General features: G+C 36.4%; 6 protein-coding genes across 15 annotated transcripts; 2 read left to right on the top strand and 4 right to left on the bottom strand.

The window, feature by feature from the left end:
* Positions 1 to 15,255: 15,255 nt before the first annotated feature.
* Positions 15,256 to 27,276, bottom strand: UVH1 (Restriction endonuclease, type II-like superfamily protein). Of its 4 annotated transcripts, none has more exons than XR_016051504.1 (8): positions 26,006 to 27,276; positions 25,589 to 25,668; positions 21,650 to 21,799; positions 19,907 to 20,683; positions 17,833 to 17,940; positions 17,311 to 17,571; positions 16,529 to 16,874; positions 15,256 to 15,716 (listed from the first exon to the last, which is right to left on the bottom strand). XR_016051504.1 is itself a non-coding variant. In XM_088861150.1 (8 exons), the coding sequence occupies exons 1-8, from the start codon at positions 27,072 to 27,074 to the stop codon at positions 15,509 to 15,511; spliced, it is 2,877 nt and encodes a 958-aa protein (XP_088717276.1). In that variant the 5' UTR covers positions 27,075 to 27,276; the 3' UTR covers positions 15,256 to 15,508. The 4 variants fall into 4 exon arrangements, 3 of the variants coding, with proteins under 3 accessions (XP_088717276.1, XP_088717278.1, XP_088717277.1); XM_088861150.1 differs by having other exon boundaries at positions 16,529 to 16,752; XM_088861152.1 differs by having other exon boundaries at positions 16,529 to 16,752; positions 21,661 to 21,799.
* Positions 27,277 to 33,752: 6,476 nt separating this feature from the next.
* On the bottom strand, positions 33,753 to 43,022 carry LOC18429151 (peptidyl-prolyl cis-trans isomerase). Of its 3 annotated transcripts, XR_016051503.1 has the most exons (6): positions 41,954 to 43,022; positions 40,848 to 40,952; positions 40,552 to 40,596; positions 38,542 to 38,680; positions 38,069 to 38,206; positions 33,753 to 34,262 (listed from the first exon to the last, which is right to left on the bottom strand). XR_016051503.1 is itself a non-coding variant. In XM_088861149.1 (5 exons), the coding sequence occupies exons 1-5, from the start codon at positions 42,323 to 42,325 to the stop codon at positions 34,313 to 34,315; spliced, it is 699 nt and encodes a 232-aa protein (XP_088717275.1). In that variant the 5' UTR covers positions 42,326 to 43,022; the 3' UTR covers positions 33,753 to 34,312. The 3 variants fall into 3 exon arrangements, 2 of the variants coding, with proteins under 2 accessions (XP_088717275.1, XP_088717274.1); XM_088861149.1 differs by lacking the exon at positions 38,542 to 38,680 and having other exon boundaries at positions 33,753 to 34,351; XM_088861148.1 differs by lacking the exon at positions 38,542 to 38,680.
* A 5,358-nt stretch (positions 43,023 to 48,380) lies between these two features.
* On the bottom strand, positions 48,381 to 58,355 carry LOC18429150 (serine/threonine-protein kinase SRK2A). 2 transcript variants are annotated; one of them, XM_006838442.4, is made up of 10 exons: positions 57,754 to 58,355; positions 57,294 to 57,368; positions 51,309 to 51,410; positions 51,016 to 51,069; positions 50,787 to 50,879; positions 50,023 to 50,115; positions 49,593 to 49,697; positions 49,343 to 49,441; positions 48,707 to 49,026; positions 48,381 to 48,623 (listed from the first exon to the last, which is right to left on the bottom strand). In XM_006838442.4, exons 1-9 carry the CDS (start codon positions 57,871 to 57,873, stop codon positions 48,751 to 48,753), a joined length of 1,017 nt encoding a protein of 338 aa, XP_006838505.1. In that variant the 5' UTR covers positions 57,874 to 58,355; the 3' UTR covers positions 48,381 to 48,623; positions 48,707 to 48,750. The 2 variants fall into 2 exon arrangements, with proteins under 2 accessions (XP_006838505.1, XP_088717273.1); XM_088861147.1 differs by lacking the exon at positions 50,023 to 50,115.
* A 22,382-nt stretch (positions 58,356 to 80,737) lies between these two features.
* Positions 80,738 to 88,530, top strand: LOC18429148 (RNA-binding (RRM/RBD/RNP motifs) family protein). Its single transcript, XM_006838440.4, has 12 exons — positions 80,738 to 81,281; positions 83,882 to 84,426; positions 84,533 to 84,622; positions 84,743 to 84,982; positions 85,276 to 85,497; positions 85,617 to 85,938; positions 86,124 to 86,437; positions 86,540 to 86,658; positions 87,303 to 87,409; positions 87,522 to 87,598; positions 87,708 to 87,798; positions 87,987 to 88,530. Exons 1-11 carry the CDS (start codon positions 80,990 to 80,992, stop codon positions 87,795 to 87,797), a joined length of 2,418 nt encoding a protein of 805 aa, XP_006838503.1. The 5' UTR covers positions 80,738 to 80,989; the 3' UTR covers position 87,798; positions 87,987 to 88,530.
* An 8,049-nt stretch (positions 88,531 to 96,579) lies between these two features.
* Positions 96,580 to 112,584, bottom strand: CBL1 (calcineurin B-like protein 1). 4 transcript variants are annotated; one of them, XR_016051501.1, is made up of 10 exons: positions 111,478 to 112,517; positions 110,681 to 110,856; positions 106,890 to 106,972; positions 105,187 to 105,237; positions 99,198 to 99,257; positions 98,372 to 98,480; positions 97,916 to 97,968; positions 97,465 to 97,594; positions 97,224 to 97,336; positions 96,580 to 96,949 (listed from the first exon to the last, which is right to left on the bottom strand). XR_016051501.1 is itself a non-coding variant. In XM_088861145.1 (10 exons), exons 2-10 carry the CDS (start codon positions 110,757 to 110,759, stop codon positions 96,886 to 96,888), a joined length of 693 nt encoding a protein of 230 aa, XP_088717271.1. In that variant the 5' UTR covers positions 110,760 to 110,856; positions 111,478 to 112,517; the 3' UTR covers positions 96,580 to 96,885. The 4 variants fall into 4 exon arrangements, 2 of the variants coding, with proteins under 2 accessions (XP_088717271.1, XP_088717272.1); XM_088861145.1 differs by having other exon boundaries at positions 97,465 to 97,545; XR_016051502.1 differs by lacking the exon at positions 105,187 to 105,237.
* A 9,993-nt stretch (positions 112,585 to 122,577) lies between these two features.
* LOC18429146 (trans-ocimene synthase, chloroplastic) lies at positions 122,578 to 124,539 on the top strand. The gene is given in 5 exon segments (XM_088860415.1): positions 122,578 to 122,683; positions 123,022 to 123,391; positions 123,529 to 123,747; positions 124,439 to 124,484; positions 124,486 to 124,539. Coding segments are annotated over 5 exon segments (759 nt in total). The 5' UTR covers positions 122,578 to 122,613.
* The last annotated feature ends 10,845 nt before the right edge of the window (positions 124,540 to 135,384 follow it).

Raw genomic sequence — 135,384 nt, 5'->3', positions numbered from 1 at the left:
ACAAAAAAAAAACAAACATTTCGATCATGTATTACAAAACATTCGATCATGGATTACAAAAAATTCTATCATGGGTTACAAAAAACAAAAAAAAAAACAAAAAAAGCGATCATGGATTACAAGAAAAGAAAACAAACATTTCGATCATGGATTACAAAAAATTCTATTATGGGTTACAAAAAACCAAAAAATTCAATCATGGATTACAAAAAAACAAAAACAATTCGATCATGGATTACAAAAAAATTGATCAAGTATTACAAAAAAATCTATCATGGATTACAAAAAAAAAAAAAAAAAAAAAAAAAAAAAAAAAAAAAAAAAAAAAAAAAAAAAAAAACCGTACGGACTCGCCGATTCACTGTTCGCACTCGCCGATTCCGTATAGTGAATCGGCGAGTCACTGTGCGGAATCGTCCGGTTCTCTCTAGAACCGGACGATTTCCGATTTTTCAACCGATCCGGTCCCTTTTTGCGAATTCCGAGTCGAACCGAGCGAGTCCGGTTCGACTCGGCATTTTTTAAAACGCTAGATGAGGGTAAGCGAAATCAATGTTCATTTTAGCTTATAAGCGTTTTGTAGTATCTTCTTCTATATATATATATATATATATAATATAACATTATATTATATATATACTATTTATATTATATAATATTGTATTCGTAAATACATATTATCTATAATATATAATTTAATATAAAATATTTATATAATATTTATTAATGTTATATATTACATATAATCTATGATCAATATATTATATATATAAATTACATTAATGAAATAAATATAAATATATAATATTATGTTATAGTAATATTATATTATATTGTATTAATAGTACTAATATTATGTATTTATATTATGCATAGTGAATAGTAGCCAACAAAAACTTCATGAAAGATTAAGTTCCTACTTCCGTCGAAACTTAATCTTCATGTTTTAACAAATAAATGAGAACTTTGTTGAAAGATTACTTTCTGAACTTTTAAATGGAAATTGTGCGACAAACATACGGAACTTTTGGAAAACCTAAGAGATTTCTTTCTTTAAAAAAACCAAACGCCCTTAGGGAGATTTCCAATTCACCGGTATGCTATAACAGGATATGCATTATCTTTTATAATTATTTATAGAAACTTTCAATAAGAGAGATTGTATTTATCTTGAGAGAGAAAGTATAAGTTATATTCTATAATTTATGTGAGAGATTAATAAATGGGGAGAAAGAGAAAAAAAAAGAAAAGAAAATAAATGATATGCCTTATGTTTTATAATTAATACCATACTTTAACATTTGACGGAGAGAAAGAAGAGAGAAGGGTAGAGCAGAGTTACATGAATGGGAGAGATAGAGAGAGATTACGGCTGAAAATTTGAAATTTAGATCTGGATCCAAAATCTAGATGAAAATAGTAACTAGATCGGATTTAGGTATAGGTGGATCGGATCCGGATCCAACCTGATTTTTTAAAATTATATATGTGTGTGGGGTTTCTATAAGGCTGCGACCTTAAACATCCAATTAAGGCGCAACTCCAAATTTTATCATAACATGTAATTTTGGTAAAAAAATTCTTAGGATCATCTCAAAATCTATTTTCATATCTACTTATAAAATTTTCAACTCCAAAAATGATTAAAATCAAGTAGATCTATAAACATATGAAAATCTTGAAAATGGATGACCTAAATAATATATTGCAAGATGCACTATTTTGGAGACTCAAATTTATTTTATTTTTTTTCATTTTCATACATCTCTATGTCGAGATGATCAATTAGAGAATTTTTCAACATTAAAACAACTTTTTCCGATGGATTTTTTAGGTGCATATGTAATTCTATGTATTAAGGTTGTAGCTTTATATAAACTTTCCTATATATATATATATATATATATATATATATATAAGCAATGATCCAATGCAACGGTTGTATTATAGAATAATACAATAACGCTTCTAGAAAACCGTGTTTGTGGTATTTGTATGACCCCAAATTTTGTAGACACACTCTCTTCATCTCAATAATCAATCTCCCCCAAAAAAAAAAGTTCCCTATATATGGTCAAAACGAGTCCCCTCCAAAAACAAATCTAGACTATTCATTTTGTGAATTCCAAGATATTAGCTTTTATAAACTCAAAATCATCTTTTTATTTTTTAAATTTGTTCATCTAATGATAATAAAGCCATCCAAAAAATTAGAAATGAAAAAATCCTTCTAAAGCCTAGATCTAAGCATCTCACCAAATGAACGACCTATGTTAATTGGGCTAAAAAAATATTTTCTAGGTTGTGTTTTCAAATTTTTCTTTTCTTTGTGATTGTTCATTAGAATGAAAAGAGTGTATATTTCAAATTTTGGATCAAACAAATGACCATAAGATGGTTTTTTAAGGTTATTGCATCATATTACTATACAATGGATGCACGAAATCATTGCCTTATATATATATATAAGCACCACACAATGCCTATAGGCAAAAATGAATAGTATTTTTGCCTATGGGCTCAGCGCCGTCCAATTAAATCAGATGCGGGGATAAAACGACCACACCAGCTCTACTATGTATGTTGTGATGCAATACCGCAACACAATTGCATAAATGTTTGATATCACGGATTTAATAATGTAAAAAGGGTATTATTTTTATATACTATTTTATAAATTGCATAAATATTCAATATCATGAATTCAATAATGTAAAAAGGGAATTATTTTAACTATAGCTAATTCAATTATGATTATATTTAATACGAGAAAGATAAATAAATGAATAATACACAATTAAAATTGTTACTATAATTATCTATATAAAATAAGTAATATTATTACTAATAAGTATTCTATTATAAAATTGTGATGATAATTTTATTACTATAATAATATAGAGCAATAATCCAATGCAACAGTTGTATCATAGTATAATGCAACGACAATTCTAGAAAACCATGTTTGTGGTATTTGTATGACCCCAAATTTTGCATACACACTTTCTTCATCTCAATAATCAATCCTCCAAAAAAAAAAGTTTAATTTGAACCCTAGATATGGTCAAAATGAGTCATCTCCAATAAATCTAGACCATTCATCTTGTCAATTTCGAGATCTTAGCCTTTATAAACTCAAAATCATTTTTTTATTTTTTAATATTATTCATCTAATGATAATAAAGCCATCCAAAAAAATTGAAAATGAAAAAAATCCTTCTAAGGTCTAGATCTAACCATCTCACCAAAATGAATGGCCTATGTTAAGTGGGCTAAAAAAATACTTTTTAGGTTGTGTTTTCAATTTTTTCTTCTTTTGTGATTGTTCACTGGAATTAAAAGAGTGTATATGTCAAAATTTGAATCAAACAAATAGGCATAAGATGGTTTTTTAAGGTTGTTGCATCATATTACATACAACGGTTGCATGAAATCATTGCCCTAATAGATAACCACTTAATTACTTATTTGAGTTTAGCACATCCAAAATATTTAATTATGATTTTAATTATTTTGGTGAGATGCTTAGATCTAGGCCTTAGAAGGATTTTTTTATTTCTATTTTTTTTGGATTGCTTTATTATCACCAGATGAACAATATTAAAAAAGAAAAAAATGATTTTGAGTTTATAAAGGTTAAGATCTTGAAATTCACAAAATGAATGGTCTAAATTCGTTTTTTAAAGGGACTCATTTTGACCATATCTAGGGTTCAAATTGAACTTTTTCATTCTTGGGGATTGATTATTGAGATAAAGAGAGTGTGTGTGCAAAATTTGGGGCTATATAAATACCATAAACATAGTTTTCTAGAGGTGTCGTTGCATTACGCTATGATACAACCGTTGCATTAGATCATTGCTCTCACAACTACTAATTGAAATTATATTAATGACATTGTATAAGCTTGAATAAAATTGGTGCAAATCAAGCCGATTTATAAACGCATGAAAATCGCGAAAATGAACGGTCAAGATATAGTATTCTTTAGACTTGAATTTTTTATTTTTTTTATATCCATACATCTCGATGTTGAGATTATCAATTATGTAGTTTTTCAATATCAAACTAGCCTCTTTTTTTATGGATTTTTTATATGCACCTTAATTCTATAATTTAAAACATCAACTTTATATAATCCTTTTTTTATTAAAAACCTCAACCTTCTTTCTTCTATTTTTTTTTGGGCTAATTTAGTGGCTTTTCCATTTTTTTTTCAAATAGATTAGGGACAGCTTGTTTTTTTTAAAGTGCCAGTGGCGGTGTCAACAGGATTAGAAAGTGGTGAATAGGTACCGCCATGACCCAACCCTTTTTTAACTTTCTCTCTTCTATTTACTACATATATATGGATTTTGGTTAATTATTTTTCTATTTGAAATTATTTTAGAAAATAATTGAAATTATTTCCATTATATTAGTACATATATTATTTAATTACAAGTAAAATTATCCCAAGATATTAAAGAAATAAAATATACAAATATTACACATGATACATATAACAAATAACCCGTAATAATTAAATATATATTGCACCGAAAAAATAGAAATCATAAATGAATAAAGAAAATGGAGAAGTTTTCTTTTCCTTTTTGAGGTAATTATTTTTTAGAAATAACTATTTGAGGTAACTTATATTTTTTGCAATTTTTAATGCTTCTTGAACATGCCTGAATGGACCAAAATATTAGATATAAACATTAATGGGACCTAATGTTTTAAATTAATATATTAGATATTAGCATTAGTAAGCCCGATATAAATTTTTCTATTAGTTTTATTCATATAATTTAAATTATTTATTTAAATCATCTTTATTGTTTTAATTGTATGTCAAATAGATACGTGTTAATTAATAATTTATTAAAAATAATATTTACTATCACATTTATTATTTTATTTATTTCATTGTGAAGATAAATACATTAATTTCTCTCTCTCTCTAAGTCCTTGTTTTATTGAAATTTTTTTACAAACAAATATATTCCAATGATTAATATTAAATATATGCAATGCACATGCCTATTACTAATAATTGATAATATAATAGATAGATATTGAGATTGAACTATGACCGTTCAATTTTTGGATAGTTAAGTCCAAGTATTACAAATTTAAAACCCAAATTATTTTAAAAAATTATATAATAAGACTATTTATCTTTGGTACAAGATGGTTACAAATAATCTAACCATTAGACGTGAAATTGGATGGTTGTATTATTTATTGACAAAAACTCTAAGTACAAAAAATTTTTTTTTCAAACTTTGTAACACACTCATGCTATCAGGTTTCACATCGGATGACTATAGGTAATTTTAACGTTATTAAATGGTTTTATTATATACCCTCCCTTTATTTGTCAAAAAAAAAATATACCCTCCCTTTTATATTTATGAAAGTGCTCTGGTTATGTAAAGTGAATTCCATAACTTTTTATTACTTGTATTTTTTTTACTCAAAAAAAAAGAATTCCACAATTTCATATTAAAAAAATCCTCCCAAGTGAAAATACCCAAGGGATTAGATGGACCGTTGAGATGAATCGTTCCATCTGTAAGGCAGACATTGACAAAAATTCAGGCCGTACGCCCTCTCGAAAATCACCTCGGAGATCGATTTTGGATCCAAAGGTCTAAACCACCATCATCACGAATTAAAAAAATTAAAGGCCTAAATTATGATTTTTTTTTTTAACATGGCTATAATCTATTTTGTATTTTTTAAACCATTTAATTTTAGAAAAATTTCCTTATGAGATCCTCCCACACCCATACATGTAAGAGATTTTAAAAGATCACCATTAAATTTGACACAGATCTCTAAAAAAGTTATCACATCGGTGTGGGACTTGACTTTTTTTTAGATATGTACGAAACTTAATGGTAAACTTTTGGAATCCTACACACATGGGTGTAGGAGGGTCTCGTAGGATCATTACTCTTAATTTTATTCTTCAAAGATCATCATATTCGCATATAGAGCTTCATATTCATATATAATTAAATATAAGACAAAAAATGGATTTACAATGATTTGAAATGTGTTTTGGGACTTAAATTGCTAAAAAATCAAAGCACATGTACAATTACAAGAGTTGACACGAGTACCGGCTAGGTTGGACAGCCTCAGCCCGAGGGCCGGCTTAGGCAACATTTGCGCCACGCAATGTTGTCTAATTCTCCTCGCTTTGGGTGAAGAGGGCGAAGTCATTGGAGTTTTGGCCTCGATCGAAGTGAGCGAAGCTCCGGTGCATCAACTTCGGGCTGCGTCAGTCCACTTCGACCTATGCTTCGGCCTAAGCACACAATTGCCTTTCTTTTTTTATTGTCATTTTTTTGAATTTTTTATTTTTTTTTATAAATTGACCGAAGCACCGAATTGTTTCTTTTTTCCTGCCAAACCAAAAAAACTCTGAAGTGAATCTATCACTAGTGCCAAGGCCATAACTAGCCTGACAAGGCTAGAACAAAGTCAAAGCTAGGCCATACGGCCTTTCGGTGACGGCCACCCTAAGAGCCCTACGGCCCTATTCTCCAAAAAAAAAAAAAAAAATTGTTTCATTTGATAGGGAAGTAAAAGATCATTGTCCCCCAACTTCCTTGCCAAATGAAACAAAATAAAACTTGGGCGGTGTGGTCAAGGGCACACTAATGTACGAAGGCATTATCCCCCCCACAAAGCTCCCTAAACGTGGAACGTCATATTTTTGGCCTTTTGTGCCCCAACTCCATTTAAGGTTTCTTATGGGATTTTCAACCCTATGATTCTTTTCGGGGAATTTCAATCATTAGTTTCCTTGTGAGGAAATTCGTTCATGCGGGCTCGACCGCATTCCTACATATGCGGTCCAAAAGGTTTAAAGCATCCATCTTAAAAATGGAAGCAAGTAGGCGTTTTATCTAAAAACAATAGAACTAACAGTTTGAATGTTTTTTTATTAGAATTATTATTTCTAGTTTTTAAATTTTTTTTTTTTTTTTATATTTGTGATCTCTATATTAGAGATTACACATCCTTAAAAACTAAGTTAAAAAATCCATCACAAAAATAGATTTATTAATAAGCCCGCATTTCTACATATGCAGGTTTGGCCGTATAGAAACCGGATCCAAATGTTAAATATTTAGATTTTGGTGCTCCAAATTGATGTACCCTATTTAAGTACGGTCTCCTTCCAAAATTATTTAGGAATGGTTTTTGGATCTAAAATTTAACATATCGATAACTTCGATCACCATGATCATGAATTTGAAAAAATAACAAATTTCAAATCTTAAAATAAATGATTTTAGACTTTGTTTTTTGATTATTTGTAACCATAATCTATTTTAATATTTTAATTTTTAAATTCTCTTATCTCTTCCGGCTCATGATTCTGGTGATCATGAATGTGAAGTTTTAGACCAAAACTCCATTTCCAAGATAGATTTTTGGAAGTGGCCATGGATGCACCAAGACCTCTCCAAAATGTTTAGGAATTTCCACCCCTTGGACTCTCTATTTAAGGATTTAAGCAAATAATTGAGATTTAGGATTCCTGAAAAGTTTTGACAAAGTTTTACATTGGAAAAGATTTAGATTTAGAATTTCGAGCCCTTGAACCGTCTCTTTAAGTGACCATTCATAATTCTTAATAAAAATAGATAAAGGAACCAAAATTTCCTAATTAATTAAGATTTACTTTATGGATCATATAGCATAGAAACATTCATCTTTGTTACAAGGAGGTTACAATCTTCTTAAGCCATCTTATATCAAATCCTATAACTTGGGATGCTTCACACAAAGATCAAGGAGCTTTCTTTTGAACTTTGAGCTCAGGCACATGCCTTGCCGTAGGATTGTAAATCTAATAGCCAGTGATAACTATGACCTCTTTGTGCCAAAAATAAAATGTCTTATGCGATATCTTTACTTATTTTCCTTGACAAACATGTATACTATGCTTCTTCGAGAATATAGTTTACTTATATTCCTGCAGTTAGAGGACCCACTTGGGAGGATTTTATTCAATCTGAAAGTTTGGGAACCATCTAAGAATTCTTAGATGATTATTCTAAAAAAAATGGAATTTGAGTGTTTTAACTCTTAAATCTCTCATCATCTAAAAATTAGATGCTTTGTATTCAATATCGAGACATTGTTCTTTTCAAGTCATTAGAATGTACAATTAGGGAAAACATTTTATTGAGGTTAATCAATGGTTTACATGCTCAAAATTTGAGGTTTTAAAATTAATTTTAGGTGGGATTTTATTTGAGGGAGTAATAGGCATTCTACCCCGCTATAGTAGAATATCTTTTGGCAAATCTTAAAACAAATTGAAAGAAAATATATTCGTTTATTACCTCTGGTGCAACAAGTGATGTACATATGTGAGAATTACACATTTATAAAATGAACCCGACCCGATAGTGTTATCATTTAAATAAGGGTGCAGCTTATATAGAGTTGAGGTTCTAAACAATCAAATTAGAGCCCACCTCAAAAATTTCACTAGAAGTGGTTGTTTTGATGCCCAAATATCCTCAAATTGATCATCTCGATTTCAAGATGCATGGACATGAGAAAAAAAAATAGATTTCAAGTTTTGGAAATAATGCATCTTGTAACGTATTTTTGGATCGTCAATTTTCAATATTTTCAAGTTTTCATAGATCAGCTCGATCTACACTATTTTTTAAGCTTTAACTTTATAATTAAAGATAAAAATGTATTTTAAGGCTATCACAAAGATTTCTAGTATTGAAACATTTCTCGACACTATTTGAAGGTGCGCTTTACTTTGATTGTTTAGAGCCTCGGCTCTATACAAATCGCACCCTTAATTAAAACACAATTCAAATTAAATTATGAACTAAACTAAGCACACACTTATTTTGATTTACATTTTAGTTAATTTGTGCTCTAAAATACCGTCTTAAATAAGTTTATAAATACCGATTTAGTAACTAATACAATTTTGTATTAACTATATAAGGAAATGCGCTTAAAATCAAATATGAGTTCTACGATAATTAACTAGTAGCTACATATGAAAGTTCAAAAAAGTAATTGGTGAGTACGCTGACCCAACTATTGATGTGCATCTCCTTTTAAAATCCAAAACATTAGGGTTTGCGGATCAATACGATGATCATGATCATGAATCTTGAATTTTTTTTAAAAAAAATAAATATTTTTTTTATAATTTTATTTGTCTACCATCTTTTTAGCTTTTAGTGAAGAGTTACTAGGTCCAAATAAATGGTTGATTAAAATTGAGGCATATACAAACTCAAGCGAAAACTGAGCACAATAAAAGAATTGTAAATGTGTTTCACCGGTTATATTAAATTAAAGTAGGCAGTTACATGTAATACAAAGAACTCATCTCATGGTTGCTTGGAAGTGGCATTCGCCGAATCGGATTATGAATCAAATATTTTTTATATAGATTTAGTATATATAAAATGAGGTTTTGGGATATGTTGCAGTTTGGTTGGGCGAAATGGGGGCAGAAATGGTACGATTTGTAAAAATGATTAGTCCAATTCTTCTTGTTTTCGAGTACACAGAAACGCTATCTCAATACGTTATTTGCCCCCTTTCGATATAGTATTTGATGTGCATAAAAAGAATAATTCATTAACGGGATATAGGAAAACATAGATGTTTTTTACAATATTCCTAAGCACTATGCACCCAAGCTTGGAACCCACACATGAGACACTAGTGCCTTGTTGTATTAGAGAGAGAAAAAGAGAAAATCGACTAGAGAGAGAGAGAGAGAAAGTTAGTCCACTGGTTTATGTTCTCCCTAGAATTGCAGAGAATGGTATGATGTTGAGAGGCTCAAAAGTTGTTCTAAGTATCCATCTCATACAGGATAGAGGCCAAAGCTCTATGCACCCAAGCTTAGATAGAGGCCAAAGCTCTATGCACCCAAGCTTAGAACCCACAAAGCTCTATGCACCCAAGCTTAGAACCCACACGTGAGATACCAGTGTCTTGTTGCATTAGATAGAGAAAGAGAGAAAATCGAGTACAGAGAGAGAGTTATGGTTTTTTTCTTTGTTCTAAATATCATCTCGGGATAGAAGCCCCATTATATGTAACCACCACCAACAGCTACAAGTTACATATAGCCCCTTAACTCACTCGTAGTGATGGTTACATACACCATCAACGGCTACAAGTTACATGCACGTTAACTCTCGTGATGGCTGTTGTTACAAATCTCCTTTCGGAAGTGCGCCCTTGCTCTCGTGATGGTTCGGAAGTACAAAGTGGCCCTTGCGCCTACGCACCCACGCATGCTCTATACATGCACATTGTCTCTCTTTTGTACTTGAAGTAAATTGCACGGGAATACATACTCTTAAATATAGCTCAATAAACTCTCTCCTCTTCAATGTGGGACTCAAACTCATATCTTTTTCGTAATTTAAGAAAGAACAATAAAACCAAAGTTGTTGTTTTGAAATACACTTAGGTATTTTTCAAACAAAAAATACTAACACGGACAATTTCATTTGAGTAGCTTCTAACTGAATCAGGTATATAAAAAATCATATGTTTTGCTCATCTAAATGTAAAATCATGTTTGCCATTTTGTTGTTAAACCAGTTTCAGCTCATTTCAAAATTTGTTGATTATATATGGGTAGCTCTACAATTAAATTATTTTCTTGAAAATATGCTATATATAATATGAAAAACAAATTAGATGATTTAGATCTTATTTCATAGATATATTGAAATTTTACATTACTCCGTTCTCTCTCTCTTGTTGTCATATCTATCAAATTCATTGGCACAAGTCATAAGCTCTGTCTATTCTAATAAAATTGTTGGGGCATACCTTTTTTTTTTGGTGAGATTGTATACAATGAGATCATTTATCTTTTATATAAGGAAGTCACAATTACTTACAACTATCTAATTTGAAATCTGATTGTTTGGGTGTGTCACAAAGTTCGAAAAAAATTCTTTTTAAGTTTGAACTTAGTCGATGGAATAAATGCAGCTATCTAATTTCACATCCAATGGTCAAGATTAATTGTGACTACCTTGTACTAAAGATAAATAGTCTTATTGTATACTTTTCTTTTCTTTTTTTGGGGGAGGTTGAGGCCCTAAACAATCAAAATAAGGCGTACATCTAAATGGTATCCAAAGGTGATTTTCAATAGCAAAAATCTTTGCGATGGCAAGAAAATTTATTTTAATATCTAATTATAAAATTTAAATATTCAAAAATAGCATAGATCTAGTAAATTTAAAAAACATTTAAAAATATTGAAAATTGTTCGCCTAGATAATGCATTACAAAATGCACTATTGAAATCTTTTTTTTTCACATCCATACATCTCAAGATTGAGATGATCGATTTGAGGGTTTTTCAACGTCAAAACATCTCTTCTAGTGAATTTTTTAAGTGCACTTTAATTTAAATTTTTAGGGCTTCAACCTTATATAAACTTTTTCCTCTTTTTTTTCTTAGGAAAAAAATGTTTGATAACCTGATATTAATGTGTTTAGTATAAATCTCTTCACAGTCCTTTTTTCTTCTATCCAAAAAAAGTGATGCCCTCACACAAATGGTTCCCTTAATTACATTAAAATTAACAAACTAAACTATGACTTTCTAAAACCAGTCCTTGTCAATTTTCATTGTGTCCTTTTCATGTTCAAGTCAGATACAAGTAGCACAAAACTCCTTCCCAGTAGCCAAAAAATTGAACCAAATTGAATCATTCTTTTCCAAAGATACTCAAATCTAATTTTGGTAAGTTCTGTTTACATTCAACTCTTTCAAAGTTCTGTTTACATTCAACTCTTTCAGCTACATAAATAATCTTGCTGAGTGACAAGAATCAACCAAATTAATCAAATTTCAACAAAAACATCTCCATGCAAAATCCACAATAACAATTTGAAAATTACACCAACCTTCTTCATTGATAATCAGAGCTACTTTGAATGCATTTTCTTTATGAAATCAAATTAGCAAAAATTTGATCACAAATTTCTTTCCATTTCAGTGAATTCTATCAACTTTAAGCAAAAAATGAATCAATATCTCATTCGGTTCTCTCCTAATTATTATTAGAACAAGTCATCAACAGAAGGTGGGTTATTCCAAAAAAGAGAACCATAAATTTAATAAAGAATTGGAGCACAATATTACTAGGAAAATTTAATTTTTTTTAAAAAATGAAAATTTATCACTATCAAATTACCTAATAAAAAGCATAGTTCATAATAGTTGGGCATTTTATGGACGCCGTCTTTATACAATAGTGTTCGCAAACTCGGCCAAAACTTGGCCGGTTTTGGTGGTCCGGCCAAGTGTTTTGAAAAAAAAATATCCCAAAAAAATATGAGATTTTTTTTATCATTTTAGCAGAGATTGGAAAGTGTTTTGGCCATGAATACTATTTTTACATTTTTCTTCCATTTTAAAAAAAAAAATTCAAAAATACCCGTGACCACAAATTAATTTTTTAAAATCCATTATTTTTCCCTACGTTACAACTTCATTTGGATGTGCTTTGTTTAATCATGCTCTAAATATGTTTTTCATATTTTTTTTAGATTTTATTTTTTATTTTTTATTTTTTAATACTTTTAGATGGACCTGCCCGGTTAGGCCGATTGAAAGGTCAACTAGTTACTCAAATCTGGCCCTTGGCCGGTTTTTAAGGCCGGTTCGATTTTTCGAACACTGATATACAATTACCGATAAATTCAGAAAAAGTATACAATATTCATTAAATTCGGCTATATGTAACCTAATCTTTTACGAAACTAGGAAATTAAGCCAAATTTTCGACTTCTCTGTCTTTCTACAACTGCTGAGATTAGGAAGAGTAAGGTGAAGGCCATCTATAGTGGAGAACATAGAAGAGACATTTGTTTTGAACTGTCTAAAGGAAATTAATGGTGTACAAGAACGTAGTAAGAGAAAATGGGGGTCTTTAGGTTAGGCAGCAGCTAGAGATGGATATTTTAGAGAAAAGATCTCCTTTCTGTTGCAGAGAAATGAAGAGATTAGGGTTTTCAATTTTCTTCGTGCTCGTCCTAATTCTCCATGCCTTACTGTGACTTTCAAGACCCTATATTTCTCAACCCATGGCATAGAAAAGGAGAGAGAAAATTAATAGGTAAAGATTACTGTGACTTTCAAGACCCTATATTTCTAAACCCATGGCATAGAAAAGGAGAGAGAAGATTAAAAGGTAAAGATTACTGTGACTTTCAAGACCCTATATTTCTCAACCCATGGCATAGAAAAGGAGAGAGAAGATTAAAAGGTAAAGATTACTGTGACTTTCAAGACCCTATATTTCTCAACCCATGGCATAGAAAAGGAGAGAGAAGATTAAAAGGTAAAGATAGGGTAAGCACACAGTATGTGCAAATGACAGAGAAGGGGGTGGAAGATGGCCTTCTCTAAAAAAGAAAAATGGCAGAAAATGTAGTCCAAAATAGAGACAAAAACATTGTGGTTATGGTAGGAAATGAGATCTAAAGAAAGAACTGAAATGCCCTAATTTTAGAAAGGAAAAGGGATCATTTAGGTGGGTTTTCTGTTTAGTAAAGGCAGATGTCGGCCTCAATCCACTGCATTTTAGAAAGATAGAAGATTATTGGGAGTTGGAAAACAAGAGAAAAACCGAGACATGATTTACACAGAATCCATTTAGAAATGAGTCACCTCTTAAAAATCTGTCTGAAATGGATTTTTGGACCTAAGTTTTAGTGACATGTAATTTTTAAAATGGAGATCATGAATATGAAAAAATAAATAAATTTTAAAAATTAAAAATAATAATTATATTAAAAAACATTTGGACCATTAATTCTATTTATTTTTAGATGAACAGCCTATTTGTACCCATCTTTAAATTGGATGTTTTATACCTCAAGGATCGCAAATGTAGATATGCGATCCCCACCACATGAAACAATTTTCCTCTTCTTTTTTGTATTGCTCATGGTAAGAGATTTGACCAGGTTTCTATCATGGGGTGGAGCTCAAAACTCCTAGATTTTCTAAAGGGAAAGGATCTACTATTTACGAGAGCCAATATCATAAAGAAAAAGGGAAAGGATCTAATATTTACGAGAGCCAATATCATAAAGAAAGATTTATGACAAATAAGCCTTTTTTCAAAGGGTACGATTTCTATAAGGTTGCAACCTTAAACAATCTAATTAATGTGCACCTCCAACTTTATCATAGCATGTATTTTTTTGTGTTAAAAATTCGTAAGATTGTCTAAAACTCTATTTTCATATCTAATTATAAAATTTTAAACTTTAAAAATGGTTAAAATCATATAGATCTATAAACATATGAAAATCTTGAAAATAGACTCTCTAGATAATGTATGGCAAAATGCACCATTTCTGTGACTCAAAATCCTTTCTTTCTTTTTTTCATATTCATACATCTCGATGTCGAGATGATCAATTAGAGGGTTTCTCAATATTAAAACAACATTTTCCGATAGATTTTTTTAAGTGCATCTGTAGTTCTACATTTTAAGGTTGCAACCTAATATAAACTTTTCCCTTTTTCAAAAACCCCTTTTTTTTTTAAGGCCATTTCAAACCATGGCAACAAGATATATATCAGCAGACCCTAAATTGTTGGAAAAATGCTGTGATGAAGATGATGAGCGATAGGAAATATATGTACCGAGTTCTCCATTCATGCTTTAATAGTCAATGTTGGGTGCATTATTAGAAAATGTGTATAATTAGAAACAGTGATACCTGGCCCTTCTCCAAAGTTGAAAAAACAGAAGAACCCAATCATGTTCAAGGTTAGAATCGAAGGGCTGCACTACAAAGTCAAAGGCTCAGATGGCAACTTGCATCAACACCCCAAAATTAGTGTTGTTGCACATCACTCGTACCAATCAATAATGGGCATTTTTCGGTAAACAGCCAATGAATCATGAGTTGATATTTGGACAAAGTGTATTATGTCCATATTTATGAGTAATTAAACTGAAATAATTGAACAAAATGTAGTTAGTTCAAGTGAAAAGCTAAAAAAAGAACAATAAATAGACTCAAAAGAATATGGTTGAAAGTAATAAAAAAATATATGGAGACCTATAACCTTACTGAGAGTGTGACCCTTAATAGAGCAGCATAACAGACTAAGATATGATGATGAAATTGAAATACAAGATGCCTTAGAGAAACCCATATGATATCAAGCAAACCATGGCAATCAAATGTAACACTCGGTAGCATCAAGTCCCCTCCAATAATAGAAGTTGCATTTCGCCAGTTAATAAACAAGGGCCAAAAAGGTCCTTATGTTTCTCAGAATAACATCACAAATACATGAAATAAATGATCATATCTTCTGCAAATACACCTACTACCTTTGGATCAAGTTGATCCACAAATTGAATAAAAATGAAAATATTACCTTGCTTTTGATAGTTGGAGACAATTGAAAAAGAAAATATTCAACAAATGCCGTAGATTACAATTTTTAGAAGTTCGGGCACTTGGCATCGAGAAAATCCCTAAGCATCCGAGCTGCCCTTTGTCCTCCCATGAGTTCAGCTAGCTTTTCTAGGGGGAGCACAGCCAACTCAGCTAAGCTGTTGCAGCCATCCATGATGGATCTATAGTTAGAATCCGTAACACCAGGTAGACGCCTTAGAAACTCCACAGCTGATGTGTTGTAATTCTCAGCTCTATCACACAAAGATCCACTTAGTGTTATTTTAATCAAGGAAAAAGCTGAATGCAATGGAGTATGTAAAAGTACTCCCAAGGGGCATTCACCACAAAAACAGAAGGGAGAGATCAAATGTAACCAAGTGTATCTCCCCTAACTGTAATCAGGAATGGATGATGGATGCATCTTTAGAGTACTTTATACCATATTCTATAGGATTATGGTATAAATTCTCTTTAGTGAATCAATCAATGCACACAGGAAGAGAAACAAAACCATACTGAGAAATCTTGGTATTAGGAATTTTGGGGTGAGATAGATTCTTCCGGACCGAACATAATTTTCTTGAGATATTTCCAAGTAAAAATTTGTACAACCATACTGAGAAATCTTGGTATTAGGAATTTTAGAATGAGATAGATTCTTCTGGACTGAACGTAATTTTCTTGAGATATTTCCGAGTGAAAATTTGTTAAAAAGTAATATTCTGCACACATTTTCTAAGTTAAATTCATAGGTATTTTATAACGGAAAATGTAGGGACGAACTATAAAAGGGAAGAAATTGTGATATTAATGAAAAATCATTTCTTTTTTGCACTTCTTACAATAAAAAGCAAAAAGTGTGACTAATCACCACATGTATAATCGGATGACCCTTTCAAAAGTCAACCTTTTCCATCTCACATGTGAACACCATTAGGGGAATAACCAGTACAAGTTAACTCTACCAAAAACTAAAAAGTTAGATGATTGTTTCCCAGAAGGATCATACACCATACAAAGGCTGTGTATGGTACAGTAACCCTTCAACAATCCTCTTTCTTACCTTACGTCATTTTCCACAATGCCCTCCTCGGAGGGGACACCAACCCTCATAGCTGTACTCTCATCAGGTTCATCTTGATTAGCCTTGAGGGATGCAAATATCTCAGCAGTTGCATGTAAGCTTCGGGACCAGACAAGGCGAAGGCGAGGAAAATGTAGAACAAGCAGACATAGCTTTGATATTATGCTATTTGGGGAGACATCATCACCAATCTCACTTGCAGACTGCAACAATCAAGAGTAAGGGCAGAGTAACAAAGCTGCCTATTCAAAATTCTTGCCAGTAACCAGCAATCTTAATGATATAAGAATAGTTCCGTGGTGATCAACAGCAAATGTACTGGTACCTACAGGTTCTCACAGTTATAATGATCTATTATAAGAATATCTCATATGATAGGATTATGACATATTAGTTTCACAGAAATTCCAAATGAGAGAGAGAGAGAGACGTACGACCCAAGAAGTGCAATTAGAAATAAATAAAATCACTACCACATGTTGCACCAGATTATTCCACAAAAACATACAAAGAAATAACCAAATTAAAAGTAACCATTAATGGAGAGATATTGCTACCACATATTGCAGATATATTGTAACTAGCTCCCAACAGAAACGTCAATGAAAAAAGTTGAACTATAAAAGTAATGTCCCACATTCGAAATCATCCAACAGAGATTATTATAGCAAAAGGACCTAACTAGAGCAGCTCATGAGCATATATTTGCATGCAATTAGCAAGTTACATCAAAAGTTGACATGCAACAAATCCAAAAGTACCTGGAAAGAGAAGCTCTTGTCCTGTGAAAACTCAATGAGCACGACAGGTATTCTGTAATAACGAACCATGGTTTCGACTTGATTGTAGAGGCGACCAGATGCAAAGCTGGAATAGAGATCTGCAATGCTCTTTCTCTCAACGCAGATGAGTGGTGAAAGAATGTAATCTCCAACCTCAAGAGTGACAGGAATAATTTTCATTCCTTTCTGGTGGAGAACATTGGGAAGGCTGCTCATAAATTCTCTCACGTCCACTATGACCTGTGAGATTGGTGCAAGGAGGATAGAAAAGAACAGAAAAGTATACTACAATCCAAGGACTGGAGAAATCAAAATAATGGATGGCGGTGGAAAGAGTTGGACCATGATGGGTCCCTCCCTCTCAATCACCATCCATTTGACAGACAGTGATAACAAAAAGGAATATAGAATACGCCTAAAATTCTTCCATGGAATTACAATATTCTTTGTGAAAAGAACATCTTCTATGGGAGAACTCATGAAATTTCTAACAGCTGTTACCTGCGTTTCTTTCTCAATTGCCTTCCTACCACCAGCCTTCCTGGTCAATGCATTCTGAGATATCAAACTTTGCGGCTCACCAGGAGTGTTTGGTACAACCCTTCCATCCTGATGAGAGTCATAAATATTGTACGAAAAGAAACAAAAGAGAATGAGGGCAGTTATTTTCAAAAAAGAAAATAATATGACCAATTAATCATGAAAAATATAGCAGCATTCAGCAGATAAAGTATGAACAAAGCCTAAAAAATGAAACTATTCAGCATAAAACCCAGTATCATTTCATTCACCAGTAGAAAAGAATACAATCCTTGATGCGCAGAACAGAACCAAGAGATTGATTGATATGCCTATCCAGTAATGCCCTAAGGATTGTCCGAGGGAAATAACACCAGGTTTAATAAGCTACCATTGATCAGCTGCTTGGAGTTATCAGTTTTATTAGTTCAGCACGTTGTTAATCCGCGATCTCCAGGATTATTATTCATTTCAACTAGCTGAACCATTTTGACATTTGCCTTAATTAGTCTGCACAGCTCAGAAGTCTTCTTAACCTTTCTTCTTCTTTTTTAATTTCATTAATGCACAGTGCCTGGTCTAGATGGGCTATTTCATAAGAAGCCCATCTAGACCTCATGAAGTCTTTGGTGATTCTTTGGGCCCAAAATCATCATCAAGATTGCTCGCTACTCTTTGAACCCCGGACATCGATCAAATCAAGCTCAAGTTGATGGTTGCTCCCTTGGCAACCCAGGTCCAGCAGGTTACAGCTGCCTCTTGAGAGACCACAATCACAACACCCCACTTTCTTATTCTTGCTACATCGGCTTGCCAGACTACACCATGGCCAAAGTTGTGTCATCTTAGAGGGGTCAAGGGATTCAATCAAGCTTTCGGGAACTCCCTGGCCATCGAAGGGGACTCCAAAAATGTCATAGTATGGGCCATGGGTGCTTCCAGCAGCCCACGATGATTGGTGGACATTTTTTTAGCATTTTTTCTCTCTTTGCAGGCATATTCACATCTTCGTTCGACATACGAGGTGTAAAGCCAACTCTACTGCTGACACCTCGCGAAGGAAGGCACTACCTTATGAAATACCACCAGTGCAACCACCCCAGCGGTTCTTTCAGTTAGGTACCAACATATTTTTGGTCTTTGTTTGTCTGGTTTTGGCACAGCGTGCTGTCCTAGGCACCATTTTTTGTAGGGGGTGCTGTTCTATGCACCAAATTTTTGTATGAGGGGTCTAAGGACCCAACATGGAGAACTGTAATTATCTTCTATATAGTAGTAGAAATATAAAGTCAGCTTCTCCGAAAAAAATCATAAAGCCAATAAATACATATGACAGTTTCATTCTTTTAAAAGTGATAAACATGAACAAGCCTGTTATATGTGAGAACTAATAATAGAGGGCGTACGTATGTGTGTGTCCTTCAAGGAAATTATTCAGTTAAACATGAAGATAGGACTAGCTGTACCAGCCACAGTCAAGGAGGGATAAATAAAAAGAAACCCACAAAGAGCAATAAAGAAATTCCCAGCAGCAAATAGATATAGCAAAAAACAACAGAGAACTCCAATACTAGATACAAATTCAAAAGTTATACAGTACATCTGCAACCAAATAAAACCTCTAAGAAGCAAACTTTTCATTTCATGTCTCAAAGCCAGTGCCAACGAACATCAGCAACAAGGCAGAAAAGTTTATGAATGCCAAGAAAAGAGCAAGATAGACAAGTTAACAGTGATCTTTATAAGTACAACGACTTTGATATCTTAAGGTGTATAGCATACTGCCACGGAAGCAAACTGTATGCTTACTCCCTTGGGTTAAAAAACAACATAGAAGGATTTTTTTTACCCAAAATTTTGGATACACCTTAGAATCACCAGATGAGCATTAGATTTTGAGTTCCTAAAGACGGTCCAAATTCAATCTTAGGAGGTTATTTTTTTCATTTTCGGGCACTAAAAGCATGCATATAAAAATTCCTCTTTTTGAGGTTGGTTGCTAGGTTGAGGAGGTAACATCCCAAAATATTGACACGAAACGAGCATAGGAATAAACCTGGTCAACGGGTATCATCATCAAGGATTTCTGCCTGATAAGAGATTCAAATGCTCCATTTTCTCTTCGTATACTTGCCTCAAACTTCTGCACTTCAGTAGACTCTTCGTAAAATAAAAAATACACTTTCAAGTTTCTAGTGGGATTCTCTGCTTTATAAACTTCTATCTCTCTGACAAATGTCATATCTGGGTGGTAAACAATAATTACTGATGGCTTGAATACATCAAGTATTTTCTGGTCACTGTCCATCGCAAAAAATTGTACCACCGGAAGTGGTTTAGTACCAATATTTCCATTTTCCACGGATGCACCCCCTCCCATCTTTGTGAAAGAACTAGCCATCGCCACTGGTCCCTCACCTGCCGCACGATCCTCATTGCCTGATTCACTCATTAAAGTGCTATTTCCTTTTTCTTGTTTTCCTTTATCTTTACTTTTAGGAAGTCGAGCTTTTGAACCAGAGGTTTTTCCACCACTTCCTCTTCCTCTTCCTCTTCCTCTTCCACGATTTCCTCTCCCTCCATGCAATTGAGGCTCCCTCGTTACAGCTTCCTCCTCACCCACGTTTTTAACTTCAGCTGCTGCCGCTAAAAGAGCAGATTGCTCAAGATTGCTTATGCTGCTAGCTTCTGCATTCTCTCCAGGCCTAGCTGGGATAACCCCATTCAATACACCAAAACCTTTAGGTTCTTGGGATTTCTTTTTGTTCCGTGTCTTTAGCCCATGCAAATCTGCCTTGCCCAATAAGTATCTTTCCCACTCTTCACGCATAACCTGAAGTCCAAAAAACAGACAAAAAAGATTTGCTTTCACGTTAACAAGCAATAACATAATAACTTGCAGAAACTAGCTTAAACATGAAGGCATGGTTAGAACCGCTTGATGTTAATATTAGAAAGATAGAAAAGCATAAAGCACCTATATAATTATACATACCAAGCTTACCAATATCAATATGATCATATGAAGTACTACTGATTTTGGCACCAAATACTATACAATAGATACCAAGTATGCCTAAAATATAAAAGAGAAAGTATTGAACTTACTCCGACGGGCAATTGCGTTAGGAGATTTTTTCGATCTAAAATTATGGCATCCACTTCAGAATCAGCAGAAGAGTATTTTGAAAATAAAGGGATATTGAATTTCTAAAATCATGATATGTATAGAAAAATATGTATTGAGAAAAATCTAAAATACAGTATAACATAAAGATAAACACTATAACGAAGTACTTGCCACTTATCCCCCTCTCTTCCCCCAAAATCATTATAAAGAATGGCTGGTCTTACAGCCATCCTATAGAACATTCCCCAAAATAATAATAAAAAATAAATAAAAAATTTATCATAGAATCTAAGTTAAAGCCAGCTTAAATAATCAAATGAACCCCAAAGGCCAAAATATTAATTCTACCACCATTTTCACTAAAATAAAGACACGAGACCAAACAAGAAAACCTAGGCTGCATTACAGGACCAAATTCAAATTAGACCACTAGTTCAAGAAGAAACTACTGCAAAATCTAGATAAACATGCATTATCCCAAAATATGATGCATACAAAAAAAAAGGGAAAAAAAAAAAACTCTGATGCTTGCAGTAAAATAATAATCCTAAATGAGCAGCCAAAATAGACTTTTGACTGGCAGTAAGCTGGAAAAATGACATTGTCAATTAGCTCCATTTGCAAATGATTGTCACATCATATAAATTAAAGCAATCTCTAGAACAACACCTGTTGAGGACCTTTAGAGATGCAATCCTGAAGCTGCATGCAGGAGAGTTCATCTTTGCAAGCAACTAAAACTGTATTACTCTCATCATCCCAAGTATCTTCATTCAGAACTTGCTTTTGCCTTTCTTCCTCAACTTCTTCCAACACCTCCTGCCACAAAACTCCACCAAAGGTCACTTCAGTAAAAGGGCAACTGATATTACATTTCAAGAGGCATGCAACCCAAATAGGGCAAAACTAAGAATAAATAATGGAGAGAGAAATTAACGAAGACTTTTTTGCAAGTCATAAACCCTGTTAAAAACCCAAGGCGAAACAAAAATAGACATCAATGTCATCCAACAGAGGCACTTATATGAACACAAACTGACTAAAGCACACAAGAAAGCTACAAGTTTCATTCAATATTCCATTTTGGTAAGCTCAAATCAAATTTCAGCGACTGTCATTTAAACAAAAACTAATGAATGCATGAAGCTAAATCATATAAAAAATCAATATTTGAGAGCAATATGTCAATACCAATGATACAAAAAATTATGCCATCATCATTATCATCCAAGCCTTTTCCCAACTTTTTAGGATCTGCTACACCAATCTTGTTCCACCATTATGCTCTACCAAGACGCATACCCTTACTCAAATTATAAGTCACCATATATCTTCTCACTACTTCCTTCCATATCCTGTTGGGCATTCCTCTTTCTCTTTTAAAGACTGCCACTTGAACTAAATTGTCCCTCCTAATCAGTATTGTATTATGTCTACATAACACATGGCCCAACCACCTAAGTCCACTTTTTTTTTTAGGAATAACCACCTAAATCCACTTTCCCTCATCTCATCGCCTATTGGAGCCACCATTAATTTCCCTCATATATATTCATTCTGAATTCTATCATTTCTTATCTTGCCACTCATCAATCTCAATATCCTCATTTCATTTACACTCATCCGAGGGATATGTTGTTTCTTGACCGCCCAACATTCCTTCCCATAAAGTATAGCTTGCATTACAATTGCCCTATAAAAATTCCCCTTTAGTTTCATTGGTATGTGGAGATCACATGAAACTCTGGATGCACATCTCCATTTCTCCCATTTAGCTCTAATTCTATGCTCAACATCTTCCTCAATCTCTTCATTCTCCTAGACTATCGACCTAGGTATTGAAAATAATATCTTTTAAGTATTTCTTGGCCATCAATCTTAACTACTTCCTCGTTTCTACTCCTACTATTACTAAATTTGCATTTCATATATTATGTCTTAATCCAACTAATTTTAAAACTTTTAGATTCTAGGGAATCCCTCCAAAGTTCTAACTTTGCATTGACATCATCTCCAGTCTCATCAATCAAAACTATGTTATCCGCGAACAACATGCACCACAATACCTCATCCTGTAGAGGGCTCGTTAACTCGTCTATAACCAAAACAAAGAGATGTGGGCTCCATGCTGACCCCTGATGTAGGCCTACTCCCACTGAAAACTCATTTGTCTCTCTACTAGGCCTGCTCCCACTGAAAACTATGTTAGCATTCCCTTGTATATATCTCTAACCACGTCAATATATCCTCTAGAGACTCATTTCTTTTCCAGAACTAACAAAATTAACTCTCTAGATACCTTATCATATACTTTTTCCAAATCAATAAAGACCATATGGAGGTCCCTTCCCTTCTCCCTAAACTTCCTAATAGTTGCCTAAGTAGGTAAATAACCTAATTTTTTACCTCCCTGGCATAAAGCTAACTGACTTTCTGATACACTCATTTCACGTCCTAGTCGTTGCTCAATCACTCTATCCCACAACTTCATGGCTTGTAATTTTAATCCTTCAATATTTCATATTGTTCTATATATCCCATATGTTCTAGTAAATAGGTACCACAATATTTTTTATCCATTCATTTAGCATATTATTTGTTCTCAAAATCTTGTGGAACAGTTTGGTCAGTAAGAACATGCTAAACTCTCCCCTATCGCAACCCCCTACTTTCCCTCTCAATCCTACATTCATTCTTTCTCGGGTTTGGCATTCTTTAGCCCACCCCCGAAGGTGCAAACTTTTAATTGGTTAGCTGCTTCTCATAAGGCACTTACTATTGATCGCCTACAAAGAAAAGGGATCCCCATTCCAAACAGGTGTAGTGTGTGCTTAAGCGAGGAGTCCAATTTTCAACTTTTCCTCCTTTGTAAGGTAGCACATGACCTTTGGGGCTGTGTGTTACAACTTGTTGGGGTAGACTGGGTGATTCCACAATCGATCAAGGACCTAATTGCCCTGAACACCTACTCGCACTGGCCGAAAGCAGGAAAAATTCTATGGAAAGCTTCCATGGCAGCAACTATCTAGACCTTATGGAACGCAAGGAATGCCAGACTTTTTAGGGGACAAGTAACTCTGGTTCCATCGCATTTTCAAAAAGTTACATCCTCAGTAACTTTTTGGGTGACAAACAATGATCATTTTAATGGAATACCAGCACACTCCATCCTACCTCAAGGGAGGAACATCCTACTTCACAGGCCCAATAAGAACAAGAAAATCGTGGCCACTTGGAAACCACCCCCCCAAGCAGTCAAACTTAATTTTGATGGCTGCTCCTTAGGTAATCCAGGACACGGCAGGATAGGAGGTGTATTTCGCGACCACCAACACAGTGTCCTCTTCACTTACTCAGAGTACATTGAGGTGCAAGATTCACAACATGCTGAATCTTTTGCGCTACTCAAAGGGCTGCAAAGTTTCGAAAGCTCTTGGGGACAGCATCTTATTGTGGAGGGTGACACCCAAAATATTATCACTTGGGCCACCAGGGAAGTGTCGCCCCCCTGGTACCTCTTGCCTAGTTTTGACGAAATTCAACATATTTGCAGGGGTATGCACGTCTCATGGAAGCATACACCGTGGATGTCAAACGCCTTCACGGACCTTTTGGCGAAGGACGGAACTAAAGCCCACGAGAACGATTAGATCTGGCCAGCTACACTTTTTTGTGCAGCATCTTTTTGTTTCTTTTTGTTAGTAAAATGTCTATGGACAATATAGGGGGACTATTATAACCCCATTTTCAAGTACTTTGTATATGATTATCCTTACCTCTTTTTGTAACTGGCAAGGCGGCAATCTGTGTAGCACATTTTGTATAGGGCCAGTGGGCCTATTCTTTTTTGTCGAGAGTCTCGCCCACCAGGGGACTCTCATTAACTATATTATTAATAAAATTTCTATTAACATTCAAAAAAAAAAAAAATTTGCTAAACTCTCCCATGCACTTCCAAACCTCTATAGGGGTATCATCGGATCCTAAAGCCTTTCCTATCTCCATCCTTCTCAAAGCTTCTTTCACTTCAAAAAATCCTAATCATGCGAATATATCTATGACCTCCAACCTCATTTTAGTCAAAGGTTTCTCCTAACGCTTTGCTCCCAAGATATTCGGAATTTAACAATTTTTTAAAATAAATTCGCCACCTTTCACTGACCTCATTATCCTTCACCAATATCCTATGATCCTCACTCTAATTGCATTTAATATGATCTAGATCCTTACACTTATTCTCTCTCATTTTTGCTAGTTTGAAGACATTTTTGTCACCTTCTCTCTAGTTTATTGTATAGATCAGTATATGCCTTAAGTTTAGTCTTTTCATAAACCCTAAACCTATGCTATATAAAAACTATCTAATTACGAAATAAAAATAATTAACTAGAATCATAAACATGAGCAACCTAGAAAAGACATTACGTGAATAAAGACCCAAGAGTGTAAAACCATGACCCCCTTTTGAATATCCTAGACAATTGTAAGCTTCCTAATAATATAATTGAAACCACTGATTGATCATAGAGCAACACAGCCAATAAAATTGACCATATGCGGAGAAATAGAGCAAGAAACGACTCAGAGCAAAGAGACTCACTCACTCACTCGCAACACCTTCCATTTGGGTGGCTCTTCCAATACAACTTCCAACACCATACTTGAATGAGAGTCCTTGGCCTCATTTGCTGCCAAACCAAAAAAAGTTCTCAAAAAACACACAAACATCTCAGCAAAACAAGTGCCCACCCAAAAACTTAAGAGGGAGAGAGAGGGAGGGAGAGAGAGAGAGAGAGAGAGAGAGAGAGAGAGAGAGAGAAAGCAATGACTCAATTCAACAGAAGAGAAAAAGGCAGTATAACCAATTGAGAGAGTGAGGCAGAGGGATGACATGAAAGGGTAGAGAGAGAGAGAGAGAGAGAGAGAGGGACATATGAAAGAAGTAATGACTAGAGAGAGAGTGGGGATGATATGAAAGAATTAATGACGAGAGAGAGAGAGAGAGAGAGAGAGATATCATATTACCATCATTAGACTCCCCTTCCTTTGCCTTCCTCTTCTTACCGGCACTCCCTGCTGATACCCCAGTATCTCCACCTGCCGGTAAAACTCTATAAACCCTTCTCTTTGCAAGCTCAAATATCTTATGAGCAGGCTTTGCAAAAATCCATACTGATCTCACCCCTTCGGAAACCCTAAGTGTATTCAAATACTTCAAAAAACTGACTGAATCATACCTAACCAAATAATCAGCCAATTTTCTCACTGTTTTCAGGTCTGAGACCAATTGCCTGGTCTTCCTCCCCACCATATGCCAAATTGGGTCAAGTTGTCTCCTGACTATCTCATCAAAAGATTTGAATAAGCCACTCTCCACAGTTAAATCCTCCACATCGACTTTGTTGGTCTTTCTGAGCTCCTGTAAACAAGCCTCCATAACCTCGAGCACAGCATCCTGTATACCTTTCATAGCTTTCGAGAGAGGGGTTCTGATATCAATTACAGGAAATGGGTTCGAGCCCTCAAGATCCTGAGAGACCAGGACATGGAATCGAGGCCATATATGAAGCTTTCGAACAAAGAGGCATGATTTCATGATACGTTCGGCCTTTGAAAACCCAGAGACCATGGCTTGGGGTCGATCAGTTAGGGCTCGAACAAAGCCCTTAGGATTTGCAGTTCGAAAAAGGCGGATTATGAAGGCCTCGGTGCAAGTTTCGGACAGAGAGTGGACGTTCAAGAGGATGATTCCAGAGATAGAAGACATCGAGATATTCGAGTTCAATATGTCAACTATGAGGATTCGAGGTGTTATGAAGAATGAACCTCCATGAGAATAGATGTTTTTCCGATCTAGGGCTAAGAATTGAGTAGAGGATATGAGGAGAGGGGAAGGGGGAGGAAGTTGCAGAGAAATGGCAGCGCGTTGAGAATCTGAAGCAGAGAGGATGAAGAGACAGCCACTGGAACTGGAGTGGAGGGTGATTAGGGCAGCTGCTAACTTGTGGAGAGAGAGGCCAGAGCCCAAAACAACCAGACCGCCATTGTCGTCCTCGAGGAGGTCTGAGATGACTTGTTCATGAAAAGCGAGCATTTTTAGGGTTAGGGTTATGTCGCAGACAACTTGCAAATGGATGACAATTAGGGTTGGGCTTAGGATTCTCGCTGCGTTTCAAAGAAAAGGTGAAATGCGGTGGACTTAGGGTTAGGGTTTAGGTTAGGAATGTAACAGAAGTCGCATTTCTCGCGCGGTAGATCAGGTGAAGAAGGCGTGTGTGTTCGAATGTGTACCGCGCGCGTATGCTTAGAACACACACATGCACAAAATAACAAAAGTGAAAGTATAGATTGAGATAAGCGGATGTGAGATTGGATGGCTCCATTTATTTTATTACCAAATTTAAATTTCAAAATAATTTTTTTTGAATATTGTGACATACCTAAGCCATAATATTTTACATTTAATGATTATAAGTAAGAGCAATGATCCAATGCAACGGTTACATTATAGTATAATATAACGAGACTTTTAAAAAACCATGTTTGTGTTATCTGTATGACCCCAAATTTTGCACACACACTCCTTTCATCTTAATAATCAATCCAAAAAAAAAAAAATCACTTTGAACCCTAGATATGGTCAAAATGAGTCCCCACCAAAAATAAATCTAGAGTATTCATTTTGTGAATTTCAATATCTTAGCCTTTATAAACTCAAAATCATGTTTTTCTTTTTTAACATTGTTCATCTAATGATAATAAAGTCAACCAAAAAAATTGAAAATTAAAGAATCCTTCTAAGACCTAGATCTAATCATCTCACAAAAATGGACAGCCTATGTTAATTGGGCTAAAAAAATACTTTCTAGATTGTGTTTTCAATTTTTTCTTTTTTGTGATTGTTCATTAGAATGAAATGAGTGTATATTTCAAAATTTGAATCAAACAAATAGCCATAAGATGGTTTTTTAAAGTTGTTGCATTATATTACTATACAACGGTTGTATGAAATTGTTTTATAGGTAATTATGACCACCTTGTATCAAACATAAATGGTTTTATTGTAAACAATCACATAACAAAACAATATAGGTATCAATTGTATAAGGTGCCCTCCTTCCATTGTATGAGGAAGGCACACCTTTAAATTTTGTCTATAGATGTAGTTCTGGAGGCTAATTTTTTTATATGGTAGCTTTAGAGTCGGGAACCTTACGATAACTTGAAATTTTATTTTTTTTTTAATTATAAAATTTTACATTTTAAAAAAAATTATAATGATCAAGCATATTTATAAACATTTGATCTTTAAAATAAAAGTCCAGATATGTTTGTTACAAGATGTACTATTTCAAGACAACTTTTTTTCATATTTACACATCTTGAGGTCGAGATGATTAAATTGGAGAGTTTTCAATATCGGAACACTCTTTTCTAGAAGAGTTTCAAACCACACTTTATTTTAATAGTATAAGATTGATTTACCCCTTATATAAACTTATTAGAAGTATAAATCCATCATCATCATCAGATCATTTTCCCAATTATATGGGGTCAGCTACACAAATCCTAATCGGTTAATCTGTTATATCAAGTGTCATACATTCAATGAGGTTATAGGTCCCCATATCTTCTATCACTACTTCCAAACATGTTGTTTTGGACCTACCATTTGTTCCTTTTTAGCCTTCCACTTAAAATAACTCTCACCTCTTAATAAGTGTTGTATTGTGTCTGCATTGAACATGGCTACCTATCTAAGCTCACTTTCTCTCATCTTATCGCCTATTGAAGCCATACCTACGTTTTTTCATAATGTATTCATTTTGAACTTTATCTCATATTGTCTTACCACTTATCCATCTCAACATCCCCATCTTAGCTATATTTATCATATGGATATGTTTGTTTCTTGACTGCTTAACATTTTGCCTCATAAAGTAAAGTTGGTCTCACAATTATCATATAAAACTTACCCTTTAGCTTCATTGTTATGCAGTGATCACATAAAACTCTTATCGCACATCTCCACTTTGCCCACCTAGTTCTAATTCTATGTGTAACATCTTTCTCAATTTCTCTATTTTTCTAAATTATCAACCCAAGATATCAAATGTGCGTTCTTTTTTGTATTTATTGGCCGTCAATCTTAACTACTTCCTCATCTCTACTCCTATTATTTCTAAACTTACATTCCATATACTATGTTTTAGTCTGGTTAATTTTAAAACCTTCAAATTCAAGAGCATCCCTCCAAAGTTCTAACTTTGTGTTGACACCACTTTGGGTTTCATCGATCAAAACTATATCATCCGTGAATAATATACATCACAATATCTCATATTGTAAGTACCCAGTTAAGTCGCCCACAACCAAAACAAACAAGTATGAGCTCGATTAAAAGTGTATGCACCGAGTTGCAAGGTGATAGTTAGAAATAACATTTAGATGTTCTAAATGTCTATTTTCATTAAAGTAGTATTAAATCTATATCATCCAAATAAAATAAACGGAATGGATTATTGGAACTTTATTTCTCCAAATAAAGTTGCTTAAGGTTGTTGACTTTAGACTTTTTCCTATAAATATAGAATTTATATAATAAGGTAAACGGTCATTGTTTTACAAAGTTCATAGCTGTTCTTGAGGAGTTTATCTTTTAATTAGAAAAATAAGAGCGCTGATTATGGTTCATGGCACACCATCGAGACATGGTATTTCCAATCTCATTAACCAATTCTATGGAGACAATGCACCGTGACGCATGCTGCCGTTATAGCACAACCGCTATTCCCCATGTTAAATACGAGTAGTTATTTGAACAAGATCATCATCGTCAAAGCGTTTTTTTAATTAACTGGAATTTTCAAGCTAACTACTGCTTTGACGCTGCATACTTGAAGTTATGACCCTATTCGATAGAGTTTAAGGGTGCCTCTACCAAATATAATAGAAAAGAAATGTCATTAAAATGGTACAACAAAAGGACGGGGTTTCTATAAATTAGCGGAGTCATACATAAACTAAACCAAGGTGATTATGAATATGAAGAAAAAAAAAAAAACCTCAAAATACATTTTGGTGGGGAGAGGGGGGGGGGGGGGGGATTTTTTGTATTGTCCATACATTATTTTGATTTGATGCACCTTACATAATATCCAGATTGAAGATAGACACTTGCGAGTCAACATCCTCTTGGATATGCTGATCCATATAAAACTCTTCCAAAACTAAATCAAGAAAATGCAAGTCAACAGGCTCTTGGACACCCTGACCCATATAAAACTCTTTCAAAAGTAAATCAAAAAAATCATTGAAATGGTCAAATTACGTACTCATCAATAATGTTTTCATTTTAAACATATCACTTCACTTGAATGCGTCCTCCATGAGTTTGTAGAAAGGAAAAAGATTATATAAGGTGCCAACTTTATACTAAAGAAGTAAGGTGCACCTCAAAACCTATCAAAAAAGGTTGTTTCATCACTAGAAATTCTCTAATTGATCATCGCGATTCGATATATATGGATATGAAAAAAGAAAAGAAAAATTAAAGTCTTAAGAATAATATATCTTATAACGCATTATCTAGACCGTTCATTTTCAATATTATCGAGTGCTCATAAATCTGTTAGATTTGCACTATTTTTTTAGCTTTCAATTTCATTATAGGGGTAAAAAATAGACTTTTAGGTTATGATAAAAGTTTTGACATTGAAAATACATCTTTTAATGAGATTTTGAGGTACACCTAATCGTAAGTGTTCAAAGTTGACCCCTGTACAAACCTCACCTCGCACATAAAGAAAAAAAATACTAGAAATGCCTTTTCTCTTCCTATGAATATTTGAACAAATGGGGGTGTTCCGCTAGATTTGCACTATTTTTTCAGCTTTCAATTTCATTATAGGGGTAAAAAATAGACTCTCAGGTTATAATAAAAGTTTTGACACTGAAAATACATCTTTTAATGAGATTTTGAGGTGCACCTTATTGTGATTGTTCAAAGTTTCGGTATTTGCATAACTCGGGCCTCTTAAGTGGGCCAAGATTAATAAAGAAAGATCTTTCCATCACTAGAAAATTCTCTAATTGATCATCGCGATTCGATATATATGGATATGAAAAAAGAAAAGAAAAATTCGAGTCTTAAGAATAATATATCTTATAACGCATTATCTAGACCGTTCATTTTCAATATTCTCGAGTGCTCATAAATCTGTTAGATTTGCACTATTTTTTTAGCTTTCAATTTCATTATAGGGGTAAAAAATAGACTTTTAGGTCATGATAAAAGTTTTGACACTGAAAATACATCCTTTAATGAGATTTTGAGGTGTACCTTATCGTGATTGTTCAAAGTTAACACCCTGTACAAACCTTACCTCGCACATACAGGAAACAAATACTAGAAATGTCTTTTCTCTTCCTATGAATATTTGAACAAATGGGGGTGTTTCGCTAGATTTGCACTATTTTTTCAGCTTTCAATTTCATTATAGGGGTAAAAAATAGACTCTCAGGTTATAATAAAAGTTTTGACACTGAAAATACATCTTTTAATGAGATTTTGAGGTGCACCTTATTGTGATTGTTCAAAGTTTCGGTATTTGCATAACTCGGGCCTCTTAAGTGGGCCAAGATTAATAAAGGAAGATCTTTCCATGTGACCCACCCACACATATAGTATATGTGACCCGTGATCTCGGACGAGATCGGAGTGAATGGCTGAGATGGCTTGAGCCGCAATGTCACAAGCTAGCTCTCGAACATGATCTTGAATCAACAGTTCAAAGCGTTTTATTTTTAATATTTTTTTAAAAAATTATTTTGCAGCCAAAATTGCATACATATGATAGGTACGCACATTATACAAATTATAAAAATATTTTATATGGGGAAAAATTGGCATAATAGTATTGAAACTTTTAGAGGCATTTTGGCCATTTATTTTCATGAGAAATATATTTATTTTCTTTTGTTAGGTGCGCCCCATGATGGAGATAGGAGGCCCCAAATTTCAGCCAAAAAGGTCTTGTAGAAAAACTAAAATAAAACAGTGTTTTGGGCCATTTGGCATGACATTGTAACATGAGTAATCTAAACCGTTGATTCAGATCGAACAACTAAAAAGTGGGGTCCCATATAATTTATATGTGGTTGGGGTCATGCAAAAAACTTTCCCAAAACCACACCCTTATTAAATTATCCTCACAGATTTTGGATACCAAACCCATAACAGAGGCATGGTGGGTAATATCTTAAAGTGACCACTTTATTGTTGAAATGGTTGATTTGAAAATACGGAGATTTTTTGAGATGATTTGACCATTTTTATAATATTTTCCGAATTTAAAGAGAGGAATTTATATAATGAATAATGAAATGTTAGCAACGTTTTAAACATTTTCTCAGATTCTCACATACATCAGATATCCACAATTCTCCCATCCGCCATATGTCCACAAGTGATGGTTGGGGTGTGCCTTCACCCAACAAATTACTGAACACTGTGTAGCCCAAACTGTGCTTTGTTGACATACACCTGTAAGCGCCTACGAAAAATGCAAAAATCGACATCAAACTATTTTGAAGCCCAACTGTTTGAAGTTTGAAACATGACCAGATTGAGGAAAGTGAGTGTTTTTACAACATCAAATGGACTGCATGTTGATAAAATGATTCATGGTATTGACCATTAATCTCACTCTTATCATGATGGAATAAAAATAAAAATAAAAAAGTTCATTTATCTTCCTTTATTCAACAAATCAAAAGAGTTCATGTTCTATGTCATGACTGCATATGGTGCCTGTCGCATTAGATGAGCCCCAAAAAGCAAGAAGAATAAACCATAGGAATGTGAAAATAGAAAATGATGAAACGAAATGACAAGGGATCAATTTTGTATTGGATTCAAAATAAATTATGCGATTCGGATCTCAGTGAACCAAGTTAAAACTCCAAAGATTAGAACTCTATAAATAGAGGTAGAATCTTTTCTTGATGCATCAAAAATATGTAAATGTATGCAGTTGAGAACTCTTATCCCCTTTTTGTGTTCCATGGAGTTATTTGCCCAAGCTCCATCATAGTTTTACTGATTTTGATATCTCGTTAGTAATTGTTCATTAGAACATCTAGTTTCATTTCTTTAAAATATTATCCATTGTAAGAAATGTGTTCTCTAAGTTCATTTATGGTTTGGTAATTCATAATTTTGGATATAGATAAACACTCGGTGATCTCTCCTTTGTCCTTGTTCAAGGGATTGGACACATACTGACACATGCAACACACATTTTATGTTGCAGGTGAGATGAACCATTCTCCTCAGGTCAAGCCAACATTGCCATCCGCATCTCAAGAATGTTCCATCTCAACCGTCTGTGGTTGACAACAAAAGGTTGATATTACATGCAGTAGTATTTGTACACCACATGCACAGCCGTGTGCTTTTCCATTTTTCAATTAGTATGATTAGTTGGTTTAGCACATGATCGCTCATTTTCAATTCCTACGGCCATCGTTTTCTTTTTGAGCCAAAAGTCAGAAACAGCCACAGATTCAAATTTTTGTGTTCCAGAAAAAATACAATTTCTAAAATAGGAGAAAATTTTCATACATAGGTGAAACCCACCCAACCCGCACACACAAAAGGAGATCAAATAAAGATTCAGTGACAATAGTGAGTGAATTCGCTAGAGCTTGTAAAAGTCGGGCTCCCCTGAGTTTGGAACTTCAAATTTCCCAAGCCCCCAAGTCAAGGATGGAGTTTCAATTCACGGATTCAAAATAACTCCTTACCAAGTTACATCATCGAGGCCACTAGAAAAGCATTTGCAGACAGCATATGAGTCACATGGTTCAATACAGCGGTATGAAAAGGGATAACCCGTACATCAAAACGTGACTCAGTGGGAAGCTAAGAACCCTTAGCACGGATATCAAGACTCATAACCTCATATTTTTTAAGTTTCAAGCTAATGGGGTTCTCCAAAACAGATACTTGTATATTCTTCCATACATCAGAAGTAGTGGGGAGTTGAGCAATTTTCTCTGCAATCTCCATGTCTTCAGGTAGAACAGAACCAAAAACAGTGTACACACTGCCCCATTCTTCATGATTTGCAAGGCTTATAAAGAAATCGGGCCCTGATCCAATCCAAGCAACTGAGCCTCTTCTGATGGAGGGGCAAGCCTCTGCTGGAATTCCTTTAAATGTTACACCTTGGGCTTCTAGAGTTCCTTGAATCAGTGCAAATGGGGGCCCTAAAGGACTCTGCAAATTCCGTATGGAAAACTCTTTAGACAAATTAAGTGTCACCATTTTTATACCATAAACCAAGTCACACCATTGATCACCAAGACCTGTAAGCATAGGTTTACACGAGGCAAGACTCAAGTAGCTATTAACAGAACCTGAATGAAATCCAACATACTGCAGCAACAGAAAATGAACTTGGTGGAAAGGGAAAGTTGAGAAAATGCTCTTTTAAGAAATATATTTTGTGGAGCTTCTTATTTCTTACTTGTAACTTGGATATAAGTTGATGCAAAAAGGCCCTTTCATGAAACTAATCTCTAATAATATTGCTTTTTCTATTTTTTTTGAACAAGAATATTCTTTATTGTTATTATGTAGCTCTTATTCCGTGTTCAAATTGCAAACAGGGGGAAGAGTAGTCTTTTGAGCAGGAAGGAAATTCATATAGAGGGTCGCTTGAGTAAATTAGGCAGCTATGTTTCTGTGTATATTAGTGTATATGTAGCTACGATAAGGTTAGTGAAAAGAATAGTCTTTCTTTCAGCAGTGAGAGGAAAATACTCTCTCACTGCCCTTGATGCACAATCTTTGATCTGGTACAAAGGCCACATAAAAAAACTAGACGCCATAATAGAGGCCAATAGCTCGCAGAACAATGTTTTAAATACTCCAAGTAGACCCATTCCATAACAGTTTCAGCATACACAGTTGATTTGGTAGAAAATTCAAATTATGGCGTAAGAAAATTTAAGAAACATAACCAGATCACATGACTACATTTTGAATTTATATACTTAATCATTAATTATCTATGAATTTCCTAATTTCTTCCCAGCTAGGGAGGAGATTATAATTTGCATTCTTTATTTGGATACCTAGGCCACAGCTTGTGCTGCAAATGTACCGGTTTTTCTTTTGAATGCACATGGAGGTCAAGCATTCCCAGTCACTACCCAAAGAAAAGGTCAAATTTGGATCATTCAACATACAACAGTGGAGACAGCCATTTAGATAAGAACTAGATGGAATCCAAGCTAAGTTAGCCAAAATCTTATACATGGAAACTTGGATATTAATCCCTCCATCTTTTAATGGTGAAGGCATTCTATAATCCAATGGTCTATTGTAAATCATAGGCCATTGCAGTCATCGCTGTCCAAATAAATGAAATTAATGGTGATGACCCCAATGGCTAATGATTTTGGAAACTTGGATATTAATCCCTCCATCTTTTAATGGTTAAGGCATTCTATAATCCAATGGCCTATTGTAAACCATAGGCCATAGCAGTCATCGCTGTCCACATAAATAAAATTGATGGTGATGACCCCAATGGCTAATGATTTTCCATAGTCCATTTGATTATAGAATACAAAGAATTTGGCTTTGATGATTGCAACACCATTTCCCAAGTTCAAATCCTACACTGACCTGCCCAGAAAAAAAGGGATTGTAGTATACATCCCAAATATAAAATCATCCAGGAATCATGCACACGTGTACATATAAGAAAAAGAAAGAGAAGATACAATCAATTCCTATAATAAATCAATAAAGAAGACAATTATTCATATTTCAAATGCAAACAATGTTACCTGGACACTTCATATATCTCATTGTGTCGTGTGTCGACATGTGCAACACAACATTGATATGTGTGGACTACGTGCCTGATGATTTTTTTACCCATGTAGTATGTCTCGCCAGTCCTAATAAGAGTGTCAACAGACACGGCGCACACATTTTATAGGTCCAACATACACTTTTTCATAGGTTAAGAAAGCCGTCTGCCACATTGTCTGCTCAGGCCATTGAGTTACCAGGGATTACTGGATTGGGATCATGTCCCATCAACTACATGGGCGGCCTTGTCACTATATATATGTTTTTCCTCTTTTTATGAAGTATGATAGTTTTGGAGTCAGGTGTTTGTGTGTGTGTGTATATATATATATATATATATATATGAAAAAAGCTGGGATTAGCCCACTAGCTTATATGAACATATAAGCCCAACGGCCCAGATTGAATTTAGGTCGATCTGACGATCACGGAAGTCCGGTAGTGTTTGAATTTTATTTATTTTTCTACAAATCCAAATCACTTGAAATTTTAGGTGCGTGTTCTTCTCATCAAGGCGCACCTAATAAAAATATAAAAAAATTTATTCACGAAAAAATGACCAAAATACCCCCCAAAACTTTTCGTGAGTATTTTGGCCAATTTATTTCATGTAAAATATTTTTTTGATACTTTTTTAAGATTCACCTATTTTTGATAAATACATGCCTAAAATTTCAAGTAATTTGGATTTGTAGAAAAAAAAAATTCAAACACTACCGAACATCCGTGATCGTCAGATCTGCCCAGATTCAATCTGGGCCGTTGGGCTCATATGTTCATATGAGCTAGTGGGCTAATCCCAGCTTTTTCCACATGTAAAGTGATGAGATTAGCCCACAAGCTCATATAAACAAATGAGTCTAACGGCCCAGATTGAATCTGGGTCGATCTGACAGTCACGATCTTATTTTGTGTTTCAAATTTAATTTTTTTTTCTACAAATCCAAATAACTTGAAATTTTAGGCATCCATTCTTCTCATCAAGGAGCACCTAATAAAACTATTTTAAAAATAATTCCCAAAAAATAAATAGACCAAAATAGCCCCGAAACGTTTCAGGGGTATTTTGGTCAATTTATTTCTTGCAAATTATTTTTTTGTTATTTTTATTAAATTCTTCTATTTTTTAATAATACATGCCTAAAATTTCAAATTATTTGGATTCATAGAAAAAAAATTAAAATTAAAATACGAAATGAAGTCGTGACCGTCAAATCGGGCTGTTGGGCTCATATGAACACATATGTTCATATGAGCTAATGGGCTAATCTCAGCATTGTCCTATATATATATGTGTGTGTGTGTCCGTGTTCGTTTCTTATAAAGTATGATAGTTCTGTAGTCCAATTTTACATGTTCAAAAAATTTGCATGCTTTTGTTTTAGAAAATCAAGCTTGGGACGAGCTCACATGAGATCAACCGATCTACCACACTTGTCCATGCCATTGATGTAAAATACGTGATTAATTTTTTCAATAAAGAATAAAGTAGATAAAACAAATAATGGACAATAAAACATTGCACTTGATAGAACAGTAGAACCCATCAACCTCTTGTCCTCTCCATGGTTGGAGAGGTTCGACTGCCTAGACCACACAACGGGTACAGCTGAAAGTCCGAACAAAATTAAAGCAGTAAACAATGTGAAACAAATATTATAAACTATATTATTATTTACCGTGTTATACTTTCACTCAACATTATCTCACATCCTTAAAATATTTCGAGGTTGAGAGCACAAATATCATAAAGTATATTATTACTTACCGCTTTATACTTTCACTCAACATTATCTCACATCCCTAAAAAATTTCAAGGTTGTGTGCCCTCAACATCTTAGTAGGGCAATTTCATTGCTTCTATCAAATTCTATCTTCTTTAATTTATTTCTTGTTTTATTATTAGTAATGTCATATTGTTCTTCTTTTTTTCTTTTTTTTATGATCATTCTATGCTAGCCATGAAATTTCTTAACATTCCTTATTTTGGGGTATTTGTAATTTTTCTGTTTTTTCCTAATATTTACATATTTTATAAAAAATAAATAATTTATATTTATAAGTTGTACGGACAGGTCAGGGAAGTACTGGTTTGCCCCGTGTACTAGATACCCTGAAACGTACTGGACACTGGGTTGGTGTCCACGCAGCACTGAACCCAAATTGACGGCAACAAAGGAAGAATATTAGCTGATTACCTCCATAATGTGGTTCCCTTCTGAGTCCCAGGAGTTTCCCCTGCCTTCTGCACGATATATATGGCAGCCCGCACAATGATGCAATTTTAATAGCTCAATGATGTAGGCAACAGAGTGAGGAGCACAGTCTGGAAGAAGCTGTAATAAAACTAAAATTATTTGATAGGAATACATGGGACAAAGTACTGAGTGATAGGAAATGAGGAATTAGATGTTGAATAGCATGATAAATGGAAATAAATCATGTCATGAAATTGATGTTAAAAGATTTGCTACATTGACCCCTTACATCACCGAGCTTATGTCACAAAGAAGCAGTATACTAACAGTGCTTTACATATAATCACCGAAGGTGGCATATAGTTACAAAGAAGTAGCATACACTCGGAAAAAGCATGAGCATAAAAAAAAAGGAAATAAAAAATAAAAACGATAATGTAGATATCAATCAATAAGGAATTGAGGCAAAGTACCTAAGAAGAGCTTCAATGCCCACAGAAACTACAATGTGCCACCATACTATGGCAAATGGATACCTAGGACTTAAGGGCCTCGAACAAACTATACCGCATCTATGACACAATGATTCAAAATCATTTCCGGTCTTAACACCTGAGTCATATAACAGGCAAAAACATGTTGTTAACCAGGACACAAGCTACATCAGAAATCAGGTCAAACAAATTAATACCTGTAACTTGGGTAAATTTACAATGCATTAGTTCAAACAGAAAAGACGTGTGCACAGCTCATAGATTCAACAGCTCATAGACTTCAGACCACACAATAAAAGCCTCCCTGCATTCTTTTCTTTTTCCTTTTTGATAGGTAAAAGTCTCAGCTAGATAGGAGTGCCTTACTCAAAACTAGTATTCAATATAGTAATCCACCCGACCTGCCTAAACGTTGTACATATTTAACATTGAAGGTCCTTCCACAGTTCTCTGCAATAGCCAATCTGTCCTTTATTATAAAAAATACAAAAGTATCCAACCCATGATACTATATGAGCTTTATCGAGGCCAATTCCCAATTGGATTTACAAAAGAAGCATTTAATCACTTTCAGCTTTTTAAAATATTTCTAAATCTGATGAGATGAGATATGATCAGGAAACAAACGGCACCGGCTCTGATACAATGGATAGTACATGCCCGATCAGTTTCAAATTTTATATATGAGAATGGCATTGTTAAGCAATTATCCCACCTTCAAGTTTCACATCAAAAATGGGTAATCATGCACCATAATCTGATATCCTTTCCTAGCATCTAAAGTTTGCTATTCCTTGCAGTCATTGGGTCGGTATTTTATTTGTTCCACGGTTTATACGCTACTTTTTCAACAAGATATTTATTGTGGCATGCATTTAAATTTAACTTCAAATTTGGGATTGCTTTTTGCTGGACATTGAGGAGAATTTCTCTGTCATTTGATGCCACCACTTGAAGAGATGGGAAGTGTGTGCGGACAAGCCAATATTATCTATACAATGCTTGCGAGAACCAAATGTGGCTAAAGAGGGTTGGTAACTGCTGTAATTTCGTCTTGCTTTTCTCCTTGTACTTCAAAATGACCTCTTATCGTCTATGTTGTCTCCCAAATACGTACTTCAATAAAATTGTTGTCATTATTGAGAAGAAAAAAGAAATTTCATTGAGGTTTATACTACTTGGATTATAAAATTGTCGTCATTATCGAGAAGAAAAAATAAATTTCATTGAGGTTTATACTACTCGGATTTGATGAATAAAGAAACTAGATCAAGCCCCCAAAAAGTGCAGATCCATTAGCTAAATAGGAAATCAATCATAAGTGTTCCCAGTAGCCATATTTATACATGGCTGTCTTGAAAGCTAAGAACAGTTTGAACCATAATGCCCTGGTCCAAAGTACAAAGCAAAAGAGAAATACTTGATCAAAAGGACACAAAACCTAAAATCAGATAAAGAGCTACTGAAGGATAATTTATGCTGTGAAATGCCCATTCAATAAACAAACCCAGAGATCTGTGCGCAAAAATATTTTGATATGCGTAAGCATAGTAGTCTGACTGATAAATAGTACATACAATGCCAAATATCTCAAAATATAACTGGAGGAAGTGGAGAAAACTCTACACGTGGGTGCATGCTATCAACACACTCTCTAAGAAGACGTGCTCCTAGAAACGGAACAAGATTAATGGGTACACATTTACATTGCAGGATCTTAAAATTACAGATATAACGTGCTTGGGAATGATTTAAGGCATACAATCCTCCAGCTCATTCATTTCATGCAAAAATAAAATGGAGAATGCCAAATAAAATGTATTTTGAAGATTCAAAGTCATGTAAACTCATAACATATCAAAATTTGGGGGAACAAAAAAAGACCAAGCATTGATAAAGACTTCAAAATGACCACCATATTTTGTGAGGCAGCAAATATATATATGTATAACAACTGGTGCGTCAAGGTATCATAAAACCAACACTTACTTTGAGATGAATCGTCCCATGCTGTGTCTCCAGACCAATTATTCCCTTTAAATATAACCGGAAAAAAAAAAAAAAAAAGTCAAGGGAATGCCATCAAGGAAAATTTGCATTCATAAGAAATATGAAATAAAACATGGGTGTGGGAGTGGTGAATAATGTAAATAAAGAGCTAAAGTAGCTATTCATCATAGCAGAAGCCCAGTGCATCATCACACATGGGTCAACAACAGATAATCCTGAGGCGAGTCCAGAACAATAACAATATTAGATGTGCTGAAAAGTAATAGATGTCAGACCTCTCCTTTCCCATAAACAAGTCCAGAAGTCCAAATAACTTTTTCTTTGTCTTCCAACGCTTGAACATCAGGACTTAAGGGGTCCTTCTGTTTTTTCAACCAGCACTATAGGCAGAAAACCGAATATAACAAATCAGTAAGTACACAAGATTATTGCCACTTTCAGGAAATGTTAAAAATCAAATCATGCTTTAAGAGTGGCAAAATGTTTAAATGTACATTCACATCAAGCGATGTGATTGGAATAATGGTAGGCTATGCAGAAATGTCACTAGAATTACCAGGAAAGAACCTAAATATATCAAAAAAGTGAATAAGCACATCCACATGTATACCAGCTCACAAAGGTGATGGGGCTTCATGAACAAAACAATGGCTATACTTGGTCATAGCTCATTTCACTAAATTAACTTGCACTGAAGCTTTGGGCTTTTACAGAACTCTGATTTATCAGCATGTTGTGACTTGAGAACTTCCCAATATGTTTAGATTTTTATATTTTGCCCGTATTTCCACATCTCATTATCATTCTGCTTCTTTTGCATTTCCCCATTTCCTAGTTTTTGTTAAGTCATAAAGCATTTGACTGTGGAATCATCATAGATAGATGACTACATGAATGAGACACTCTGGCATGGATCACAAAATTATGTCGTAAAAGCTTCTAGGTCTCACTAGATTTAATGGCAAGTTGTTCTTAGGAAGCTCTCAGAACCAGCCTTTAAGCCGGTGCCTGTAACCTCAAATAAAAAAACCGAGTAAGATTTTCCAATTTTCCCAAAGTTTTAAACGTTTTGATCATGTCTCCCTATTTGCACAAACTTCAATGCTTCCATAAATCATCTGCCATTGCCAAGTAAACCAAGTATGACAGTCCAATAGGACTCACTAAAAGAAAAGCAGCAGCTTCACGTACAGTGAATAAACGAAACAAACCTATGCTTGATGTTGGATTTTGTAACTACTGAAAAAAAAATAAAGATGTTGGATTTTGTGGCTGTTCTATAAAAGTATAAAATGGTGACATGAGATTAGCAGTAGAAACATTGAGAGAGAGAGAGAGAGAGAGAGAGAAGCAACTTTGAGGAGCAAAAGATTATACCCACCTCCCCAAATTTGTTTTCACATCGATCCTTGTCCCCACAAAAGACCCAAGAATTGCAGAGACAGGGGCCATCTCCAGAGCACATAGACTTGCAGGCTTCACAACACTTGTCTGATGAATTGAACTTGAAATCGGATCCCCATTTCACTGCAGGTCCCCACAATTCCAAATGTTCGATCCCTCTGCAACAATCACCAACCCCAATTCCTCCTTCAACAGAACCAAATTGAGAAAAGGACATAATGGATGGAGATCGAGGTTGAAAGGCCACTGAAAGAGCGATATAAACCAGAGTAGAAGAAAGAAGAGTGATCCCAAGAAGGACCAAGCATGGCCAGCGGTTCCCTTCGGATTCAGACTGTTTCCTACCCATCCCTATATATATCTCTCTGTAAAACTTAGCTCCTCTGTATCAAAATCCAATCTTTTTCTTCTAAACCCAATTCTTCTCTCTCATTTCCTCAAAATACAATCTTTTGACCAAAACAAATCCCGGTTCGTTTTCTGCCCAACTTCAATCTCTCTCTCTCTCTCTCTCTCTCTCTCTCTCTCTCTCTCTCTCTCTCTCAAATTCAATTTCTCTCTCTCTCTCTCTAAAAGTTGAATCCTTTTACTACAAAACCCAACCTCTCTCTCTAAACGCAGTGTCTTTTCTACCCACCCCAATTCTCTCTCTCACCACCGAATTCCACTTGCTTCTTCCTCTTCTTTCCTCTTTAATGGAGGAAGTGATCAGATACCTGTGATCCGTTGACTCTCCTACCATACAAGAGAGAGAGAAAGCTTAATGAAACTCAAGAGGTATTATTAATGAGGAATAATTAATAATGCAGCAGTAGCTATACGCAGGCAATAGTAGGTCAGGGCTGCTTCCTCTTTATACCCCACTAATTTCTACTCATTAATTTTCTGCAAACTTTCATTGGATTTCAGACAAGCCTTGATCATGGCTTATCAACCTCTCTCTCTCTATCTCTTTCTCTGTCTACAAGGAATGAAACGTGAAGAATATGCAGGCGGACCAACGATCCCAGCCGCCTATGTCTAGCTGTATTTTGTTTTTCTTATTTATCTGCTTCAGAGAGATAAAAGTGTCTTATTCCTTTGCTTTAGAGAGAGAAAGTGTGACCCTGCGTTAGAGAGAGGTTTTACGATGCTTTGCCTTGTCTTCACATGGTGAGCAATTGTCCTTCCTACGCACAAGTCACTGTCTTTCCAGTGCATTCGAATTTCAAAATGACCGGTTTTGAGAGAGCCATTAAATGGACGCACAGTTTTTTAAAAAAAATCGAATTCTTTTATTTATTCCAAGCTATCCAATTTCGCTCGCATTTAATGGATGAGAATAATTATAACCTCAATATTCAATAGATAAAAAGGTTGCGGTTTGTAACAATCAAATTCGAACCTACCTTTAAATAGTGTTTAGAAATGTTGTTTTAATGTTGAAAATATTTGTCGTAACCTTAAAAGATGTTTTCATCTTTATTTATGAAGTTTAAAGCTTAAAAAATAGTGTAGATTGATAAATCTATGAAAACTTGTAAACTTGAAAATTGACGGTCCAAAAATACATTACAAAATACATTATTTCTAAAACTTGAAATCTATTTTTTCTCATGTCCATGCATCTTGATGTCGAGATGATCAATTTAAAGATATTTGGACATCAAAACAACCACTTCTAGTGAAACTTTTTAGGTAGGCTCAAATTTGATTGTTTAGAGCCTCGGCTCTATATAAGTATATCCCAAAGACAGAAGGTTTTTTTTATAATAAGTTGCAACTTTAAACAATCCAATTAAAGTGCTCACTCAAATATTATCATAACATATAATTTTGATGTAAAATATTCTTAGGATTATCTTAAAATCTATTTTCATATATAATTATAAAATTTTAAATTTTAAAAATGATCAAAATCAAATAGATCTATAAATATGTAAAAATCTTGCAAATAGATGGTCTAGATAATGTGTTGTAAGATGCATTATTTTTAAGATTCAAAATACTTTTGTTTTTCATAATCATACATCTCTATGTCGAGATGATCAATTAGAGGATTTTTCAACATTAAAATAACCTTTTATGATGGATTTTTAAGGTGCATATGTGGTTCTATATTTTAATGTTGCAACCTTATATAAACATTTCCTTTTATAAATAATCCCTTACCACAAATATTTATCCTCTTAATGGAAAAAAATTTATAGAAGGTTGACACTCAATAGTATAGAATTAAGGTGCACCTCAAAAATATATGAGAAAATGGTGTTTTGATATTGGAAGATCATCTGATTGATCATCTTGACATCGGGATGTACGGATATAGACAAAATGATTTAAAGTCTCAAAATGGTACATCTTGTAATATACGGTGTTTTGATGTTAGAAAATTATCTAATTGATCATCTCGACGTCGAGATGTATGGATATTATCGTAACGAGCAGATAAGATAGATTCATGATTCATGAACACACACACACATATATATATATATATATATATATATATATATATATATATATATATATATATATATATATATATATATATGTTTTAAGTTTTAAAAATAATATATCTTGTAATACATTACCTGGACCGTCCACTCTCATTATTTTTATATGTTTTTGCTTGATTTAAAACATTTTAGAGTTTGAATTTTATAATTAAAATTTTAAATATATCCTCAAACCATCATAATAATCTTTGACGCCAAAATAATTTACATGTTATGCAAAGTTAATTGATGGGTAGCTAAAGCCTAAAGAGAGGGAGGGGTTTTAACCATGTATGCAGTAGTATTTGCCGCAATTTTGTAGGAGAAGTGCACATATGTGCACGTGTCTTTCTATTCGCCTTAGATGGATTTTCTATCTAAATCTTCGAGGGAATCTAAGTCTTCCATCTCAAAACCAACTGGTGTCAACGGGCTAGTGTGAGACGTCCGGCTAATGCTAATAGGGTCGAAGGCGTCGGCTCTAGCCATAATGATATCCAAAAATCAAATATTAGAATAAAATAAAATTCAAAAGTGTGTGTTTTTATTTTATTTTTTGTTATTTTGTTTATTTTATTTTTATTTATTTTTTATTTTTTTTGGAGACTATTAATGTGCTCTTTCCTTAAACGTCTAACTTAAAGATAAATATTTAATGATGACGTCATGTGACTCAAAAATTTTATTTTATTTGGAAAAAATCTATATAAGGTTGATATCATAAACAATCAAATTAAAGTGCATTTCAAAAATTCACAAAAAAAAAGTTGTTTTCCGAAAAACCCCTAAATCGATCGGCTCTCGACCTCGACATATATAGACATAAAAAATATCAAGTTTGAAAAATAATGCATTTTGGATTGCATTATCTGGGTTATCAATTTTCAATATTTTAAGTGTTTATAAACATGCTAGATCTATTTTAAAAACTTTAAATTTTATAAATAGAGATCAAAATAAAATTTCAAACTATTACAAAGATTTTTACTACTGAAAAATCATCTTTCGACACTATTGAAAAAGCCACTTTGATTGTTTAAGGCATTAGCCTTATACAAATCACACCCTCATCTAATTATAGCCAAATAAAAGAGATTCCTGATTCACTTCATGGTGTATCTTTACTTTCCCTACCGTTTGAATTCTAGAGAGAAAAGGAGTTTTCAATTCATGTCTGTTTCATGGGCAAATTGGTGTTTGTCTTGTGGGGGAAGTGGTGATTATTGTAATAACTAAGAGGCTTGGCATGGTTCGGGCGGGCTTGCCCTGGTGGAAAAAGAAAAAGCAAAAGGCAAAAGGCAATGACTAGGCTCGCCATGGCTCCCACCCCATGCCTAGCTCCTCCCCAAATTTGGCGCACAACCCCAAGTTTTTTAGGGCTAGTGCCTTAAAACTCGGGATCGAGTCGTAGATTGGCTCTTTGGTAAACCAATGTAGATTAGCCGAATAGAGGGGCATGATAAGCTAAATTGAAAATAGCAATAGCGACAAGTAAAAAAAACTAAGAATCAGGTGATTCCATATGTCAAAAAAAAACTAAGAATCAGGTGATTCCATATGTCATAGACTTGGATTGCCTAGCTACCTATCCTGACCCAGATCAAATGATTCGGATCTAGATTATTGTTTTTTTAAGACCTTGGCTTTTTTTTTGAGAAAAATTATATCCTCCGTCCGAATTATGAGCCAAAGTATATCTATTAGCATTTCAAAGTTACAAATTGTCAGTCTAGATAATATGTTACAAGATGCACTATTTTTTAGATTTAAAATATATTTTTTTCTTTCGTATTCGTACAATCAAAATGAGGATTTTCTAATGTCGAGACGACTTTTTCCAATGGGTTTAAAAGTTAGTACTTTATTTCTACAGTAAAAAGTTGAAACCTTATATAAATTTTTTCCATTAATTTAACTAAAAATCACTCCTCTACCCGGCCTCACTCTTCCTATATCATGTTGAGTTTGGCCGAAGGGTAACCATTTTTCTTTCTTCCTAGCACCTGTGCTTCGTCTCTGTAAGACCTTTCTATGCATCTATTATCATCTCTCTCTACCTTGTTGGGTGTATCTACAAGTTTTAACTTTGGAAGTCCCTTTCAAGCTTCTGAAATATGGGTGAGGTTTATACACAATCAAAGTTAAGTGTCTTCAAATGGTATTGAAAGATATATAAAATTTAAAGCTTAAAAAAAGTATAGATCAGTTATTTAAAAATTGGTGACTTGATCTGGAATCAGACGATCCGAATCAAAAATCACCATGACCGTTTTGGATCCGGTAAAAAACCGGGATTCGATTGATTCAAAATAGTAGACTTGCCGATTTTTCGTGAAACCACCGATTCCAACGATTCTTCATCAATTCCAACCGATTCCGACTGATTCTTCAACGAGTCAAACAAAAAAAAAGTCAAACCATTATTTTTTGAATTATTTTTAAATATGTTTTAGGACAAAATTATCAATTCCGCTGATTCTTCCAATCCAGTCCACTCATTCCCTCGATCCGACACATGCATAGGTGTAACCGATTCAAGTCACCAATCCATTTTTTTAAACCGGTATAGATCAAACATATATATGAACAGCATCCTTGAAAATAGATGATCTCCATAATGCATTACAAGATGCACTATTTTCAATATTTTAAATTCATTTTTTTTTTCTTTTTTTTTACGTCCACGTATCTCAGGTCAAGATGATCGGATTTGAGAGTTTTTTGGCATCAAAATAACTTTTTCTAATGAAATTTTTAGGTGCGCCTTAGTCTATTGTTTAGGGCCCCAACCTTGTATAATTTTTTTCCCTGAAATATAGTATATCTTATTATGGGTTTCCCCTTGTTGGCACGTGGTTTTAGAGGAGAAACATATCAAAGCTTGTCCATTTTATTAAAGCAAGTTTAGAGCTCAAAAGTTCAGACCCAATCGCTTGATCGAGTTTGTAGGGTTTCTGAATCCATTTGTCTTCTGGTTAGTGTTTCTTTAGAACCAACTCTAGTTCTACCAGCCCAAACCAATATTGGCATCCCATTATAGTTTATTGGGAAAATTACAAATAAACCCCTAGACTAACCAAGTTACCCCAAAAAAACTTTTTTTCACAATCATAGACTTTCTTAACAAATACCCCCAACTCAAAAAAAAAAAAATCTAAACTACCCCCCTTACTTTTACCCATGCCTCTCTCTCCTCTTTCCCACGAAAAGACGGTCCGGCGTAATCTTAAAGCGATCCGACAGTGTAATGTCGGTCCAGTAAATAACAGTGACAATCCGACAATACAAGTGACGGTCCAATATTGACAAAAAATGATCTGGTAATCGGCTCACATAGTTCGGCACTGTCAAAGAGCGGTCCGACAATGGGCCCATACGGTCCGACAACAGCCCAAAGTGCACTTCGACATTTTTTTTAGTTTTATAGGGTGTCAAAGAGCAATTCGGCAGCCCATGTAGGCCCTGGTAAATGTCCAACCAAAATTAACTTTTGTACCAAAAAAAAGGTATTTTTTTCAAAAAAAAAAATGTACCCTTTTTTTACTTGGGGGTATTTACTAGACAAGTGTATTTTGGTAAAAAAAATTGAGAAAAAAAATTTGGTAGGGGTAACTTGCATGGAAAGCCTAGTCTTGGGTTATTTGTAATTTTCCCTAGATAATTTTCAAACCTAATCATCCCTAATTTGGAGCTCCAAACTCTAAGACGGTACCAAGGCTGTAGAAACATATTCGTATCAACTCTCTCTCTCAATTAAAAGGAAATTCCCTCTTTCCCTCTTAATTTAATGCACATGCCGTCTTAAGCTTGCTTGTGCCAAATCAAGGGATCAAGCTTTGAAGTTTGTTCGAATCAAAAAGGCCCTTTAGTTTTAATGGATCACATCAAAAAGGCCCTTAGGTTTTCATCGATCACAGGGTACAGATAAAAATTTAACACACACGAGACATTTTATATGCTCTCAAACGCTGCAGATATTATAGCTTTACAATTAAGTGCTTGCACTCATTCACAAGAAATTTGAAAGAGAGAGAGAGAGTCATTTCATAATATACCTCACATACATGATATGCATGTATAGACACCATCCACCATTATAATCAAGGAAGTGGAGATAAACCATCATACGGCGTAGAAGATAATGCACATCATGTTTTGATAAGGAGGCAGCTGTAATCGAGAAAACCCAAATTTAGGAGCTGAATTTCACATTGGTTTCTCACTCTGAAATCAATCAAATGATACATAAATACCTGAGATCAGAGCCCCTTTCTCTCTCTTGAATTCCATGCCTTATTCACACAGGACACACGTAGTCCCCACTACTGTCAACCTCAGCATCCGGGTCCGTTTCATCAGAGTCCACATCGCCAACACCTGATTGGGACCCATCAGCCTCGGACCCCTCCGCTAGGGTTCTAGCCTCTTGTATAATTTTCATGATATCTTCTATGCTTTGAGGAGGGTTCTCTCTATCTTCCTTCTCATAGTTTGTTTGTTCCCCCTCTATTAACTCCGTAGGTAGCTTCTTCAAGAACCAAGGGTGGTTCTTAATCTCTGGTATTGTAATCCTCTACAAATTCCATGCAAATGTAATAAGAAATTATATTCTAAATGTAACTTGTGCATGGCAACTTTTAGAAGATCACATGAATAGAACAGATGAACTGTTGATAACACTTTTCACCAGGAATGGCTTCAATGCAGGAGTCATGTGACCAAAACAAAAAAATTGATTCATGTATGCATGTCAACATAAACGTCTATGCATATGGATATGCTTGTGTAATGTAAATACGTATCTTCATGGATGTGACCATGCATACATGAGTTTAAGGATGACATATTTGGATAGATAGGAAATTTATGCTGAGAAATGTAATACGCACCTTTGTTGGGTTTGCCACAAAAATGCGAGAAAGGAGGTGTTTGCTTTCTGCAGACACACGGACATAATCTGGAATTGTATATTGCACACTTAATATGCGCTGCAGAGCATGCAGAGTGTCCATTAGTTGGTTCCAGGAAGAAACAAGGCTGTCCGGAACCAGAAAATTCATGATTTTAAGAGATCTACATGCCCCCCCTCCCCGTCTCTCTCTCCCTCACACACACAGATTATGAGTTGACCATACTCACCCCAATTGTCTTACGAAAATTCCGAGGATCTTCAGGATCCTCAAATGGATATGCCCCAACAAGCATCACATAAAGCGTCACCCCACAAGACCACACATCTGCAATCTGAGTAATTAAGAAGCTACATGTAAGATACCACGGTAGAAACATCTGCCTAAATTAAATTATAGAAAAGAAAACATCATCCAATATTAAAGCAGTCTCAAGCAATCAAATAACTCTCAAAAGATCTCAGGAGCAGATTTTCATTTCTTACATTGAAATGTTCTTTACAAAATATATAAGACATGATAAATGTAATTTATATAGTTACAGGATCAAACCCCAATTCAGATTATTGGCCATCTTTAAACCATTAGTGCTCATTAGCAAACTCAAATAACACATCCAATCCATCCTAAAACCAAACACTAAGAAGAAGATATCCAACCTTGCCATCATACTCTTTTCGAGATAAGACCTCTGGGGCAATGTATGCTGGTGTCCCGACGGTGGATTTTGGTTGCGAATGCAACACAGAGGACTGCCAGACAAATTGAAGCTCAAAACGCAAATAAACTCCTCCAAACTTGTATTAACCATAGCGATAAATCAATAATTTCTCTGAATCTATGCTCTTTTGTACAATTCTAAACAGTTTTGGTTTCTCTCAGGAGAATCTTAGGATTCTTTTAAATAAAAGGAAACTACAAGAAAACGAGATCCTTAAAATTAAAAAAAATTGAAATAGAATAAATGTTTAACCTTTTTATTTAAGTTTTAAATTAGCATATGCATCTTTTTGTCATATACACTAATGACTGAAATATTTATGTTTGTAAATCAATATTTATCACATAAACTTTCATTTATTTCCAAGCAATTTTTTTTTAAAATTTTTTTTTTTAGAAAAAAGTAGAAAACCAAGGGTGAAATCTCATTTTAGTTAGACATGTATAATAAATTACCGAAAAAAAGTAGAAAACCAAGGGTGAAATCTCGTTTTAGTTGGATATATATAATAAATTAACAAAAACAAATCAATGATCAATGAGAGGTTTGTTTCAAACCAATAAAAGGAATTTTTCCTGTGCGATTAACCTTGACAAGATCTCTCGTCTTTGTTACCCATAAATTATCACAATACTCCTATGAAATTCTAAGAATGAAGAATAGTTGTTCAATGGGACTATAAGCCAGCTAACAAAGGAACACCTTTGAATATCCAAAATCACAAATTTTAAGCCGTGGGGTGGGACTTCCATCCAAAAGCGTGTTCTCCAACTTAAGATCCCTGTGACAAATTTGCTGCAATGATGAACCGAAAACAGAAAAGGAACGTTATTAGTATATGCTTCTATTATATGTTTGTGCATTTATATGTTACCACCGGAAAAAAATAAACCGATACTAAACTATCCGCATAAATGATTTTGACCGATACCATGGAATGGCAGTAGCTAACTCCAGATATCAATTGCTGAAAAAAGAATCTTGCCTGTCAAGAAAGATATAGTCAAAAACAGAAAAAAGGGTGTAAAAACATAAGTTCAAACACAAATGTATTGCCAAAAGGAAATTGTACACAAGTTGAAAAATTAGGTGTTGAGCTTGGGTTTGATTGGTTAAGGTGGTGCCCATTACAAGTTTGCAACACCAATCCCAATTTCAAATCCTACTCCTGAACACCCAAAAAAAGCAAAAAGAGATAAATCAAAAGTTGAATATTGAAACAACCTCATCCTCACTAAATCGCCCAGCACTGCATATCTTCTCAAAGAGCTCACCCCCAGCAGCATATTCCATTACAATCGCAAGATGAGTTGGTGTCAAGCAGACCTGCAAAAAATTCATAAATTCCATTCCATTAGATCAAGTATAAATACACATAGTGGTCCTTACGAATCTTTCCACTTGGTATCCCACATTAGTTCATTAAGAATTGAGTCAATTAACAACCGCTGCGACTCAACACACTGATAAACTGTAACCCATCAAGAACATTATCAGGTCCTTTTTTTCTGTTTCTTATATTGTGTTTGTCTGTGTGTGTTTTGTAATAGAACATTCATTGTAAAATCATGAGCAAAGACAAGGGGAATGCCATGGAGAAAATTTGATCGCTAGTATTGTTACACAGGTATGATCGTATGAACATTGATGTTGGATATTGTAGGTGGAAAAAACGAGAAGGCATTAGCCAAAAACCAAACTGCTAAAAAAATCCAGAGAAACAAAACAACATTTAAAGTACAACCATTTCAGATATTCCATCAGTCTACTTTCTCTCATGAGTGTTGCATAAAGCAATTCCAGTAAAACAAAGAACTGTCCTTGTTCTTCACTGCATATCATGCCATGCAAGGACAATTGCGTGATATTCCATTCCTTTATTCCTCATATAGCTTGCTAATAACTTAAAAAACAAACACAAATTCATTTTTGGCTAAGCTAGATGAGTGGTGTGGTCTTTTGAACAATGTAGGCATGTTTCTTTCATAAGGTCTAGTAAAAGCATTCTTTAGTTATTCCCACCACCTGCAGTTTATTTTTCATTGTACCATAGCCAAATAGTAAGACTGGAAGCTTTTCATTAAACATTGATGCCCCAAACCATGCATGTTCTTCATTCATTGATCAACAATCAATTTTTGTTTGCTTAAGCACAAGGCTTTCCCTAATAATAATGCCCATTCATACAAAGTTTGGGTAACATGACATTGAGAATGAGTAAAATGCATAAGACACATAGGTCCTCCCAAACCATTTTTTTGGGGTGAATAGGTCCTCCCAAGCCTGAAATTTGCAGATTAAAATTCCCTAATTTTCAACCTTGAGGAGCCCATCCTAGAATTCTTTGTTTAAATTTCTGTTATTTTTTTTTATTGGGTAAATCCCATATTAAATATTATGGATCCCCTTTATTCTTGAATCTATCGTTCATATACACGAAAATTTTGAACTACCAGAAAAAAGACATGTATGACATGTTCAAGCTTCACACTAGATTAATGTTCTCTCTCTTGGACTTCATATTATGCTTCAGTTGAAATACTTTCCCACTATTTTAAATTTTGAGTTTCCAAACTCTTATATTAATCTGGACTTGAGGAACTGACAACGGTTTTGATTGTATTCATTTGAACTAAGTTTTTGATCCACTTCAACATTCAGTTTATAGTCTCTTAACTATCTTCTCTGTCAAGCAAATCACACCAAAGTTCGATAAACAGATAAATTCTCCTGCATGGTGGTTTATATTGGAATAGAACTTTCAAACTTCAGCCATGTGGATTGAAATTCCAATTAATATAGCAACTCTTCGATGTTCCATAACAACCAAAGTACAGAATTACCTTTAAGGGCTTTAGCACTAAAAATAAATAGTTCCATACTAAGGAAGGCCAGCAGCCATTAACAGCACCGTTCATTCTTCCACATTTTTATGGGTCAATTATTAAGTAATCCATAGGAAGCTAAAACGTTATGTTAGTGGTCGACATGAGTTGGACCCAATATTCTCAAGTCTTTCCTCAATTGCTACAGCCGACACCATAAATATGCAACATTCGTCCCTTCGACAGGGAATGGCTTAGACATATGTGACATAATGTTAGATTGACACAAGCACCTCCAAAGTAATGTTGAGGCTGCTTCAAGATCGAATTGATCCCTCCATCTCCAATGTAGTTGGCAATGTTGCTAGGAAACAGTATGAGTTGGTTCTCCAACTTTCATAAAGACCAAGTGTAACGTTATCATGTAAAGCAGCTGACAACTCTTCAACCTTTTCAACTTCATTCCACCCCATAAGTCCCATTGCTGTTCTACGCTGCTCATTGAGATATGTTATTTGTGCGATACGAAAGAAAGAACAAAGATTGCTTACCAGACCGTGTCTTTCAACCAAATCTTATTTTACTAGATATGAGAGAACGAGGCTTTCTAAATATCATGCTTGGCACATTTTCAATTGAAAATTTCTGTGTCCAAGCTATCCACATAGTTCGTGACCTTACAAATCCAGGTTATTAAGAACATTCTTATAGAAAACAAATTCAGAGAGCCCGTGGGATGGATTCTAATACATCTAGATCATTGTACAGCCTCTCCATATGTAGTGTAGGTCAAACACTTAATTTGTCAAGCAAAGGAATTGTGGATAGTTGTCGTACTCTCAGATAGATTCAAACAATAAGAATTTTAGTAACAAGTATTGGACCAATTTTAATGTCACGCATAATTCTACAATAAACAGTGGTGAGTTCTACACACTAGCCAAGTGAGCTGGCCATCCAATTTCTTTCAATAGATTTAAGCATCATTTGATCATGTGCATTCGAGATGTGGAACTCTTCTAATCTTTGTATCATTGCAAAGGATTTGTCTTTGAAAACTATGTCACTTCTGTCAACTAGTTTCACTTCATATTTAAACCTCTCCAAGTTTGTTTCCGTCTATTACACACCACGAGTCAGATAGCCATCACAATTCAAAATCCTCAGCTACAAGAATCAGTCATGAACAATAAAATCCCTTGGCCAAGTAAATCATTTAAGATGGGATCTTATGATTTCTTGACCATTTATCATGTGCATGTCATGTCTAGACCTGCAACATGGCTTCATAACTCATGTTTTCATTAATCACTAACATGAGACATCCATGAATTGTATATATAAATCATTCTAAATGATCAGCACAAGATATTTTACCCATTTCACAACTAGCATGTCGAAAAGGTATTGGGAGCTAGACACCTGACCGGTGATCAGAAGTCTTGCATCAATGTGTAAAATATGCGCAGGTCTCAAGCCTCCCACATGTAAACTTAGCTCACCTACCCCACCATCCTCCCACAAACAGATACACCCCAAAAAAAAAACTTATGGCAACATGACATGGATAACCAAACTTTTTTTTTGAGTGGAAGGAGTTGTGACAGAAGAAGAAAGAAGCATCGGGTTGCATCTAGGAATCCCAGAAGATGTGACTTTGAAAAACAAAAATCGTGTTGGGGATAGCAGGATCCCTCCCTAATCCTACCCGTTAGATAGAGAAAAGTAAGCAACTTGGATAGAGTCATTTTATGATTCACATTCCAATATTTATATTTGAGAATGAAATTGATAAAACTAAGATCGCCCCCTAAGACTTATCATTATCAAGCACAAGTTGCGATGTGGTGCCCATGGAACCATTCAAGTGTTGGTATTCTAGTAGTTACCTACAAACATTCTTGTGCCGTTGTACCGGTCCCAATGACTATCCATATTGGCAAATTTGTCTGAAATGTCTTGAGAAGATCTCCAAAATGTATTTCTAGTCCATAGAAACTCATCTCCAGGTAGACCACTAGAAGTGAGTTCCTATGATATAGGAATTCATTTTTCAACCGACATATATAATTCATAACCCAATCCACCCCCTCCACACCCCCTTCTTTTGTTTGAAATAACTGTTCATTTCCTAATGCTTCACAATAATTATGTACACGAAGTACCAATTTCATACAATAGTCTCTCGTACCTATATTGTATCCATATACCCATATCATTATCCTAACCCATGTACCAATGTCAGCCAAATGTACCAACTCAAACATGCTTGATACCTCCTTTAAATTTTGCCTTAACATACCAATATCAATACCCCATACCAACACCTAGATATTGTGTTGTACATAATAAACTTGTATAATTGTATTCCTAAAAAGTTATAATGATGGCCAAGAAGTACCAAAAGAGACTATTTTCGATATCTTGGGTCCCAAGATACTCCGTGAGAAAGTAGATATTGAGGAAGACGTTTCTTATAGAATTAGAGCTGGATAGAGGAAATGAAGATGTGCTTCTGGAGTCTTATGTGATCATTGCATACCAATGAAACTGAAGAGGAAGTTCTATAGGACGGCTGCCAAACCAACCATGCTTTAAGGGACGAAATGTTAGGCGGTCAAGAAACACATATCCATCAAATGAGTCTAGTTGATATGAGAATGTTGAGATGGACGAGTGGCAAGACAAGAAAGGATAGAATTCGGCATGAATACATTTGAGGGAACTTAGAGGTAGCTCCAATCGGTGACAAAATAGAGAAAGTAAACTCAGGTGGTCAAGTCATGTGCAGCCTAGACCTAGAACAACACCGGTTAAGAGAGGTGATTTAGTTCAAGTAGAAGACTCTAAAAAGGCAAGGGAAATTCCCTAAAGGATGTGGACGGAATTAGTGCTAAAAGATAAAGTGACTTATGATCTGACTGAGGGTATGACTCTTGGCAGAGCAAAATGGCAGAACAAGATTCGTGTAGCCGACAACAAATTGTTGGAATAAAGCTCGAATGATCATTATGTGGCCACCAAGAATCTGGAATTGAAAAAATGAGGTACCAATATTTAAAAACCCAAACACACTCCAGGAACCTGTTAGGGTCTAGAGCAAGTTGACTCGCCGATACAAAGTCAACTTGCCAAGACTCACATGTTTTAAAAAATACTCATTAGCTTTACAAGATATGAAAAACTCAAACCAAGTCAATCAGATTTAGTCAAAAACAGATCTTACTCAGAAAGTCTTCAAAAAACTTAGCGAGTTTGGGCCTTTATTTTCAGTGGACAGAGAAGGGCCTCATCTAGAACATGCAAAGTGCCGGGTTCTGAGTTATTTTTAAACACTGATAGAGTCTTTGAAAGAAAACTGTTTTGAGATCCAATATGACCAGGTTCTGAGTTCAAAATCACGTTACAAGGCATCTGTAAGATAGAAAAGGTCATTTCTACATAAGCCAAAAATCCTCACTGGTTTCTTAAGTTTTTGGAGTGGTGGGTAGGACATGCACATATGAACCTATATATGTGACACGTTGATTCAGAACTTGTCTACTTATCCTCATTCTCCATTAAACAAGGGGGTAAAAGCATAAGCAGGAAAACTAAAGTGTATCTCATAAACGACAAATAAAATACAATTACATTGAGGGGAAGTTCAAAGCTTTGCTCAATACATCCTTCAGTTGACCTAGGGACCAAATGAGCATGCCCTTGAATTAATTCCTATGAACAAAAAACTGACTAAAAACACACTCTAATACCTCCAACCACACAAACCCCACATCTTCACAAGGAATGCACTCGTTCATCAATGAGCATCTCTTTCACATTGGACTATAGTACTCAAAACAACCAATAACTGTTGATCCTAATAACTTAAAATAGTCATCCAGAGACCTCAAACTTTGATGCTGCACCAAGGAAGGCCTCTTATTGCATTATTTTTCATATATGATTAAAGCTGTTATCGGGGTTAAAGAAGCCTTGTTTGCAGGTGCCTTTATGATGAAGCAATTATCCAAAACGCATCTGCCTACCTATGTTTTACAACTGGAACAAAAAGCCTCATGAGGTCTTTTTGTTCTTATTGTACTTTTTTGCAAAGACTTGCTCAGCCTATAGCCTTTAAGTGATTGACGAGGAATCTTGCAACACAAAGCCCAAACGATCTCCCTCATCCATTAAAATAAGCAAATTGGATGAATCAACGCATATTTGGTCCTTCATTCTTGTTCCTTTTATAGAATAAATATCAAGGAATCAATATTTAGCTGTGCCAATTAATATTTCTAATGCTAAGCACAAATTCCAGTTCCAACCAGTTCCTCCAAAACACAATCTGTAATTATCAACCATTCATAATCAAACTAAAATAGTAGTGAAAAGCCCGTACCTCTTTGAAGCGAACAATATTTGGATGCCTCAGAGACCTATGGTTGATGATCTCCCTCTGTACGTTCTCATCGATCTGAACGAGAAAACCGATATAAGACCCAATAACCACTTTCCAAACAAAAATATTGCACTGAAATTCAATCCAAAACCAACCAAAAAAACCTCAAATTGAAACCCAAATCCCACATATATAAAATTTGCAAAGGAAACCCATATATCAGAGAACCAAAAATAACTAAAATCGATATGACCCTTAGCCCAACAACCCAACCACCATTAAACCAATATCCAAATCCAATTCAAACCCAAAAATCCATCCACAAAACCACATAATAAATTCAACCCAAAACCAAAGCTCTTTGCATTAGAAGTATTGAAACAAAAGCATCTGCACAGCAAGAGAAAAGCATTCACATGAAACCTTGGCACAGGAAATCATCAAAAAGAGTAAATCTTACCTTCTTCCCTCTCTCAATGTATTTAACAGCAACAAGTTCTTTGGTTTTCTTATCTCTCACAAGCCTGGCAACCCCAAAATTCCCCGATCCAATATCCTTAAGAGGATCGTACCGGTCCATCAAACACCACAATCCAGAGAGAGAAGAGAGAGAAAGAGATGAAAAATAAGAGTATCGAGTACACGCACAAAAAAATCCTTCAAACAATGAAGATAAACAGGGGATTCAGAGGTGGGGTAAAAGGAAAGAAAAAGAGCTGGAGTCGCCTTGCCCCCGAAGAGTGACAAAGCTCGAGAGACTGAGAGAAAGGGATCGATGGTAATGGAACGTGGATTTTAGAGAGAGAAAGCTCAAATCAAAGATATGGATATAGGGGATTGAATTGTCGTTTAACGGGTTGATGGGCACGTTAGAGGCAAGTGTCCCCCATGTAGCACAGGTGACAAACAGAAGGACAGGTATTCCACAGGCATTAACTGCTAAGAAAAGGCTCTGAAAAACATTAAAGGCAAAGGAACAAGGGAAAATTGTCACGCTTCGTGCACAGATCAAATACGTGGTGCTTGGTCGCCATCGGACTCCGTACAAACGAGGAAATGGTAAAGGGAAGTTTGGGGGGCAGATTCATTTAATGGGATCGAATGTTCGTTAAGGGGTTTCTGTCCTCTCTCTCTCTCTCTCTCTCTCTCTAACTCTCATTCAAGGGGTTTCTATCTCTAAACAAGGGCCTTCTCTCGCCAACATACCAATTTGGACAAAATTTTAATCACATGGTTACGAGTGTGCTTAAAAAACCTCTAAGCCCAACAAATTTTTTTTTTTAAACACCTCCAAGCCATCCGATCAGACATCCAATGGATGGGATCAGTTGTGACCTCTTTTTATTAAAAATAAATAAATAAAATTTATATAAAATTACAACTTTAAATTGAGAGAAAATTACATACATATCCGTTATACTTTGCGTCATTACGGATGTACTACATGTATGTCTGTTGTTTACTTTTTTATAACGTATTTTTTAAAAAAAAATGATGTACCTTTTTTCGGATGTTGAACAACAGAATTGAAGGGTTTCGTAAATGTTCAACATCCGAAAATAGGCCGAAAGTTTAACGTTTGCATTCCCATTTTCGGGTGTTGAACATCCGAATTTAATGACTTTTCGAAAGTTCAACATCCGAAAATAGCCCAAAAGTTAAATGCTTATATTCGCATTTTCGGTCGTTGAATAGTCACATTTTACAGTCACATTTTCGGATGTTGAACATTCGAAAATGCCATATTTTAGAATTTTCATCATCTAAAAATGTGATATTTTCGGATGTCCAACAATTGAAACCATTTTCGGATATTCAACACTTGAAAATGGTAATGTGAACGTTAAACTTTCGGCCTATTTTCGAATGTTCAACATCCGAAAAATGGTAAAGTCGTCTTTTTAAAAAAAATATGTTAGAAAAGGTGAAAAACGGACATACATGTAATAACAGAAACTATTTGGTACATCTGTAATAATGTAAAGTATAACGGATATGTATGTAATTTCTCTTAAATTAAATATGTACCTAAAAAAACAATAAAGGTAGTTTTAATGTTGAAAAACTCTCTAAATAAATTTTTGAACCCCAAAAATAATGCATGTTGTAACACTATCTATATCGTTCATTTTCAAGATTTTCATATATTTGTAGATCTACTTGATTTTTGCCATTTTTAGAGTATGAAATTTTATAACCAGAAATGAAAATAGATTTTGAGATAATCCTAATAATTTTTACACTAAAATTACATATTACATTAAAATTTGCAGGTGTGCTTTGATTGGATTGTTTAAGGTTGCAATCTTATAAAACACCCAAAATATATAATATATATACATATAATTAAAATTTATAAAAATATTTTTTTAAAAAAAAATATCACCTTAGCCATTAAGTTTAACTTCTCTATCTCTTTTTACCCGAGGATGAAAAATATTACTTGGAAGCAAAGAACCTCCGGTCTTCCCTAAATCCCTTTTGAGATGAATTTTTTACCCCAATAAAAATTAAAATGGCACCATCACTACCCACCTTCTCTACCGTCTGCGATGATGTTGGTAACCTCACTCAGCCACACCATGACCCTGCAACCACTTCCCCTTCCCCTTCCCTCCTATGTCCTCATCTTCTCCACCTGCAACTAGCCACCACCTTAATTCCCCCTTTCTCCTCCATGCAACCAGTAAGCCACCATTTCTACCTCCTCTCTCCACCCTACTCTCCCATATCACCTCGCCACCCTCTCTCTCTCTAGAAAACACCCAACATAGTCACCCCGACATCCTCTATATCTCTCTCGTTCTCTTTCTCACCACGCCTGCCCAATAGCAGATCTCTCGCTCTCATCGTGCTTGCTAAATGGTTGATTTCCTCTTGTAAAATAAGCGGCTCCTCTCTCTTCCACTCCCATCCATCCCTCTTACGCCCCTATCTCTTTGCTACAACCCTTTCTCTCTCTTTGTTGCCACCCTCTTTCCCTGCTGCAATCTCCCCATCTCGCCCCCACTGTGTTCCCCCTATCTCCTTCTTACCTGCAACCTGAGGCCACCGCTCGTCCCACTCCCCCTCTTCTTTTGTCTGTGCCCAAAACAGACGGCAACCTAAGGCTGCCACCCCTTTTCTCCCTTGCTCCATCTTTTCTCTCCCTCTCCTATGCCCACACAGCAGCTACCTACCATGCCTTCTCCCTCTCTCGGCCTTCCCACCACCCACAAACAGGCGGCAACCTGAGACCACCGCCACCATCTCATACCACCTTTCCTCCTCTTTCCCTTACCCTCTTCTGATGCCCCGACCTTCTCAAGCCACCTCCCTATACTTCTCCGCCCCACCTTGCTGCTCTCTCTCTCTAGAATCCCAATAGCAATCCCTCCCTCTCTATTTTAATTTGTCTCATATTGTCGCCTTTCCCTTCTTTTCTCAATCTCTCATGCTCTCCAACACATTTATAAGCACCCCTTTGCAACCTCCCTCTCTTGCTCTAAAAAAAAAAAACCCACAATCGAAGCATTTGCAAGATAGAATGTCATTTTAATTTTTATTGGGGTAAAAAATTCATCCCAAAAATGATTCAGGGGATTACAAGATAGAAAAAATGGAGGTCATTTGCTTCCAAGAAATATTTTTCATCTTTTGGTCCAAAGAGATAGAGAGGTTAAAATTAGGGGGTAAGGAGATATTTTCCGTTTTTAAAATCCCAATAAGACTATTTACTTTGAATGCATATATTATGCTCCCTTTGGAGCATAGTTTATTCGTACTCGCTCAATCAGATAACCTACTCGGGAGGATTTTTTCAATATGAATTTTGGTAGCCTCCTTAGAATCACGAGATGATTATTCTCAAAAAAACAAATTAAAGTTTGAGTTTTCTAACACGTAGATCTAATACTTTGATAGTTTTTATTCAATCTTGAGACTTTGTTTTTTTTTTTTAAGTGCTTGGAGGGTGTAGTTACTTTTTTTTTTACCGAGGTTAATCTATGTGTTAAAGAGGTTATATCCCCAAAATTTAGGGTCTTAAAACTAATAAATAGACAATATACTCTTAATGATGAAGTAGAATATCTTTTTGCGTTTACTTTTAGATTTAAATCTTGTCTTAATTTTACAAATTGAAATAAAGATAATATTTTTATGAGTAAATATGGGCACACATTAACATACCATTAAAAAAATATTAGTAAATTAATAACACATCATCATCATTTAAGCCTTATCCCAACTATTTGGGGTCCACTACACTATTCATGTTCCGTCATTCCGCTCTATATTGTGACTCTGCCATCCACAATACCCATAGTCTAATCGTAAGTCACAATAACTGTCCTCATTACTTTCATTTATGTCATTTGAGATCTTCCCCTTATCTTTTTAGAGCCTTTCTAGAGCCTTTCACTTTAACCAAATCATCCTTCCCGACCCTCATTTTCTCTCCAAATGGAGCTATACCCCCTAAGCTTTCTTGAATGTATTCATTATGAATTCTATCATTCCTTGTCTTGTCACTCATCCATCCCAACATCATCATCTGGACTACACTCATTCTATGGATATATTATTTCGTGACCACTCAATATTGCGTTAACTTTCCTATAGAATTTTTTTTTTAGTTTCATTAGTATGCGACGATCACATAAGACTCCTGAAGTACATCTTCACAAAGTATACCCAACTCTAATTCTATAAGCAACACCTTCTTTAATCTCTCATTTCTCATGGATTATCGATCCAACATATAAAAAAATGATATCTTTTAGATACTTATTGGCCCTCGATATTAACTAATTCCTTATTTCTACTCTTATTATTATTAAATCTATATTTCACATATTATGTCTTAGTCCTACTAATTTTCAAACCTTTAGATTCTAAAGCAGCCCTTTAAATTTATAACTTTGCATTTACATCCTCTCTAATCTCTTCAATTTGAACTATGCCATCCGCAAACAACATATACCATAAGACCTCATCATATAAATACCTAGTTAACTCGTTCATAACCAAAGCAGATAGATATGAGCCTGTTTACACTGACCCCTATAAATGCCAACTAACTTATCTTGCAGATGCTTAGTTAGTGTTGATCCCTGATGTAGACTTACTATTACTGAAAACTCACTTATTTCTCTCCTATTTGTCCTCACATTAGTGAGTACTCTCTTGTTTGTATCCTTTACCATATCTATAGTAAGTTATAATATATTAAAAGGAGAGTTTTCCTGCACTTGTAACTACTGCAATATTAATCAAGGGAAAGCTTTCCCTACCGCATAGAAGTTCTATCCTTCCCCTTATCTAACCGTCTATTCTGAATGGAAGGCTAATATTTCCCCAATCACAATGTCATGTCTCTACACTATTTTATTTTTAATTCTTTTTTATAATCTATTTTGACACCAAATTTTGGACGTCTATTCCTCTATTAAATTCACACTAGCGAGAAATATAAAAAGAAAAATATTTTCAATAAAATAAAATGACTAAAATATCCCTAAAAGCTTAAAGGGGTATTTTGGTTATTATATTTTATCGAAATTTTATTTTTAATATTTTTATAGGTGCGCCCCAATGAGAAGATGGCACGTACTAAATTTCATATTCATACAATTTGTATAAAAAATAAAATACTTTGAGACGTCGGATGTAAGATCAAACGGTGAATGACTATCTTGATCAAAATTGGACTGCTGGATGGTAGGGGGAGGATATAACTTCTATACTGTAGGGGAAGCTTAGAAACTTTTCCCATTAATCAAATCGATGGAAAGATTAGTTATTGGATATGCCTCCATCGAACTTACTACTTGGTTCTAGGGGTGTTCAACGGGGGCTTTCTATTTTGAGGATATGGGCATTTTTGCTTAAAAAAAAAAATGATTGTAAGACTTACGTTGTTATTGAGCTGGAAGTCTATGAAACATGTGTGAAATGTTGGGACTGAGAGCATACTCTTATTGGTTATTTGGGGAGACTGCCTCATTAGAATTACACAAAGAGCATGCTTATGAAAATGTGGATGATCAATTCAGATATAGAAAATTTTCTCTCTAAATGATGGTTCTTACTTTGTTATTTTGCTTCCGACGACGAGATGATTGTGGTCATGATTGGTGGCCCTTGTTTTGTCAATAAGAAGTGCTTGGTATTATAAATATGAGATTATAATACTCAACCTTCAAAACAGTCCATGCAGTCCTTCCCGTTTGGGTGAAGTTGCCAACCTGCCAACTATTTTTTAGGAATCTGAGATCCTTTAGAGGCCGTTTGGGTACCTATAACTATATTGTCTATGAAATATATTACTGATGTAATACATTAATAACGTAATACATTTTTTGAAAATGAATTGTTGTTGTCTGGGTAGTATCTGAGTACAACTTGGGAAATATATTGTTACTGTTTGGCTACATCAAAAAGAAATATGAAAAATGCATTGCCGTCATTTTGGCTTGAAAATATTGCATAAATTTGACTTGTAGTAATGTGTTTTTTTGTACAGTTTTAATATTTTCCTTTTTTAAGATAAAATATCAATTGAAATTAAAACTACTGAACACATCCTCAATTTATATCATGATATCAATAGTTACCTTAAAAAAAAATCTACCAAGACCGAGACATTTATTCATGTTCTATTGAAAAACTAATCAACACAAATTTGATGTGGATATGACCTGAACTTTGTGAATGGAATAAATGAACGCCAACACCATCTTCCCAATCTCATGCCAAGGCCCGTTAAGCACAAACACTAGATCATTCAAATCAAATAGATGCACTTGCCTATAAATGATCACTACATAGGGCATAACTAGAATATCAACCTCAACCATAATAAGTGAATAAGTATTGAGCAATAGAGAGAAGAGGGAGGTATATTAATAATATTTTTATAAATTGTATTGAATTCTAATTATAAAAACAAAGCTAAAAATTAATATTAATATTATTTTAAAATAAAAATATTGTTCAATTGTGAAATGCTATTTTATTATATGATTTTAAGAAATTTATCATAATACACATTATTTTTTTAACTACTTAATATTTCTCCCTTTTTCTAATATTTAAGCTCAAAATTATATATTTCACGAGCATATTTTTATAGTAAATTAAAGCACATAAGTTAAAGTATTGGCTTCATTTTGTGACACATGTATGGGGTTTTGATTACAAGTGAAGAGGAGACTAAAAAGTGATAAATATATATCATATGTAGGGTGCAGTTAGCAAACGGATGCATCTGTAGTTGTAGAGATAAGATGCACCTTCAAATTTTATCATGGTGTGTAATTTTGATCTAATTTTTTTTTAGGATTATCTCAAAATCTTGTTTACGATGAAAATCAGATAGATCTTATAGTGAAGATCTCTCAAATTTTAACACCTTAAACTAATAAAATTAATGTAAAAAAAGTGATAGAAAAAGTGGGATAGATCGAATTCAGATCTAAGGCCAGATTTGTCAGGAAAGGAACATATCTACTCTCAAATCTGTTGGCAGATCCAGCATGATCCAGAGCATTAAAATACAATTTTTAAGACAAGTGAACATATCAACATAAATAAACCAGTAAAAGAAGGAGAAAGAGAGACGAAGAAACAATGCCAAATCGGGCCGGATGGCCCGGGACTCCCGAGCCTTTGAGGGCTCACCCGTATCAGAACCAGTCATCTTTGCCTCTCTGATTCGAATGTTGACCAGCAGATCTCTGGTGTAAAATGGTTAGATCTAGGGTTGTTGTTCCCTAAGTCTAATTTTGATCTAGGGTTATTGTGCCCTAGGTCTAGAATTTCGCAAGCTTGGGGGTTAGGGTCTCAGGAGGCTAGGGTTTTTATCTTCTATAGGGTTTTCAATCTAGAGATTTTTCTAAAGCTGTCGGTCTTTCTCGAGGTCTGGAGGAGAATTTCCTTTGTTTTTGAAGGTTTTTGCAATCTTTAGAGGTTGAATATGAATTCTGAGATTTTTCCCTAATTTTTTGGGATTTTTCTTAAATTTTTAGGAATTTTCTAAGGATTTTTCCTATTTTGTTATTTTTGGGTAATTTTCCTAATTTCGAGAATTTCTAAGGTTTTTTTTGTCTTTTTCCTCTCTCTCTCTCTTCTTTTGGGCAAGGGAGAGGGGGTATTTATAAGATTATATTGGTGATTTTTTCTAAATTTTTTAGAGTATTTTCAGATTTTTTTTGGATTTATCTTAAAGTTTTAACCTTATCTAATTAAAGAAAACAAGTTTATTGCATCATCAGATGCATTGACTGTATCATCAGCCCATGTCTGGACCTATTGGGCCCATTACAGCCCGGCCCGCGGCCCGACAGTTAAGTCTCACAAGGACTAAATTGGTATTTGTTATATCGTTTTATCCGTAGGTCTTATTCTTGGACCGTTGGAAAGCGCTTGGGCTCTACTTCAAATTGGAATACGATTTTGGTAGTTTTGAGGTAATTAAATTGGGTCTACTAGGTTAATGTGATCCTAAAGGTTTAAAAAATCGTAAAATTTGTTATATTAAAAATGGGGTATCTACAGTTGCCCCTCTTTGGCGTTCTCTATCATTCGAGGGGCAGGTAAATGTCAAAAATAAAGCAGACATTTTAAACTATCCCTCCAAGTCATTACGCTCACCGGGCTCACCCACCTAGGGCCTTTTTCCTCTTAAGGTTTTCGGCATGAGATATCGGTGAATTACACAAGCTTGAAACTCGAGTTGGATTTTCTAGCCATACCACTTAACTTCAGGGGTTTTTGTAGTTTGAATTTTTAACCCTGACATTTTCTTTGATCTCCTTAGGGTTTCCTAAGGCTGTTTATAGGAAAAGGCTTTCTATAGGAAGAGAATTGTCTGCCCGAATCCGAAGTGAGAGATGAGGCAACAACACGGCAATCACGACAATGCGGTAATCATCATATACGGGTGTCCAAGCTCCTTCATTTTTTGAAGACTTTTTTTTAGAATTTTTGAAAGTAGGGGGAGATTTGAAATAGAACCCAGAGCAAATATAGGTTATGATTTTAACAAAGAAATTAAAGTTTTTGAAAAAAGCAATAAATATAGTGAAATTTTTTAAAAGAGAAAGATATTTCAAAAAATAAGGTTGGTCAACAGTTTCAACTCCTGCAGCCATAGAGGCCTCTAAGCAGTTTAACATCATGTAGCGATGGACCATACACCCGACCATTTTACGTCAATACGGGGATAGACAGAATCCATTGAATAGGGTAGTTGTGCCCTAGATACACCTGCCTCGACTCTTTTACATCACACGAGTTTGACGTTTTTCCATCGAACATGGTGGTTGTGCCCTGGATACACCTGACCTTTCACATCACACGGGGATAAACGGTACCTGTCTCGGCTCTTTTAAGTCACACGAGTTTGATGTTTTCCATTGAAATAGGGTGGTTGTACCCTGGATACACCTGACCTTTCACATCATACGAGGTTAGACGATACTTGTCTAGGCTCTTTTACCTCGCACGAGTTTGACGCTTTTCTATTGAATAGGGTGATTGTGCCCTGGATACACTCGACCTTTCACGTCATATGGGGCTGGACGGTCCCTATCTCCGCTCTTTTAAGTCGTACGAGTTTGACATTTTTCCATTGAACAGGGTGGTTGTGCCCTGGATACACCCAACCTTTCACGTCATACGGGGTTGGACGGTCCCTGTCTCGGCTCTTTTACGTAGCACAAGTTTGACGTTTATCCTGTTTCGACTATTTAACGTTGCATGAGTTTGACGCTTATCGACTCTTTAACGACGCACGAGTTTGAAGCTTATCCTTTCTCAACTCTTTTACGTCGCACGAGTTTGATGTTTATCTTGTCTCGGCTCTTTTACGTCGCACAAGTTTGATGTTTATCCTGTCTCGGCTCTTTATGTCGCACAAGTTTGACGTTTTTCGAATTGGACTTTGGGACATCGTATGAACACCAGATATGAGCTTGCCTCATTTCGCCTCTGGGGATTCAGTAAAGAGAAAAACACTCACAGACTAGCCAATATTGTCATTGGTGAGGTTCACCCATCTCCGATATGTGGTAGTTGATAGTTATACTCATACAATCATGGAGTGTCTGGCTAGTTTTAAGCCTTCATAACAGATGTAGGAAGTTGGCTTCGACAACGAGGTCATATTGATTAACAGTTTAACCTCTTGTAGTGATGGAGGAAGATATTTCTAAAAAAGTTTTGGAAATTGAGGGTTTTAACAACGAGATTGGAAAAACACTTTTAAAAGGGACGAGCCTTACAGTTTTGTCACCTGTGGCCCCTTTGGTGGTCCCTATGTGAGCGTATCGGATCTTTACTTGAATCTTCGGGACGAGGAATCATCAAGTATTTCTTTATCTTTTAACCTCAGCTCTTGTATTGCAATTCAATGAGAGTTCTCTGGAATTTCGAGCGAAACAGAGTCTTGAAAATACAGGATACTGCTCCTAGGTGTTCAAAATCTCTTTGGATTTTCGATTTCGTTCCTCCACCACTCACATATCGAAGTTTCAGACGATCTAGGTTATTAACAATGTTCCGTCAGGCTAATGTTTATTGATTTTCTTTTAACACCAATTTGACTCAGGGGGAGGAAGAGAAGATGTTTAGAGAGAAAATACTTTGGAGAGTAGAAGGAAGGAGATAACTTTTTCTTTTTCATCGCCCCTGGGTCCCTGTCGGGTGTTCAACCCGGTAGCCTTTTTTTCCAATGCTTGGGGTTCCTTTCAGATTTTCAGCCCAGCATATTTTATTATTATTATTATTATTTTTTATCGCTCCGAGGTCCCTTTCGGGTGTTCAGCCCAGTAACTTTTTTTCCAACGCTTGAGGTTCCTTTTGAATTTTCAACCTAGCGGATTTTATTTTATTTTTTGAAAAAGAAAACAGTGATAAAGGAAGAGGGGGAGGAAGAAGAAGAGTCAAAAGATGCCCCCCCCTTTTTTTTTTTTAACAACTCACCTTAAGTTTATGTAAGAATTCAATCATCTTTCCCTCCTCTAAGTGGCAGGGAGGTTCAAATATCAATCTTCCTCTGATTTCCCTTAACCTACAGTCTTCCTCTGGTTTCCATTAACTCAGGTTGACATCTAAAATCTCATTGACAATGGTTGATGAGTCTCCGTTGAACTTTTCCTTTAAATTGCTCCACTTGAATATTGATCTTGGGACTACAAATCACTTTCAGCTTCCTAATCCCTCAATCTTCTGTATGGACGGATAGGTTCATCAGGGTTCCCATTAATTGAGTATTTTATGTTACACACTAGGCATTAATGCTTTTTGAAATATGAGGCATGAATGCCTCATTTGGTTATTTCAAAGGGGTGAGTGATCACCTAACTCCTTTTTGATAATCTTTTTCATTGCAAATTTCAAATTTCTTTTCGGAGGTTAACTCCGTAGTGGGCTCCTGCTCAGTGCTCGAGCTTAGGTGAGACTCTCACACCAGAATAGTGATTAAGTTGATATCAGATGGTATTATCGCATGTTGGGAGTCAACGAAAAAGGGTTCAATCTCATTAGTTGCCTCTATTGTATCATCTTCATGAGAGGAGTTTGCCCCTATTGAATATTTTGATGGGGTTGCCCCTGCAGGGCTTTCTGTTTTGTTGGAAACTTGGTCTTTACATGATGAATTCTCTTGATATGGCAGTGCTTCGGTTATCAGAGTTGTGATCATGTCGTTAATGACTTTTAGAGAGCCTACCTCTTAAGGAGGTAACATGGTCGGATTTTCAATATCAATTTCTTGATCCCAGATTGGTGGATCATTTAATAAATCTTGTGAAGGTGGTCCAGGTGGGCCCCTTAGAATTTCCAAAGATTCGAGCTCTATCAACTTTAGTGAAGATGCTAAAATCTATGGGAATAGTCAAATTTGGACTCTTTGCTTCTCCATCATCTGAAGTTGGGTTCACATTGATATGTGACTCGGTTAGTTTTTCTACGCTTGGCTCCTCATCCCATATAGGTGGGTTGGCGAATAAGTCTGGTGAAGGTGGCCCAGGTGAGCCCTTTAGATTTTTTAAAGGTTTGACTTCTTTTGATATTTGAGGTGTTGGCCCATTGTTTGGAAGCGTAATGGGAGACTTTGGGATGTTGACCGCTTGTTTGGAAGATGATCCCTTCTCGTTAATATAGATCACATCAATTTCTATCATGTTGTTCTCATCATATTGATCCCTCTTAGGTGGGTCGTCAAGGTTGTGGGGTGAAGGGGTTCCTTTCAACACTTGCTCATTTTTCCCCCTCACGAGTTATTGTCCCATAATTAAGATTTTTTATGTCGTCATAGGCTTGGAAATCCATAACTTCAAAATCTTGGTTGAGCTTATGCTCGAGTTCATATTGCTCTTGCGAGTTTGATTCGTTGTCACACACGTGTGAGCCCTTTATTATGTTAACTTGGAAGTACGTGTTGAAGGGTTCATATGCCTAATGTGGCTCTCAATGATGGGGATTTCTTGTGCCACTTCCAAGTGTATATTGGAGTGAAATTCCATATGTGTACCCCTTTCTTTGGTTATGGGCTTGAAGCTAAGATCATCCTCGTTGCTTTGATCTTTAGTCATTAACTCCTGGGTGAGGTTATGCTCGTTTTGTTCTTCATCTACTGGACTTTCCAGATGATTCCTTCTTGTACTCCAAGTCCTTTGTGGATGGTCTTCAGGTTTGGGCACAACTTGTGATTTTCTTGAGTGAATTAAGTAGACATCAGATTTATTTGTCGAAGTATCTAGAGTTTCTAGTTTTTCTATGCCATCAGCCTCTTTCCTTTTGACACTTATCATGTCATTATCAATGAGGTCATGAACTCTATGTCTGAAAGCTCGACATTCCTCAGTATTATGAGCATAGTTTGGGTGCCGAACGTACCATTGAGATGTATCGCTTCCATGTAAAGGAGGAATCTTAGCTTATGTCGGTAAATTCTATGTGCCTTGCCTTAAAGAACTTCTTCATAACATGGGTCATAGCTCATCAATGGGAGTGAATTCCCTTGGTGTATAAGTCTGCATTCTCCATGTGGTAGAATGAATATTAATCTTTCCCTGTGAATGGTTTGCAGAATGAATGCTTCTCTTGATAATGTTCACTTATCCTTCTTGAGAGGGTTTTTCAGCTTCGGCCTTGTCTTCTTTGGCTCACTTATACCGCGATACTCTTTCAAGAATAGCATTAAATGAGTAAGGGACTGCCCCCATACTGAAGAACATGACATATTCTGAAGTCATGTTCTCTAATGCCAGTTTTACCTTTACGGCTTCAAGGAGTGGAGTTTCAATAACCCGTATAGCGGCCTCTCTATAAACATCGAATGAGACTCGTCTGACTTCTGTTTGGTGGAAATTAACTCACCAATGGTGACGGGTCTTGGTCTTCCTCTGCTACAGCGAGAGGAAAATTGCCTAAATATTTCGTCAGGGGTTGCTTGATGGTCATCCTTCATGAATCTTTGGTGCCACATTAAGGGTTCTTCTGATAAGTTAAGCGAGAATATAAACTTAAGTTGGTTGGGTCGGTCTCGTAATGTGTGGACCATCAATAAGTAGGCGTTGATGTGTGCCTCAGGATCCTCTTTCCTTAAAAATTTGTTTATGAACTGTGGCATCACAAATCCCACTGGTAGATCTTATAGGTGTTTCCTATAATTTATTGTACATAAGCTTTAAGAGATGAGAAATCTCATATTCTCATTTTCTCTAAAGAGTATTGAAGGTGTTTCATACGAGCAAATTGAGCTGTCGTTATAACTGTGAGCTGGCTAAGTTGTATGATCTGTTGAACCTGACTTTGTGTTATGCGGCTCGTATAAACTGGCTGTTGGGCCCATGTAACGGGTTTCCCAGAGGACTGAGCCTGAGGTTGAACTTGAAGTGTCGATTATCGGCTTGTAGGCTCACCCGAGCTGAGTTGGGTCAGAGCACACCCATTACTCGGAGGTTGCACAACTTGGCCATGCAAGGAGGCTTGCGGGATAGGATCATCACTTAACTGGGATGGACAACTCAAGCTGCTATGACGACTGGACCTCTGACTTCGGGTGGCTAGGCCTACCTGACTCTGACCTTGGTTGGATGATCTATCCCTAGGGTTAAGGTATTCTCTTGCCTCAACACTTGATTGAAAGAGTGGAGGAATGCCATAGCTACTGTCAGATAGATTCTGCCCTCTAGGTAGTATTGGGCTCGAGTGATGATTAGAACTATACCTCAGACCCGTAGTGGATTGGATTGGATTGGCAAGCCTTAGGATTATCCTAGTTTGAGCCAAAATGTTGGACTTGGCCTAAGGTTTGAGCTTCTGACCTGACTTTCATGGATTGAGTGTGTTGGTTAGTGCATCTTCTATTGAGCAGGTCTTGAAAGTAAGCATGCATTTTATGATTGTCTTTATATCGAGTTAGGTCAAAACCCTGATCTTCATTGGTGATGCGTTGCTTAGGTAGACTTTCCCTAGTTGTATGTGAACCCACTCGCCCACTAACTGGCTGATTGCCAAGACTGGAATGTTAGACAGCTAATTGACCAGCGATGTTCACACGGTTGAGATCGGTTGACTCAGAGATTTGGGTTGGACCCTTATTCTTGTTGTGCCGACTGGATTTGAGGTTAACCCCTATGTATTGGAGGATTGGCCCCCCCCCCAGCTTGACCCCTTGACTATTCAAGGTATTACGAACCTTATCAACCTGTTGGCTCGTGACTTCTAAAGGGTGGCCTTACAGGTGGCTTAGACGACTGGGTTTACTTTTATGTGGGTTGAGAGTCGGCTCACTGACATGAGTTCTATGGATGATTTGTGAAGGAGCATTGTGACAGTGCCTCTCGGGCTGACTAGGTTATCTGGATCTAGACTGAGTTGGGGCCATAGGGTTGGACCTTGCTCTGCTATGATATTGGGTCATGATTCTTAGACTCGGTGAGATCTAGACTTGACGCTTCAGGGTAGACCTAGTCTGACTCTAGGGGCAAAAACCCTAACTAAGACTAGACTGGAACTTATACTTGCCAAACTCAATGGCTTTTGGTTCAGACTCTGAACTAGGGTAAGCCTAGTCTAGCTCTAGAGGCAACTTTATGCCTAGACCTATGCTAAAACCTAGACTAAGATCTAGACTAGATGGTGCACGAGTCTCGACTCGGACCAATAGTGGGTCTAAGTTTGAAGGGATAAGCAACCCTAATGTAGTTTTTTTATTTATTAAAAAATATCTTTTTAATTTTGATGAAACACAATAAAACTAAGTATGGTAAAAGTAGGGGAAATATGATTTCATTCAAAATTAGTCAACTAAAATAAATAAAAAAGACATAAACAAAACAGATCTATTTGAAGCAAAATATTTTTTTATATTTTTTATATTTTTATTTTAAGTAAAAAATTGGTCATCAGGGAGCCAAAAGTCCCTAGAATGGTCATGTGGAATCCCAAATGTTTTTTGGGATACTTGCAGATGGGCGCACGGGTGGTGTTGCCCAAAAATATTATTATTATTTTTATTTTATTTTTTATATTTTTATCTTATTAATATTGATGAACTAAGACTACTTTAACCTTAGAAGAAGCATGAAATAAAAATATTTACGATGAAATAAATTAAAATAAAGTAAATATAAAAAGCCAATATTAAATTGATTTTTTTTTTTGCATTTTTTAAAATTTTATTTTGATCTAAATTTTTTTTATGCAGTACAAAAGAGACCCTAAAATAGCTCCACATAGTTTCAGAGGTTTTTGAAACCTTTGAATTAGGGCGACACTGGTAGTGTCGCCCAGAAAAAGCAAGGTTTCGGAGCACCGAAACCCTGGATTCTGGTTATAGACAACTTTTAAGATTTTTTGTGACTGAAAACAGTGAATAAAATTGTATTTAGATGGTTGCATCAAGCTCGAAATGACCCCACGGTGGGTCCAAAACTGTTTACGATGAAAATCTGATAGATCTTCCAATGAATATCTCTCGAAATTTAACATCTTAAACTAATAAAATTGATGTAAATAAAGTGGTATAGAAAGTGAGACAGATCGAATTCAGAAATGAGACCAGATTTGCCCTGAAACATGCAGATCTGTGGCAGAGCCAGCATGATCCAAAGCATTAAAACACGATTTTTAAGACAATATAACAGATCAATATAAATAAAACAGAACAACACAATAAAAGAAGAAAAAAGAGAGAGGAAGAAACAATATCAAACCGGCCCTGATGGCTCCAGACTCTCGAGCTTTCGAGGGCTCGCCCATATCAGAACCGGTCCTCTTTGCCTCTCTGATTCAAATGTTGACCAGCAGATCTCTGATGCAAAAGGGGTAGTTCTAGGTATTGTGTCCTAAGTCTAGTTTTGATCTTGAGTTGTTGTACTATAGGTCTAGGTTTTCTCAAGCTTGGGGGTTAGGGTCTCAGGAGGCTAGGGTTTCTATCTTCTTTAGGGTTTTCAATCTAGAGATTTTTCTAAACTGTCAATCTTTCTCGGGGTCTAGATGAGATTTTTCTTAGTTTTTCCAAGGGTTTTGTGATCTTCATAAGTTGAATATGAATTCTAAGATTTTCTCTAATTTTTTGGGATTTTTTGTAATTTTTTAGGAATTTTCTAAGGGTTTTTCCTATTTTTGGATAAATTTCATGAATTTATAAGGTTTTTTTTGTCTCTTTCCTCTCTCTCTCTCTCTCTATCTCTCTCCTTTTGGGTTAGGGAGATGGGGTATTTATCAGATTCAATTAATGTTTTTTTCTAATTTTTTTGGAGTTTTTTCAGAATTTTTTTGTATTTATCTTGAAGTTTTAACCTTATTTAATTAAAGAAAATTTGTTTACTACATCATCAACCCATGTCTGGGCCTGGTGGGCCCATTACAGCCCGACAGCTAGGTCTCACATGGACTAAATTATTATTTGTTATATATTTTTATCCGTAGGTCCGATTCAGGCGATTATTGGACCGTTAGAAAGCTCTTGGGCTCTACTTCAAATTGGGATAGGATTTGGGTAGTTTTGGGATAATTAAATTAGATTTACTAGGATAATGTGGTCTTAAGGGTTCGAAAAACCATAGAATTTGCCAGATTTAAAATGGGGTGTCTACAAATAAATTTTTATATCTAATTATAAAATTTTAAATTTAAAAAATAGTTAAAATCAGGTAGATCTATAAATATATGAAAATCTTGAAAATGAAAGGTGTAGATAATATGTTGTAAAATACACTATTCATGAGACTTAAAATCTTTTTATCTTTCATGGTCATTCATCTCGATGTCGAGATGATCAATCAAAGGGTTTTTCAACATTAAAACTACCTTTTTCAATGGATTTTTGAAGTGCATATGTAGTTCTACGTTATAAGGTTGCATCCTTATATAAAATTTTTCTTTAATATGTATGTATAAACTAGAGAGAGAAAGAGAGAGAGAGAGAGAGAGAGGAGGGGGGGGGGGTGTTTGGAACACCTGATTGAAGTTTTGATTGGACGTGAAGAGACAAGGAGAAACATCTATATTATTTGTATACATAAAGTGAGAGATGGAGAAAAAGAGATAGCTACACTTTCATGACGGAGAACAATAAAGAGGTTTGGGTGTCGGACATCAAAAGCAGTATTGTACCGCAAATGAATACTTTCTAGCGGGTCCGTTGGGCCACAGGATTATCCTTCTGAGCAAAAAATAGATTTCATGCTTATGGGACAATAATGGCTGATCTATATCCATTTCCCATTTGTTCGCTAATTACCCAAACGCTTGAATTGGAGGATTTTTCGAAAATCCATTTTACCGTAATGGATTTTGAAGTACCCAAAGAGCTCCTTATTGTATTGCCCTCTTTCTAGGTAATCCCATTTTTCATGAATAGACCCAGTTATCAATGAGGACTTGAACCAAGAATTTGTGTGACCATTGATATCCAGTTGACCTACTTAGTGGAAGTGTGGTTTACCATGAGTGAGAAAGATTATAGGCAAGTTATCTCTTACAACATCATTCCGGTTGTCAGTGAGAAGTGTAGGACTCTAGGTCACAAGGCTGAGCTCTGCAAAAAAAGTTCCCTTAAACATATGCTTGTGGTACAGCTTGATAACAATCAATCCCGACTTGATCGTTCCACTAAAGAGGTTTGGAAAGTGGTTAAAGGTAAATAAGAGCAAATTTATAGGGAGAAAGCTAGTCTTCCTTCCGCTGGCAGGTTTTGCAAGCTTGCAAAATTTGATGAAGATATCGACATTGATGCTGCGATCATCTCTTGTCCTCCCAAAGAGCCCTTGATGTGAGAGACAGGAATGATTTGTTTTTCGGAACCCCCAACAACAACTAGGCACATTTAATCAGTTGGCTGACATGGAGAAAACCAATTCACACAAAATACATCTTAGGGACAAGGCTAGGGTTGAAAATTATGAATCATTAAAACAAATCCGATACCCTAATTTGAATCCTAAGAATATGGTTCCTGTTCCATTCATATTAGGGCTGATGTGGACTCCTTGAACGATTGTGAGACGTCAGATTCCACAAAGAATGAAGATGTGAGGGATGACTTGCAGGTCTCATACAAGTTCAAATATTTATTGCATTCTAAGATATGATAATCCATGGAATCCGGTGTGATAAGAGGGATTGAAGGAAACTCTCATACCTTCTAAAGTGCTCATTTTAAAGGAATCTAATGCAGTCACAACGATTACTGTGAGGAATTCAATCAATCAGACAGTGTATATTATTGATCATATCTCATCCTCTTCTATACCGATTTCCAAATTCAAGTAACCTCAGGTACGTGCACAAAAACATGTATAAGAGTTTGAATACTGACATGTAAGTTGTATCGGTTGCTGCTGTTAATTCTCCACCTATACATGTTGTAGCCCATGGAACTTGTTTGAACTTTGAAGGTGTGGAGACTCGTCATGGCAGCTGTGCAGTTGGCAAGAACCCTTTGAACAAGCTGCATAATTGTCCTCCTCCACCTTCTGTAGCTAAAAAGATTTTGGAAACAGTGGATTCGATACTACAAAAGCCCAACAAATCCCCAAGGGAGGTGGCAAAACATCTTCCTCAGATGGTGGTAATCTCCCAAATAGAAGTGATATCCCCACTTTTGGTAGATACCCCGACAAGACGGGTAAGTCGTCTTCCTTATAATTTGTTTATCATGTTAGTAATATCATGGAACGTTCGAGGCCATGGAAGAATTTCTGGTGTTCCGAATTTTCTGCTTGACTCAATGTCAATTTATTATTTTAATTGGAAACAAAATTGCTAGTGGATTTGATTGCACACTGGGGCTCACAAATTAGGTTTCTATAACTGTGTGTGATAATAACTTTGCAGGTAAATCAAGGATTATTGTTTTAAGGAAAAAGTTTATATAAAGATGCAACTTTATAATGTAGAACTACGGATGCACCTCAAAAATCTATCGAAAAAGGTAGTTTTAATGTTGAAAAACCCTTGGATTGATCATCTTGAGATCGAGATGTATGAACATGAAAAATAAAAAGATTTTAAATCTCATAAATAGTACATTTTACGACATATTATCTACACCGTCCATTTTCAATATTTTCATATGTTTTATATATCTACTTGATTTTAACCATTTTTAAAATTTAAAATTTTATAATTAGATGTAAAAAAGGATTTTGAGATAATCCTAAGAACATTTTACATCAAAATTATATACCATGATAATATTTGAAGGTGCACCTTACCTCTAAAGCTACGAATGAATCCGTATGCCAACTGCACCCTTGTTTTAAAGACTCCTTATATATGTTCTATCAATATCTAAAGTATTGGCACAAAGCGTGCTCGGCACAACTTGTACAGAGCTAGTTTGAAACATTTTTTGTGCTGGACTGGCTCTATCTTCAACTTGTGTGCTATGTGTGATTGGCACAAGCCTGTCCGACACATTTTTGTGTCGGACCGACACAGGTTGGCCCTTATGTTTTTTAAAACATGGGTTAAAATGGGCGGTAATTTGGTCCAAAAAAATTATTATTTTTATTTTATTTATTTTGGGTTGAAAAGAAAACTAGAGTTAGGAAGTTGTATCAAAAGTGTTGAAAAAGGATACTATAAAAAGTACAATTTGGGATGTACCTAAATTTTTTTTTTTTAAAAAAATTGCAATAAGTTTAAGTTGAATCTTACACCTTACGATACAAATTACGACCCACCTCACATGGGAAGGATAGATTCGCCACAAAGACTACGAGAGAGTTTTCAAAAGAATACTTGATACCCTTCCGCTGGCTTTATTCTAATTTCTTTATCGTTAAGGCTTGTACATGAAATACAACTCCTAACTCTAAGATACATATATACCCTCGAGAGGAGAGATTTGTTAAAAATTGTAGAAAAAATAAATAAAAAAGATGAAGTTTACATTAGAGCCCACCTAAAAATTTTCACTATCAGGCATTGTTTTGATGCTCAAATATCCTCAAATGGATCATCTCGACATCAAGATTTATAGACAAATTTTGAAAATAGTTCATTGTAACGCATTTTTGGAACGTCAATTTTCAAGATTTTTAAATTTTCATATCTCTGCTTGATCTACACCAATGGTTTAAAAACGGATCGGTGACCCGGATCGGGCTCCCAAAAAACCGATCCGGATCGGGAATCGAGTGAATCGGTCAGAATAAAGCTTAAAAAAATCCGAAAAAATTATTAAAATTCATTATAAAAATTGTTTTTTAGGAATTCAATAAGAAATGAGGGTACTCCATTAAGAATTTTTATGTTTTTGAATGAATATGCGAATGTTCTTTCCCTTCATGAACCGCCATTCAGCATTTAATTTACAGCACAAAAAAGGATAAACATAGAATTATCATGGAATAAGTATATCAACATACATGGACTACAATAAAGCATAAAATTAGTAACATATGATCTAAAAATAAAATGATAGACGACGTTATTGTTCTTCTTAGTCACGCTGGTGCCATTGATTGAATTCGTTTAACAATTCATTGTTTCGATCTAAAAACGAATCATCGATATTAGCAGGCGTCTGACTATTCCCAAATCCCTAAGTGTTAGTGTTTTGTTGTGTTCCCAATCTAAAATCCCCGAAGATTGTCCATCCTTCATGCTCACCTGCACTGTCGTGCTCATCCCTACACTGTTGCTGATGGGACTCGATATGTGAATAATATGGCTGGGATAGGGTGGCCTTAGAATCATCATCACTCTCATTTTCTCTTTGAATAATATGGATTAAAAAAAAAAACAAAAACAAATTTTCAAAAAAATCGATCATGGATTAAAAAAAAAAAATCACAAATTTTCAAAAAATTATATCATGGATTACAAAAAAAAATTCGATCATGGATTAAAAAAAAAAATCACAAATTTTAAAAAATTCTATCATGAATTACAAAAAAAAATTCGATCATGGATTAAAAAAAAAAAATCACAAATTTTCAAAAAATTCAATCATGGATTACAAAAAATTCGATCATGGATTACATAAAATTCGATCATGGATTACAAAAAAAAAGAAAAAATTCGATCATGGATTACAAAAAAAGAAAAAAACAATTCAATCATGGATTACAAAAAATTCAATCATGGATTACAAAAAACTCTATCATGGGTTACAAAAAAACAAAAAACAAAAAATTCGATCATGGATTACAAAAAAAAAACAAACATTTTGATCATGGATTACAAAAAAAAAACAAACATTTCGATCATGGATTACAAAACATTTGATCATGGATTACAAAAAATTCTATCATGGGTTACAAAAAAAAAAAAAAATTCGATTATGGATTACAAGAAAAAAAAACAAACATTTCGATCATGGATTACAAAAAATTCGATCATGGATTACAAAAATTCTATCATGGGTTACAAAAAAAAAAAAAAAACAAAAAATTTGATCATGGATTACAAAAAAAAAAAAAAAACAATTCGATCATGGATTACAAAAAAATCGATCAAGTATTACAAAAAAATCTATCATGGATTACAACAAAAAAAAAAAAAAAAAAAAAAATTCTGTTCTTCCGTACGGGACTCGCCAATTCACTGTACGGGACTCGCCGATTCCGTATCGTGAATCGGCGAGTCACTGTGCAGAATCGTCCGGTTCTCTCTAGAACCGGACAATTCTCGTTTTTTTGCCAATTCGATCCGTCCATGGTGATTCCCGAGTCGAAACTCGACGTTTTTTTAAACACTGATCTACACTATTTTTGAAGCTTTAAATTTTATAATTAAAAAAGACAATATATTTCAAGGCTATCACAAATATTTCTAATATTAAGACCACATTTCTCAACACTATTTAATGGTGCGCTTTATTTTGATTGTTTGTATCCTCGGCTCTATACAAACCACATCGAAAAAAGAAAGGGGTGCCAAAAACTCTTTTTGGAGAGCGATAGAGTAGGCAAGAGTCGTCTCCGAGAGAGATAGAGAGAAAGAGGCCAAAAATCCCAAGCTGCTTGCTCCTTTTTTAAAATTTTTTTAAAATGTTTGGATAAGGTTTTGATAAGGGGTATAGTCTTATTAAAATAAGGGTGTTTGTATAAGGTTGTGACCTTAAAAAAATATAAAATTAAACTTTGTAGTGAGGTACAATTTTGCATGTTGAAAATACTTAGGATGGTGCGAGAAACTATTTTTATTTTTAATTATAAAATTTTGAATACCAAAAATAGTTAAAATCAAGCAGATTTATGGATGCATGAAAATATTGAAAATGGATAGTCCAGATAATGTGTTGCAAGATGTACTATTTTTAAGACTTGAAATTTTTATTTTCTCGATATCTATACATCTCGATGTCGAGATGATAAGTTAGATGTTTTTCCAATATCAAAACAACATTTTTCAAATGATTTTAGAGGTCCCTTTAATTCTATATTTTTAAGTGTCAACTTTATATAAATATTATTTAGTAAGAAAAGCTGCACTTCAATATTTATAAAAAATTATATTTATTGTAAAAAAATTTAAGATTTTAAGCCTTAAAATTAGTGTATATCATAACACATAATATTATGTAGACTATTTAAGTAATCAAGGTGATGTAAGAGCTATATTATATTTTTGAGCCACAAATTTTATAATTCTATCTTAAAAATAATTTAAAAAATATGATATAGTTTTCCATGCCTAAAGTATTTTTAAGACGATATTTTACCTTTTTTATTTTATTTTTTTTAATTTTTTAATATAAGACCCGGTCCTTATAGAAATTGGGACCACCTAATTTTTTCCTCAAAAGACCGAGGACATAGTAGTCATTGGAGACAAATAAAGAGTAACTTTCATCTATTTCAGATGGAGAAAGGTTAGTTGTCATTTTATCAAAGGATTGGATCAGTTTGGTCCGCCGAATCCAAAAAAATCTAGGGTTTCCCTGTATACAGATCGAGACGTCTTTTTATTAGGGTTTTTCTTTAGGGTTTTTCGTTTTCACCGCGACCGCCTTTCTCCCTGCAATTTCCCTTGATTTCTTCTATTTCTTCGCCCCCCCCGACCTAATATTTCATCTTTTCTGTGAAATTCTTCATCCTTTTTTAGGGTTTCCGTTTTTCCACCACCTAATCCTCCACTTTATTGGAGAACTTATTTCCTTTAGGTTTCTCTGCAATTTTATAGATTTTCTCTGCTTCTGCAGATTTATAGAGCTTGTTATCTGCAAGTTTTAAGGGTTTGAAGCAATGCCACCTCGTGCAGTGAAGAGGGGTGGTGGCACCCCTGGTGTCAAAAAGGTTGTAAAGGGTCCTAGAGCCTCAGCTAGGGCCTTGGCTCAAGCTCAATCTCAGGCACCCCCTCCTGTTGAAACTCCGCCTGAAAAGGTTGAGGAAGAGGTATTGCGGTCGAAAGAAGAAGTCTTACCTACGAAAGTAGAAGTAAAGGAAGAAGAACCAGTAAAGCCTGTTGTTGAAGAGATACAAACTGATATGGATCAACCTGGTGTTAATGGTGTAACTGATTCTTCTGATTTTAAAGGTTTGTGTGGATCTTGTTTTCTTTCAATCTTTCTTTATCGTTTTCCTTGTTCATAGAGCTACTGTCTTCTTGATTATTGTTTCAAACTGTAATCTTTTGCCTTAATTGCTGAATTCAATGGGGATGTCAAACTTCTTAGCTGTTGTTGTGCTAAATATTAGTTTTCTCAGTGGTATTCATTCATATTGTGATACCTCCTCTAAATTATTGCAAGAAAAATCATGGGTGTACTTTCGTCGTGCTTCTCTACATCTTTATTTGAACTTTTCCTTGTAAGTATGATAGGGATTCTTTTTGTTTTGAGGAGCACGATCTTAGGGTTTGATGACAGTTTCACTGTTGTTTGGATCAAATTTATTCTCACATGATATAGTGGGCTTCATACCTGTGCCTTTTTTCTGGGTTGTTTCCACCTTTTGATTAATGTGAAAGTGTCTTATACTCATGCTGTGTATGATTACAATAGACTGGTGAGCCACTCTTCCACTGTCCTATTTTGAGATCTATGGTTGAGATTAGCTGCGGTGGTCTCATCAACGGATCCACCGCCTGCCTTGAAAAGTATGGCAGATAGCCAGATATCCCTTCTGTGTATCTTTCTGTACATAGGTATCATCTTCTTTCTTTTTTGAGAATAAAAATACTTATTATCTTTATGTGTTACATTCTCTATATTCAATTTTGTATATACTACGAGATAAGGTGACAAACTATTTTTGGTCATCAAGCCGGACAAAAAAATCATATTACCTATATTTTCAGTGCAACCATATTGCCTTAGCCATTTTTCCTCCTTTTTAATATGTGATTTTGTGGGTATGCATGTGTCCATGTAAATTCGTGGTTGTTTCAAACATCCTGCTAGTTTTTTCTGAAAATGAGTGCTATACCAATCTTACATATATTCTGTGAAATTGTCATCCTTAAGACAATGGATTTTTATCATTTCAGCACCCAGGTTAACATATTATATAATTTGCATGACCTGTATAAGTCATGCATGTATCAAGAAGGTGGACAAGAAGCTCCTGTCTCCTGTATCCTACCGATCTTGTGAGGGGCCATGAATTTAACTGCTATGTAGAAGTTGTCATGGTGAATCTTATCATCCATTTCAAAATGGGATGGGATCCAGGAGCTACGAGGGTCATTCCTATGACTATAATATGGGTATTATGCTTTTACAAGACTTTTTTTTTTTCTGAATGAACATCGACATTGTAATAATATATAAGCACACGTGTCGAAAAACTTACGAGACGCTTTTACAAGATCTTTCCACTTAAATTTCAGAAGAACGCTTCATATTAATGGTCCAAATCATCCATTCTTCTATTCACAGAGTATGCCCGTGATTTTTTTAGATATCCGTTATGCTCTAAATATGGGATTATGGCTGTCTTCTTTATTTGCTGATTCTTCTATCCATCATTATTTGGTTTTATTCCTCTGCCGTGAATGGCCTAGACAGCATGTTCTAGAAAGGTACATAGTTTTTACTGTCATACCATCGGACCTTTCGCTGACCTGGACAGCATATTCTAGAAAGGTACATAGTTTTTACCGTCATACCTTTGGACCTTTCGCTGGCCCTTGCCCTAAAGATCATGTGCATGCTCTGTCCTAGGCATGCATATGGAATTTATGCCCAAAAGATCATTTCCCCGCATGCGCCTTGTCTGGGTTATGTTATTGCCAATATATTTACCCGGCCTGTATGCATCGTATTTGTTTTGTTGCATTCTTTCATTCTTTGTGGCCAGTGTACAACTTTATGTTATGCAAGATGACCATTCTATTCTCAAATATTTTAACATAACAGTCAAAAGTTTGGTCTAAGCACTGCTGGAATTCTAATACTATTATGTTGATACATCAAAAGATGGTGCTTCTTTGCAGTTTTGTGATCCATATATTGTGTCATACTTCCCCAATATAGTTCTATACTGTCTGCCAGCTTTTCAGTTACTGCATCCAATGATCTCTCATGGTTATCTCTATATAATGGTTTAGTCGTTGCCATGTTTGTCGATGCTCTTCTCATATGGCACTGATGTATAGTTTTGATATGAATATCCTACAAGTAAAAACCATCTTAAAGGCATTTGTGATCTGCCTAATGCCCTGTGATGCATAGATCCTATATGGTTGGTTTGTTGAATTCAGGTTATGATTTTTCTTTATGACCCTTAACTTTCAGAGGAAAAAGAAAAATCCATATCATTTCAAAGAACACTATGGCATGATCAATTAAGAAAAAAGAAACTGTCATGATATATGCGACATACAACAAGTAGAAATAGACCGGTCGAAAATGTAATTATGATCACATGTAGGACATCAATTATGAGACTGGATTAGGAGCCTAAAGTCAGTTCCTGTCTATCCACCGATCAGTGGTTCAAGATTGGCTCTCCTTGAATGTATGGTATTCATATAACAGGGATGTGGTTTGTACTCAGTTTCACATAATCGGGATCTGGTATGTTAAAGATGAAAATGTCCATGTCCTTAATTATTCTCTAACATACTTGGCAGAGTAGTGGGTGTATTGCCAAATGCTCTTGATAGAAAGCTTGCTATTTGATTGAAATATGCAGAGGAGAGCAAGGAAGTTTCTGATGAGGATGAGAAAGGTGAACGGCTAGAACTGGAGGACAATGAACCAGAGTCGGAGCCTGAAGAAGATGCAGGTGTAGATTATGATGAGAGAGGAATTGAGCATGATGACATCCAGGAAGAAGAGGAGGTCATGGGAGGTGAGGAAGAGGGTGATGTCGAGGAGGTAGAAGAGGGTGATGGTGCTGATGAGGAGATGGAAGATGGTGGCGAGGATGTTGAAGGTGAAGGGGAAGATGAAGAGGTGGAAGAAGAGCGTGATGAAGTCGCAGATAGAGAGGAAGAAGAGCACCATGAAGTTGTTAAGGAACGTCGGAAGCGCAAGGAGTTTGAGGTATTTGTTGGAGGGTTGGACAAGGAAGCTACTGAGGAGGATCTCCTGAAAGTCTTCAGCGAAGTTGGGGAAGTTGCCGAAGTGAGGCTGATGATGAACTTGCAGACCAAGAAAAACAAGGGTTTTGCCTTCATACGCTTTGCAACTGTTGAGCACGCTAAACGAGCTGTCACAGAACTGAAGAATCCAGTGGTATATATACTCTCCCCTTGGAATATAATGCTGTCATATATTCTATTACATAATTACCTAGTTGTATGGGGGATAACACCATCTCTTTATGACCTCTATGGTTTAGGTTAATGGGAAGCAGTGTGGGGTCTCTCCTAGTCAGGACAGCGACACACTCTTCCTTGGTAACATTTGCAAGACATGGACAAAGGAAGCTGTGAGTAATTGTTTGAACTCAAGTTGGAGTATTTGTTTTCATCCTTATCTTTTGTTTATATGTTTCCATAATGGTTGGTTCCAACGAGATATACGGCTGTTGTTTCAACCCTTTTTCCAGTTGAAGGAGAAGCTGAAACACTATGGTATTGAGAACATTGAAGATATGACATTAGTTGAAGATAGCAACAATGAGGGAATGAATCGTGGTTTTGCCTTCCTGGAATTTGCTTCCCGTTCAGAAGCTATGGAGGCATATAAGCGCTTGCAGAAAAGGGATGTTGTTTTTGGAACTGATAGGACTGCTAAGGTTGCTTTTGCAGATTCATTCATTGAGCCAGATGATGAAATAATGGCACAGGTATCTACAATTTCTGAAACCAATTTCTTGGAACTTTGATGTCATGGGCTACATAGTTCACATTCAATTAGTAGTGTCCTTATCTCTTGTATTTGTGCTTTTGTGTTCGTGTGTTTGCAGAAGTGTTCTTAGTTACTTTAGATACTATATGGTGCTATCTCATCCCTAGCCACTTGATTCAAATTTTCTTATTCCCAGTGAATTCCTCAGTTTTGAGTGGTCTTTCTGCTTCTGCAACAAAAAAGGAAAAAATAAATGAGTGATATTGGGATGAATCTTCTATTTTACTTCAGGTCAAAACAGTTTTTATTGATGGTATTCCTCCTTCCTGGGACGAGGATCGCGTCAAAGAGCTCCTGAAAAAGTTTGGGGATATTGAGAAAGTTGAACTTGCACGCAATATGCCATCGGCTAAAAGGAATGACTTTGGCTTTGTTACTTTTGACACCCACGATGCGGCAGTGGCATGTGTTGAAGGAATTAACAATGCTGAACTTGGTGAAGGCGATAGTAAGGTCAGTGTTGATTTTGCTTATGTGATTTCATTACATGTACTATGATATATTGCATTGTTGGCTGACTTCCTTTATGCACAACAAATGGCTCTAAAGTGATTCTTTGTGAATTCCTACAGGTGAAAGTTAGGGCAAGATTGTCAAGGCCACATCAGAGGGGTAGAGTGTCAAAGCGTGGTGCTCGAGGTGATTTTAAGGTTGGTCGTGGTGGAATGAGGGGGGCGAAAGCTCCTTGGGCAGGTCGTGGTGCTCCACGCTTAGAATCTAGGAGATTTCCTGCTCGTGTTCCTCGCGGGCTTGGGGGGCGTGGGGCTCCAATCCCAAGCCGTGCATTAAGGAGGCCTTTGGGTTTCAGAGACAGGCGCCCAGTTGCACCTGTGCCACCCGAGAGGGTTAGGCACTTGCCTCCTCCTGGTAGATCATATGACAGGAGGCCCCCTGGTATCTCTCTCTCTCTCTCTCTTACTCCCCCGCCCCACTTCTCTTACTTTTTGTATCAGTTCGAGGTCAGTGACTAGCGTTCTTTCCCATTCATCCTCACCTTCGTTTACATCTCGTTCTAGGTAAGATTGCTCTTGATATCTCCCTTGTTTTGTTGCTTATGTGAAATTTCTTGACTTGGACAGTTCCACCATACCCTAAGAGCAGCAAAAGGGATCATAGCAGGCGTGATGATCTGCCCCCTCCTCGAAGTCGAGCTGCACCAGAGTTTGTTCCTAGGGCACCTGTAGAGAGAAGGCCCTCCTATAGGGATGACTACCCTTCTCGAGGATCAGCATATTCTGACAGTGCTCCTCGCAGCGCTTCACGTGGTGCGGCAAGGAGGCCATATCCCGATGAAGGCTATGGGCGTCGTCTTGATAGGCCTCCAAGTTACCGTGAAGGGCGTGGTCGTGAGTATGATTCTATTTCTGGGTCTAAGCGCCCATATTCATCACTGGTGGGTATTAATGATTGTAATTTTTTACTGTTAAAATAAATTTGATTGTTTGGTGGAGTTGATTTATAATGAATATGTGATATTCTTATTGGATTCTACCAGAGTGATGCTACACCAAGGTATGCTGACACAAGTGTTAGGCATTCAAGGGCTCGTCTGGATTATGGAGTGGGTGGTGGTGCTTCTCAGTATGGAGATGGTTCTTTTGGTGAAACTGCAAGGTTCATTTATGAGCTATGAATCATATATACACTTCTTTTCATTCATAATTAGGGCGTGTAACACACTCTTGGCAGCCATAGCATACACTTGCTCCCTTGGTCAAAACACCCAATTAGGAGGATGTTTGATATGAAATTTGATGGGCCAACTCTGAATCACTAGATTATTAATTTCATTAAAATAATAATAGAAAAATTGATTTCTTGAAACGCATAGATCTGACAATCCAAAACTATGCTGCTCCCCTCACCCTTCCCCATTTTTTCTTCTGGTCACTATTTTTTTTTCTTCCAAGGGTGCTCACTAGGTTGAGTATACGTTATATCCCCAAAATTTTGGGTCTTCAAAATACTCCTAGTGAGGATTTTGCTGGAGGGAGCATATGTACAATTTTACTCCTTTTGGAGCATATGATCCTATTCATTGTGATTATGCACATTTGTCGATTTCTTTCTTTGAATATTATTTGCGTTTCCTGTAATCCCTTATCTTTATACAAAGTTAAACATATGAAAAAAAAAAATTTGTGCATTCCCACATATTAAAAAAAAAAATTTGTGCATTCGTCGATTTCTTTTGATGTAATTGTTATGTTCAGCAACAGTATCCAATGGCTTGTGCTGTTCTGGGATTTCATGTGCAGGCTTGGAAGGGGTTCGCATTTGGGCTATGGTGGGAGCAGCCGAAGCTCCATTTCAGGACATGATTCTCATGGAATGTACGACAGTCGTCATGGCATGGGTTATGGAGGTATAAGCTGTTTCTAGCTTTGAGTAACAGTTGCATGTGTTGGGCCTTTAGGAATTAGCTGTTGTTGCCAAACTTGTATCCTATGGTCACCTGGTCTTAGTTGTCTTTTCAGGTTCTGTAAGCAATAGTGAAGTTGGTGGAATGTACTCATCAAGCTATGGAAGTGACTACTTGCCTGGTGGACCTGATGTATGTTACTTTTAAATTTGCTCTCAAATGTTGTGTTTGTTATTGGTAGGCCTCCTGTTGTTTCTCGCATCTATTTTACACTTTCTTCTATCTTTTATTGGCTATGAAGGTGGGTAGTGGTTCTTACTCATCAATCTACTCTAGTCGTGGCTTAAGTGGTGGATACATGGGCGGCAGCGGTTCTGGTTCATATTATTGAGGTCTGGTTTTGCTCTGTTTCTCAGTTTGACATTCATTTGATTGGTCCTTATTTCTAGTAACTTAGGAAGTTTTTGTAATTTTTGCTGATGAGATCCTTCTTTGGAAGGCTACTTTAGTTTTGCTATGGTGATATAGTTGGCGAGTGTGGAGCTGTGTGGTCACATGTGATATTTTCTCCATTACACAGATATTACATTGCAGGAGGCTGGTGTAGGCTGTGGTTTAATTGAAGCTTATAACTGACGCCTACACACTTGGATAGAGGAAAGAATTACTAAGCATGTACATCCATCCTGTTTTTCTGTGTAAGAGGCTATTTATGTGGTTTGAGGTTGAGGGTCACACTACAGGCTTTGGGCAAGTTTATCTCTCAAGACAAGATTGATTCGAATTGAAGTGTTCTTCCTCTAGGGAACTTGAGTTCTTGATATAAAGGGAACTTTACCCAATTAAAGAAAGCCCATACTTGGTGTTGTATTATATGCCGAACGTTTTGCTCCGAAGGCTTCTCCATTGGAGGGATCATCAGGTTTTATGCATTGTTTCCAAGCATATGTAATGCATCTTAAACTTATTGGCTTTTAGGGCATGGAACATGAGGTTTTATGCATTCTAAGTTCTCTACCGAAGGACCAGGCATGGCATATAATACATGTTAAACTTAATGCCTTTAGAGGCTTTTCCAATGGATGGATCATGAAGTTTTATACATTCAAAGTTTGACTTGTAAAGTTTGAGATGCTTTATATTGTTGCTCTGCATTTTGGCTGTTTTCTTTAAGTGGCAACAATCTCAGTATGGCCATGAGAAAGAATCAAACTGGCAATGGGGTTCTCAATTATGCTACATCTCTATGTTCTAATCCAAAGTGGAATGAGAATTTGATTAGTAAACCATGCAATCCTAAGGACTTGCACCAGAAAAAAAGGGGGTCTGACAAGAACAACAAATTTTCTATCTGAGGCATGCATATTCACTTCCAGGTATGAGCTTGTGCTAACCCATAAAAAAGAGGCGTGCCCTTGCTAGTTTTTCGGGTAAGGTGAAATTCTTGCCATCTCCAAGTATACCTTAGCATGCATGTGTTCTTGAAGCATTTTATGAGATGGTTGTATATGGAAAGTGCTTACTATGGCTGTGTTCATCTCAACTTCTGGTGCTAAAAACCACCATCTTTTGGCTAACTATTGAATGGTATCATAGATGTAGCCACTTGAATCAAGTGCTGAATAAGGTTTGTATTTTTTGGGAATTGGATGCAACTAGTTAGGAGATAGAGAAAAGGGGTGAGATATTGAGAGGTGTTTTTCAAGATGAGATGATTGGCGTGGAACTGGAAGTCTTGTAGAGGGCAATTCATGGTTTTCTATCTCTTAGATATGTAGGGGCAACCCTGCACTTGACTTCTATGTTCTGAAGTAGTGGTGATCTGGATACATGTTCCCTTCTGTGTTTAAACTCTTGAAGCACAAACTTTTTAGATTGCTGGGTGTCTGTCTTGTTGCAAAGCATTTTTTTCCCTTTATTGTGAAGTTACTCCCCCCTGCGGCAGGGTTGGAGGATGAATACTTGATTACCTCATCAGCAATACTGTTGCTTGACTTGGAAAGATGCCAATCAGAGTCTTATTATGTCGGTATGAATTCACTGATGAGGAGAAGAGCACCCTATGACTTGACAATATTTTGCACAATAAGGATAGTGTCACTTGCATGATCTCTTTTGGACTGGTAATCCTAGGTCATCGGGTTTTAATATTTGTTCTTTTGTTACCATTGCTGCAGAAGTGCAAATTTTACCGATTGTGGTAACACGAGTACCTTTCCTTGAGTTAAACTAAAAGTTGTTAGGTGGTTTTTGCTTAGGGAAGATACCTTTAGAAAAATGAAAGATCAAATTTGTCATGAGGTTGGATTCGTCATCAGAATGAGTCGCACTCAATGCTATGTTCTTGAAAGGTTCCCAATTCATTGCTTGTGGGGATTGAGTTAGAAGATACTCTCCAAGGATTGAATTTAATGTTGCTTTGGAATAGGAATCATGAGCATTAGTGTGTCTGAGTGCAGTAGGTTCCCCCCAAGTCCCAACAATATTCACCTGGTGAACTCTGCTGCATATTGTAAGAGCTGATGATGAGGCCAAGTATGTATTGAGCCTCCCAGATATTCAATTTAACACTAATTAAAAGTTGTTGATTATGAGAACATTATTGGTTTTTGAAACTTAAAAATTTGAATATAGAAGTGTTTTCCCTCTCTTGAGGATATGAATACGGGGAATGTTTTTCATAATCTATTGTATGGTAGGTAGTTTTTTTTTTTTTTTTTTGAATAATTGGTAGGGAGGGTTTGTTGCAAGTGGAAATCTACATTTTTGATAGTGGGTAGATTTGATGTTTTGAAATGTCCAGTTGTAGCAGTTTCGAGATTTGGCATGGCCTGAGCTTCGATTTAAGTATGACTTGATGTCGTCAGTTTGTACCTGTTCCGACAAAAAATGGGGTGTCCAATTTAGTGTTAGTTCATTGTTGTGGTGTGGCTATGACACAATATTTAAAGTATTTATCTCTATGTTTTAGGTGACTAGATTGACCTTTTAAGTAGCCTTGTCTCTTTCGGGATTTTAGACATGTCCATTTTGTAGATGACATCTTTCAGGACATGTCCATTTCATAGAACGAATCTCTCTGGACATGTCCATTTCATAGGAGGAAGTTGTTCTGTGCTAAGAGGTACTGTAGATAAAAGTTATTGGACTGGTCTTTTGAAGTAGCCTTCTGGCCTTCAGGCCATCCCACTTCGAGTCATTTCTTAATTTAGTTTTCTATGAAGGAAGGGCTATAAAAGAAAAGTTAAAACAACCCAAAAAGATACTCCTGGAGATGGTTCAGTTCCTGTGCCAAATTAGTGAGCCACTAAATTGTGGCATACAAGCGGCAGTACTTTTATGGGTAATCCAATGGCAGGAAGCGAAGTTGAGATATACAGGTAGCAGTATCGGTTAGAAGAAAGTGTGGTGTGCTCTTGTTCGAATTTGTTGACTCTTGACTCTGTTGAATGCTAGGCTCTGATAAATCTGTTTGGCTGTATTTCCTGAGTTCGTTTGTAAGAGAAACTAGTATAGATGGGCTTGAATTATCTCTTTGAAAAGGGAAGATATTTGGATTTGTTACGTGTAGAAGGGTGTTATCTGGACATTTACAATAATAATTAAGATTACTCTTTGATCTCGCTCTATATTTGTGTGCCCGCATGCGTGTGTATTGGTGCTATGGGGTGCTTGTGTGCGTGCATGTATTGGTTCTATGGTAGTTTCTTATCATTGAAGGTCAACATGTGACCTTCTGATTCTGTTTGTATGCCCGGTGACCCAGTCCTCACATGAGGCTTCCATGGGTATTGGAATGATGTGCTGCACTTTGGAACTTTTTATGAGTTGGAGCTTGATCTTTAATTTGTATGGAAACTATAGTTGTCAAGGCAGGGCTGGACGGTCCAGTTGGATCGGTTGACCGATCCATCTAGTCCAAAAACTGGGTTTGGTCGAAAAAATGTTAAAATTAATGTTTAATCGGTTTTGGTATGGGTTCAACCGGCTAAATAGAGTTGGGAACAACTTCTCTTGTAGTATATTGATTATTCTTGTTTTTTTAAATCTGTTCCAAGCTGTTTGACAAGTTGTTGGGCCAAATCCTTCGCTGGCTGGTCTGATTCTTGTATCATTGATGGAAAAATCCAAACTATTGCTGATGGATAAATGAAGTGAATAGTCTTCTCTTCCCCATTCATAGTTTGGGCTCTGGGCTCTGTTCAAATGATATGTTTATTCCGATGAACCTCAAGCAAGAATGATTAGGGTATTTTATTTACAAATCTTTATACGGAACTGTGTTCCAACTTTGAATATTTTGAAAAGAAAATAGAAATAAATCATGATAATTATTGATGGAAGAACAGAAACTATTGCTGGATAAATAAAGTGAATGGTCTTTTCTTTCTTCCCCACTCATGGTCTGCGCTCGAAGGACTTCCCCACTCGTCCTTCGGGCTAGAAGGACAAGCGCCTTTTTTTTATAATTTTATTCCCCTTTTCATAATTTATCCCCTATCGAAGAAATAAGAAATTTCAATAAGCCAAGAAAAGGAAAAGGAGATATTATCCCCATGGAAGAAATAAGAAATGTCAATAAGCCAAGAAAAGGAAAAGGAGAAATAGGAAATGTCAATAAGACTGGATAAAGCCAAGAAAAGGAAAAGGAGAAATAAAAAATGTCAATTAAGACTGGATAAGCTTTCATAGGTTTAGTGGTAAAGGGTGAGACAGTTTTATGAATTGCGGTTGTTAGAGAAAGGTTGTTCGCCTTTGAGGCTCATCATTCTTGGAGCCAACACCAAAACCCTCGACCCTCCATTATAGCCAAAAAACCAACCTAAAACTTCCAAGCCAAAAATCTCACAAAGCTTTCTCCCCAACCACTGAGGTGTAGAAACGAAGTTTTCTCCCCAACGACTGATGTGTAGCAAGGATAAGTGCCACTTCCAATATAAATCATGAAAGCCAGTGGAGCTGCCATGGATGTCGGAAAGTGGAATCGGAACGTGTGACTGAGTGAGACGGCAATCTAAGTCCGTAAGCCAAATGCTGACATGGATGTCGGAAAGTGGAATCGGAACGTGTGACTGAGTGAGAGGGCAATCTAAGTCCGCAAGCCAAATGCCACGTATGACAGGGCCTTTAAAAGATCCTATTGGGTAAAAAATGAATGTGAGGATTTGTGCTGCCCGAATCTCAAAATTCTATATATTCTGTTATTTTTTGTAACTTGGTACGCCTGGCAGTCGAAAAATTCTTTTTCATTTTTTAAAATTGTAAATACTTTAAATTTTTGTTGTTAAACTTACCTTTTTTAATAATGAATATTGTTTTAATATATATTTTTTACTACATAAGTTCACATTGTGCATATTTATATTGCCCGCCATGTGCATTTGCAAACAATATTTAAAATATAATTAAGTTTAATAAAAATTAACTAGAATGCCCTTAAAAATTTCAAAATTTTATACTGTTTTGTTATTTATTTATTTATTTTAATTAATTTCTAGTATTTTTTTTTATAAATGTGTGTTGGTGATAACTATCAAATCCCCAAATATGATTTCTATTTGATGTAAAGAAAATAAAAATATAATGCACACTCACAAAAAGTGGGATTTTAATGTAAAATATAAAATACAAATTTCTATTTTAAATTCTGATAATAAAAATATGATTTTATCGCAAACTTCTCAAAATAAAATTAGATATATTTAGGAAGTAAATAGAATATCCTATAGTTTATGCTTATGTCTTTCTTTCTTTTCCGTGCTTTTTATTTTCCACAAATATCCGTTTGTACGAAATTATTGGTTATGGATTGTTGATTGGAATTTCAGTGAGCAATTTGAAACTAATAGTTCCAGGCTACTTTAATCTATCCTTCCATCTTTGTAAAGAACCACTTCAATACCTTACAATGAGTGGTTGGGACTATTATTTTCGGATCATTTTGATTCCTTACTATGAGCGGTTCAAAACTACAAAGAATGGTATGGAATTAGTTCTGGAATTCTTTACGATGAGCAGTCTGGAGCTATTAGTTCTAGATCACTATTCCAATACAATTAATAAGCAATTTGGATCTAAGAGGTCCAAACTGCTTTAATTCCTTGCAGTAAAGATTCCAGAGCTATTAGATCCCGAACATTTTGATTCCTTACAACGATATGGAACTATTTATTCTTGATGGCTTTGAACCCTTATAATAAGTAGTTTGGAACTAATAGTAAAGTTATTTTGAGAAAAATCAAACATAAAAAGAGACATGAGCAAAAAAATTGCTGTTAAAACTTTTTTACATTTTGATAACGTTAAAGTTAATAGTCAACGAATTAGGAGCCTATGCCTATCATTCATAGCGGAAAGTGACGAATTAGTAGCCTATCATTCATAGCGGAAAATGAGAAATGACTTGCGCGTGGGTGAGAAGACTATCTCAGCAAGTGAGAGATTTTACAGGGTACATTTTTTAATATTTTGAGAATACGAAATAATTGTTCTTGGTAATGAATTTCAACAAATAAGTAACCAAAGGGAAAAAGCGAAAAGAATTGTTTAAGTGAGAGGGATTTTACAGGGTACACTCTTTAATATTTTGATAATATTATTCAAGTTAATATATAATATATGCTCTTGGAAATGAATTCCAACAAATGAGTGGCCAAAGGGAAAAAGCGAAAAGCATCGTTTAATGTATAGAAGAAATATATATAATTGAAAACAAACTATGATGAAGATGATGAAGAAAGGGTCCATCATTCATTCGATAATTCCCTCCCTCAATGAAAGAGAGACAGAGAGCACTCTAGCTTCATAACACGCCTTTTATGGAGTTAAATCATAACATCGATGCTCCATGGCAGGAGTAAATATGAAACGTATAGGATGCACAAACGGGATTTCCACCGTTTATTCTCAACATGGATCATAATTCGGTCGTAGACACGCGGCAGACTAGAGTTCGCATCCACCTTTAATCTAAAGAATGGATGGAGAATGCTAATTTTGTAGTACATAACTTCAGTGTTGCCAGTGAACCATGCTTTCTCAAAATAATACCGTGATAAGTCAAGATTGACCGTTATACTATAAAGCGAGGATGGATGGGGACAAAGTGGGAACTTAGGCCATGTGTTTTTTTTTAATTACTTTAGTACCGAATTGTATCTTGAAATAATTAAGGTTCAGAATGGAGCCGATCAAATGTTCCCCTGAAGTGTTCTCTGATGAGTATATTGGAAATATGCTTCTACTTATGATTAATGGTCGTCCAAACTAACTCGGGGTTTTGAAAATCAAGAAAGTTTTTTTTTTTTTAAATAACTCTATGATGGGTCCCAATCCCGAATAAAGGTAAGAGGGTATGAAGCTAGAGTAATGATCTTACGATACCCTCCCACACCTATATGTGTATGACCCCAAAGAATCACCATTAAATTTGGCATATGGGTGTGAGACTTAACTTTTTTAGAGATTTGTGCCAAATTTAATGGTGATCCTTTAAAGTCCTACACGGATGTATGTGGGAGGGACTCACAAGGTCATTTCCCTTGCAGCTATCATGGCATTATTTATCCAAAAAAGAAATCAGCCTGAAATTTTTGCCACATCTTATATCATGAAACCTTGACTGGTAGGATAGGAATTGTTAAGCTTACACCAAATTATTAGGACAAAGCTCGGATGACGATAATGAATGGTTTTTTTCAGCAGGACTAGAGCTGCCAGTTTGGCCAGTGGGTCTCTGGACATTGTTAGGATAAGGCTAGGATGATGATAATGAAAAGTTTTTTTCAACAGGACTAGAGCTGCCAGTGGGTCTCTTGGCCGGTCTTCAACCTAGGAGGCTTATGGACTAGGTCGAAGACCCTTGGCTTAAATTAAGTTGGCCTAGGAAAGATCCTAGCCTAGCCATGGAAGTTCTGAACATGCCCCAACTATAGTACAACTTGAATCATGCCCATTGGCTGCCCAAAGCGGGCGATTATGTTCAGTCCACGCCAGTCCAACTTGAGCGCCTTACGGTCAGACCCAATTCCGACCGGGCTTCGTCCATCCAATGAGGCTTACAGGCTGGGTTCACGCCTGGCCTATCTTATATTATTTAGGCCCCACAGCAGGCGGACCATAGAGCAGCCCTATGGCCCCAAAAATAACCAGAGGAAAATTTGGAGGAAGGCAGAAAGCTGCTTCAATATTCATACCAACAATAAGTTTCCAAAAAATCAGAACAAGTAGACTGATCACCAAACTTCAGTACTGTGAGGAATCCAACTTGGGTGTAGAATTGCAAGGTATAATGGCGGGGTCGTTGGCCATAAGTTATTCATGAATGCAAAATTGGACTTTGTACCTTCTGTCCATGTATGTAAAAGAACTACAATATCTTTAATGCCGAAACCCATAGTTATGGGTTATGCTAAGGTGCATAATTTTTTTAACTTCAAAATATCATAAAAGGTATATGTGGCATCGGGGACTCGTGTATATCATTTTTTTAACTTCAAAAAGAAAAAGGTGCAACATTTACAATATAAGCAGAGTCCGGGAGTCTCGAACCCCTTAACATTGTGAATGAAGACAAACCCCTCTAGCCAACATGGTAACACGATCTTTAAGTCATAATATCGGACTATTATAGGGAAAAGTTTATATAGAGTCTAGGCTCTAAATAATCAACTTAGAGACCATCTCAAAACTTTCACTAGAAAATGTTGTTTTGATGCCCAAATATCATCAAATTCATCATCTCGACATTCAGATGTATGGACATGAGAAAAATTAGGATTTCAAGTTTTGAAAATAGTTCATCTTATAATGTATTTTTAGGCCGTCAATTTTCAAGTTTTCATAAATATACTCGATCTACATTATTTTTGAAGCTTTAAGTTTTATAACTAAAGATGAAAATATAATTTAAGGCTTTCACAAAGCTTTCTAGTATTGAAATCATATTTCTCGATACTATTTAAAGGTGGGCTATAATATGATTGTTTAGAGTCTAGGCTCTATACAAACTACACCCTACGTATGATGGCTAAAGAAATCACTGATATTGACATTGAAGCGGATCAGTGAAAGATGATTCCTAATCCAGAGAGGCAAATTTTCAATCACTTATTCTCTCTTAAATCAAACGAGTAAGAAAAATGAAGATAAATTTCACTTGGTTTGTGCATAACTTTAGGTGGAAGAAGCTTTAATATATCTCACAAACTCCATAGTCGCTCAGATACCACCTCAAGAGAGCCATTTAAAAAGTGGGAATATGATTCACCAGTAGATGGAAGCCAATATCACAACCCAATCAGGCCTTCTCTATCAGCTTTTACTGAAGTATGGAGTATGCCACAACTATAAAGGAGAAAATGAACACAGGCAACACCCGAAAAAGATCCTCTCTCTCTCTCTCTCTCTCTCTCTCTCTCTCTCTCTCTCTCTCTCCATGTCAAGAAAGACTTGCAAATAGGCAACCATGGCACCGATCATCACGTTGCCATCTCATCCACCTCTGAGTGGAACACAAAGCTTGGGAAAGTAGTTGTGATATCCCTGTGGAGGCATATGACAATCAGAGAGCTGCATATCGAAGGATTATTTTCTTGGCTGTAAACAAATTATTTGTGCCAAGTGTGAGTGTGAGAGTGAGCACATATGAGGCTAAGTGTGAATGTGAGAGTGAGCACATATGAGGCTAATTGTGAATGTGAGAGTGACAGTGAGCACATAAGAGAGAGAGAGAGAGAGAGAGAGAGAGAGAGAGAGAGAGAGAGAGAGAGAGAGCAATGGTTATTGTATCATTTTTATTACTACACTAGGTACCTACCTAAGATATGGAAGAGTCATTATCTTCATTAATGATGGGTTACGTGAAACAAAATTCTGCCATTCGGATTTGTCAATCTTGCCATCCTGGTTCACGTCAGCTTCTGAAAATGTCTGCTTAAAACACAAAAAAGAAACATATGATGAGGATGCATATATAAACACCCCATGGGAAGAACGAAGAACCAGAAGGCAACATCCAATAACCTCTGATAGATAATACTTTCAAAAAAAAGAATTACCTTGTCCATTATTGTTTCAATGGTCTCATCAGATAACCTCATCTCAGACTCACATAGAAGTGCAATTAGCATTTGCTTCACCTGCCAAAGTGTAGATATGATTGTAGTGTTTCTTGGGGTATATCTATCACTGTTACAAGGATATCTATCACAGTTAGACCTTATTTTACATTTGTTTTTAGTCGTATAACTTTATTTATTAATTAATTTATTTATTGGAATGCTATGTATCTTTATTTGGTTAGCATAAATGTAACCCAATGGGAACTAATCTTTTGATTAATCAGAATTAGGCAAAAGGAAGTTTTTCTGTAGGGTTAGCATGAGTCAGCAAGGTCATATTATGATATATACACCGAATGAAAGCTGACAATATTAAAATTAGAAAAGAAAAAAAGAATGCTACAACGAGATATATATGTATTGTGTTATTAGGTTATGTGAAACTTACTTCTTGCCGTTCGATGAAGCCAGTACCATCCAAATCATAAAGCCTAAATGAAACTGTTGAAGTTGAGATACAAATATAATTCAGTTTAAGCATAGGCATGTCTGTGAAATACATAGCATTCATGGCAATAGCAATGGTTAGACTTGCATTACCCAATACCAATAAAAAAGAGAGAGCATACTATAATCCATGGATTGTGAAGCTGATTGACAACAGTAGTCCATTGGGTCATCACTGTCAAATGAAATCAGGGATGATCATGAATAATTTGGAGATGGTGATACTAGACCCACCATCAGGTCATGCGCCATTCTAGTGCTTCCCCCCAACTGTGCCTCACCCTCATGTATTTCTTTGGACAATGATCACCCACTGGACTACACCCTCCACCGCAGAGATGCCTGCATGCAATAAAAGCAACAAATCTACAATATAGATGCATGCAAGTTAACTTACAATCTATCTTATCCTGTTGGGGTGCATTTGGGTGAAACACGCTGAGTGATCGAACGAAGTCACCGAAATCAATGACTCCCTTTTGCTTAACATCAAATAAATCAAAGATCTGGTCATAGAATATGAAAAAATTCCAACTTAGGCAGAGTAACATATGGTAAAGAAATATACTCACACACACCACAACTTTTCGAAATTTTCTTTTGAGAAATTTTTTGTAAATGAAGCTTTTGACAGGAAACCGATACTTCTTATATATATATATATATATAGCATGCTAAGTTACTTGACATTGAGAAAGACAGCATAAGCCACAGAAGCTATACACATTATATAATTCAAACATGTATAAATTGTGGCCAGAGGCCATTGAGTAATATCACCTCAAATAAAACATGTTTTTGTCTTTTCTAATTTCTAGGCCTAATATGAGGTTCAAAGAAATGCCACAATACCACTTTAACAAAAAAACATAAAAAAATGTGCATGGGCCACGATATAATTACTTTTTCATGAAATAAAACACTCTCTCTCTCTCTCTCTGTGCATGTGTACAAGCCTGTGTGCTCGTGTGTCTACGTGCTTGCGAATGTGCGTGTGATAACATTCAGATTCTGATTACTAACTGAAAATAAAGCAGAGGTGGATCACAAGAAAGCAATGGCTAACTACTTTCTAATAATTTTGTACATGTTAGAGATGGGAATTCTACCAATCTTCACATAATTTGAAAACCAAAATGTTCGAAGAGCAACAATTAATGTATGGCACCAAATTCAATAATAAGCAGAAGCCACTTGAAATGGACTATTCAGATACACCATACCCGATTTGCGAAGAGATTCTCCTTCTTGCCATTCTTAAATAGAGCGAGCTGAAACTCTTCCTAAGAATGAACACAAGGCGATGAGATCACAATAGATATCAAGTGAGGAATAATGATATTAACAAAAATGTATTTCCTTTGCAAAGCACAAAAAAAACAAAAAATAAAAAAACAGTTCTGAGTAGAAACAAATTGCGTTATATCATGTACAACTTAGTTTTTAACAATAATATATTTATTTCGCAAAGCAAAAAAAGGAAAAAAGAAAAAAACGGTTCCAAGTAAAACAAATTGCATTACATCATGTACAGCTTAGTTATTGCGTATTCTATACTATATCCTCTTTGGGCCTTTTGAGACTGCTAACAAATAGCTCAATCAGGGTTCCTAATTTTTGACATGAATTTTTTTTCTTTTTTTCTGTCTGTTTCTTTCTTTCTTTTTAATGGTGAAAGGAAAGCATATTGCTGCTTTTCGTCAATTAACATAAAGCGGGCATTTTATTCCTAGTATTCTCATGTTGTATGACTTGTTGCTTTATCAAAGCCACCATTTTGGAACCATAAAAAAAGAAAAGTTGATCAGGCATGTATTGTACAGAACATACAAATAGAAAATGAATAAACATATAAAAAAAGAAAAAAAAAAAAAGAGAAAAGGTAAAGTAAAAAAAAAAAGGAAGAAATTACATAAAAAGCAAAATGAGAAAAAATGGATTATGAAATGATAGGTTACAAGATCAAACTAGTGTCCTTTTACTCCCAACACCTACATGATGTATCACTTATTTCTTTATTAGAATTCAACTACTTTACAAACCATTTAAAAAAAGGTTGAACAGGTGCAATGTAGGTATGCAGTGTCTGTGCAACATAGTTAAGAGGTCTCTCCTATCTGTCGATGTTGAGTTCAGGGAATTATTAACACTTAATATGGATTTTACATTTAATCTATAAAAAAAAAAGAAGGTGATGTTTATGTTAAGACTGTGCACTCAAATGGATTTCGTTTTTGTTTTTCTGACCAATTGCATTTAAATGGTTTTCTTTCAATGTAATTTTCTTGGTTATGCTCCTTGTCACTACTCGTAATGTTCAATTAGTTGTAAATACACCTTTAATAAGGAGAACATGCATGTCTTGTTTCATCTCATAAGCCTATATATTCTTGATTTCTTTTGGAGTTCGGTCATTTTAATATGGCATGCTTTCATATTCTTTGTTAGATTTACAGCCTGTTCCAGTTGAGCACCTGCATCTCTTCAAACAACTTTTCTCTGAAAATATGAAGGATAAATGTGGCCTTAATCAACAAATTATTATATGAGTTACCTCTTCTCCAATTAACAAAGGTTAACCACCCATCCAGTTTATATGTTATTCCTGCTTTTCTCTATCTTTTCCTTGCAGCTATTTGTTCACAATAGAAACCTTCATGTGCGAAGGCTGCTTCCCAAGCCTGTTAGCAAGAGATGAAGAATTTATCCTTCCCATGATATTTTTCCTTATATAAATATTCTCTCCGTGAGAATCAAATATTGGTTTGTTTTGTTATACCTCCAGTAATATGCTTTGCATGGAAGTTAGTACACAACCGACAAGGTCAGTTGACCTATTGGAAGGCCTACCCAACTAAGGGCATCTCGGGAAGTATATATGACTCACCCAGCTCATCAGCCTACTTCCCTCGATGTCTGTAATTTCAGAAGTCATCATATGGTTTCACATAGGGGTGGTAATTGGGTCTGGTCGACACGGCCGGGTCTGGATCGGGACCTAGACGATGGATCCAATGGGGGAGTCTGGGTCCACTTGACCTTGACCTGATCGGGTCCGGAATCAGGTCTAGCTTGGATTCTATCGGGTAGAGACTAACCCAACCCAACCCGACCTGACCTGAATATATTAGTGTGGGCAAAAGTTATATAAGGTTGAGGCCCCAAACAATCAAATTAAGGTGCACTTCAAAAATTCACTACAAGAGGTTGTTTTGATCTCGAAAAGCCCTCAAATCAATCATCTCGACCTTGAGATGTATAGAAATGAAAAAAAATGGATTTCAATTTTGGAAAGTAGTGCATCTTGTAATGCATTATTTGGGCCGTCAATTTTCAATATTTCTAAGTGCTCATAGATCTGCTTGATCTACACAATTCTGAAGCTTTAAATTGAATAATTAGAAAGATGAAAATAAATTTTCAGGCCATCACAAAGATTTTACTACTGAGAAATCATCTTTTGACACTATTTAGAGGTATGCCTTACTTTGATTGTTTAGGGCCTCAACCTTATACAAACCACACCCATTAGTATAAATACATATAGATAATACTAATTATATAGTCATCATCATCATTTTCGTCAAAGCCTTTTACCAATTATTGGGTTCGGCTACATGAATCCTGGTGGGTCATTCTACTTTATTAAGGGTCTCCACTACACTCATTCTATGGTTTTTTGTTTTTTGACCACCCAGCATTCCGCCCCATAGAGCAAAGCTGGTAGCACAACTGCCCTATAGAACTTGCTTTCAGCTTCATTGATGTAGCAATCACATATAATTCCAGTTGCACATCTCCATCTCCATTTTACCCACTCATCTCTAATTCTATGTACGACATCTTCCTTAATCTCTCCATTTTTTTGGATTATCGACCCAACATATCCAAAATGCGCTCTTTTTAGTCTCTACTCCTATTAAACTAAACTTGCATTCCATATACTCTGTCTTAGTTTGGCTAATTTTAAAACCTTTAGATTCTAGAGCATCCATCCAAAGTTCTAACTTTGTGTTGACGCTGTTTCGGGTCTCATTGATCAAAACTATGTCATCTGCGAACAACGTGCACAACAAAACCTCATCTTGTAGGTGCCTAATTAAGTCGTCCATAACTAAGATAGAGGTATGGGATCAATGCCAACCCGAACCAGTGGGTCAGGTCTGAGTCCAATTGACTTGGACCTAAACATGGTCCGGGTCCAACTTAGACCTAGTAGGGTCAACCCAAGCCCATTCCCACCCCTAGTTTCACAAAGCCTACAAGATCAATGTTTGAGAACTTCCAAAAAGCAAGTACCACAAGTACAATAACTTAAAGAAAGTACACCAACTAGTGTCTTCCAAAGGGAATGTAAAATGCTTATATATGTAGATTTTTGTTGACTAAGGTAGGGGTAAGTTTTGTTATGTTGATCATATCAAGCTTGTCGGCAATCATCATAAGACAATTTTTCAACTTAAACGTCAAAGCCATTTTGAGATTCATTCTTTAGGCCTGGAGATCACATGGTGCATGGAATTAAACATCATAAGCACAAAAATCATTGAATTGCTGGAATTAAATTGAATTAATAAGGAACCAAGTCCAAAACAATATGACAAGATTACTGAAGAGTCTTAGGGAAGTCTAGGTGACATGAAAGACTCGCCTCAATTATTAGTCTTAGATAAGTATGTGCCTCCTGATTCATTTATATTTTAGGGAAGACAACACATGGTCTGTGGCAAACTGGCTTGTTGATTCTTTTTTCATTTCCGAGCAGGACCATGAAAATTGCACCCATTATCTTGAATCATAGCTACCTAGGGCAGGAGCGAAAAACGCTCAAGAATCAGGAATGGAAGCGTAGAGCGAGGAAGCCGCAAAGTTGTGTGGTTGAGGGAATGTGTTCTTTACGTGAGCAAATGTAGGGATCAAGATCCCTGACTTTTAGACATCGAGTTCCATATCTGCAAAGGAGCGGATCCCTTGCAGGATAGGATTGTGTTTCGCAGTGTTAGGATCGAGGTTCCCAACTATATTGTAATCTTGGAGTGAGTTCCATTTAAACCAAATTCACAAACCCAAGTATCAATGTAAATAAGAATCATATGATTGAAAATATAAATAACAATCATATGATTGAAAATCTCTTGGAACTTTTGTTATCAAAGGAGTAAGATTTCACAAATGAGTAGTGATACTAAAAAGCCAAAAAAAAGGCAAGACATTGCTAGATAAAATTCCTAATAGCTTTTCTCCATCAAAGATTGTTAGGGCTCAATGACCTATACATGAGAGAGACCTCACATTTCCAAGCATACATGTTATTCCGTCTCCCACAAGGCAACCCCATGTATGAAGCGATTTAGTTAACCAATAATCAAACAATAGAAGCCCTTCGGGACAAGACCTAATAAAGTAGCCCTATGGAAGTATGGCATGTTTTTTGCGACCTCATTCCTCAATTGAACTCCAACTCAACTATCCTTTGTATCTCATTCCAACTTCTCCTCTTTCCTTGCCCTCTCTTGCTGTTTTTCTTTGAAACTAGACACAAGTCAAAATTCACATGGTGTGTAAAGTCATAAACTGTAACATATATATGAAATCATGACATTTAGAAAGTTTGTAGGTCATCGAAAAATAGAGATCCACACTGCATTGTACATGAACCAAAAAATATGTCGTTGAAACTTGCACCTAAAGCATAGGGTACTCGATTCCAAGTTGGTGGAATCGCAGTTCCGCTTACTCATAAAATGATAACTTTTGGTATAGGGATCTGGGTCCCACTTACATAATCGAGACTCCAATTTCCCAGATCGAGATCCTTAATACTAAGGAATCTCCTAGAATCGAGAACCCATGTTTTGTAGTGCTGGAACAAGATCCGGGAGCGAAAGCGACCCCTCCTGGCATGAGCATCTCACTAAGCAAAAATAAATTGTCCGAGTCATCAGGCTACTGACCTCACTGTCTATCATATTTAGAAGTCATTGCATAGTTATCAGGATCTCCTACTTTGGTCGGCGATCCCTTCTAGGATATCGATTTTGTCGCTCCCGAAACGGATCTCTCAAGGATTTCGATTTTTAAATTTTGGGATCTCGGACCCTACTGATAGGGATCCCAATTCCTCAATTAGGGATCTCGATCCCAACCTTAAAGACCAAGACAACAACCAAACTGATATTTTTTTTTGAAGTTGTAACTGATATTTTCTTTGGTTATAGCCAACTAGCAACACAACTTCTAATTGCTTGCTATCAATAATGAGATCGCTACTTTAATTAGTATAAAGTAATCTTAGATTATTATACACTTTAAGGTTGGTAACAAGATCCCCAAAAAGTTGGGATCAAGATCCCAAAAAGGTTAAGATCAAGATTTCCAAAAGGTTGGAATCTCAATCCCTAACATTTGGGGATCTCGATCCCTAACATGTGCATTGTACGAACGACTTTCCCAACCATAGGGACCTTCTAGCATTCCATGATCCTGATCCTGATCTCAATCCCGGTACTGTTCCAGCTCATGATCCCATCAACTATGAGTCATTGTATGATATCACTTATATACATTCAAAATCTTACTTAATAAGTTTCAAGTTTCAAACAATTAGCATAACAACTGCAATAGCTTAAAGAAAAGAAAGCACAACAACTAGTTTCTTCCAAAGGGAACGTGGATACTCATATGTACAGATTTCTTTGATCAGGGTAGTCCTTTTTGTTTATGTCAATTATCTTTAGCCTGTTTGCAATAACCATATGACTATTTCTCAACTTAAACATCACGGTCATTCTTAGATCCATGGCATGGAGAATCTCTAATGTTCTTAGGACTGAAGTTCACATGGCATATGAAATTTCACATCATAAGCACATAGTTCTATGAGTTGCTCCAACTAAATTGACTTGATGAGGAACCAAGTCCAAAACAGTACAACTTGGTTCTCTTTCTCTTGCAGTTAAGTCTTTGGGTGGCCTGAATGATTGGTTTTGGTCATTAGGCTCAGATAAGTCTATAGTTATAATTAATTACACTTTACAACACTGCATATAGTCTGTGAAACACTGACTCTTTTGTTACATTTCAAGGCAGCACCATCAATAATAGTGCATTCATTTGCTTGAAATAAAAAATAAATCAAGTAACAAATCATTTGCTTGAAATAAAAAATAAATCAACTAACAAATCAAGTATATTAGGTGAAGGGTTTCTCACCATTTTGTAATAGTTCAACTTGGTTCTCTTGCAGGTAAGTCTCTGGGTGGCCTGAATGATTTGCTTTGGTCATTAGGCTCAGATAAGTCTATAGTTTTAATTAATCTACACTTTACAACACTGCATATAGTCTGTGGAACACTGACTCTTTTGTTACATTTCAAGGCAGCACCATCAATAGTGCATTCATTTGCTTGAAATAAAAAATAAATCAAGTAACAAATCGAGTTTAGTATATATATATATATATATATATATATATATATATTGATCCATTCCAAGCATATCTAATTTAGAGGTTCCTATCATTTAAGGGTTCCCAACAGTTCCTCACAATTTTAATTGTACATTTAGGCTAGGTTTCTCATACACCTCTATCGAAGTACCTTACAAGATAGGTGGGGCATCCTACTATAAAAGTACGACAAAAACATAAAGTAAAAAAATTAAAAATTCAACCCATGTGCTCTCTCCAAATCGTTGTAAAAGAGTATAAGCAGCATTTTGAAGAAACACTCCATTTCAAATGTGTGAGGTGAACACTGGAGCATCGACCGCAATCAAATATTTAATTGATTTGTAATTGTGAAGTCACAAAATACGGACATAGCTTCATGACTGAGAGAGTGGTTTGGGAGCTCTCCTAAGTTGATTTGAGTTAGAGCAAAATTAACATCACTCTTTGTTTGCAATTGCTCACTCCATCTAATTCTATGTACTCCTTATCATTCAAAAAACTAATTTTAATTAGTGATCAGCTTGCTGACCATACTGCCTTAGGTTTTGGTCAAATCATTTGACTTTGTGCACGGCCCATTCATTGGAAAACTGTTTTTAAAAGGGCCACACATGGGAAGATAAGAAAATTAAATATTCGCCTGAATATCTGGCACCAACTTTAATTCATCCTTGCTCAATTTGTTTGTCCTTAGCTAACAATGGCGCTGCTCCTCTTCTTTTGGCGAAATTAAAGAGTAGGTCAGTTTGGTTCGTTTCTGGGGACAAACTTCATGAGTTGACCCTTCAACTCCTCCTTGCAAAACAGGGCTGGCCAAAGCCAAGGGGACTATAATAAAGTTTTTCCATAATTGTCACAGTAGTATGAATGCCTGGCAAGTTGAATAAGTTCCTCATTCCACTTTTTCTGATTTCTAACATTAGAGCTTACTATTTGTTTGAGCCTGTCCATTTTGCCCCCAAGGGGCTTCATCCCACCATGTTAAGATCTATCTTCTTATGCATTATTTCTTGATAACCATTCATGTAAATTTGTATTTTTTTTCATCAGTCCTATCATGTGCAATGTTCTAATTTTAATAGATACCTAATTAAGCATCATGAAATGTCTATTCTTTTTATAAAATCCTATATATGGCTAATTTAATTTAGTATCTATAAAGACATAACAAATTCAATGCCATAATATATGCATGTTTCATTTCTATATATGGAGAAAACCATTATATGACCAAATTAACCATAAAATGAGCTAATCCGTCAAGCAACCACTAAAATTCACCACGAAAAATCTGTGATTGCTAGTCATGTGCGGAGAGGGGGAAAATTAGAAATCCAAAATGAAAAAGAACAAACATGGAAATCCATGTTGAGAATTATTTGAGAAAACAGATCCACATAAAGATGGAAGGCATTAATAAAAGGAACAAATTCAGGAGGTGTATATATGTCTGTGTCAACCATACCTTGTTTATTAGCCCATCATCAATTACAGAACTGCTGATGCTCTTGAACAACTCAAATAAAGCCTCAACTTCACTAACACTGACTGTAAAACAAAGTAAGGAAAAAATAGGAAATCATTGGCCCAGCCTCCACACCTTATCCAACAAAGGGCACAACCCTAAAAAGATGTTGCACCGAGAGGTACAATTTGTAGCCTGATCAGGGGAAGTATTCAGTTCATACTCGTGTGCCCTTTCAGAAAATTAATTATGCAACCAAATTAATAAAAGAACAAGATAAAAATGAAACAATTCCAACAAAATATGTGGAAGGGGAGAACAAAATTCCGGAAGCACTTCAGTTCATCCATCATTGACCGTTAATGAAGTTAATCCTAGCACTTTTTATGCATGAACCAAATATTGTCAAATGCAAAGCAAAATAAACAACTCCTTTCTTTTGCAGTGTCATTTTGAAGCAACAGAAGCAGTCATATTCTTTATAGCTAGACCATTCAACAAGTATATTTCATGGCTCAAATAATATGTGGAAAAAGAACTACAAGGAAACCGAAACAGAAATCTATCATAAGCATCATTTGCACACATGCTACCATTTTGAGACCATAACCCACGTTCCTTTAAATAGCAAGAAATTATGAGATAGATTCTTATCCACAGAGGAACTCCTATCACACCACACAAGCAACGTACAAGCACATCCCAAAACAAATAATGAGGAAACTTTTAAACAATGACGGGCTAGAGAGGGGTTATATTCCATGTAAGTATGATTGCCCTTAGATGAAGTTGATTCTGTAACTTTTCTTTGTGAAACTACTGATATAAAAAATATAAATAAGGAGGTGCTTCCGTAGGATAGGTAATATGAATGTTTCCCTTCTAGATTAGCTTGAAGCTTCAGACAGAGCATAGAAAAAAAGAACGCTTCTAAAAAATGGGTGTGGGGAGCTTGGTTGGGGGATGGCAATCTCCCTCGAAATCTCACTCCAACGATCCCAGAGCAGGAGCTCAATCATCCCATCAAGGGAGCACAATCCCTATCTTATAAAGATCTCGATCCTTTACAAAAATGGATCTTGATTGCTTCAGAAAGGGATCGCGACCCTACTGGAAATGGGATGGCGCAGTCATGGTTTAAAGGGATCTCAATCTTAGGAAATGTTTTATGGCACAGTCATTGTTTACAGGGATCTCAATCTTAGGAAATGTTTTAAACCGGCGTGGAATCGCCCTAGTCAGCTCTTACTTGGGGGGCTCTTTGGTCCCAGATAGTCCCTAAGAGGGCAATCACCAAGGTTGTCCAAAACTGGCAGTTCTCCCTATAAAGAATTGCCCTGTCTCATCCGGTTAGGGACTCGAGTGATTCCTAAGTTTGGTTCTTATCAAGGCCCTCCAAACTCATTTTTCAAAATTTTTTATGGGACTTTTAGACTACCAGGCCAGATTTCAGAACAACGCTCTCAAGGTAGGGAGCTTTAGCCATGGTTAGATTCCAAGCTCCCGCTCTTGCTCAAAGTCCCACACATGCTCCCGTTCCCAATAACTATGGGCATGACTGTGAGAATCAGATACCAGGACCTGTTGAGACAAATCCCATCCTTGCTTACTGATGGGGGCAACTGAAATATGCATTTACTTCCACAAAAGGCCCAGCGCCAAGAAAAAAAAAAGAATACAGTTGATAAAGTTTTGGTTGGAGACTTGGAGTTTAAAAATGGAGACAAGCTGAACCGGTGGATTTCTTTAAATTTTTTTGTAGGGTTGAAGATGGTGACCGGCAGTGTGAAGCTTAGGTCCATCTTATGAGTAATTTGGTTATAGAGGTCCTTTCTTGAGGTTTAGGTGAAACGGTTTTTAGAATGGTAGTCATCCAGACTTTCTAAGCCATATGGCTTCCTGATTGCTTTTCTCAAGAATTTTTGGCATTCATGAAAATATGAAGTTATGAATTCTTTTGAGAAATTCCATAGCCAAATAAGGATAGCTTTGAGGGATTAATGGCACCACTGTTACCCATATCAAAGAAAAAAAGAGGTTGGGGACATTATAGATTCCATAGCTTAAGTCTCATTAGGGGCTCTGTCAAATAATTGCAAAGGTCCCATATATAACAACCATGGAGATTATGCGCTTAATCATCATCCTTGGTCAATGGGGTTTTGTCAAAGGGCAAACAAATCCTTTATATCACATTAGAGGTCCACAAGCTGGTGGGTTCAAGACTCACATTGCATAAGCCCAGAATTATATACATGATTGATCCAGAGAAAGTAACTGATCATGTGACATGACTGTTTTTAGTCTGTTGCTTGAGGTAGATCAATAAAGGAATCCAGTATGCCTCTCTTTATTCATCATCATAGATAAATTCCATATATAGGGAAAATGGATACATACAGTCTAGTGGAAGGAGTGCTGTTGCCAGACAAGTTTAAGCACAAAAACCAAGGGTTTGTGCTAGTGAGGGAGAAGGAATACTGTCGGGGTTAGCGATGCAGTTAGTTAGCAGAAGAGTTTAGAAGTGGCTTTCACGCTTGAAGTAGGGGGTGTAAATGGCTGTTTAGTGGATAGGTTCTTAGGGATCTGTACCGAACACATTACACAGCTACTCTCCAAGAGCTTCAATTATGGCAATTCAACATAATGTAGAGTCTTTTAGCATTCTCCAGAAGGCCCTGGAGCATTAAAGGAAACAAGAGTAAGCTAACAGATTTGTTGATTCTTTCAGCATTTAGAAGATCCCACCAGGATGGGGGCTTGGGAGAATAGAGATTTCGAAGATTAGAGCATATGGTTTTCTTTTGGCTATTTTGTTGCACAGAAAGTTGTGCAGTAATGAAGGTGAGGACCTTGTAGTAAGCAAGGGAATGAATGAAATAACCATTCTCCTCCTCCTTTCCATATCAGCAATTCATGGTTATGTCATAAAGACAAACTTCTTAATATTGATAGCCTTGTTGGGATTTTTCTTGCACAATTGTGGGTTCCAGCTCTACTGCTACATATAACATAGAAAGAGGCAGTTGACCATGTCATATTTTAGTTTAGTTACAGTTTGTCCATCTGAAAGCTATTATCAAAATATATTGTAGGGGTTATTCCTAATTTGTTCCATATGCAAATTGGGGCATGGATGATATTATGCAATCAATGATGCGGAACGTTATGATGGTGATGGTTCCATTAAGCAAAACAAATTACTGTACATGGATGGATAACACGAAATTGTCAAGCCTTCATGAGTTGTGGACTTGTGGGTGAGGCCATCCACAATTTTAAATTAAAGACAAACTGAAAGCAATGTGAAATCTTTCAATGGCTTCCTCCAAGAAATTTTTGATGGCTTCTCTTTGAGAGTGTGATTACTGATATTGACTCCCAAAGTCCTACATGTAACCACTGGGAATCACAGATCCCAGCAAAAGCTGTTTTCATTGAAATTCAAAACTTGATATGCAGATTGGCCAAGCCTAGTAATTTGGGGGTGACTCACAAAACCCCATTCAAGGTGACTCACAAAACCCTATTCTCCCTAGTTCAGTGCGATCTTGGCATATTGTATATACAAACATATGATTTATCATACTTACCCAAAAAAAAACATATGATTTATCATCCATATTTTATATTGTTGAGATATGATATATTATCGTCAACCAAAAACAATGCACAAAACCATAATAAAGAACAAAACCGAGATGGTTTACGCCCTTAGAGATGCACAATGCACCCAATATGATGACATAAAGAAGACTGTAAAGAATGTAGCCAGCAATTCCTAAACGTACAAGACGTCTGCGCAGCTAGAGCTACAGGGTCTTCTTGTCCCGGATATTGCCTTCTGACCTTCGAATGGAAGCAGCCCATTGACTGAAATGGCAGTAATTAGAGTAAAAGCCTAGTCCTTTTGCTAGGCCTGCATCCGAGACCACGACATTAGAAGCATCTTAACCGTCAAAAGGGCCTGGAAAAATGCATCAGAAAAGAATGAAAAGCGTTCAGAACCACTCAAATGATAATGAAAAGCTAATGAAAAACAATGGGACTGGGAAAGAAAAGAGCAATATCTGTAGTTTCAAAAGCAAAGTTTTTTAAAAAGTAACCGAAAAGCACCACCTATATAGACTCAAAAGCAAAGCTATAGAAAAGGTTTGTGATTGAAAAGAAAAGTAGCACTATAGAAAAAGTGTGAGACAGAAATAAAGAACACGACTTCTATAGTTTCAGTGTGTAGTGGTTCTAACCTATATTGACATAAATTCAGAAAAAAATCTACATCAAATGGAAAATACTGAGGCAAATGTAGAAATAAACACAGGAGAAAATATAGATGTTGTTTGTTTTACAAAGAGAGCTCCATCGTCAACAATGAGTCTCAAGATCTCTTTAAGAGAGAGAAACAAACAAACAGGCATCCATAATTCCCTACATGACATAAACCGCAATTGCAAAAGTTTGAACACTTCTAACGAAGAGAGAGAGAGAGAGAGAATTCGGCGAGTGCAAAAGAGGAGGTCAAGAAGAAAACACAAAAATTAATCCCCCCAAAAAAAAAAGGAAAAACAGAAGGTAAAAAGAGGCATACCAGACTTCTATTGAAAACACCTGAAGGAATAAATTAAAGATTCGAACTCGGAGAGAAGGCAAAAAGCTGGAGAGAGAGATAGAGAGAGGCGGAATAATTAAAGATTCGAACTCTAAAATTTGAGGTCTTGTGACCAAGGCAGCAGTTGCAGAGAGAGAGATAGAGACAGAGGCGGAATAAATTAAAGATTCGAACTCGGAGAGAAGGCGAAATGCTGGAGAGAGAGAAAGAGCGGGGAACTTTGAAAACGGCGGGGTTAGATCGAAGTTAGAGAGAAAAAGAGAGGGAGGAGAAATACGCAGGTTAGAGAGGGAAAATCGCAATTGGTTACAGGGTTTTCTAGAGAGAGAAACTTTGAATCTTGGCGTTTTCTAGAGAGAGAAACTTCGAATCCTGAGGACCGACAACGGAGGAGAGAGAGATGTTGGAACTTGAAAATGTGTGAGAGAGACTGAAGACCACGTAGAGAGAGAAAGAGAGTATCGACAGACGGAATATACGCTGCGGGTATCGTGTCAAATGCCCAGACATTAGAGAGTGAGAAGAGAAGAGAGAGAGGGAGGGGTTGGTATGTCTGGCAAAGGAGCGATCTGGTTTGGCCGAAGCCCTAAGTTGGCCCAGGCCCACTTGGATGAAAAGCTCATGGCTGAGACTATCTGTATTTTGTGGTCCAAGTCTTAGTTTTTAAAGGTCGAGCCAAGTGAGACATGCTAATCGTTTTGGCTCATTACCAGCCATAGGCAAGGAGAGGCAATGAGGGCAAAGAAGCATTGCCCAGCCAAAGGGGTCTTACTTGGATTCGGATCCGAATAGCATTCAGTTATACAAAACAAAGTCGGGTCTATCCGTGGATTCTCGGTTGGTTGGGTACATTGCCACCCCTACACCAAAATTAGGATCCGAAGTTTTAGCCGGGCTGCCCGTCCCATTGCCCACTGCTGGCCTGGTAACTTTTTTTTATTCAAAGTGTGGAGCGTTTTTGGAAGGAGCATTTAAGGGCGATTTCTCCAATGGAGCGAGCATTTAAGGGCGATTCCACCAACCCCTGACAGAGAGCTTCTTATGTGTTTATATGTGTGCATCGAGGGCAACCAATCAAAACTGCGAGACTCCAAAGCAATAAATTTATAAGCAATTTACGTGTGGATACAAAATAAATAAATAGAACATAAAATAGGTCAATTTTGGCCACAAATTACGATTAATATCGTTTAGTGAAGAATTTTTTATTTTTTTCATAACACCCGTCGGACTAGGAACGGTGTCCTCGGACTGATTTAACTTCTTGTTTTTTTAGTTTTTTTCGATTGCCTGGGTCGTATCTTATGTTTTGAAATAGTTGGTGGCCGGTTTGAGGTTCATATCTCCAAACCACCAAGATTGTGGTGTTACAACACATTACAGGCAATCTGAAGTCTGCATTTTTGGAGTGGCTCGAATGTCATGTTACACCACATTACAAGTAGTTTGAGGTCTCTATCTTCGGACCACCGATAGTGTGGTCGAACACCACAGTGCGGGCGGTCAATGGATGGGGACCTTACACCGCTAACTGAGTTACAGTGGTCTGATATCTTCATCCTCGGATCACTTATAATGTGGTGTAACACTACAATCTGAGTGATTCGAAGATAGAGACTTCGAACCAGTCGCCAACTGTCCTAAAACATAAGACATGGCCCAGACAATAAAAAAATAAAATAAAATAAATTAAAACCGATACCATCCCTAGATCGAGGGGCATTATCGAAAAAATTAAAAACTCTACTGACCTTTCTCATAAATTTTTACCAAAATTGACCAATTTTGTATTTTATCTATTTTATGTCCATACATACGTAAATTGCTCATGAATTTATTTGATTTCAAAAGTTGCCAAACCATACACTAATCATACATTCGTTATTCTTGCTCATTATATATAATTCCAATTTGTCGAAATCCCAATACATAGACTTTGATTAAACAAAACCTCTTTTCTTGAAGATGGGGTAGTTGGGATGCGAGAACCGTGATCATGGTGTTGGAGACCATGCCTTAACCATTACTGCTTCTTTGTTTATAAGAGAGGACGACAATCCTTAATCCTAGGTTGTTAATTATAATAACATTTAATATTGAGTTAGGCTTTTGATTAATCAAATAAACATATCCAGATTGTTTATGTGAACTCTTGTAGTTGGAGCTCTCCTTCTTCCATAGAAAGTATTAGTTAAAAATAATATAAAAATAGCTCCAATATAGAGTCGTCCCGTAGGATCACTTTATACATTTACTCCTTTGAGTACAATGCCTCGTCAGAAGATATTCCTGATCTGAAATTTTGAGTTCCGGACTGGAATCACCAGCTCAATTCTAATAAAAAATGGACTTTGGGTTTGTAGAAACTTGGATTTGATCATTCAAATACTGGATGTTATTCGTTCCCTTTTAAGGCATTGTTTTTTAAAACATATATAAATTACCTTTTTTTTTTTTCTTGAACTTGATGGCTAAGATGAGGAGGCTGTAATTGGGTTTTAAAAGTCCTCTCAAATAGGAGTCTACTTGGGGGAATGAATGTATAATTTATTCCTGCAAGTGCATATAATATTTTGGCATTAAAAAGAAACAGATTGCTATCATGGGAGCTCACACCTATCACCTAGAGCACTCATGGGCTCATGTGACATGTGAGAGACACAATATTCCCCCATATACTTTTTGGTTTCCTCCTTTGCCATCCATCACATGGGGGTGTTTCCACTAACATAGGATTGGATTCAACTTTAATGCAATCCAAGATTATAAATTCATTAACTACAAATAATGCCACCAATAAATCAAAAAAAGAGTTAGGATTAAAGTTAAACAATCATCTTTAGGAATAGAAATTTTTTGCATTACTGTAAGCTAAAGAACGATACGACCATCGTAGAAAGCTTCTGGGCACCAAGACCTTCGTCTTACTTCCCTCTCTTGCACCAATGGGCTTTTTTATGGTAATGGTAACTGGATGGAAGGAGCATTTGGTGAGGCAGTAACTTCAGGTGCTTCATGTTTATCAACAACCTTATTTTATTTGGATGTACCAATAAACTTCACATTGGATAGACTATTTACTGTCTGATTTGCATGAGAAGCAAGGGGTGATCAAGGAGAAGATGGGTCTTCTATTAAGCTTTTGGCAATCAGCTGCCCTTGATGCGTATTTTGTTTCGATTTTACCTCCATTAGTCACCCATATGTACGAGTCAAACCACCAGTCCAAATTTTTAAACATTGTAAAACATTTATAAAAAGCTTTATGTGCTTTCGGAGTCTTTTGCCCAAAACTTGTTCCACAATAGTTAATGTCACCTTTAACAAAAACGATGCCCGAAAAGCTATACCAACATCACCACTACAAATTTGACTTTTCAAACTATATTCTAGACCAATATCAAATGTCATCCTAAATTCCACATATTTGTTTCAATAATAAATTCCCAAAAAAAGTTAATCCACATAGTTTGCCCTAGAGCATTACATTTAGCAATGGGATGAGTTCTTTTTTTTTCCCCTAAAATAAGCAGAAAAGGGAATCATTTTGCTTGCAGATTACAGAGTGGGAAAAAATGACAATTACCAAAGACTAAATCCAAGCCTCAGGAAAACATCACAATATTTGATATGTGAAGACTAAATCCAAGCCTCAAAAAAACATCACAATATTTGAGATGTGATAATCACAAGCATTAGAACCAACCTATGAGGTTGTAGTGAAATTTTTAGTAAACTATCAACCAATATTTACATTAAATGAGACAATTTTTTTTAGAATCCCGAATCTCATTCTAAATCTTATTACAACAACAACAATAATATTACACAACATCCAATGTGCAGTAATCACATACCAAAATTACTGGAGAAGTATAACAAAACAAGAGGAATATAAAAAGGAAAATGCAAATGGCACAATAAAATAAGATAATTTTTTATTGTGATCCTTGAACATGGTAATCCTGCTCCAATCGAGCCTCCGAGCAATACATGCAACCAAAATTAACATTAAGAGAAGAAAAATAAAATAAAAAATTAACTGAGCTGATGAAATAGATTTTGCATTAAAAAAACTTTTGTTGGCCTTCATTGGTTTCCTCAACCTGCAGTCATTAATGTAAATATCAAAATATGGAAACAATTTCTTAGACACATGCTAAGAATTATGGTAACAACAAGGGCAGTAAAACAGTGATTGAAGGGAAGATATGCAGTGATTGAAGGGAAGATATGCTTAATATTTGTTCTAGCTGCAAACAAAATTGTTAGAGCTCCATCTGGAGAAAAAACAAAAAAAAATATTATATTGCCGCTAATAGAAACATTTGAATGCTGCCTAAAAAGGAGAAAAAAAGCTCAAGCATTCATATGGGCCTATTTTGTGAGGTCATTGTACTCATTGAGATAATGTCAAACAAAATCTAAAATTTTGGGACTCTCGAAAAGATATTGAAATTTGTCGTCCAACTTTAGATGGGTGTAATAAGGATTTTTTTTAGTCCATGGATTGAAGGGGTTGCATCCCCAAAATTTGGGGTCCTAAAACTATTTCTAGATGGGGTTGTAACTGAGGGAGTTAATAGACATTGTACTCCCACAGAAATAGAATATCATTTAGCCAAAAAAATACCCACAAAGGCCAATTCCAAGAAGGGGAGTTTCGTTTAGAAACAATAAAACACATTTTTTTTTTTGAAGGGTCATGGACAACTCTTAGTTGATCGGTGGAGTTACAAAAGTCTGTGTCACTTGAATAATGGAGTAGACCAAGCTGGGCCAGTTTTCACTATATGGTGTACAAAAAAAAAAAATCTATTTAATACGTCTATGTGAACGTGTAGAATGTAGATATGGGTGTATGCACGCGTGTATGTGGGATATGTACTACACACGCAAAAACATAAAGACACACATACAGAGAAGAGGAGATGATGAAGTGAGAGAGCATACTGTGAATTTTTGCAAGGAGATTTGGGCAGAAGTATCACTTGCTTTATTTTGATCCCCAATGAACTAAGCAACTGAAATAAATTTTGCATTAGAAAACTATAGTTGAGCTTGGTTGATTTTTGCATTAGAAAACTAGCTACATTACATATATTACACACGCGCATATAAGGCTTTTTTTGTCTTGTGAAGCACTCTCAAACTTAGAAGCCTGCTTTGCCGGCCCCTAAGGAGGAAGTTAGATGTTTTGCTTTTGTGCATAACAGAGCTTTACCATTATTCCTAGGAGCAAAACCAAATTCACAATGAGGAGCATATCAAACCTTGCAAACACTAACTAGATGGAGAGTAATAAGTAGATTGACAACATGGATATTTAAGGAAAGACAAATATTCATAATTCATAAATATTTATAGCACCACAGTAGTTTCCAATATACCATAGAGGCCTTGAGATTCATTTTCAATAGCATTTAATCTTTGTTTATTGGGGGGCTAGATAATTCAAATATTGCGATAAAAATGATGCAAAAAAAAGAAATTAACAATCACTGAGAGAAGAAGCTAGCCAACCCCAAATAGTCAGGATAAGGTTCAATGATGATGACTGAGGGAAGAAGCCACCTGATGTTTCCGCCATTCAACTTCTTATAAAACAATGACCGTCTAGAAGTTGGTGGCTGTGGAATTTTCTTAAAATGTTGAAAGATCCACAATATACAAGACAATAAAATGTAAAAATAGGCTAATAATAACTCTAGAAAAGAACATTATATCTAATGCTCAGCAGAGGAATCAAAAAGCAAAGAAAAAAAGTAAAAAATTGTTCGATGTGAAGTATGTATCAATAGCTTTCACAAAATTTCAAGATTTCTGTCGATTAAGGTAGCGATCGAGATGAGTTTGGCTAAAGAAGAAGAACTTGGAATTTGGGCAGAAGCATCACTGGCTTAGTTTTTATTCTCAAAGAACTGAGCTGATGAAATAGATTTGCATTAGAAAACTTTGAGCTGATGAAAGAGATTTTGCATTAGAAAACTTTAGTTGGGCTTCGTTGATTTTGCATTAGAAAACAATATATGTATAATTCATACATTACACACACACATACAAGGCTTTTCGAAGCACTCTCAAACTAAAATAGTGCTTTAGTACCCTTAAATAGGGTGTTCGAAGCTTTTCCTTTGTGCATTGCAGAGGTTTACAATTATTCCTTGGAGGAAAACGAAATTCACAACGAGAAGCTATTAACATTTGCGAATGCTAACTAGATGGAGAATAGTATGTAGATTGACAGCATGAATACTTAAGGAAAGACAAATTTTCATAATTTAGAAGTATTTATAACACTTCAGTAGTTTCCAAAATACCATAGAGGACTTGAGGTTTATTTACAATAGCATTTAATCTTTGTTTTTTGGGGGCCTAGAAAATTCTAAGATTGCAGTCAGCATGTTGGAAAAATGGAAATTAACAATCATTGAGAGAAAAAGCTAGCCAACCCCAAATAATCGGGACAAGGTTCCTTGATAATAGATGAGGGAAGAAGCCACCTGAGTGTTTCCGCAATTAGACTTCATATACAAAATGACCATCTAGAAGTTGGTGGCTGTAGAATTTTCTTAAAATGTTGAAAGAACTACAATATAGAAGATAGTAAAACATATAAACATGCTAATAATAACTCTAGAAAGTAACACTATCTCTAGTGCTCAGTAAAGGAGTAAAAAACAAAGAAAAGAAGTAAAAAATGTTCTACGTGAACTATATATCATTAGCTTTCTCCAAATTTCTAGCTTTCTTACGAGTAAGGTGTGTATCGAGATGAGTTTGGCGAATGAAGAAGAACCTGGAATATCCGATTGACGAGATCACATGCAGACAAATCAATGCTAGGATCATCCATGTTATGTCAAAAAAGATCAACACTAAACATGGATGTCAAGCTCCACACTAAGCATTGGACCAATTACTAAACACAAGACAAAAGACAAAACTAGCTTAAACTCATAGAGAAATTTAGTGATTAGAAAGTTGGATCTATATTGGATCTCACCTGAATCGCCCCATCTATCCTCTTGAGGACAAGTTTGGTTTCAAACTCTGGCTCGAACAGGAGGAGTACGTCATGCTAATGTGCCTTGGATGATCCACATCTCCGAGTTAGGCGCTGATGTGCACATTGAACTATCCATGAGACTGAGAGCCCTCGGCACACTCTATCACTGAGCTAATAGCCTGTCGACCAGGCTAGGCCCCTTCAGTGGGGAGCCCTGCTATGCCAAACACGAGAGAAAGCTCATCCCTCTTGTTCCTTTTTGCGCCCCCATGTTGCTACACTGGCAGGGACATGGGGACGTAAAAAATGATCCTATTTCCGACCTAGGATAATAAGCTCATAGACTTGGTTTTACTACACCGTCGAGAAACAAAATAAGACTTCCATCTCCAAGCTTAGCTTAGACGTGGCTTGCTCCTTTTTGGGTGTGAAGCGGTATCAAACCACAATACCCAAAAAGCATTAGCTCTCATTAAAAGGGGGCGATTCAGCCGCACCTTCCAGTACGGCTATCTTGTTATGACTTCACTCCAGTCACTAGCCCCGCCTTCGGCATCCCTTTCCTTGCGGTTAAGATAATGACTTTGGGCATGGTCAGCTTCCATAATGTGACAGGTACAAGGCCCGGGAACGAATTCACCACCGTATGGTTGATCGACGATTACTAGCGATTCCGGCTTCATGTAGGTGAGTTGCAGTCTGCAATCCGAACTGAGGACAAGTTTTTGGAGTTAGCTCACCCTCGGGGATTTGCGACCCATTGTCCTGGCCATTGTAGCACGTGTGTCCCCAAGGGCATATGGGGCATGATGACTTGACATCATCCTCACCTTCCTCCGGCTTATCACTAACAGTCTGTTCAGGGTTCCAAACTCAATGGTAGCAACTAAGCACAAGGGTTGCGCTCGTTGCGGGACTTAACCCAACACCTTACGACAAGAGCTGACGACAACCATGCACCACCTGTGTCCGCGTTCCCAAAGGCACCCCTCTCTTTCAAGAGGATTCACGGCATGTCAAGCCCTGGTAAGGTTCTTCACTTTGCATCGAATTAAGATCTTCCCTATTTGAACTATTTTTAGATTCTAAAATTTTATAATTAGTGATGAAAATAGATTCTCAAGACATCCTAAGTTTTTTTTATATCAATATTACATTTATGTTAAAATTTAGAGGCGCCCCCTAATTGGATTGTTTAAGGTTGAAACCTTATGTAAGCCATACCCATTTACTTTTGATACAAGGTTACAATCACCATTTAGAATTTGACATGCGGAAGGAGTAATGGCTTGGGGCAGCTTCCCACAAATTTTGTGGTATTTTCCTCACAGAGGAGTACAGAGGGGTCAGGACCATGTGCCCTACATCATAAAAATCTAGCGTCCTTGGGCTCTTGCGATTAAACTTTTGTTTGATGCCATTGTGCCTATCAAGAATGTACGGTGATCCCTCTGAGGACCATACATAAATTGGCATAGTTCCTGACATACCCACCAAGAGCTGAAGTATATTTTGCGAGAGTCTGCATAACCTTCTTTCATTCCTTTTTCTTTTCCTTTTTCATACATTCATGGTAGAAATGGAGGGTGGGATATTATTTTGAGGCATCAGCCGAACCATCGACCCGTGTTAACTGTAGGAATAGAGCCTAAGACATCCCATTGAAGCACTTTCTCAATGGGTAAAGGCCCGCTCCGCGGTCTTACAAGAAGCGCCTCAAGTTTTCACACACGAAGGCATGAGATTTCATATGATTTCTCCAATAAGGACCGTCACTTTAATGGTTACATGGTGAGACTTCACGGTCAGCTTGGGTTCCCACTCTTGTTTCACATTTTTAGGAAAACTTACATCAGGACGGTTAATATTTATTGTGATTAAAATCTATTTTCATACCTAATTAGAAAATTTTAAATTCTAAAAATAGTTAAAATCAAATATATCTATAAATATATAAAAATCTTGAAAAATGATGGTTTAGATAATGTGTTGCAAGATGCACTATTTTCGGAGCTAAAAAACTTTTTTTTCCTATTCATACATCTCAATATCGAGATGATCGATTGGAGGGTTTTTTCAACATTAAAACAACATTTTCGATAGATTTTTGAGGTGCATCTGTGATTCTATATTTTAAGGTCGCAACCTTATATAAACTTTTCCTATTAGAAAAAAAAGGGACAATCTAATGTCATTTTCTAATAATAGGGCAGTATTTGGAATTAGAAAAAAAGGGGCCAATCGGATGTCTCTGTTTCCTTTCTTTTATATGCATAACACCTTAAGTAGAAGTGGTAATAATACATTTCCTTACCATGCAGGTTCAACATTTATGATATCAAGGTGGACAATATATAATCAATTGGGGGTCCAATGTTAGAGATAATCAACTAGCTCACTTTTTTTATTTTTCATGGGTTGGTCTAATATATGGGACAATTGATGGCTCCAGAAATCGCCAAAATAGACAAAAAATAAAATATGCATTTCGATATTTGCAATATTAAGCTATTGGAAAAATGGGTATAAAAGAACATGTAAAAAAAAACCTTGGTATAAAATTTTTAAAATTTTGGACCAAAAACAAAATGCTTTATCCGGTCCATAAGTAATTTTTTTATTATAGATTACGTTCTTTTCTCCTTTTTTTTTTTTTTTGGTTTTTTTTTTTTTTTCGGTTTACAAATCCATTTTCCCATTTATATTTTTACTAGTCTCAACATGACAAGTAAAAAAATATTTATGTTCAGGGCTTAAGTCTTTTCAGTCAGCCGGGGAGGTTACATCACATAACCACAAAATGGCGCATCGTGCGAGTCCGTCGTCCTTTGTTTTTAGGCCAGTAGGCATATATAATAAATAAGTCATATAGTACAAAAATAGTAAAATAAAGTTTGCCCAGGGGTTTTGTCTTTCCTAGTAATCAAATCGTACATTCCGTATATTGTGCGGTTGGCATACGGATGCATCCTTAAGTATAGAGATACGGTACAATTTCGAATTTTGTTACGTATACAATTTAAATGTAAAATGTTTTTACGATTATTTTAAAATTTATTTTTATATCTAATTATAAAATTTTAAATTTAAAAAATAATTAAAATCACATAGATCTATAAACATATGAAAATATTGAAAATTGATGGCATAAATAATATGATACTACTTTTGAGACTTAAAATCTTTTTATTTTTTATAGTCATACATCTCAATGTCGAGATGATTAATCAAAAGGTTTTTCAATATTAAAACTATCTTTTCTGAAGAATTTTTTAGGGGAATCCGTAGCTCTACATTATAAGGTTGCATCCTTATATAAACTTTGTCCTTCTTTATATACTAATATTTGTAGGGTGTATTTACCCAAAAAAAAATATTTGCAGTATAGAGTCTAGGCTTTGAACAATTAAAATAAAGCATACCTCCAAATAGTGTCAAGATATATGGTTTCAATACTGGAAATCTTTGTGATAGCCTTAAAATATATTTTCATCTTTAATTATAAATTTAAAGCTTAAAAAATAGTGTAAATCAAGCAAATCTACGAAAACTTGAAAATCTTGAAAATTGACGGTCCAAAAATGCGTTGCAAGATACACTATTTCTAAAACTTGAAATCTAATTTTTTTTCTCATGTCCACGCATCTTGATGTTGAGGTGATCAATTTGAGAATATTTAGGCATAAAAAACATCATCTTCTAGTGAAATTTTTGAGGTGGGCTCTAATTTGATTGTTTAGAGACTTAGCTCTACATAAACTTTTTCCATATGGGTATGGTAGTAGTGGCATTTGAATGTAATCATTTGGCATTACTTTATAGCCCATTTATCACTTTAGTCCAGGAAATTAGATCCCGATCCATTTGAGGCTATCAGAAGTCTTTTAAGCTTATGGATAACTGATTTTCTGGCTGATATCAATATTTCCCGGTTCAACGACTTGAAGAAAAAATTGATGAGGATGATTAGTGCCACTATTAATGACATAGAAACCATGGTTTTAATCGACAACATCCAACGGCTTGGCATATCCTACCATTTTGAGGCTGAAATCGGAGAAAGATAGGTCGCATTTACAAGGATGGTTTCGTAGGAGACTGCGACGATGACCTATATGTTGTTTTTTTTACGATTTCGAATCCTCAGACAACATGGATATAGAGTGTCATCAGGCAAGTGATCTATATCATAGTTTGTTAGAACCAACAGATTTTATTTCTCTCTTTTTGATTTCTGGTGTCGTGAATATTCCTTTTCAATGGATCTCCAATTATAATTTATGTAGTTTTTCTATATAAATGAATATGGGTAGGTGATCAAGTTTCCCCTCTGATTTACCTAAAAAATTATTATATTACAGTCTCTTCCAAGTTGAGCTTCCTGCTTTTATATTTTTTGAATTACAAATGTAAATTTTCAAGTTTAATTTGTGCCAAGAAAATTAATTTGGTTCCATGTAATTTATATGTTTTGACACCCTTTGCCAAGAAAGTTAATTTAGTTCCATTAATTTCGTTCAACAAATTTAAGGATGAAAGTGGAGATTTCAAACCAAGCTTGAGCAAAGATGTTATGGGCATCTTGACTCTACATGATGCTTCACACCTTGGCATACAAGGAGAAGAGTGCATGGATGAAGCTTTAGCTTTCAGTCTTAAGCACCTTAAAGCATCAATGTCTCGACTCGAGCCTGAACTTGCTAGAAATGTCAAGCATGTGCTCGAGCTGGCCTTGTACCGGCGCACGCTGAGGTTAGAATCCATGCATTACATAGAAGTCTATGAAAGAGACACTAAGAGGAACCAGGATTTGCTAGAATTTGGTCTATTGGATTTCAATATGGTGCAAGCAATGCATAAGCAGGAGTTGAAAGAAGTCACAAGGTGATTCAGTTATGGGTTTGGTACCTTGCCAAACCATTCTACACATGAAATTCTGTTATGATACCTAATGTCTCTCGTTCACAGTGCTATATCTCAAATTCGAATCCTATATCTGAACTACCCTAAAAAAGTTTCAGGTTGTGGAGGGACCTGGGTTTGGCAGATAAGCTAACATTTGCACGGGATAAAATACATGAATGGTTCATGTGCCCTGTTGTTCTTTCGTCGGAGTCTGAGTTTTCTATGGGTAGAGTTGATCTCACCAAAGTCATTGCCTTCATTCATATTATTGATGATATTTATGACATTCATGGAACCTTAGATGAACTACATCAATTTACAGATGCAATAGAAAGGTATATTCAGATATTTACGACTATATGCTTTGATATATTTTTCAAAGGCTGCGGTTTTTGTAATGCCTAGGCTTTATGAAAACAAGCCTCAACTCGAATCTTTATCCATAACTTTGGGCATCGGAAATCTTCATGATAGCTCCAAAATCTATTTCTATTACCGACAATGTCCAAAAAGTGTAAAGCTTCCATCTTAAAGATGGATGCAAGTAGGTGTTCCATCTAAAAACAATGAAAACTAATGGTCCAAATATTTTCTTACTAGAATTATTAGTTAGTTTTTAAAATTTATTTATTTATTTATATTCACGATCTTCATGTTGGAGATTACATATCGTTAAAAATTGCCTAAAATCCATCTCAAAAATTGATAGGTCCACATTTCTACATATACATGCTTGGCCACATAGAAACCGGGTCTTTTTTTATATTAGGTGTATTTTATGAGATTGTAAATAATAAGACTATTTACCTTTGATGCACTGAGGTCACAATTACTTACAACTATCTGTTGTAAAGTTTGATAGCTTAGGTGTGTCACAAAGTTTGAGAATACTAAAAATAAATGATTTCATTATATACTTTCTATATTTTATTGGGCAATTTTTTACTTTAGTCTCATTCAAATACATTTATCTTTCTATTTTGACTGGGTCCAATTGATCTTCTTTCTTGTCTTGTGTTTTTATAGATGGGATTCATTGGCTACCCACGGGCTACGTGAGTACATGAAAACAATGCTATTTAGTGTTATATGCAGTTGTTAGGGATATGTCTTTTAGGGGCCGTTAAGGTACCCGAAAATATATTAATAGATTACTAGAAAATATGACATTTACACGGTATATTTATTGTAGGGGTTGTTTGGGTACCTGAAAAAATATTAATAGATTAGTAGGAAATATGACATTTACACGGTACATTTATTAATAAGGAAATGAAAATAGATTACTTAATATTTCCTCAAATATATTGAAATCTATTACACCCGATGAGAGCTGGCAAATCTTTTACGCCCGTAACCGGTAATCTACTGCGGGCGTCTAAAAATCCATTTTCCCTCATTCCTGCCTACATCCATTTTTCCTCTCTCCTGCCTACATCCATTTTCCTGCCTACATCATCTTCCTCTGTCTCGATACATCATCTTCTCCCTCTGAAGCTTCACTTTTCTCTCTCAACCTAGTAAACCTACCACTTTTCCAGACTCAAAGCCATTTCCAAATCATCGTATCAATTTCTCTCCTCACATTATTTTGCTTGAATTCACTGTTTTTTTTCTTTGTCATGTAAACCAAATATTCTATGTTTGCCCTTCTGATATAGTCAGTCATCTTTACTCAGTCTCTGTTCTTCTTCGAGCCTCCCTTCTCTATCCCTCTTCGAGCCTGCTCTCTCTGTCCCTCTTCGACCCTCCTTTCTTTGTCTGCCCGTGCGGGTAAATTATAATGATTACTAAATCTTTGGAAAAAAAAATGATTTTTTTGGCATTAGGGTTTAGATCGAGAAAAAAAATTGATAAATTATATTTTATTTAAATTATAATGATTACTCTTTTGAAAAAAAATGATTTTTGGGATTAGGGTTTAGATATAGATAAAGAAATGATAAATTAGTTACACATTTTCCAATATCTCAATCTAATTTTTAAAATACTTTACAATCTCACAATAAAGTTTTTTTAAAAATATATCACCATTTACTATTTAAACTACGAATTAACGATATTTAAAGGTTGTGACTAAAATAATTCACTCAATGTTTATGACCAATATTAATTCATACTATTAAGTTATTACTCTTTGAGGCATGATAAGCATGGTATAGTCATGCTATCTTTACATATGCATTTCAATATTAAATAGGAATGTCTACAAAGAGACCATTTATCTTTTGTGAATGGAGGTCACAATCATTCTTAAATATTAGATGTCAAATTAGATGGCTTGAGGTGAGTCATGAAGTGAATTTTTTTTTGAAATTTTGTATTTATTCAACGACACAAGTACAACCATCCATTTTGAAATTTAAAGGACAATGATAATTGTGCTTACAAAAAATAAATAATCTATTTCTAGACAATTCCATATTAAATCGCTATGTCTAGTAAGAGCAAATTTAAGGTGCAATGTAGACAATTCCATATTAAGTGTCAAGTAAGAGCAATGTATTTGACATGTTGCATTTAAATACTACCCAAACAGTAACAATCCATTTGCATGTAATAGATCACGCATTAATGTAATACGCCAGTAATATATTTCACAGACAATGTATTTCCAAGTATCCAAACGACCCCTTAAAGTATTCAACAATCATGGGCTTAATATCATGGGCCACTTAAGACTAGCGGTACTATTCTTCTCCAATCCTTTTCTTCTCTCTTTTCTAAGTTAAGCAATTATCATTATTGACTATAGCTAATAAAAATTATACAAACATATCATTTACTTTTAATGCCACGAGGTTATATGTACTTTTGTCCGTCAAATTTCAAATCAAGTGGTTGTAAGTGTGTCATTAATTAGATCCAATATCCCCCGACCTAAAAAAAATATAACATCATTTACTAGAAATTGCACACAATATAACGCATCTGAACTATAATTGAAATAGATGGAGAGCGAGTGCCTTGGCGGTCATGTTGAAGCGAGAGAGCGACCCTCTATCATCATAGGCAGAGAGAGAGAAAGCCCAATTATAGTGAAAGTTTGTTTTTGAGTTCGAAATTTAAAATTTTTATTTCAAATATGAAAATAAATAACAATTGGCATATATATTAGCCATCAGCCTACTTTGTTAGAATTAAATGAATTATCGTGGATCACCATCTGCCTAGTAATTACAATACATAAAATTTGTCAAGGAACATGGTAAGTGAACACGTCTACTTATTACCCTTTATAAAAAAGGATTTATGTGCAATAGTGACGCATAATCACTTGTACCAAAATATGGAAAAAAAAAAGAAAACAATGAGGTCAATTTTCATGCTAACTTACCCAACATGTTCAAAACCTTCACTACTGAATCTCTCTCTCTTCGTAGAACTTTTATCTAATAAAAGAAACTAAAAATCATGAAAACTCAAAAAATGAAGAAAAAATCATGGAAACTCAAAAATAGACATACCTAGTTTAAATTATTAGACCGATTTTCTTCCAAAAATTCAATATTTTTTAAAATCAAGAAGCCAAAAAAAATTGCATCCAAAAAATACAATACCGGATTTAACTTGGATTTCATATCCTTCCAATTTTTAGTGCCACCATGATTCGCAAAATCTCCTACATATGCAAGTATTTGGATATCAGGCTTTAGCTTGAATTGATATTGAGATGGTAATAAGGTTTGAACCAATTTTTATTGGTACGTTTTCGATGGTTCTTCAATCTTCACAAGTTGATTGATCCATTTTGAGGTATTTTGCAGATTCATCCACTAATATTCATAGTAGTTCGTAGAAATCAACGACTTGCATCTTGCCCTTTGCATCAATGAGAGAGAAATAGGTGGAAGCAGCAAGAGAGAGTGTAGTACGAGAGAGCCTCATGGTTAGAGAGAGAGCCCTGGATCATCATGGAGGGAGATAGGTGTTTTAGGGTTTTTGCCTCGAGAGGGCTAGAATTTAGGGATTTGGATGTTGAAGAGGGCAACAACTCGATTTGACTTATTAAAGAGAGGGAAAGAGGGACAATAAAAATTGACTTTATCGGTGAGTCAGTCGGTCAAGAATGCCTTCTTTGATTCGTGGCTTATTTGATTCATGGCTTATGGTTCAGTTTTTTCGGGCATGGTTGGCCTGACAGATCTTTCCATTCCTCCTCCAATGCCGCCACTCCTCTCTTCCGGAAACGATGTTGGAAGGACGGGATGATAGGCCCTACCTCGACCCTGTCTATCTTCTTAAAAAAAAGAGTCTAAAGACTTTCTTCTATGCCAGCCCAAAGAAGCTGCTTTAAACTATCCTTGAATCTTTAATGGGCGAGTAGGGATTCAACTTAAGGCTAGTTTGAAGTCCAAAGAAGCCGGGTCTTAAATTGATGGGAGGAGGAGGAAAAATCTTTTATGCAACTAATGTCCGCTGGTCGGTATTGAATGGCCAGATGGTGACTGCCTCCCCGCCACAACTGAGAATTAGATCGGGGGCGAGAAGGAAAGATTTTAGGCTTTCATGCCAAGAATAGAGTCCTCAATAGCAGATATTGAAGGATCCCCACTTCCATCTTTTCTGAGCTGGGTGGATGGTCGGTGAATCCCGTCCCGAGGTATGAATCAATGGGTTGGAAGGAAAGCCAATGCATTTATGCCGACTGCTTCCCGTCTCGAGGAATCGATCAATGGGGCTTCACTGAGAAGCAAGGAAGTCCGGTTGGATTGGTGAGAACCTTTTCACGAGGCAAGCGAACGGGAAAAGGAGTCTGTCTCAACCCCTAAATCTCACCCATTGGCTTCTTATAAGTAAGCGGGGATTGAGACTCTTACGGAATGAAGAATTGATCGTATCTCATGTCGAATCAAAGTATGAAAGCTAATCAGATGCATTGTCCGCCTATACCCTCCCTACTCCTCTTTGCCACATACCCCTGCCCTCACCACTTCTTTCTCAGGAGAGTCAGAGGAAAGAATGGGCGATGTCGAAATCCGAATGAATGGAAAATTCTTACATTACATAAAGAGTCCCACCATCCATGTTCCAATGAATAGCCCGCCCATTCTTCGAGCTCGATCCCCTCGAGAACGAGAGTTGGGGAAACAAACGGGCGAGGAAATGATCAGGATTGAGAGGCTGCACTTCAAAGGTATGGCTATCTATCCATCTCTCTATGGAGTCGACTCACTGGAAAAGGGAGGGCGCCGTATGAGTTCAACCCCACCTTCTTATCTCGGACATTTTTCTATTTATGGTAGGGGAAGGCAATAGCCTTCCCACGTTCCCCTCTGCCTGATTGGAGTCGAGCGCATTCCTTATTTGATTTGGATTCAAAATTGGCATTGACTTTATGAGACGAGTTCTCGCTGTTCAATCCAGTTCCGTAGACTGAACTGGATTGAACAGCTAAACTTGTCTCCATTGCTCGTTCAGTCGAAGCATCGCCTGAACCCTTTTGTAGACCTCACGAGCTCTTTGGCTCGCTCCGTGCTTACACACTTCACTCGCTTAGGGCTTCTTACATTTATTCTTCAGTGGTTTAGGAGCAGTGAAGGAAACAACAATAGCGCGAGGGGTCAACTAGTCTTGTTAGGGGAAGAACAAGATGGGGAAGGTGGCCAGTAACCATAACCCTTTTTTCTGGTTATTCTGTTGAGGATGCCTTCAATTGTTTTTTGCGAAGGCGCCCACCCTTCCTTGGTAGGAGGCCGTTCAAGGAGGTACTTAGGGTCCCGATCAAAGTGGGGACCGAGGTTTGACCTATTATATTTTAAGTAATAGCAGTCTATCGCACCGGAATAGACGAAATGAATTCCGAAATGGGAGACACTAGGGAAGAAGTGGTGGTAGCTGGGAGTACTCTTAGAGATTCAGAATCCGCAGGATCAAGCTCTTATCTGCTAGTTTGATAAACTAAACCCTTTGTGGTAGTTTAGACTCATTTCGAAGGCTCCACTCGTCTGACACGTTCTGTAGAAGTCAACTCCACGTGTTTGGCAAGTTCCGAAGGCGGGTGAAGGCGCTGTCAACGGTGGTCGACTGCCTTATGCTTGAGCTACTTCGGAGCAGACACGTGACTGATGTATTCTATCAAGCTACTATGGTCTCTCAATCAAGTTCAGTCTACGGAACTGGCTACTGCCTGACTGGTATCGTCTTGCGAGTGAATGAACGGCGTTCTGTGGACGATACCTGTCTGCTATAAAGCTACTACTACAACGTGCACAACACACCCTTGCCTTTCTGGAGTGATTGCCAGGATCCATGAAGTGGATCAAAGAATCAAAGGTGCTCACTAACTTCAGTGGATTGACTGAGTTCACTCTGTTGTCGCTTCGTTCTCTTCATCCCCTCACACTTAGCTCGCTTCATTCACTCCCTCACTTCGTTGTGATACTCGGCTGTGGGCCAAGCTAAAAGGCACGGAGTGACGGGAAAAGCATTATCGATGTTCCACTCCTCAATCTGAGAAGAGGTCGGCCTGCAAAGCCCACCTCCTTCATTTCTTTCGAAGCCACTCGACAGCTTACGCTTCGATTGACTAAAAGCTTCGGAGCAGAGAAGACCTTCATGCAGGATGGCAAGGGCCAGCTTTCATCCACGTCGCCTGACCCTTCACCCAACTATCAGCGCCTCGCCTCGCCATGTTAGCTACCATGTCCCCAACCCTCACCACATCTGCGCTTGTAACATGCGTTCTTCTCTGAAGGGATTGAGCAACTCCCTGGCCCCCTGTACACCGCTGTCTCAAATCTAGATAAGGATAAGACTCCCTGTCCCCCCTAAACCTAGCCCTTCCACCCATATAAAATCCTCCCTTAGGTAACCTCTACTGAACTTCTATCCCGACCACATAACCCTTTCCTGGCCACCTGGCAGGACCTCCCACCTAGACTATACTCTAAGATACAGTACTCTCATATACTTAGAGCCTAGTCATGGATCATATGACCTAAAACTTTTCTGATACATCATCAGCCCAAACCAGTATACTCTCTGTTGTCTCTCTTTCTTTCTGTCCTTCTATCTATATAGAAAAAAGTCAAACAAAATATTAAATTGATAGATTTCTTCCTGCCTTTCCGGATTCGCGTGTCCTTTAGTTGCTTGTAATTTGATTGTCGGTGCATTAAAGTGAAGTTTTTCCCATTCTCTTCACTTCCCCGCTCAGCTGTTCTTAGTAGTTAAGGTCCTCGCCTCGCTTCGCCGTTGAAGGTGATGTCAAGTTTTTCTCTGCTTCCTTGGCCTTTCCTATCCTTTCCCAGCCTTGTCTAGTTTCCTTTCTTGTCTTTTTGTTTGGTCAGTCTTGATGCCTTTAAGGCCTTCCTTGTCCTCGCCTTGCCTCTCTTTGCCTTGTGGGCGTTCCTCTAATGTTCAGCTCGTTTCCTTGGCTTCCTGTTCCTTTCCGCTATTGCCTTTACTTTGCTTAGCTTCGCAGTGTCCCGGTCCTTTGATTGGTGATTTTGTTCTGTTGTTGTTCTTGTCCCCTTCCCTTCCTTCCCTTTATCTTTCCATTCTCTGGCCTCTCATGTCCTTTCCTTTCTGGTCACATCCTGTAAAGGTCCCTATCCATTCATTCATTCTGTCTGTCCTTCCTTTCTCGGTTGGCTTTGCTCCCATGTTCCTTGGTATCGCTGTTCCTAGCTTGGCTTTTCTGGGATCTGCTCTGCATGGCCTTTCGGTCTTTCGTTCCCGCTCACGGCTCGCTTCGTGCTTATGCACTCCACTCGCTGGGTGTGTTAGCTTGGCTTCCCCCTCGTCACCTCGTTGCTTGGCTGTTCTTTCTTGTAGTTTCTGGGCCTCGCAGGGCTTAATGCGAGTGTATCTGCTTGGCAGGGCGGTGCTTCTAACTGTGGGAGTCAGTTATGTTATTTAACAACAAAAATCTTGATTGCCCTTCTTTCATCTCCTTCTAGGCTTGCTTGGGGACGCGTGACCTTGTCCCCTCGCCTCGCACAAGAGCCCAAATGGACCTTCAAGCTGCGAGCCATATGCATTGATAGAAGTCGGGGCGGAACTTCTGTCAGGATACATGGCCAAAATCTATCTCTGTTTTCTTTTATGTTGTTCCGTTCTGCTTGCGCTTTCCGTTCATGAAGTCGAAGCTGAACGGTGGTGTAGAGTAGAATAGAGTGGTGTGAAGTCGACCGAACGAGCTCTCAGAGTCGACGGAACTAGGTATGGACCTTAACTACTAGTCGATGGAAAGAGCTGCCTCGCCCTTCGCTCTGTCTGTTGCTTGACTCCTTTGTATACTATGCTGAACGAGTAGTGGAGACCAGTAGAGCTGTTCAGTCGGCTGAACTTGACTGAACAGGCAGCTTTTTCAGTCTATCCGCTCTACTTCGACTGAACGAGCAGTGGAGACAAGTTAAGCAGTGAAATCGACTGAACTTTACGCTCGTTCAGTCTTCAGTCTAGGGAGCATGTGCCCACTCTACTCTACGAGCAGTGGAGCTGTGAAGTCGACTGAACTTGGGCAGCTCATTCAGTCCGAAGTCTATTGCTCTATCTACATCTACACAGATGGAGTGGGGGAACCACTGATTTATTCTATCCATAAAGAGTTACGGGTTGAGGTTGATTGATTCGTTTGTCTGGCTCGTGTAGTAAAAAGAAGGAGCAGTGTAGCACAGGTACACACCTTGCTACTTCAAAACGACAAGTGGACTTTTTATCCGGGCCTATGCGCTACTGCTCATTCAGTTTACGGAACGGCGAAGGGTGCTTCGTAGACTGAACGAGCAAGTGCATGTAGTAGAGTAGATAAGCACGAACTGCACCGCAGTGACGTTACGAAGGCACACACCGTGGACTCAACGTTTATGTGAAGAAGGCCCGCTTACAGTGTTCAGTCCAGTTCTGTAGATGGGTGGTTTTGTAGACCTTATGCGTACGCCGCATGCTCCACTTTTTTCCCACCGTGCACATGACCGGCTTGGGCCTACGGAACGTGTCCCTACTTCAACTTCAATCACTTTCGCTCTACCGCTTTAGTATTATCTTTAGATAGAGCTCCATGTATTCGAGTCACCAAAAAGTGAGTGAAGCAACGACATGCCTCCAGTTCAACAACAACGGAGAGAACAGTGGAGAGCGGAGCACTACAACGAGTCTTCTCCAGGTTCCGAGGAGAACCCTAAACAACGAGATGGGGCGACATGTCTTGCCAGTGTAGCAGCAGTGATACAGGAGAGAGCAGTCATCGGGATGGTGGATTCAGCAGCAAACGTCATGTGCCTCCAGTTCAGCAACAGTGATTGATGCACGGCCTTCGGAGCATTGCAACGAGCTTGCAACCAAGTCAGAAAAGAGTGGAGTTGAAGTCAACGTAGACTGAACTTGACTGACATGTTCCATAGTAGCTTGACTCTGCTCTACTCGTGGCAGGGAAGCGGCATGAAGTCCACGTGTCATTCCAGCTGTGCCTTCACATGTCAGGCAACCGTGGTGACAGGCTTGCTAGAGTTCATCCGCGTGTCATGTCAACTGCGTTCAAGCTTGTTGTTCAGGCAACCGCAGCTGCCAGAGTTACCACGTGTCATGCCGGTGAAAGCTTTTTTGCACGTGTCAGACTTATTCCGAAAGTTTGCTGCGTGCCTCATGCAACGACACAGAGTTCATCCACATGTCATGAGCATGTCATGCCAGTGATAGCTTGATGGGCCTGCCTCGTCATTTTGCTCGTGTGACGATACCTGTCATGCCAGCGAAAGCTTGCTGAACATGCCAGTTTGCTCGACTCGTAGCGTGCCTCTCATTGAACTCCTTTGTCGGAGCAACGAGCATGCAGTGAGACTCCGACTTGCTTGTGCTTGCGTGCAACCTATTTCTTCAGTGTAGCGGGTTAAGTACTGCCTTCCCTTGATATGTAGTACTATGGGGCCATGTCTCTGTGATGTTGTTCTGTCCCGTCAATTACCGAGTCATCTTAGTGATCCCCGCCTTCCACGCTTCGTTTCCTCCTCGCAGTTTTCGGTAGTTTGCTGTGCAGTTCTATAGTCAGCTCCCTCTCGTCTCTGCTTGTGTTGTGTAGTATGACGTCCATGTCATGTTTGACTCTCTGACAATCTCGTTAGAACTTCAAAAAGTGGGTCTGCAACTTCGGCCAGAAATGTCGTTTGTGCGGCCTACAACGTGGCTTTACTGAACTTTGTTAAGAAACTGTTTTCTCCAAAAAGGAAGAAAGGACTCATTTGCAGCTATGGAACCAGCTTCAGGCTGCAATCCCTTTCAGCATCCATTTTGAGTTTGATTGGACCCACAACGAAAACTGAAGATTGGGATTGAAGGAGGTAACAGCCAGCTAGCTCACTGGATTAACAAAAATTGAAGAGGGGCGGGGCAAGGCTTTCATCATCTGTCTTGTTTCAGCCTCATTACAGCCCAATCTATTAGCTTGATGAGGCTACTATGTGTGCGTGAGCAGCAACCATTTGAAGATTGAAGGGGGAGGAAGAAAAGCCCAGCCCCTCTTTCAGCCCTTTTTCTATCTATTCCAGCTGGTTGGTTGAACAAGAGTTTCCTGGTGGGTTTTACAGCTTATTTCAGCGACCTGCTAGCCTTGACAATACAACCAGCCATAGAGCTCAGCTTGTTAAGTCTACGAAGAGAGCTTGAACTGGGCTCCGCGCTCTTTCATTGATTTTGATTCCTTCTATTGAGTCTTGTTTGTTGTGTTGGTGCCAAAATTGTAAACAGCTGATTTTGTTATTTTGTCATTCTTTTTCTTCTTTCTTCTTATGAAAAGCAAAGTAGAAAGGGTGTGAAGATGATGAAAGGTCACAAATCACTTTTTTCGACCCTCCCAACCCAACTATATCTTTTTGTTTTGATTCAACCGGGCCTCCCACGTATACAATGAGTCATCATTCGAACTTATGCCTTGATCAGGCAACGCTTCCGAGATAGCCCGCCAGGCTGTCTATCTCCTCCCTAAACCAGCAGCCGCTCTGGCAAAGTGGTATGCGTCGTGCCCTAAGGGGGATGCTTAGAATCCTCGGGGTTTTGCTGACAGACTTGGATGTTCTCCCTGCCGTCTTTCTTCGTTTACCCGGAATCCCCGACTATTGTAACAGAGTGTAGGCCCAGCCCAGCTGCCGACAAGCGTTTCTTCCAAAAAAGAGTGCCTTTACTTCCGTAGTCTTATTGGTTGGTGTGATAACCCATAGGAATCGATGAGGTTGTCAAGATCAGGTTGGGTTGTTCTTGGTGAATGACAAAACCACTTTAGCCCATTCCTCCCTCTGCTCGCTCCGTCATAAAAAATAGACGTGTGTGCTGCCAGTAATGTGGTCTCCCTTTTAGCCGGTTGTTCTATGTCTCCTGATTTTGGCAAGTCCAATTTTGCCAGGTTCTTGAATAGGCTGCTCGAATTCGCCCATTGATATGTACAAATGGGGGATTTTTTTGTTGGAAGCAAGCTACCTGCCAGATTTGCCAAAAGAATGATGGGAAGAGCCACTTCTTTCTTTATCGACAAATGTGGTTGTGCTCAAGGCCACTGCTCATTCATTCTATTTTGAAGTTCCTCGGCCGTAATCTATTTGATTCCATACTGCAATAGCTAAGAAGCCCATTCCATCGAGGCGTTGGTACGAAGTCTTCAACCCTCTTAGCGGAACTCGGTCGAGGCTTCGCTCCTTATCCATGATTAAGGTTTCACCAGGACAAGCTTCCCCGAAAGTCTTACTCCTTAGGTTTGTTTTCTATCCCGATGCTTCAAGTGCTCACGTCCCCGTCCGGACTTGTGCATGCTCCCACGTCTTACCACAGCCGTCGATTCGCAGGTAACTGGCCGGCCCGCCCTCTATGCCCTAAAAAGTGACTCCTTCCTTTGAAGACCGGGCTGGCAAGCAATATTGCACTCTCTTTCATTCCATGGTGAGAGTGGGGATGAAAGTGTCCTTTTTCTACTTTGTTTAAAGAACGTTGTTACTTCGTTTGGGCGAGTTTGCAAGGTAGCGCAATCCATTCCCCTGAGA

The sequence above is a fragment of the Amborella trichopoda genome, chromosome 3 (assembly GCF_054954075.1).
Source record: "Amborella trichopoda isolate Santa Cruz 75 chromosome 3, AtrichopodaSantaCruz75HAP2 v2.0, whole genome shotgun sequence".
Taxonomy (NCBI): domain Eukaryota; kingdom Viridiplantae; phylum Streptophyta; class Magnoliopsida; order Amborellales; family Amborellaceae; genus Amborella; species Amborella trichopoda.
Note: the sequence above shows the minus strand (reverse complement) of the source record. Positions and strands in the feature narration are given on the sequence as shown.

What these genes read in the sequence shown, in the direction of transcription:
- UVH1 (XM_088861150.1), bottom strand. Translation starts at nt 27,074, where the DNA reads ATGCTCGCTTTTCATGAACAAGTCATCTCAGACCTCCTCGAGGACGAC. An exon ending in CCAAATGGAAGGTGTTGCGA is followed by an intron (nt 21,800 to 25,588) that starts GTGAGTGAGTGA and finishes GTTTTGTGGCAG; the next exon opens with GAGGTGTTGGAAGAAGTTGA. An exon ending in CAATTGAGAAAGAAACGCAG is followed by an intron (nt 17,572 to 17,832) that starts GTAACAGCTGTT and finishes CCAATCTCACAG; the next exon opens with GTCATAGTGGACGTGAGAGA.
- LOC18429151 (XM_088861148.1), bottom strand. Translation starts at nt 42,325, where the DNA reads ATGGGTAGGAAACAGTCTGAATCCGAAGGGAACCGCTGGCCATGCTTG. An exon ending in ATGGGACGATTCATCTCAAA is followed by an intron (nt 38,207 to 40,551) that starts GTAAGTGTTGGT and finishes GTTTTATTACAG; the next exon opens with CTTCTTCCAGACTGTGCTCC. An exon ending in AAGGGAACCACATTATGGAG is followed by an intron (nt 34,263 to 38,068) that starts GTAATCAGCTAA and finishes CGGAATTTGCAG; the next exon opens with AGTCCTTTAGGGCCCCCATT.
- LOC18429150 (XM_006838442.4), bottom strand. Translation starts at nt 57,873, where the DNA reads ATGGACCGGTACGATCCTCTTAAGGATATTGGATCGGGGAATTTTGGG. An exon ending in ATTTTCGTAAGACAATTGGG is followed by an intron (nt 49,442 to 49,592) that starts GTGAGTATGGTC and finishes CATGCTCTGCAG; the next exon opens with CGCATATTAAGTGTGCAATA. An exon ending in TTGTGGCAAACCCAACAAAG is followed by an intron (nt 49,027 to 49,342) that starts GTGCGTATTACA and finishes TGGAATTTGTAG; the next exon opens with AGGATTACAATACCAGAGAT.
- LOC18429148 (XM_006838440.4), top strand. Translation starts at nt 80,990, where the DNA reads ATGCCACCTCGTGCAGTGAAGAGGGGTGGTGGCACCCCTGGTGTCAAA. An exon ending in ATATGACAGGAGGCCCCCTG is followed by an intron (nt 85,939 to 86,123) that starts GTATCTCTCTCT and finishes TGACTTGGACAG; the next exon opens with TTCCACCATACCCTAAGAGC. An exon ending in AGCGCCCATATTCATCACTG is followed by an intron (nt 86,438 to 86,539) that starts GTGGGTATTAAT and finishes GGATTCTACCAG; the next exon opens with AGTGATGCTACACCAAGGTA.
- CBL1 (XM_088861145.1), bottom strand. Translation starts at nt 110,759, where the DNA reads ATGGGCTGCTTCCATTCGAAGGTCAGAAGGCAATATCCGGGACAAGAA. An exon ending in TTGAAACAATAATGGACAAG is followed by an intron (nt 97,337 to 97,464) that starts GTAATTCTTTTT and finishes TGTTTTAAGCAG; the next exon opens with ACATTTTCAGAAGCTGACGT. An exon ending in ATGACTCTTCCATATCTTAG is followed by an intron (nt 96,950 to 97,223) that starts GTAGGTACCTAG and finishes ATGCCTCCACAG; the next exon opens with GGATATCACAACTACTTTCC.